Source organism: Ornithorhynchus anatinus, chromosome X5 (assembly GCF_004115215.2).
Source record: "Ornithorhynchus anatinus isolate Pmale09 chromosome X5, mOrnAna1.pri.v4, whole genome shotgun sequence".
Lineage (NCBI taxonomy): Eukaryota > Metazoa > Chordata > Mammalia > Monotremata > Ornithorhynchidae > Ornithorhynchus > Ornithorhynchus anatinus.
The window spans coordinates 4,674,712-4,796,455 of NC_041753.1; the positions used below are offsets into that span (position 1 = coordinate 4,674,712).

The 121,744-nt window shown below is 65.3% G+C and overlaps 5 protein-coding genes across 6 annotated transcripts; 3 read left to right on the forward strand and 2 right to left on the reverse strand.

Annotated features, from left to right (window-relative positions):
- Positions 1-15,394: 15,394 nt before the first annotated feature.
- On the reverse strand, positions 15,395-23,449 carry PLEKHO1 (pleckstrin homology domain containing O1). The gene is made up of 6 exons (XM_029054850.2): positions 23,400-23,449; positions 22,830-22,979; positions 18,088-18,228; positions 17,353-17,457; positions 16,438-16,539; positions 15,395-16,345 (listed from the first exon to the last, which is right to left on the reverse strand). The coding sequence occupies exons 1-6, from the start codon at positions 23,427-23,429 to the stop codon at positions 15,641-15,643; spliced, it is 1,233 nt and encodes a 410-aa protein (XP_028910683.1). The 5' UTR covers positions 23,430-23,449; the 3' UTR covers positions 15,395-15,640.
- A 4,691-nt stretch (positions 23,450-28,140) lies between these two features.
- On the reverse strand, positions 28,141-44,757 carry VPS45 (vacuolar protein sorting 45 homolog). 2 transcript variants are annotated; one of them, XM_029055880.1, is made up of 15 exons: positions 44,572-44,756; positions 42,524-42,658; positions 41,751-41,811; positions 41,020-41,099; positions 40,042-40,110; positions 39,802-39,939; positions 39,492-39,602; positions 38,384-38,518; positions 38,045-38,158; positions 36,609-36,776; positions 36,298-36,480; positions 35,960-36,067; positions 34,918-35,039; positions 34,362-34,493; positions 28,141-28,439 (listed from the first exon to the last, which is right to left on the reverse strand). In XM_029055880.1, exons 1-15 carry the CDS (start codon positions 44,662-44,664, stop codon positions 28,358-28,360), a joined length of 1,731 nt encoding a protein of 576 aa, XP_028911713.1. In that variant the 5' UTR covers positions 44,665-44,756; the 3' UTR covers positions 28,141-28,357. The 2 variants fall into 2 exon arrangements, with proteins under 2 accessions (XP_028911713.1, XP_028911712.1); XM_029055879.2 differs by lacking the exon at positions 28,141-28,439 and adding an exon at positions 29,278-29,392 and having other exon boundaries at positions 44,572-44,757.
- Positions 44,758-65,750: 20,993 nt separating this feature from the next.
- Positions 65,751-89,674, forward strand: OTUD7B (OTU deubiquitinase 7B). The gene is given in 16 exon segments (XM_029055521.2): positions 65,751-65,907; positions 77,704-77,860; positions 80,795-80,980; positions 81,928-82,152; positions 82,299-82,400; positions 82,720-83,049; positions 83,821-83,986; positions 84,677-84,755; positions 84,757-84,777; positions 84,779-84,807; positions 85,113-85,218; positions 85,221-85,266; positions 85,765-85,879; positions 87,338-87,422; positions 87,816-88,754; positions 88,756-89,674. Coding segments are annotated over 15 exon segments (2,616 nt in total). The 5' UTR covers positions 65,751-65,907; positions 77,704-77,775; the 3' UTR covers positions 88,858-89,674.
- A 5,499-nt stretch (positions 89,675-95,173) lies between these two features.
- On the forward strand, positions 95,174-107,094 carry MTMR11 (myotubularin related protein 11). The gene is made up of 17 exons (XM_029055522.2): positions 95,174-95,251; positions 95,481-95,608; positions 95,714-95,774; positions 95,884-96,029; positions 96,663-96,741; positions 96,852-96,987; positions 97,808-97,895; positions 98,064-98,152; positions 98,249-98,373; positions 98,979-99,045; positions 99,928-99,998; positions 100,744-100,928; positions 102,833-103,117; positions 104,097-104,255; positions 105,166-105,265; positions 105,335-105,402; positions 106,276-107,094. Exons 1-17 carry the CDS (start codon positions 95,209-95,211, stop codon positions 106,414-106,416), a joined length of 1,971 nt encoding a protein of 656 aa, XP_028911355.1. The 5' UTR covers positions 95,174-95,208; the 3' UTR covers positions 106,417-107,094.
- Positions 107,095-109,165: 2,071 nt separating this feature from the next.
- SF3B4 (splicing factor 3b subunit 4) lies at positions 109,166-114,894 on the forward strand. Its single transcript, XM_029055609.2, has 6 exons — positions 109,166-109,260; positions 112,078-112,206; positions 112,365-112,907; positions 113,973-114,179; positions 114,347-114,520; positions 114,674-114,894. Exons 1-6 carry the CDS (start codon positions 109,227-109,229, stop codon positions 114,859-114,861), a joined length of 1,275 nt encoding a protein of 424 aa, XP_028911442.1. The 5' UTR covers positions 109,166-109,226; the 3' UTR covers positions 114,862-114,894.
- Positions 114,895-121,744: the final 6,850 nt, after the last annotated feature.

Consider the following 121,744-nt stretch of genomic DNA (forward strand, 5'->3'; position numbering starts at 1 on the left):
TACTGAGGCCTCCAGCTTCCCAGGCGTGGTCAGCCTCCCCAGCCTCCTCCCCTCCCCATCATATAGCAGCTTTGAGAAGATCCCCAAGCTCTCCGGTGCCTGGCATATAGTGAGCGCCTAACAAATCCCACCGTCTAAGCAGACCGGACGCGGAGCCAGCCTCACAGGGGTCTCCTAGTCTGGGGGGCTTCTTATTCCCTCCGGAGAGATGACGTGCGACATAAAGTAAGCGTGGCCTCCAAGCGTCTCAGAAGGTAGTCAGTGGGGCGGGCTTGAGGCTTGGGGTGCCTTGTTTTAATTTTAATTTTTTTTCTGCTATTCGCTAACCGCTTATTACGTGTTCTAAGCGCTGGGTTAGATATGAATTAATCAGGTCGGACAGTCCCTGCCCCACATGGGGCTCACAGTCTTACCTTTCATTTTTTTTTTTGGATTTGTTAGGAGCTTCCTATGCGCCAGACACCGTTTTAAGCGAGCTAATCGGGTCGGACGCAGTCCCTGCCCCGAGTGGGGCTCCCGGTCTGATTTTACTCTTTTTTTTTTTTTGGTACTCGTTAGGCGTTTACTGTGTGCCGGGCACTGTTCTAAATGCTGGGAGAGATACAAGGTTAATCGAGTTGGACCCAGCCTCACTCGGGGCTCACCGTCTTAATCTCCGTTTTCCAGATGAAGAAATTTTGGCCCAGAGAGGTGAAGTGACTTGCTCAAGGTCTCCCGGCAGACAAGTGGTGGAGCCGGGATTAGGACCTGGCCTCTTTCCGCTGGGCCACCCTGCTTAATTCACTGGAAACCGCGAGAAGCTTCTGAGTTTCCTACTGAAACCTTTTGGTCGTCGGTATCTGTTACGTGCTCCTTCGGTGCCGAGCACTCTACCACGCGCTGGGGTAGATCCAAGCCGGTCGGGTTGGATGCGGTCTGTGTCCCACCTGGGACATCCCCATTTTACCGACGAGGGCACCGAGTCACCGAAATGACCTGTCCAAGGTCACGCAGCAGCACGCCTGGCCTAGTGGAAAGATCCCGGGCCTAGGAGTCAGATGACCTGAATTCTAACCCCCGCTCCGCCTCTGGGCTGCTGCGTGACCTTGGGCAAGTCACCTCATTTCTCTGAGCCTCGGTTCCCTGATCTGTAAAATGGGAATTAAGACCGTGAGCCCCTCGTGGGACGTGGGCCGCGTCCAACCTGATGATTCTGCCTCTGCTCCAGTGCTAGGCGCGTAGTAAGCGCTTCCCAGAGAGCATTTAAAAACAATATTTGGGCAGGGGAAAAGAAAGGAGAAAGGGAAGGGTGGGAAGGGGCAGAAGGAAAAGAAGAGGAAAAGAGGAGGAAACTCAGTGGGGTTTCTTGTCGCGGGTCACTGAATCCAAGCTTCCTTTTGTTTGGGACTTGTTAATCGCCTGCCTTATGCTTAGGACCGGGGTTGAAAAGCGAGGTCGATATTAGAGAAGCTTGGGAGAAATCGGATCTCGCGGTTTGAAAAAAAAATAGGCGATCATTTTCAGACAGGGAGGGAGGAGGCATTGCCTTGCGGGAAGAGAAACAGCGTGGCCTTGTGGATAGGACCCAGGCCTGGGAGTCAGGGCGCCCGGGGTTCCCACCCCAGCTCCGCCACGCCGTGGGACCTCGGGCAAGGCACGGCACTTCTCTGGGTCTCGGTTCCCTCGTCTGGAAAATGGGGATGAAGACCGCGAGCCTCTCGGGGGACAGGGACTGCGTCCAACCGGAGTATCTTGTATCTTGCCCCGGCGCTTGGTTTGGTGTCTGATACGTGATAAGCTCTTAGCAAATGCTATTTAAAAAAGAAAAAGAAAAAAGGAGCATGGAGACGGGAGTCGGAAGACATAATAATAATGACGGGCGCTTGCTATGCGCCAAGCACCGTTCTGAGCGCTGCGGGAGACACAGGGTGATCAGGCTGTCCCACGTGGGGCTCCCGGTCTTCATCCCCATTTCACAGATGAGGGAACTGAGGCCCAGGGAAGCTAAGCGACTTGCCCAAAGTCACACAGCCGACAAGGGGCGGAGGCGGGATTAGAACCCACGCCCTCTGACTCCCCAGCCCGCGCTCTTGCCACCGAGCCGCACCGCTTCTCAATCCCAGTGGCGCCTCTGGCGCGCTGGGAGACCCTGGACAAGTCACCTCACCTCCCTGGACCCGCTTCCTCACCCATCTGTCAGTCACTCGTATTTATTGAGCGTTTACCGTACTAAGCGCTTGGGAGAGGACAGTATAACAGGATTGGTGGACACAGTCCCCGTCCGAAACGAGGGGAGACCGACTTGAATATCCGCAAAGAAATTACAGATACGGACGCGGGGGACGTGGGGCCGAGGGAAGGAGGTAAATAAAGGAAGCAAATCGGGACGGCGCAGAAGGGACGAGTCGGTCGGTCGTATTTATCGAGCACTCACTGTGTGCAGACCACCGTCCTAAGCACTTGAGGGAGGACAGTAGACTAATAAACACACAACGAGTTCGGAGCCCAGAGGGGAAGACGGACGTTAATATAAATAAACGAATTACAGAGACGGAGACGGCGAGCCCCACGCGGGACCGTGGCGAACCTCGTCTGCTCTTATGCACCCCAGGGCTTCGTGCGGTCCCTGCCACAGACTAGGCGCTTGACAGAGAACCATCATCATCCTGATTATTAGAGGGCTCCAGGGTTAAGGGCCGAGGCCCAGCAGGTCCCCGGGGGAACAGGCGGGCCCGGACCCCTCTGGCGAAGGGCCGGGGGAGGAGAGCCGCTTGCCCCCGCCGATCTGTGGGGCGCACGGGGGGGAGGGTGAGCTTTGGGGGGGGGGTCAGGGTGTGCCCAGAGGCCTCCCTCAGGCCTTCTGGCCTCCGTCCTGGCCTCCCCGCCTCCCTGGGGTCGGGGAAGCGACGGGTCTCAGCGACGGGTGCGGGAAGGATTCCGTGGGAGCGCTAGAGGATGCTCTTCATGCGACAGTCACGGGGTGGGGGGGGCGCGGGGGAGCGGTGGGGTCGGCCTCTACCATCTCTGGGGTGAGAGGCCGGGGGGAGGACCAGGGAGACACACAGAGACAGACAGAGAATAAGGGAGGGGGAAAGGGGAGAATACGAGAGAGAGAGAGAGAGAGAAAAGAGGACGAGAGAGAATGAGAGGGAGAGAGATAAGCAGGGAGAGGGAGAGATAAGAGAGAGGGCGAGACTAGGAGGGAGAGAGATAATGAGAGCGATTGAGAGATGGCGATGGAGAGAGGAAAGAACAAGAGAGAGAGAATGAGAGGGAGAGGTGGTGCCAGGGAGAGAAAAGAGCAAGAGAGAGAATAAGGGAGAGAGATAATAGAGAGGGATGGTGATAGAGAGAGAAAAGAGCAAGAGAGATAATAGGGAGAGATGGTGAGAGAAAGAGAAAAGAGCAAGAGAGAGAGAATAAGGAGAGAGATAAGAGAGAGGGAGAGATGGTGACAGAGCAAAGCGAGAGAGATAATAGAGAGGGAGAGATGGTGATAGAGAGAGAAGAGAGCAAGAGAGAGGATAAGAGGGAGAGAGAGAACAGAGAGGGAGAGATGGTGATGGAGAGAGAAAAGAGCAAGAGAAAATAAGGAGAGATAAGAGAGAGGGAGAGATGGTGACAGAGAAAAGAGCAAGAGAGAGATAAGAGAGAGGGAGAGACGGTGACAGAGGAAAGCGAGAGAGATAAGAGAGAGGGAGAGACGGTGACAGAGAGAAAAAAGAACAAGAGAGCGAATAAGAGGGAGAAAGAGTGACAGAGAAAAAAGAGAGAGAGAAAATAAAAGAGGGAGAGACTAGAGAGAGGGAGAGAGAGTACCAGAGTCAGATAGAAGAGAGCGAAAGAGAATAGGCGGGAGAGACAGCGCTTAAAAGAGGAAGAGAGTGACAGAGAAAGAAAAGAGCAAGAGAGGGAGAGGAAGAGGGAGGGAATAAGAGTGTGTGGGAGAGAGAAGAGAGAGAATAAGAGGGGGGGAAAGAGAATAAAGGGGGGAGGAGAGAAAAGAGCAAGAGAGAGAGAGAGAGGAAGAGGCTTTTAGAGGTCAGTTGGTCCAGTCCCCTGCCTTAACCACCGCAGGCAGATGGGTGTCTGCTCTAGTCTTAGACGCCTCCAGGGTCACAGGCCTCCCGACCCTTGGGCGGGTTGTCGTTAGGTCCGGTCGGACCGTCCCTCGTCGCTTTTCGAAGGCCCCTCCGGGTGAACAGAAAAACCAGTCGGGGTCCTCCCCGCCAACCCCGTGGGCTGTGGGCCGGCGGGGCCGGTGATCGGGTTTCCCGCCGGCCCCGATCCGGTTCGGATGGACCGCGGGTCTGGGAGTCAGAGGACCTGGGTTCTAATCCCGCCTCCCCCGCTTGTCTGCGGTGGGACCTTGGGCTAGTCCTTTCCCTTCTCGGCGCCTCAGTTCCCCCAACTGTACAATGGGGGAGTCAGTATCTGTTCTCCCTCCTTCTTAGGCCACGAACCCCTTGCAGGCCAGGGGCTGTGTCCAACCTGATTAAATCGCACCTATCCCGGTGCTTAGAACGGTGTTTGACGCGTAGTAAGCGCTTAACAGATACCACGAGGAGAAAGAAGAAGCATCGGCAGATGCCCTTAGGCCAGGATTCGGTTGCATCCCCCAGCCTTCCTCCGTCACGAGCGGGATCAGAACCCGGGCCCTCCTGACTCCCAGGGCCGCGCTCTATCCACCGGGCCAAGCCGCTTCTTGGGAGAGTCCGGCGGGGTTCGTATTGCCCTCGGAGAGCTTTCAGCCTAACTAAATCAACTCCCCGTATCGAACGACTAAGGCGCACTGTTCCGAATGCCCACGGGAGTACAGGAGTTAGGAGACGGGGTCCCCGCCTTCAAGGATCTTAAAATCTAAAGGCATCGACTGAGTAGCTACGGCGCGCGGGACACCGTCCTAAGCACGTGCGGGAGTACGGTAGGAGACGAGATCCCCGCCTCCAGGAGCCTGCGGCTGTCGTCGTCCGACGCCGTCGAGCCGTGTCCGACCCGTAGCGACGCATCTCTCCCAGGACGCCCCCACCTCCGCTTGCAGTCGTTCCGGTGGCGGATCCGGAGAGTTTTCCCGATCAAAATCCGGACGCCACCCTGAGAGGTGTCAAGGAGCTTCCGACCTACAAATCTTCGCCGAGCGACTTCAGCGTGCAGAGCACTGTCCTAAGCACGTGAGTGCGATAGGAGGCACAATCCCTGCCCTCGAGGAGCTGACGATCTAAAATAATAAGGACGATGGTACTTGTTAAGCGCTTACTATAGGCCACGCACTGATCTAAGCGCTGGGGGAGATACAGGGGAATCAGGTGGGAGCTCACCGTCTTAATCCCCGTTTTACAGATGAGGGAACTGAGGCGCAGAGAAGTGACTGGCCCAAAGCCACATGCCGGATAAGGGGCGGGGCCGGGATTAGAACCCGCGACCTCTGCCTCCCAAGCCCGGGCTCTCGCCGCCGAGCCACGCTGCTTCTCTAGAAATATTCGCCAAGTAACCGGAGTGTGGAGAACGTGGTTCTAAGCACGTGGGAGAGTCTGATGGCAGGCAAGATCCCCGCCTCAAGGACCTACGCTCTAAAAGGATTCATCGAGCGACTACAGGGCGCAGAGCACTGTTCTAAGCACGTGGGAGAGTATTTATTTTGCTAGTGAGGTGTCCGTCCCCTTGATTCTATTTATCGTGATTACGTCGCCTTGTTTTTGTCCGTCCGCCTCCCCCGATCAGAGCCCGTCATTGGGCCGGGATGGTCTCTCTCCGTGCCCGAACTGCCCAAGCGCTTAGTCCAGTGCTCTGCACGTAGTAGGCGCTCAGTAAATACGATCGAGTGAATGGACACAATCCCTGGCTTCGAGGAACTGGCAATCTAAGAGTATTCACTAAGCAACTATACGGTGCAGAGTACTGTTCCAAGCACGGGGGAGGCAAGATCCCCGCTTCGAGGCGCTTAAAATCTCAAGGTATTCACTAAGCGACTACGGTGTGCGGAGCATTGTCCTAAGCACGCGGGAGAGCCCGACAGCCCGCAGACGTGATCCCTGCGTCCAAGGAGTTCAGTCGAGGAAAGGAAAGAACACCGGCAGAAAACATCCAGCGTTGGGTGCAGAGGATGGCCCACTTACAGGATGGCCCGTTGGTGTTATTTTTGCTTTTTATGATACGTGAAGCGGCTTGGCTTAGCAGTGGAAAGAGCCCGGGCTCGGGAGCCAGAGGACGTGGGTTCTAATCCCGGCTCCGCCCTCTGGCTGCTGGGGCCAGCCGCTTAGTAATAATAATAATGTCGGCATCTGTTAAGCGCTTCCTATGTGCAGAGCACCGGTCTAAGCGCTGGGGCAGATGCAGGGTCATCGGGTTGTCCCACGTGAGGCTCCCGGTCTTCATCCCCATTTGACAGATGAGGTCACCGAGGCACAGAGAAGTGAAGTGACTTGCCCACGGTCACCCGGCTGGCAAGTGGCGGAGTCGGGATTCGAACCCGCGACTTCTGACTCCCAAGCCCGGGCTCTTTCCGCTGAGCCACGCTGCTTCTCTCTGTACCTCATCTGTAAAATGGGGATGAAGACCGTGAGCCCCGCGTGGGACGACCTCAATACCTTCTATCTAGCCCAGCGCTTGGCACATAGTATGAGTGGCTCCGTGGCAAGAGCCCGGGTTTGGGAGTCAGAGGTCATGGGTTCGAATCCCCGATCTGCCACTTGTCAGCTGGGTGACCGTGGGCAAGTCACTTGACTTCTCTGTGCCTCAGTGACCTCAGCTGTAAAACGGGGATGAACTGTGAGCCTCACGTGGGACGACCCGATGACCCCGTATCTCCCCCAGCGCTTAGAACGGCGCTCTGCACATAGTAAGCGCTTAACAGATACCGACATTATCAGTACGCGCCTAACAGATGCCCTCGTTACGATTATCGTGTCTCAAACACAAGCGGATCGGGTCGAACACAGTCCCTGCCCTGCATGGGGCTCCCGGTCTGAATCAGGAGGGAGAACGGGTATCGCCACCTTACAGTCGGGGAAACGGAGGCCCAGGGAAGTGAAGCGACTTGCCCGAGGTCACCCCGCGGCCGAGCCGGGATGAGAACCCGGGCCCGTCTGACCTCCGGGCCCGGGCTCTCCGCATTAGGCCGCGCTGCTTCTCATTAAGCCTTTTGTGTGTTACGGGACGGATGAGTGGCCCCGGCCCGGCTCTCCAACTCCCGCCGCCGAGGCCGGAAAACAGTCGGCTGGGGAACAAACGGACAGTGTGGGCCGCCGAGGGCCACTCAAAGACTGCATTCACCCCCGGCCCGGGGGGCAGTACGGGGGGCGGCGCGGGGGAAGGGCGAGGGCAGTGGTGACGGTGGGGGGGCTCTGGAATGCGGCACCCTTCTCAAACGACACTCCCTACGTCCCCATCGCTCTCCCTCTCCCCCTCTTTGAAAAAAAAAAGACTCGTCTGTCTCCACCGAAGGCTGGGAGTCGGAGAGGGAGGGGAGAAAGCGAGATGATGAGAGGAAGGGAGAGACAGCAGGACGTTGGGAAGAGGGAGGGAGGAAGGAAAGGAGGGGAGACAGGAGGTCGGGAAGAGGGAGAGAGGGAGGGAGGGAGGGAGGCAGAAAGGTTGGGAAGAGGGAGAGGGGAAGGGGGGAGGGAAGACAGGAGGTTGGAAGAGGAAGAGAGCAAAGAGAGGAGGGAAGACGGGGTCGGGAAGAGGGAGGGGGGAAGGGAGGGAGGGAGGCAGAGAGGTTGGGAAGAGGGAGACGGGAAGGTGGAAGGGAAGGCAAAAGGTTGGGAAGAGGGCGAGAAGAAGGAAGGGAGGGAAGACAGGAGGAAGGGAAGAGGAGAGAGGAAGGAAGGGAGGGAGGCGGAGAGATTGGGAAGAGAGGGGGAGGGAGGCAGGTTGGGAAGAGGGAGAGGAAGGAGAGGAGGGAAGACAGGAGGTCGGGAAGAGGGAGGAAGGACGGAAGGGAGGGAGGCGGAGGGGTAGGGAAGAGGGCTTCCCAACATGGCTAGGATCCACCCTTTCTTCTCCATCCGACGGCCCTCGATCCAACCACGGATCGTGCCCTGCGTCGATTCCCACGTCAGCCTCCTCGCTGGCCTCCCTGCCTCCTGTCTCTCCCCACTCCGGGCCTCATTTCACTCTGCTGCCCGGACCGTTTCCTCAAAAAAGCATTCAGTCCGTGTCTCCCCAGGCCTCAAAAACCCCGCCGCCGTTGCCCCATCCTCTTCCCCGTCTAACGGCAACTCCGTCCCGTCGGCTTTAAGGCGCTCAGTCGGGCTCTCTTTCCCCCCCGCCTCTCCACGCTGCTCTCCGAATCCAACCCAGCCTGCGGCCTCCGTCCTTAGAACGCCAACCTACTTACCGGACCCCGATTTCGTCTTTCTCACCACCCCCCTCGCCCGGGTCCTGCCCGGAACTCCCTCCCACTTGTTGTCCGATAGAGCATCGCTCTCCCCATCTTCAGAGCCCTCCTAAAATCACACCTCCTGCAAGAAGCCTCCCCGCACCGAGCCCCCCTCTAGACTCCAAACTCCTTGAGGGTGGAGATCCTGTCTACCGACCGGCGTATTTTACTCTCCCGAACGCCTAGTACGGTGTGCCGCGCACAGTAAGCCCTCAGTAAATATCACTGATTGATTACCCCGTATCTACCCCCGCGCTTAGAACAGTGCTCTGCACATAGTAAGCGCTTCACAAATACCGACGTTAATTAATCAATTGATTGAGGGAGCGGGGGGAAGGAGGGAGAAGCAGCACGGCCCGGGATGCCTCCCCGCCCCGGCTGCCGTACGACCTCGGGCCGGCCATTCGACCGCTCCGTGCCTCCGTTTCCTTGTCTGGAAAATGCGGGTCGGGGGAAAGGAGAGGGGTTCCTGGGATCCGGAGAAAGAGGGTTGGGTTGTGGTGCCTAAGCCCGTACCGTGTGCCGGGCACCGTCCTAAGCGCCGGGGTGGACCCCATCCCCGTCCCACTCCCAGTCTCCATCCCCATTCGACAGATGAGGGAACCGAGGCCCGGAGACGCGAAGGGACTTGCCCGAGACCGCCCGGCAGACGAGGGGCGGAGCGGGGATCGGAACCCACGGCCCTCGGACTCTCAGGCCCGGGCTCCGACCGCTGGGCCGCACGGTCCTCTCCGGCGGAACGGAGCTGCGACACCCCAGGTCCCGGGGGCGGGGCTCGGAGGCAGACACGAGTGTCACGTCCAACTATTTCGGGCTGTAATGACTAATTCTTCCGTGCGTCCCCTCCTCGCTGTGCGGGTGTGCGTTTGTATGTGTGTGTGTATGTGCCTCTCTCGCCTCCCGGCGTGGGAGGCGTCTCCCCGGTCTCCCTTTTCCTTCGCTCCCTTCCCGTCCTCGTCCTCCCCCCTCTATCCCCACTCCCTCTGCCCTCCCTTCTTTCCCACTGCTTCTCCGTCACCTCCCGTCCCCTGCCCCTCCGGACCCCCGCCCGCCACCCATCCCGTCCTCCGTTCACTCAATCGTAATAATAGTAATGTCGGTATCTGTTAGGCGCTTCCTAGGTGCCGAGCACCGTTCTGAGCGCTGGGGTAGACGCGGGGGCTCACGGTCTCGATCCCCGTTGTACAGATGAGGTAACCGAGGCACCGAGAAGGCGAAGTGACTTGCCCGAAGTCACACGGCTGACGGGTGGCCGAGCGGGGATTCGAACCCGTGACCTCCGACCCCAAGGCCCGTGCTCTTTCCACTGATTAGCAAGCACTCGCGGCGCGCAGAGCACTCGACTAAGCGCTCGGGAGAGGAAAGCACAATAAACAGATCCATTCCCTTGCCCGCAACGGGCTCGCGGTCTAGAGCGCAGTGGATGGAGCCCGGGCCTGGGGGTCGGAAGGTCCCGGGTGCCGATCCCCGCCCCGCCCCTCGTCTGCTGGGTGACCCCGGGCAGGTCGCTTCACTTCTCCGGGCCTCGGTTCCCTCATCCGGAAAGTGGGGATCGGGACCGTGTCCAACCCGACCCGCTTGTGTCCACCCCAGCGCACGGTACGGTGCCTGGTATATAGTGAGCGCTTAGGAAATTCCGGAATGAGTAGAGGTCCCCCTGCCCTGGAGGATTCCTTTATCCTGGGCCCTCTGTCCCCCCCGCACCCCGATTCCCACCCCTCAGCCCCTCTGCCTCCCCCCTCCTTTCCTTCTCCCACCCCGCCGCACCCTGGCCGTCCTCAACTCTTTAAGATAAATCGCTCTCGAGGGTCCCGGGGCCTCCGGTTGGAGGATGATGAGAATAACGGTGTTGGTTAAGCGCTCAGACTACCGTAAGCGCTGGGGTGGATCCAGACCCATCAGGTTGGCCACGGCCCCCGTCCCTCACGGGGCTCCCGGTCGATCCCCGTTTTACGGATGAGGGAACCGAGGCCCAGAGGAGCGAAACCACTTACCCGGGGTCACCGTTAATAATGTTGGTATCTGTTAAGCGCTTACTATGTGCGGAGCACTGTTCTAAGCACTGGGGTAGACACAGGGGAATCGGGTGGTCCCACGTGGGGCTCACAGCCTTCATCCCCATTTTACAGATGAGGGAACTGAGGCCCATTCTCCAAGTGGCAGAGCCGGGGGGGGGGGACGGGACGGGACGAGAAGCCGGGGCCTTCTGAATCGCGGGCCCGGGCTCTAGCCATTAGGCCACGCTGCCTCGCACCCTCTATTCACCCTCCCCTCGGCCCGCCCCGTCCCCCAGCACGTACCTGAAACCGATTCATCTGGACGAATGCCTTCCCCTCTAGACCGGAAGCCTCCTGTGGGCAGAGAACCCGTCTACCAACTCTTATATTGTACTCGCCCAAGCGCTTAGTACGGTGCTCTGCACGCATCAAGTGCTCAGTAAAAATTCCTCCCCTCCCCGCTTCGCGGGGCTGTCGAAGCAGCGGGGCTCGGCGGAAAGAGCCCGGCCTTTGGAGTCAGAGGTCGCGGGTTCGAATGCCCGCTCGGCCACTTGTCAGCTGGGTGACCGTGGGCGAGTCACTTCACTTCTCTGGGCCTCCGTGACCTCATCTGGAAAATGGGGATGAAGACTGTGAGCCCCACGTGGGACGACCCGATCCCCCTGTGTCTACCCCGGCGCTCGGAACAGTGCTCTGCACATAGTAAGCGCTTAACAGATACCGACATTATTGTTATTATGAGGAGGCCTTCCCTGAGTGCCCCCTTTCCTCTTCTCCCACCCCCTTCCGCATCACCCTCTTCCCCGCTCCCTGCCCCACGCCGCTTACGTCCAGATCTCTCATTCATTTCTATTAACGTCCCCCCCGGGGCCGTACGCCGGCCGCGGGCGGGGAACATATCCGTTGGTTGCTGTCTCGTCCTCTCCCCGGCGCTCCGTAGAGTGCCCTGCTCCCGGTGAAGCGCTCGATAAAGGCGACTGAATGAACGGAGCGATCGGTCGGTCAGGGGACGGGGGCAGAATCTAAGCGCCGTGGGGTTGGGTTGAGTATCCGAGTCTCTAGGAGGTTCTCAGCCGGTTGGAAAGGCGATTCGACGGTGGAGAGGAAGAGGGCGGGGAGGGAAAATGAAGGGCCGAGCAGGGAAGACCTCTTGGAGGAGAGTTGGCGGCAGCGGGGAGGGGAGAGGGCTGTCGGGTGGGGAGGGGGGCTCCGGGCCTGAGGGAGTAACAGTGATAATAATAACCACGATAATAATGATATCCGTGAAGTGCTTACTCTGTGCCACGCCGATCTAAGCGCCGGGGTAGATCGATCCCCGGTTAATCCCTGCCCCAAATGGGGCTCCCGGTCTCAATTCCCACTCTGCGGATAAGGAGACCGAGGCCCAGAGGAGTGACTCGCCCGAGGTTCCCACGGCGGACAGGTAGCGGAGGCAGGATTAGGATCCACGTCCTCCGATTCCCAAGGTTGTGCCCCCGCCACTAGGCCGTGGACGTCTGGTCGGGGGGGCGATGGGGCAGAAAGGGGCCGGGGCGGTCGGTCGTACCGACCGAGCGCTCCCCGGACGCGGACCGCCGGACAGACCCGTCCCCTGCCCGCAGCGCGCTGACCGTCCAGAGAAGCAGCGTGGCTCGGCGGAAAGGAGCCGGGCTCGGGAGTCGGAGGTCGTGGGTTCGAATCCCGGCCCCGCCACCCGTCAGCTGGGTGACGGTGGGCGAGTCACTTCACTTCTCTGGGCCTCGGTGACCTCACCTGGAAAATGGGGGTTAACTGAGAGCCTCACGTGGGACGACCCGATGACCCTGCACCTACCCCAGCGCTTAGAACGGCGCTCTGCACAGAGTAAGCGCTTAACAGATACCACGTTATTATTATTAGACGGGGGGGGGGGGGAGACAGACGTAAATAGTAACCAACGAGTTAGGCCGGGGGAGGAGGAGGAGGGGACTTAGCAGAGTGCTCTGCGCACAGTAAGCGCTCCGTAAATGGGTTTGAATGAACTGAACGACTGGGGGGGGGGGGGGGTGAGGAGGGATTGGGGTTTGCGGGGAGGGGACCTTCGGCCCCGGTGGCTCTACCTCTTTTATTTCGGGAAGCCGAGCGGACGGGGGAGGGGGAGCCGGTTAAATCTGTAATTAGGGCCCCGAATCGAGGTCGGCCGTGGTTTTGCACCCGAGCGAGCGTCTGGCGGGAGGGAACGGGGAGGACGTGGGGAGAAGGGAGGAGGGAGAGGAGGCGGACAAGGGTTCGCGAGGCCGCGCCGGCCGGGGGCCGCAACGGGAGCCCGGGCCCCGGTTTTGGGGGTGGAAACGCAGGCGCGTACGGATATTCCCAGAATCCTTCACCCGCCCAGGCCCCCCCAGAGGGTGCGTGCGGCCCCCCGGCCCCCACGGGTCCTAGGAGGACCCCCGGCCGGAGCCCGAGGGCCGAGCCGAGGAAAAACAGGGGAGACGGACCCCGAAACGGACCCGGAGAGAGACGGAGACCGTCGGGGACGAAGGCGGAGGGGGACGACGCACGGAGAGACAGAGGCCGGGCCGGAGACGCGGAGGGAAGCGGGCAAAGGCGAAGCCGCAGGAATCCGGCCCGTTTGACCTCAGAGAGTGACCTCTGAGCGGCTCTACGGGCGTGCGCGGCTGAGACTCTCTCTTGGAAACTCTGGGTCTCCGAGAGCGAGCGGGAGCGTATCGTGTCTCCCCACGGGCCTAGGGTGGGCGTTCGAGGGTCTCCGGGGCGGGGGGCGTCTGAGGGGGAGTGTGTTTGTCTGCGCCTGGGTGCGGAGACGTGCGGAGATCCCGGTCTCCTTCCAACTTTCTCCATATATGGTTCGCCTCTCGAGCTGGCGGGGGATTGGCTGCGGGGCTGGGGAGAACGAGGGGGAGAGAGTCAGACAGAGACAGACAGAGACAGAGAGACAGAAAGGGGAAGAGAGGGGGGAAGCGAAAGAGGAAGTGAGAGAGAGCGACGGAGGGAGGCGCAGAGCAGGGGAGAGACAGAGAACGACACGGAGGGAGGAGAGACAGGAAGAGACGGGCGAGTCGGAGAGAGGGAGGGAGAGGAAGAGACGGGGGGCAGCCAGAGAAAGCCGGGGGGGGGGGGGGGAGAAATAGAGGAAGGGAGAGATGGGGGGAGAGACCGGAAGAGGCAGAGAGAGGGAGAGATATCGGAAGGGAGAGACCAGAGACAGAGAGGAGGTGGGAAGACGGAGACAGAAAGAGGGAGGAGATGGAGGAGAGAGATAGAAGGAGACAGAGAGAGACAACAAGGAGGAGAGAGGGAGGGCGGTTAGCTCGGGCCGGGGTCCGAGAGGGGGGGGAAAATGGAGCACCAAACAGGCGGAGCCTGGACCGAGGAGAAACTCGGCCTTAAATAAGAAGCAGCGGCGCGGCGGAGTGGTTAGAACCCGGGCCTCGGGAAGTCCCCCCGCCACTTATCCGCTGGGTGATCCGAGGCGAGTCCCTTCACTTCTCCGGGCCTCGGGTCCCTCGTCCGTCAAATGGGGATGGACACCGTGAGCCCCGCGGGGGACGGGGACCGGGTCCGACCCCCATTTGCTCGTACGCGCCCCGAGCAAGTGAGGGCTCGACGAGTACCACCGTGATTATCATCGTCATCAAGAAGGCCCGGCGCAGAGAGGGGGCGGATGCCCTGCCGACGGGGGCGGCGGGAGGCGCCTTCCCCCGGGGAAGAGGCCAGACCGGTCACCGGGGGAGGGGGGGGGGGCCTCGGGGCTGGGGAGAGGGGGTCTCCGTGCCCCTCCCCGGGCCCCCGACCCACCCACTCCGGTGAGGGCGGCCGGAGGGGCCGGTCGGCGCGTCCCCCCGGCCTTCCCCCGTGTCCTCCTGCGCCGGCACTTCCTCTCCCTCCCCGTCTCCGTGCGCCACCCTCACCCCCCGGGGAGCCGGGCTGAGTGACTTGTTTGGGGCACACACACACCTCTCCCCGAAGGCGCTCTTTGTCTCCGGCTGGTGGGAGCGAGGGCGGATGAGGAAAGCGGGGAAACCGGAGGGAGACGAAAGAACAAAACAGAGCAAAAGGCCCGGGCGGGGGGCGCCGAGGAACGGAAGGGAGAAAGGGGGAAGGTGCTAAGTCGGAATCTGCGCCCCGGGAGAGATCCCCGCCCCCCCAGCCCCGTGAGCTGCCTCACTGCCGCGGGACCCCCCAAGGAAGGGCTGTTTGTAGCGAGAGGGAGCGAGGTTAGACCTGGGGATGAGGAGACCCGGGGCGGGGGGCGGGCTTCCCGAAGTTCAGCGGAAGAGAGGCGGGAATGGAAGACGCGATTCTTCTGTTCTCGGCCAGGATCGGGGGTGCGGGGGCAGCGGGGAGGATGGTCTCCCGGAGCGGAGGCAGGGGATGGGACGGGATGACCTCTAAGAGAGGCCGGGGTCGCACATCACCGGCTCTTCTCCCCCCGCCCGGCGGTGAGCGGGAGGGAGCCGTCGGCCTCGTACCCCGGGTGCCGTGGTCCCGGGGGGGGTGGGGGGAAGGGGCGGAAGAGAAGGAAGTGTGGGGAACGAGCCGCAGATTCCCCTCGGGCCCGCCACGGGGGCTTCCTCTTTCTCTCCTACTCCGACCCCCTCCGCCGCCCGGCCCCCGTCCCCCCCGCCCCCCGGGGCCCGGACCTTCTCCCTTCCCCTCCCTCGGACGGCAGACGGTGGCCGGCCGGTCGGTCGGGGGGATCCGGGTGGGAACGAGACCCCCCCCCCCGCCACCCGCCCCTCCGCCCGCCCCTCCCCCTCAAAAATAACCAGATAAAGGGGAAGAGAGAGAAAATTGAGATTGCGTTTTCGTAGGCCGAAACCGAACGGGCCGGACGCCTGGCCGCACGGAGCCCGGCCGGGCTTCCGCCGTGGGGAGGTCGAGGGGGGACCCTCCCCCGAGGGCCGGTCCTCCCGCCGGACGCGCCCCCCTCCCCGCCGAGCCTCGGGAAGCCGTGGGCGGCGAGGTCCCCTCCGCGGCGGGGGGCCCGCCCCGCGGCCCCCCGCCGCGTTCCCGCCCGGCCCCGGCCCCGCGGGAGGCCCCGTGGGCCGGGGGGGGGGCTCCGAGGGCCACCGGGGCGGTGGGCGGCCTGGGCCTCCCCTCCCCTGGGGTCCCAGCGACCCCTCCCTTCCCCCCGCCTCGCATTTACCCGGAGCGAGGGCGAGGGGGCCGGGGCCGGGCGGGGCGGGCCGAGTCAGGCACGTGCGTGAACGCGAAGCCGACCGCGCCGAGGTCCGTCTTGGCTCTTTCCGCCGTCCGGCGTCCGTAGAAAAAGCCCCCGTCGTTCCGTCGCGGGGCCCCGGGGTCAGATGAGGCTGTTGCGGTGCGGGGGGCGGTGCGCGGGGGCGGGGACGGGGGTGTGCGGGCGGAGCTGCCCGTAGAGGTCCCTGAGCTCGCGCAGCTCCTGCAGCACGCGGCGGGCCTGGCTCCAGGCGGACGAGGCCTCGTCCAGCAGCCGCTCCGTCTCCCGCAGCAGGCCGGCCGGGCCCGGCTCCGGGGCCCCGCCGTGGGCCGGGGCCCGGGGGGACGGCGGCCGGGCGGGGGGCGCCGGCGGCCGGCCCTCCCCCGCCAGGCCCCGCACCTCGGCCAGCAGCTCCTGGGTCTTCTCCAGCTTGCGGGCCACCAGGTCCTGGATGCGGGCCAGCGGGGCGGGGGGCGGCCCCGGGGCCCGCGGGGCCAGGATCTCCTCCAGGGAGGCGCAGCGGGCCTTGTCGGCGTCGGCCGGCTTCTTGGGCGCCTGGGGGGTGTACGGGGCGCCCCGGTCCGGGAGCGCGGCCCCCCGCGGCTCGTCCCGGGGCCCGGCCCCCGCCCCCGCCGCCGGCCCGCGGGGCCCCCGGCCGCGGGGCCCGTGGTCCGAGTCCGAGCGCCGCCGGCCGGCCCGGCCCGGGTCCCCCCCGGCGCCGTCCTCGGGCCGGCGGGGGCGGGCCGGCGGGGCCTCGGGCGAGGCGGCGTCCTCCTCCTCTTGGATCAGGTCCAGGGTCAGCATGCCGTCCGAGGTCGACGTGGAGGCCTGGGGGGCGGGCGGGCGTCAGGAGGCCCCCCGCCGTCCCCCCCCCCCCGGCCGCCCCCCCCCCCCCCCCCGCCCCGGCCCGGGCCCCGTACCACGGCCATGAGGTGGCCCCGCGTCGGGGGCCGCCGGGAGTGCTGGATCTTGGCCCTGTCGCGGGTCGGGTGGGCCAGGAAGCTGTCCTCTTCCACCGTGACCTGCGGGGCACCGAGACCGGCCACGCTGAGACCCCCGAGGGGCACCCGCGCCGGCCCGCCGGCCCCTCCCGCCGCCGCCCGTCTGCCGGGTGACCTCGGGCGAGTCGCTCCGCTCTTCCGGGCCTCCGTTCCCTCATCCGGAGGACGGAGGTTCCGCCGGGGAGGCCCGCGTCCGACCGGGATCGCCTCGGATCCGCCCCGGCGCTCAGAACGGCGCCTGGCACACGGTAAGCACACGCCACGGCCGCCGCCGTCGACGCCCCGCCGGCCCGGCCCGGCCCGGCCCGGCCGGCGTCTCGTTCTGCAACGGTGTCTGTCAAGCGCTTCCTACGTGCCAGGCACCGTGACGGACACTGGCGTGGGTACAAGCTGATGAGTTTGGACACGGCCCGGGTCGCACGTGGGGCCCCCCGTCTTCACCTCCGTTTTCCACGAAAGTCAAGCGACTCGCCCGAGGTCGCGCAGCAGAGAGGTGGCAGGGGCGGGATTAGGACCCGGGGCCTTCCGATTCCCAGGCCCGGACCCCTTTCCACCAGGCCACGCTATCGAATGACGACAGGGGTATTTTTTTAAGGATTTACGAGATCCCGGGCACCGTGCCGAGCGCCCCGGGAGCTACGGGGCAGTCGCGTCGGGCTGAGGGGAAGGGGCGGGCCGACGAGGCTTCCCCGACGGAGGGTCGAACGGGGAAAACTTCCCGGAGGAGGAGGCCCGGCCCGGCGCCGTAACCGGGGGGCCGGCAGGCGCGTTGGCACCGGCCGGGGCGGGCGGCCCGGCCCCGGCGGCGACCCTCCCCGCCCCCGGCGTCCCCACCTCATCCAGGATGCGGTTCTTGGCCCGGGTGATGGCGGAGTTGAGGGCGTTGATCCAGGACTCTTTCTCCTCCGGACTCACGGCCAGGAAGATGAGGCTGGGGGCCTAGGGTCGGGACGGGGCGGGGGGGGGGGCGGGCGGGCGGGAGGGAGAAACCGAGTCGGGGGGCGGGCGGAGCGGGGCCCCCGGCCCCGAGTCCCACGCCTCCGGGCGTCTCTCCCACCCTCCGCCCGCGGGCCCGCCCCCTCCCCACGCGTCTCCCCGGCTCTGTGGGGAGGGAACGTCACCGATCGTCGTTGCGCCGTACTTTCCCCAGGCGCTCAGTACGGGGCTCCGCACACAGGAAGCGCTCGATGAATAACGGTCGAACCGTATCGGACCGGAAGCCCCCGGAGGCTTCTCCCGGGTGCTCCCCTTCCCCCACCGTGCCCCAGTCGGGTGCCCGGTCCGTCCCGCGGCCCTCGCCGAGCCCGGCGAGGGGTCCCGGGGGGAGCGGAGGAAACCCGGGGCAGAGGGGGACGTGAGGAGGGGAGGCGGGCCTTTGGGCCCCGGCCACGTAGAACGGCTCCTCCGGGCTTCTCCGAGCCAACCCGCGACAGGCCGGATCGAGGTTAGACTCCCGGGAGGATTCCCCGGCCACGGCGGGTCCTCCCCGGTCCTCCCGGTCCCGGTCCCCCCCGCCGGGGCCTCTCGGGGTCGGAGGGGAGCCGGGGGAGGGGCGGGGGGGGTCCGCACCGTGTCTCCCGGCTGCTTGGAGTGGGACAGCGTGAACTTGCTGTGGTTCTTCTTGCTCCTCTTTTTGGACTTGCGCAGCTCCTCGCATTTGTCGTAATCGCTCAGGTCGAACACGTCCTGGGCCTTCTTCTCGTCCTTGACCTGGCGGGAGGGGGACACGGACCCCGTCGGGAGTCAGGGGACCCGGGTTCGAGCGCCGGCTCCGCCACCGGTCCGCCGCGGGCCCTCGGGCGGAGTCACTTGGCCTCTCCGGGCCTCGGTTCCCTCGGCTGTAAAATGGGGATCCGATCCCAGTTCTCCCTCCTAGAGACGCGGGGCGGGGACTGCGTCCAACCTCGGGAAGGCCTATCTGCTCCGGTGCTTAGGCCAGCGTTTGACCCATATCGAGCGCTGTCTGCCGGGACTGTTGGCGGGGGGAGAGCCCGGGGGCGGGTGACTCCCCCCCATCCCCTGCCCCTGCGAAGACAGACCCCAATTCCTCCGGCCCCCCGCCCTCCCGGGAGGACAGAGCTCAGAGGGCCGGACGCGTTCCCCCGAGCGGATTGAGGGCGCGGGGGAGCGGGGGGCCCCGGGGGAGGGGCCGCCCGGCGGGCGCCGGCCCGCTCCGGCCCTCGGATCCACCGCCGGCCGGGATGGGCCCCGGGGTCCGGAGCCGCTCCCGCGCGTCCCCCGGGACCCTGGGAGGTCGGGGTGTCCCCCCCGCCCCCGGGCAACGGGGTAGCGGACAGGAGCCGCGCGGCACCCGCCCCACCCTGGGGACGTGGGTTTCGGCCGGGCTCGAGGGGAGGCCCAAGGGAGACTCGGGGGAGGCGAGGGGCCGGCAGCCAGCGGGTTTCAGACCTATCTGTTGCTGACCCGATTTTCCGAGCGTCTGGTACAGCGCCCTGCGCACGGCCAGCGCTCGACGGATACGATTGAGAGAGAGAGAGACCCAGGCAGCGCCGGCCTCCCAAAGGTGAGGAAGAGGAGGGGGCCGAGGCTGGGCCGCGGGGCCGGGGCAGGGGGCCGGCGGCCGGGCCTGCGGGGGTCAGGGGTCGCCGCCCTCATTCTCTCCGAGGCCGAAGACGGGAAGCGGGGGCGGACCCGCCCGCACACGGGGGCAGCGTGGCTCAGTGGCAAGAGCCCGGGCTGGGGAGTCGGAGGGCGCGGGTCCTAATCCCGGCCCCGCCGCCTGTCAGCTGGGTGACGTCGGGCCGGTCACTTCACTCCTCTGGGCCTCGGTTCCCCCATCTGGAAAACGGGGTCTAAGACGGCGGGCCCCGCGTGGGACGACCCCATCGCCTCGGATCGCCCCCGGCGCTTAGAACGGTGCTCGGCACCCAGTAGGCGCTTCGCGACAACCGTCGTCGTCATCACCGTTACGGTCGCGCCTCCCCTCGGAGGCCTTCCCCAGCTGAGCCCTCCCTCCTGCGTCCCCGAAGCGTCCGAGTCCGTTTCTCCCCTTAAGCGTCCGCCGCTCCCCCGCCCCCCCCCCCCCGGCCCTTCCGTCCAGTGCCCTGCGCGCGGTGAGCGCCGAGTAGACACCGTGGCTCGACCTCCCGACGGAGCTCCTTACCCCCCGCCGACCTCCCCCGTCCGTCGTTCCTTCCGGGGCCCGTCTTCCCCGGTGGACTCCGAGCTCCCCGGAGGCCGAAGCCGCCTCTCCTGACTCTCCCGAGCGCTTAGGGCAGCGCCCCGCGGGCGGCGAGCGCTCGGCGGATACCGCCGCCGCCGATCCCGGCGCCGGCCCGCCCGTGGATACCGACTCCACCGGTACGCGCACGCACGCGCACGGATGCTTAGATATCTCCACCGTGACACCCACGCACCAAACCAATTATACCCGCACCCACCTACCCGGCAACTGTACGCACACAATCCCTTGAAACCCCACCGCCTCTCATGCAATATTCAGAGGCGCGGGCGCGCGCCGATAGCCCGGGCGGAGAGAACCCGGGCCCGGGAGCCAGGTAGACCCGGGTCGGCCGCGCGCGACCCCCGGGCCGGTCGCTCCCCCCGGCCGGGCCTCCGTTTCCTCGCCCACCTCGACCGGGCCGGACCGCACGGTCTCGCCTCCGCCCCAGCGCCCGGGACAGGCGCACGGCTCTCGGCGCAGAGTCGCCGCCGCGTAACCGTCGCCCGGCACACGGACCCGCGCGCGCGCGCGCCGGCCCAGACGGCCCGCCGGCTACGGACGCGGACGACCGCACGCGGACGTGCAACGTGCGGTCACGCGGCCGGACGCCCCCCGCCGCACCCATGCGGACACCCGCCGACGCAGAGACGCCCCCCCCCCGACCGCGCACATACGTACCGACGATGACGGCGGTATTTGTTAGGCGCTTATTACGCGCCCGGGGGGGATGCAGGCGAATCGGGTGGGACACGGTCCCATCCCCGTCTTACGGATGAGGGAACCGAGGCCCGGGGGAAGTGAGGCGACTTGCCCGGGATTGGAACCCGTGATCTACGTCCACACGTCCGTCCGGCCGTGCCTGCGGACCCACGGACGCCCCCCGGCTACACGCACGGATTAACGCCTGCAGAGCCAGCGTTGGGTCGTATTTATTGAGCGCTTGCCGCGTGCGGAGCGCCGTACCGAGCGCTTGGAACGTCCGATCCGGCCACGGCTGGAGACCGCCCCCGCCCAGTGACGGGCTCACGGTCTAAACGGGGGAGACGGACGGCAGGGCGAAACAGAACGGGACAAAAAGACAGCACCCCCATCACACACGCACGAAAGCACGCCGAGACACACGGACGCCCCCCACTCCGCACGTACACGACCCCCCCCCCCCCCACCCAAGGAACCCGCGGGACACCCCCAATTCCTCACCTATACACCTGCAGTCACACACAGCCCGCCCCGCGTACCCACCCGCCAAAGCAGTCACCCCCACAACTCCACCCAGACAGACCCGCAGGCGGGGACACCCCCGACTCCACGCGTACAAGCGGTCACGCACACAGACACCCCCCACTCCGCACCCAGGCACAGACAGGCGGTCCCACGGGCGGACACCCCCCCCGGCTCACGCTGCACCTACACCTGCTCGACCCCCCGCCGACCCCCCCGGCCCCCCGGGACGGCCCCTGCCCCACACGGGGCCCAGGTCCCGGCGGTTGGCTGTAAGCGCGGGTGCAGGGAGTGGGGGGTTCGGGGGGCGCCAGGAGCCTCCGGCCCTTCCACCCCGGGGTCATCCCGTCCTTCCCCCCGCCTCTCCCGACTCCCCGGCCGGGGCGGAGAGATCTCCGAGGACGCGGGGGGTCCTCCCGCCCCCCGCGTCCCGTCCCCCGCTCCTCTCCCGACCCCGACGTCCCGAGGCCCAGCGGGAGGGAGCGGCCGGCCGGGCAAGAAGCCCGACCAAGGGGTCTCCCGGGGTGTCCGCGGCCCACCCGAGCGCCCAGGCGGGGGTGAGGGACGCCGCCGGCTCCCTCCTTTCTCCATCTCGCCCCGCGCCCGTTTATTCTTAGAGCGGACTCTCCCCGGCGCTGGGTCCGCACGGTAAGCGTTCCGTAAATACGACCGACCGAACCGCCCCCCTCCACCCGGCAGAGCCGCCCCGCTACCGGCCGGCGGCCGGCCCCTCCCCCAGCCCCGGGTCCCCCGGGCGGGCAGGGCGTCCGCGCCCCCCGACCCCTCCTGCCGTTACCCCGGCGGGGCCGGGGAGGGCGGGGCCGGACCGCCGCGCCTCGGTCTCCCGAAGAAAGTCGGGAAGTGGGGGAAATGAGTCCGCCGGGGGCCCCCGCCGGGCCTCCCGCGCGAACCCGCCCCCGCCCGCCCGCGGCGGCCCGCGGGTGACGGTCTCCAGACCGTCGGCTCGTCGCGGGCAGGGAAGGCGCCCGTCGGCCGTTGCGGCGTCCTCTCCCAGGCGGCGCCCCGCACGCAGCGAGCGCTCGGCACGTGCGACCGAACGACCGGAGGGAGGGACGGGTCGCAGGCCCAGCCGGGGGGGCTCGCCCCGACGTTCTCCCCGGCTCTCCCGGCCTCTAGCCCCGACTCTCCCCAACTCTCTCCCTAGCCCTCCCCGGTCTTCTCCCCAGCTCGCGGTCGGCCGTGTCCACCGAGCGCTTACGGTGCGCGGAGGGCCCCGAGCCGGGCGCCTGGGAGAGGACCGTATAACAGGGCAGCGCGACCGCAGCCACACGCCCTGCCCACGAGGAGCTCCGCGGTCTCCCCCGCTCGGCCGGCCTCTCCGCCCGGCTCTCCGGTCGATCGTACCTGTCGAGCGCCGTCGGCGTGCGGGGCGTCCGAGGGGGGACGGTCTAACGCCATAACCGCGGAGGCCTTCCGGCCGCCCCGACGGCCCCGGCGGCTCCCCGCCGCCCTCTCCCCGGCCCCCGCCCCCGGCCCACCCCGACCGTCGCCCCGGCTCCGGCCGATCCTCCCGCCCCGGAGCCCCCGACCCTCGGGGCCTCCGGTTCGCTCCGGGCTCTCCCGTCCGTCCCCCGGGGGGGGGGGACCCCCGGCCGCCCGCTCGGGGTCGGGGGGAAGAACCCCCGGGCCGGCCCCCCGCGCGGCCGCTCCCCTTCGCTCGGCCCATCGGACGCGCCGGGCGCCCGGGAGAGTCCGACCCGACGACCGGCGGATCGGCGAGCGTACGGGGGCGACGGGGCCCGCCGCCCGGGACCCGCGGGCGCGCCGGGGCCTCCCTCCCCCGGCGGGGCCGTCCCCGGGGAGGGCGACCCTCCTCCGCCGGGCACCCCGGGGGACGACGCCTCCCCCTCTCCCCCCCGGCCCGGCCGCGCGTCCGTCCACCCACCTCCTTGTCGGAGAGGAAGAGCTGGTCGGCCTTGAGGACCACGTAGCGGTTTCTCCAGATGTCCCTGAAGATGCCTCGCCCGCAGAACTTGCGCACCCAGCCCACCTTCTCCGGCTGCGCCGCCGCCGCCGCGCTGCCGTCCTGGGGGCCCTGACCCCGTCCCGCCCACCGGCCACCGGCCACCGGCCACCGGGCGGGGGGGGGGGGAGGGAGGGGAGGGGAGGGGAAGGGAAGGAGGAGGAAGAGAAGGGGAAGGGGCCGCGTTAGACGGGGCGGAGGGCCTCGCCCCGGGCCCGCTCCCCTTCCCCCCGCCGGCCCGGGACGGGGACCACTCGGGTGGGTGGGTGGGTCCCCCCCCTCCCCCTCCGCCCCCTCCCCGGAGATGGAAATCGAGCCCCCCACCGTCAGAGCGACCCCCCATCAACGACCCTCCCGCCTCAAGGGCAGGCTCGGGGGCGGGGGGGGGGGGGTCTGCCTCTGTGCGCGTGTGAGCGTGTGCGCGCCCCCCCAGCAGTGGGGAGGGGGGAGCTCAGGGCGGGGGGGCAGGGGAGACGGGCCCCCGGGACTCACCCTTTTGCAGGAATTGTTCTTTTTCATCATTCCCGAGGGGGCGGCGGGGGCGGGCGGGGGGCCCGGCCTGGGGGGCCCCGGCGGGCAAGGGCCTCTCCTCCTCCTCCTCCTCGTCGTCGTCGTCCTCCGGCGGCGTGTCGGGGCGGGCGGGGGTCCCGGGGCGCGGGGGGCCGCGCTCCGCCCCCCTCGGAAGGCCCGGCCGCCTCTCTCTCACTCACTCCCTCCCTCCCGCCCGCAGACACGGAGGCTCCCGCGCGCGGCCGGCCCCCCGGCGCCCCCGACCCTCCATCCCTCCATCCCCCGCCCCCCAGAGGGGCGGACGCGGCGGGCGGGGGGGGGGGGGGGCGGCGAGGGCACCGACGGACGGAGACGGAGAGAGCGAGGGGCGAGGCCGGGGGGCCGCCCGGTTTCCCCGCAGCTTCTTCCCCCGGCGCCGCCCGCCCGTGACGCGCCCCGAGCCCGGAGACGACAGCGAATCGCCGGGCCGGGGCGGGGGGCGCCGGGGGCCCTCCTCCTCCTCCTGCTCCTCCCTCCTCCTCCTCCCTCCTCCTCCCTCCCTCCTCCTCCCTCCCTCCATCCCCCTCCTCCTTTGTCTGCGACTCACACCGGGGGGACAGCAGGCCCACGACGGTTCACGGACGGACCCGGGGGCCCGGGAGGGAGAGAGAGGCCCCCGGAGAGACCGGGAGACGCGAGGGGACGCGGTCACGGGGGGGGCCGGAGGGACGCGGGAACCCCCCCACCCCCCGGGGAATCGGGGACGGGGGACGACGTCGAGGGAAAGGGAGTCGCCCAGAGCCGGGGAGGCGCGAGGTCGCGCAGGGGGACCGACGAGGGACCCGGGGAGCCGGGCCCGCGTCGGCTCCCGCTCCTGCTCGGGGGGACACGGACACGGGCGGCGAGGGTCCCGGCGCGATGGGGCGCGGCGCGGCCCGGCGGAGAGGTCGCTCGCTACGGGGCTCCGCGCGTGGGACGCGCTCGACGGACGCGGTCGGGGGAGCGGAGGAGCCCGGGCCTGGGGGGTCGGAGGTCGTGGGTCCCGATCCCGGCGGGTCGCGTGACTCCTCCGGGCCTCGGCGACCTCATCCGCGGAGTGGGGATTCGCCGTGAGCCTCACGGGGGACGACCCGATCCCCCCCCGCGACTCGCCCCGGCGCTCGGGACGGCGCTCGGCACGCGGTCGGCGGACGCGGGAACGGAGGAGCCCGGGCCTGGGGGTCGGAGGTCGTGGGTCCCGATCCCGGCGGGTCGCGTGACTCCTCCGGGCCTCGGCGACCTCATCCGCGGAGTGGGGATTCGCCGTGAGCCTCACGGGGGACGACCCGATCCCCCCCCGCGTCTCGCCCCGGCGCTCGGGACGGCGCTCGGCACGCGGTCGGCGCCTAAGGGATACCGACGTTGAAAAATGTGAGCCCCGCGGGGGACCCCGTATCTCCCCCGGCGCTCGGCACGCGGCGGGCGCTTAACGCGTACCGTCGTCATAATGACGACGATCGTGGCGGGGGCGGGGGGGGGCGTCGCCTCCCCGCTCCGAGGACGGGCGGCCCGGAGGCAGGGGGATGGCCGGCGTGACCCACGTGCGGCCTTCCCGGCGGGCCCCCGCTCCCTCCCTCGCTCCCGTCGGCCGCCCGCCCCCCGGGAGACGAGGCCGGAGGTCGACGGACGCGCGGAGACGGGGAGGGGGGTCGAGGCGGAAGGCCCCGGGTTCCGACCCGGCTCCACCGCCCCGCCGCCGCCTCGGGCGAGTCCCTTCACCGGGCTCATTCATTCGTCCATTCCAGGGTATCGATCGAGCGCTTACTCCGGGCAGAGCGCCGGACTGAGCGCTTGGAATGGACAGGTCGGTGACAGACGGAGACGGCCCCTGCCCTCGGCCGGGCTCACGGCCTAATCGGGGGGAGACGGACGGACGGGGCCGGTGGCGGTAAGCGGCTCCCCTTCCCTCATCTGGGAGACGGGGGTGAAGGCGGCGGACCCCGGGCGGGGGGGGGACGGGGACCGGGGTCCCTTGGATCCACCTCGGCGCTTAGCACGGTGGTTGGCGGACAGCGAGCGCCCGGCGGGGGCCGGAAGACCCGAGAGGCAGGGGGAGGGCCGCAGCCGTAGAGCGGGACGGGGGAGGAGACGGAGGGGTAAACCCGATGACCCCGTAAATCTCCGCCCCGGCGCTCGGAACGGCGCTCTGCCCGGAGTGAGCGCTTGACGGATACCGACGTTATGTAGTATTACAAACCGATGACGGGACTGGTATCCGAACGCTTACTTCGGGCAGGGCACCGTTCTGAGCGCTGGGGGGATGCGAGGTGAGCAGGTGGTCCCCTGCGGGGCTCACGGTTTTCATCCCCATTTTACAGACGAGGGAACCGAGGCACAGAGAAGCCAAGTGACTTGCCCGCGGTCACACGGCCGGAAAGCGGCGGACCCGTAATGGTAACGTCGGCATTCGTTAAGGCCTGCCGTGTGCCGGGCACCGTTCTAAGCGCTGGGGCGGATACGGGGTCATCGGGCCGTCCCACGTGAGGCTCACTGTCTTCATCCCCATTTTCCGGATGAGGTCGCTGAGGCCCAGAGGAGTGAAGCGACTCGCCCACGGTCCCCCGGCTGACACGTGGCCGGGCGGGGATCCGAGCCCGTGGCCTCTGACTCCCCGGCCCGGGCTCGTTCCGCCGGGCCCCGCGATGAGGCGGAGGCGGAGAGGAGAAAAAGAGACGGTGACGGGGAATGGCGAGATAAAGAGACCCCGGGTTCGAGAGCCGGAGGGGACAGAAAGAGCGAGAGACATAAACGGGGACAGGGAGGGATCAGTAACCCGGAGGCGCCCGACCGGCAGGACTCCCGAGTTCCCTCCCCTCCTCGCTCCCCACCCGCCCCCCGAACAACTCCACTGGCTCTCCCTCTCCGGAGCACACGTTGGTACGTGGTAAGCGCTTACTGCGCGCGGAGCACCGTCCTGAGCGCCGGGGCAGATCCGGGGTCATCAGGTCGTCCCACGTGAGGCTCCCGGTCTTCGGCCCCGTTTTCCAGACGAGGTCACCGAGGCCCAGAGAGGTGAAGCGACTTGCCCACGGTCACCCGGCTGGCAGGCGGCGGAGCCCGCGTTCGCACCCGTGACCTCTGGCCCCCACGCCCGGGCGCTTCCCACTGGGAGCCGCGCCGCTGCTAGCGCACACGGGACCTAGGCCCAACTCCGGTGTACCGGACTCTCGGTCGTCTTCATCGAGCGCGTACCGCGTGCAGAGCACTGTGCCGAGCGCTCGGGAGAGTCCGGGAGGACAACGGACACGCTCCCTGCCCACCACAGGCTTACAGTCCAGAGGGGGAGACGGACACGGATAGAACTGAATTAGTCGCCCCAAGGCCTAGCGTTGTGCTCTGCACACAGGAAGGACTCAATACATTCATTCAATCGTATTTATCGAGCGCTTCCCGTGTGCGGAGCACCGTACTAAGCGCGCGGAAAGTACGGTTCGGCCGTAAATACCACCGATCGATCGGCAGAGGTGGATCGGGTATCGTCTCTGCCCTCGGGGGGCTCCCAGTTCGAGAGGGGGCGGGGAGGGGGGGGTCCCGTCCCACGGAAGGGGGGGCGACGAGGCGGGGGCCGGGGGCCGTCGGAGGCGGAAACGGGCGGGCTTCCCGGAGGCGGGGGCCGGCGGAGGGCGCGGCGAGGCCGGGGGGGGGTCCGGGTTGGGGAGTGGGATTCCGGGGCGGGTGACGGCGGCCCCCCGGACGGGTCCCGGGGCCGTCTCGGACGCCCCCCGGCCCGACTCGGGGACCCCCGGGGTCTCGGACGGACCCGGAGCCGCCCGTCCCACCTTCCCGAAGCTTCCGGGCGGCACCCGCTCCTCGTTTTTTTTTATGGCGTTTGTATCTAGGGTGTTCTATGGTGTTTTTTATGGTATTCATCGGGTGCTCGCCACGCGACAGGCCCCGTCCTAAGCGCCGGGGTAGATCCAGGCTCACTGGGGCTGGGCACAGTCCCCCTCCTGCACGGGGCTCGCCGTCGTTTCACGGGAGAGGCAGCCGAGGCCCAGCAGCCGAGCGACTTGCCCGAGATCACCCGGCAGACGAGCGGCGGGGCCGGGTTTAGAACCCAGGTCCTTCGGACTCCCGGGCCCGGGCTCCACCCACTAGGCCACGCTGCTTCTCGTGCCTCGGGTGGCCTCCCCTTCCCCCGACCCCTTCCCCGGGCGGTACCAGCCTCCCCGCTCCTGGCTGCCTCCTCCGAGGAGCCCCGCCGGGTTGTCGGTATTCGTTAAGCGCTTACTACGTGCGGAGCGCTGGTCTAAGCGCCGGAAGCCCCCGGATCCGCCGGTCCCCAGGGACGGAGGCCGTCCAGGGGTCCGACCCCGGGACGCCGGGTACAGTGCTCTGCACACAGTAAGCGCCTCGTTAGGTAGCGTCGCCGGATCGCTTTATAGCGCTCGCTACGTGTCCCGTTAAGTCGGAGCCCCACGGCTGAGGTGGGAGGGAGAGGGGATCGACTCCCCGCTCGACGGCCGAGGGAGCCGAGGCCCAGAGGGGGGAAGTCACCCGTCCGAGGTCACGCAACGGACAGGCGCCAGAGCCGGGATTCATTCTCTCTCTCGCTCCCCGGGCTCTCGCCGCCAAGGCCGCGTCCGCCCGGCTGCCCGAGCGATCGACCGGAGCGGGCCCGGAGGATGGCCGGGCCGGACGTCCACCCCCCTCCCGCGGCCCCTTCCCCCCCGGAGCGGGGCCCCAGTAACGCTCCCGCTGCCTCTTCCTTCCACCAGGCCCGGTTTATTGTCCCGCACGTATTTCGCCCCGAGAGGCCGCCGGCGGCGGGGAGCGGTCCCGGGGAGGCCGGCGGCGCGGGGGGCAGAATCCGTCCGTCTCGGCGGCGGGGGGTCCGCGAAACATCCGGGCCCGTCCTCGGGGGGGGGGTGGGGGGTGGGAGTCCTCGAAACGGCCCGCGTCGTCCATCTCCGCGGAGGGGCTCACCGCGGCCTGCCGGCCGGCCCCGAGGGCCCCTCGCCGCTCCGCCCGGGCAGTCCGGCCGCCGACACCTCTTCTAGAAAACTGAGAGACCGAGGCGGGGTCGGGAGGGTCGGCGGTTAGTCGGGCCCCCGCCCCCTCCCGGGGCCCCCCGGGGCCGGGAGCGGGAGGACGCGGCGGGGAGCGGGGGCCCCCTCCGTTTCGGCGCCTCCGAATCTCCGGCAGCTCCCGCTCTCCTCCTAAATACGCGTGTTGCTCACCGCACCCCCGCCTCCTCACGCCCAGCTGCTAAAGATAGAGCCCCTCAGACGCTGGGATCGTCGCTCGGTTTATTCCGCGCGCACCGTGCGGCCGGCGCTGCGCTCCGGCCCCGGGGGGGGGGGGCCCCCATCCCCCTCGGGGCTCGAGGTCTAAGAGGGACGGAGGGAGAGCGGGGGATGTCTTACGGATGGGGACGGTGGCCCGGAGAGGACCGGTGACTCGCCCAAGGTCACGCAGCAGGGTGAGGGCCCCCCCCCCCCAGGGCTGAGCTCCTTCCCCCCGGCCCCGCCGCTTCTCCCGTCCGGGCGCCCGGCACGGCGTCCCCCGCCCCCTCCCCCCATCGCTCCGGAAGGGCGCTCAGCGAGGACAACCCAACGGGCGACCGCCGGCGGAGGCCCCTCCGACGATCGCGTCGGGAGGGCGGCCGGGACAGTGCCGGGCGCTCGGTACAGCGCTCCGCACGCAGCAGGCGCTCGATAAATAGGAGCGAATGAACCGGAGGCAGCACGGCCTAGTCAGAAGGGCCCGGGAGTCGGGAGGCGCCGGGTTGGTTCGGTGGTAATTCGTTCATTCGATCGGATTTAGCGCGCGCTTACCGTGCGCGAAGCGCCGTGCTAAGGCCGGCTCCGCCGCCGCCTTGCCGGGAGACCTCGGGCGGGTCGTTTCAATCCTCCGGGCCTCGGTCACCTCGGCTGGAGAACGGGGATGAAGACTGGGAGCCCCGTGTCGGGCAGAGCCTGATGAGCGTGTACCCGCCCCGGTGCTTAGTACGGTGCCTAGCACGTTACAAGAATTCACTAAGTACCGCAAGCAAAAGACCGGTCCCCCGGAGGAGACGGATGTCCCAAAGGACACCTCGGTTTGGTGGGACGCTCGGGGGGGGGACCCTGTCCACCTCCCTGCTGGATCGGAAGCTCCCTCGGGGCCTCTTCCTAAATGGCATCCCTCGACCCCGTCGGTGGGACCTCCACGACGGCGCTAAAATCCGCCCTTCCCTCTCCGTCCCGACCGCCGTCCCCTCCGCCCCGGCGGATTTCCTCTCCCGCCTGGATTCCGGCATCGGGCTCCCGGCCTCCTGCCCGTACGTAGTTCACCCCGCTGCGAGGATCTCTTTTTCCCATAAAAACGTCCGGCCCGTGTCTCCCCACCCCTCGAGACCACCCGCCTCCGCATCCGACGGAGACCGCTCGCCGTCGGCTCCGAAGCCCTCGGTCCCCTCGCCCCCCCGGCCCGCACGCTTCGCTCCTCCGGTGCCCGCCTTCTCGCCGTCCCTCCGTCTCGCCGCCGACCGCTCGCCCCCGGCACGCCTTCCCTCCTCGGATCCGACAGTCGACGACCCTCCCCGCCTTCGAAACCTTCCCGGGGGCCCCTCTCCTCCGAGCGGCCTTCCCTGACTGGGCCCTCCTCTCCTCTTCTCCCTCTCCCTTCATTCATCCCCCCCCGCCCCCCCGCCCCCCCGCCACTTATGCCCGTTATCCGTCGTCTATCGATCTCTATTAACGTCCGTTTCCCGCTCTGGACCGTAAGCTCCTCGCGGGCGGGGAGAGCGTCCACCGAGCCCTTCCGGCCGTTGGGCCTTCCCCCTCAGCCGCCGCCCCGGTCGGCTTCCGGAGGGCGCCGGGGCCCGACTCGGTTTCCCCGCCACGAGCGGTTCTCGGGGCCGAGGCCCGTCTCCCGCCGCGGCGACCGGCCCCCCCCTCCTCCCCGGCGGAGTCGCGGCTCCGGCCCCCGGCTTCCCGTTAAATAATTCAGAGGCCGCGCCGGTCGGCGGACACGGGGGAAGGGTCTGGGCTCCTCGCGTTCCCCGCTCTGCCCCACGGGACGCGTCTCCGCCGACGGACCCGGGGTCACCCGCCTAACAGCCCGCGGCCCGGGGGCCGCTCCGGGCCTCGGGGGAGGTCTCGCCGCGGACTGAGCTGCGGGGCCGGGGGTGCTCCCGGGAGCCCCCCGCTCCCCTCCCCGTCCTCCACCTCCCAGCCCCGCGCTCTGAGAAACCACCATCCATCCGTCCTCCTCCCCGGCTCCTCCCATCACTGATATTATCTTAACGACGATCGACAGCATCGATACCGACGGAATTAATAACGCAGCGCCGGACGTCAACGAGGTATACTGATACGATACTACCGCCCGCCCTCACCGTGTCTACCGGTACTTTTTCTGTTTTTAACGGGACTGTCGTAAATATAGTCGGTAACGCGGCGTTTCAGATCAGCAAGCCGTATTAATAGAGAAACGATGCTAATAATACGCGTCTCCCCGTCCAGAACTATTTCGGCTATTTTTTTTCAAGCGGGCCCCGTTAAGCACTCACTACGGGTCAGGTACTGTACTAGGCGGAGGGGAAGAGCCACGCAGATGAGGTTGGAGGAGGTCCCCGTCCCCTTTCGAGGGTCCCGGGGTGGTCCGGGGGGGGCGTTTGGCCTGAAGGGCGAAGCTGGGAGAGGAAGAGGAGCAGGATGAAGGGAGATGGGAGACGGTGACGATAATAACGTTGGTATCTGTTAAGCGCTTACTAGGTGCAGAGCACCGTTCTGAGCGCTGGGGTAGATACAGGGTTATCGGGTTGTCCCGCGTGAGGCTCACAGTTAATCCCCGTTTTACAGACGGGGGAACTGAGGCCCGGGGAAGCGACCCGCCCACGGTCACACAGCCGACGAGTGGCCGAGCCGGGAGTCCAACCCATGACCCGTGACTCCGAAGCCCGGGCTCTTTCCCCTGAGCCACGCTGGAGCCGGGCTGCCAGCCAACCCGGCTCTTCGGGTTTCAGGCCGCGTCTACGGGGTGGGGGGCCAGGAGGGGGTTGTGGAATTGAGGGGGGGGGAGGTCCGGGAGCCCTCCTTTTAGAGCCCGGCCTCACACGGTAAGCACTCGATAAATCCAACTGATCACTGCCCGTCGTCCCCTCTGGACCGCAAGCTAGTCGCGGGCAGGGGACGGCGCCTACCGACTCCTCCGCACCGTCAGCCCGCCGGGGGCCGGGAATGTCCCCGTTTACCGTTCTGCCGTCCCCTCCCAGGCCCTCGGCAGAGCGCTCCGCACCCGGTAAGCGCTCAATAAATACCACCGACTCCCTGTTACGGTCCCGGGCGCTTAACAGAGTGACCCGCCCACGGCGGACCGGTGGCGGACCCGGGTCCTTCCGCCTCCCAGGCCCGGGCTCTATCCGCTAGGCCGCTCTGCTTCCCGTCTCCGTCCCGGGGGAGGGACGGAGCGCTGAGGAGCCGCGGAGGAGAGCACGCGGGGGGGTGGGGCCCGCTCGGAACGCACCCCTCCGTGCTGGGGCAGCTGCGGACGGAGGCCCCGGGGCCCCCCTCCCCGGGCTCTGGTTTCGCCGGGATGGTGGCTGGCGGGGGAGGGTCCCGCCCGAGGTCACCTGTCACATTCCTTCCAGCTCCCCCTCCTTCCCGACGCCCCGACCCCCACCCGACGGCCCACGCCCGGGGCCCCTCGTTGGCCGGAGTCCCCGGGGGGGGGGCTGCCGGCTGGGGCCGAGGGCAGGTGGGGGGGGGGGATGCGTCGAATTCTTGGCCCTCTGCTCCGTCAGCAGCTGGTCGGGGAGGCCGACGCGGGCGGCGGATGGGTCCTAAAAGCCCCTCAGGAAGTTTCAGGGGTGGGGAGCCTCGAAGGGGACTCGGCCGGGGTGCGGCGTGGCTCGTTTTTGGGGGGGGGGGGCGGGGGCGTACGGGGCGACCAGACCCGGGCCCGGTGCTTTCCCCGGCCCGTCAGCGACACTCCCTGGCTGCTGACAGACGCTCCCAGCTCTGGGGCCCCACCGGCTCACCGCCTCAGGACCCCCGACGCAGCGAGCGGGACCCCCTGACCCGAACCCCCCCCCCGGCTCCCCCGGCAGGAATTCCTGACCGGAACCCCGCCCCGCTCCTCACCGAGCGGGAATTCCTGACCGGAACCGCCCGGCTCCCCCCTCGCCGAGCGGGAATTCCTGACCGGAACCCCCCCAGCTTCCCCACACTGAGCAGGGACACCGTCCGGAAACACCCGGTCCCGTCCCCCCCCCCGGCCACCGAGCAGTAATTTCAGACGGGAAACAGCCAGCTCCCCCCTCCACTGAGCAGGAACTCTTGACCGGAAACACCCGGCTCCCCCCTCCACCGACCAGGAATTCCTGACCGGAAGAGACACCGGTCCCCCCCTCACTGCACAGGAACTCCCGACTGGAAACACCCAGAACCCCCACGCCCCGGCATTTGTTCATTCGTTCTATCGTATTTATTGAGCGCTCACTGTGCTACTGAGCGCTCGAAGGAACTCCTGACCGGAAACCCCCAGCTCCCGCCTCCACCGGGAAGCCTTCCTCCCTTCGCTCACGCCACCCCGGTTCCCTCGACCCAGCAGCCACGGATCTTAGTCCCGTGCCGGTCGATCGCTCGATCGTATTTACGAACGCTTCCCTTGCGGACAACGTAACAGGAGTCGGAAGACAGGCTCCCTGCCCGCGACGAGCTCACCGTCTCGAGGGGGGAGGCGGCGGGCGGGGATAGAAATAAATAAATGACGGCGAGGGACGTAAGTGCCGCGGGGCCGAGGGAGGGAATGATGACGACGATGACGGTTTTTGTTAAGCCCTCTTCTAAGCGCTGAAGGAAGAGTGGAGCGTGGGGATGACGCAGAAGGGAGAGGGAAAAGAGGAACCAACCGACTCCGTTGAATCGGACTCTCCCAAGCGCTTAGGACAGTGCTCCGCGCGCGGCGATCCCTCGGTGAATACGATGGATTCACTGACCGATGGACTGAAGGCCTCACGGAGGAAATGGGCCTCCGCTAAGGCTTTGAAAGGGGCGGGGGAAGAGTGCCTGATACTACTGAGAATAATAATTCCTCGTTAGTAATAAGGACGGCATCTGTCAAGCGCTTACTAGGTACTAAGCGCTGGGAGAGATACGAGGCCATCAGGTCGTCCCACGTGGGGCACCCGGTCTTCATCCCTGTTTTCCAGATGAGGTCGCGGAGGCACCGAGAAGTGAGGTGACTTGCCCGAAGTCCCACAGCAGTGAGATGTACGTCACCTTCATTCGATTTATTTGCTATTGTTTTACCGCGACGGTCAGCCCCCTGATTCTATTTATTGCTACTGTTCTCGTCCGTCTCCCCCGATTAGACTGTAGACCCGTCAAAGGGCAGGGACTGTCTCTGTTACCGGTTTGTCCGTTCCAAGCGCTCAGTACAGTGCTCTGCACATACTAGGCGCTCCATAAATACTATTGAACGAACGAAAGAGCGGCGGAGCGGGGATCAGATCCCACGACCTCTGACTCCCACCCCCTGGCTCCTTCCGCCAGGCCACGCCGCTGCGGCTAATGATGTCATCCGTAAGGCGCTTGCTATGTGCCAGGCACCGTACTAAGCCCCGGGGTGAACACGAGTACGTGGGGCCGGACGCGGTCCCCGACCCACCTGGGGCTCACGGTCCTCGTCCCCGTTGGACGGATGAGGCCCGGGGAAGCGAGGTGACTCGCCCGAGGTCACGCGGCAGACGAGCGGCGGCGCCGCGCTGGGCCGCCGCCGCTCGTCCGGCCACTTCCTCTCGATCGTTTGAGGGTGGGAGAGCGAGAGGATGGGCGAGCGCCTCTTGTCCGTGGCTCCCCCGGCGGCCCCGGACCCCGGCCGAGTGAGGATCGCCTGGGTGGGTCTGCCTCCTCCCCCGTCAGGCGGCGTCCGGCACGGGGTCGCGCGCTCACCGCGTACCACGGGTGGTCCGCCCCGGCCCCGCCCCGGCCCCCTGACCTTCGGGTGTTGTGTACGGTGGTTCCGCCCAGAACGATCCTGACCCCGGGGGTGGTGCGGTTCAGGTTGTAGACGGCCAGCGCCTCCTCGTAGGTCGTCCCGCCGATGATGAACACGATGATGTCCTGGGGCCTGTTGCGGGGGGGTGGGGCGGAGAGGGGTGCCCGGGGACCCCGGCGGGAAGGTTGGGGGCCGGGTCCTAGCCTCCCTTCCCTCGGGGGGCGTCGCGCGGGGACCGCGCCCGACCCGATTCGCTCCCGTCCACCGTCCCTCGCACCTAATGAGCGCTTAAAACAGTCCGCGATGATCACTACTCTCATCCTCTGGGCCTCCGTTATCTCATCTGTAAGACGGGGACGGAGCCCGGGAGCGGGTCCGCCCCGATTTACGGGTATCGCTATTATTATTACTACCGCGATCACAGCGGGAGCTCACTACGAGCCACGGGAGGCGAAGCCGGTCCGAGGCAGGTGGAGCGGAAAGCGGGGCGATGTCTCCCGGGAGGGCCCGGGGCCCCCCGCGCCCCGTCCCCGCCGCGCGGGCCGTGGGCTCTCACCGGTCTCGGAGCGCGCTGGGCCCGAGGTAGGGATACTGGTTCTCCTTCAGCTTCCCCTTGATGAGGTTGTCCAGGGTCTCGTGAAGCAGAGGTTGATGCTGGGTGTACACGTTCTCCACCCCCTGCGAAAGGCGGGGAGACGGGGGTCTCGGCCCCCCGAGGACCGTCCCCGACACGCAAGATGCCCCCCCCCCCCCCCCCCGGGTGAGGCCGACGCCAGCCGAGCTCGCCCGAGCGCTCTCTTTTTCCTCTTTGACGGGCTCCGTTGAGCGCTTACTCCGGGCCAAGCTCTGGAGGAGATGGGAGGTCGGACCCGGGCCCCGTCCCGACCGGGGTCGGGGAGGTGTCGCGGTCTTCACCCCCCGTTTTCCGGATGAGGGAACCGAGGCCCGGAGAGGTGAAGCGACTCGCCCGAGGTCACGCAGCGCGCTAGACCGTGAGCTCACCGGGGGCGGGGAGCGCGTCCGCTCGTTCCGCTCTACTCTCCCCTCCCGACCGCTTACTACAGTACTCTGCACGCAGCGGGGCGCTCAACTCATACAGCTGCGGATGAAATTCACCCCGACGGCCCAAGGGCTCCGGCGTCCTCTCCCGGGGTCGGGGCTCTCAATCGACCCGGGCTCCACTCCCGGCCCCGGCCCTCGTCTGCGGCGCGACCCCGGGCCGGTCGCTTCGCCTCCCTGTGCCTCAGTCCCCTCATCCGTACGACGGGGATGGATGCCGCGAGCCCCGGTGGGACGGAGCCCGGGTCCGACCCGGTGGGCCTGGATCTGCCCCGGCGCTTAGAACGGCGCCTGACGCGTAGTAAGCGCCTAACAGACAACATCGCTACGGCGTCGTCGACGACGACGCGTTCATCCGGTCGCATTTACTGGGCCCTTCCTGCGTGCTAAGCGCTTGGGAGAGGGCAGCGGAACGACGGACGCATCCCCGCCCGCGACAAGCTCACCGTCTAGAACGGGAGCCGGGCACTGATATGAATAAACAGGTAGATGAATAAATGGATGACGACGCCCCGTGGCGCGGAAGCGGCGACCCTTACCTTCAGCCCTTTGAGGAACTGCTTGGTGACGGACACGGCGTCCTTGGGGCCGAACGGGTCGCTCCCTCGCACCCTCTTGCCCCCGTACTCGACCACGGCCGACACCAGCTGCACCGGCGAGAGGAGACGGGAGACGGGGGCCGGGACCCCCCCCCCCCCCGGCGGAGATGGCCGCCGCGTGCTCGGAGGCGTCGGTCACCTCTGCCCCCGGCCCGCCCGGGGAGGAGGGGGCGATCTCCGGGCCTCAGTTTCCGCGGCGTCAGATGGGGCTGAGACCGCCCCCCCCCCCCCCCGCCCCGCCCTCCGCGAGCCCCTGCGTCAGGGAGGCCGGGGCCTACTTTGCGGTACTTCTCGGAGACGCCGCGTTGGTGCAGGTCGGCCATGAGGCCGGGGAGCCCTCCCGCTCCCCCTCCTCCTCCCGCTGCTCCGACGTGGCGCTCGTAACGCAGGGCGTAGAGCGTGACCAGGCGGGCCGCGTCCAGCTCCGTCACCCGCGCCTGCTGCACCAGGCGCTTCACGCTCTGCGGGGGCGGGACGGGCGGTGGGGACGACCCGACCGGGCACGCGACCCCCACCCCGCCCGGGGGGACCAGCGGGTGGACGGGGGGGGGGGGGCGGTCGTGGGGGGCGGGAGGTGCGGGGGGCTGACCTGGAGGGCGGCCGAGTGGTCGCCGTGGCAGGCCAGCTCCTGCTCGGCCTCCGACACGTCCAGGAGGCCGCGCTCGCTGACCAGGCGCGACAGCTCCCCGACCACGGTCACGTGCTTGGCCACCGTCCCCGACATCTTGCGGAACTGCGGGTAGTTCTCCACGAACGCCTGCCGCCGCCCCGGGGCACCAGCGTCAGAGCCCTCGCCCCCGGCGACCCTCCCGCCCGCCGGCCGACGTCTCGCCGCTTCTCCCCCTCGCCCCACCGAACCCCCCGCGTCCATGTTTAAGGGGGTGGGTTAAGCGCCCTCCGCGTCCCGGGGGCCGTACTGAGCGCCGGGGCGCGGCCGAGGTGCTGGGGTCGGACACGGTCCCCGTCCCACGTGGACGGCGCTGGCCTGCTGCCGTTTACGGGTATCGGGTAAGCGCCTACTACGTGCCGGGGGACCGTCCTAAGCACTGGGGTAAGGAGAATCCGGTCGGCGCCTCGCGTGGGACAGACGAGGGAACCGAGGCCCGGAGAAGTGAAGCGATTTGCCCGAGGTCGCCCAGACGAGCGGCGGAGCCGCGATTCGAACCCCGCTCTTTCCGACTCCCAGGCCCTCCCCCCTAGGACCCCGCTGCTCTTTTCCTGGACTTCCTCTCCTGCGCCCCGAGATCTGCACCCTTCAGGCACGAGCAGCGGCGGGGCTCAGCGGCAAGAGCCCGGGCCCTGGGTTCAAATCCCGGCCCCGCCACCCGTCCGCTGGCGTGACCCCGGGCAAGTCGCTTCACTTCTCGGGGCCTCGGCTGCCTCATCTGGAAAATGGGGAGCAGGCCCGCGGGCCCCACGTGGGACGACGGCCGGGATACCCTGTTATCTATCCCGGCGCTTGGAACAGTGCTTGGCACACAGTAGGCGCTCGACAGATGCGACGGATGAAGTTCTCACAAACCACTCGGTGGAAAGAGCGTGGGCTTCGGAGTCAGAGGTCGTGAGTTCGAATCCCAGCTCTGCCACTTGTCAGCTGTGTGACTGTGGGCAAGTCACTTCACTTCTCTGTGCCTCAGTGACCTCATCTGTCAAATGGGGACTGAGACTGTGAGCCCCACGGGGGACGACCTGATTCCCCCGTGTCTACCCCAGCGCTTAGAAGGGTGCCCTGCACATAGTAAGCGCTTAACGAATACCGACATTATTATTATTCCGGCCGCCTCTCTCTCCTCGACCGCTCCCGCCCGCCTCTAACTCATCTCAGCGTCTGCCTCGGCGGCCCCGAGGTCGGGGACCGACTCCACGGCCTCGCCGAAGCGCCCAGCGCGGCGCTCCCATTGCGGGAAGCGCTCCGTAAGTCCCGTTCGATCGGAAGCCTCTCGGGGGCGGGGATCTGCGGGGCGCTCGATGGGGGTGGGGGGGTCCTCCGGGCCGCCCCGCCGCCCTCCCCGGCCCCCGGCCCACCTTCATGTCCGCTATGGATTCCAGCTTCTGCTGTTCCTTGGGCTTCCTCTTCTGGAAATCTTCCATGAGGTTCTTGATGTTGCTGCCGATCTCGGCGAAGTTCAGGTACATGTTCTGGGGGGGGTGGGGGGGGCCGGATTTTGGGGGGCTGTCGTCCCTCCCCACCTTGGAGAACGGGGGATCTAGAGGAATTCTAGGGAGGGGCCCGGAGAGGGGCCGGTTCACCCCCCGACCCCCGGCAAGGAGGGAAGCTGGAGGAATCCTGGGGGTGACGGGGCGCGGGGATCGGACCCGGTCCCCCCCCCCCCCCCCCCGACCCCCCGCCCGCCCCCGGCTCACGTTGGCGTAGAACTCGTCGCTGTCGGCCGACAGGACCACCTCCCTGAGGTCCCTGCTGATGCCCGGCACCTTGGATAGGTCGATGCGGTTGTTCTTTATCCCCAGGAGCTCGTGGACCATGGCCTGGTACGTCCACTTCACGCCCATTTAACAACAAGGACAACGATAACGATGGTCTCCGGTAAGCCGGGCGCGCCACACGAAGCGCCGGGGCGGGGGACGCGAGCAAATCGGGTCGGACGCAGCCCCCGTCCCGTGTTGGGGTTCGCGGTCTTTGAGCCCCGGGGCGGGCGAAGCGGCTCGCCCCAGGTCACCCGGCAGACGAGTGGCGGGGCTGGGATTCGAACCCGCGCCCCTCTGACTCCCGGGCCCTAGCCGCTAGGCCACGCTGCTTCTCACTTCTCAACCGACAGCGCGAGCGACGGTGAGGACGCTCTCTGACGAGCCTTACGGTGCCGGTTCCGTTCTGGCTCAGGGGGCTTGTGGTTTCCTCGACCCTGCTGTACTGGACCCTCCCAGGGGCGTAGTACGGTGCTCCGCACCCAATAAGAGCTCACTAAACACCAATAAGCGACTGCCAGGCGCTTACCGTGTGCCAGTCCCGGAGGGAGAACCGGCACGAATCCCCATTTTGCCACCGGGGACACCGAGGCCCAGAGAAGTGAAGCCACCTGCCCGAGGGCACGCAGCAGGCAAGGGGAGGAGCTGGGATTAGAACCCGGGTCCCCTGGCTCCCGGGCCCGGGCTCTATCCACTAGGTCACACCGCTTCCCCTCCGAACGATATTTCTCCAGCGTCTAACAGATGCCAAGCGCTGTACTACGCGCTGGGGTAGACGGACACGATCGGGTCGGACCCGGGCCCCGCCCCACGCGGGGCTCACTAAAGCACCAGGGCCAAGTGGCGCCGGATCCCCGGTTTACAGATGAGGTGACTGAGGCACAGAGAAGTGAAGGGCCTCGCCCGAGGTCACGCGGTTTTCCAGATAAAGAAACCGAGGCCCGGAGGGATGAAAGGGGTCGCCCAAGGGGGCCCCCCGACTGCCAGGCCGGGGCTCCCGCCACCGGACCGCCCGGAGCGGGGGGAGGGACGGGGCGGGGGTCCGTACCTGGTTGAGCAGCGGGGTGATGGCGTCGTCGCAGCGGTCCAAGATGAGGAGCAGCGGGGGCACTTCGGTCCGGCGGAAATCGAACAGCTCGTACTCTTTGGTGATCACTTGCTGGGGGGGTCGGGGGGGAGAAGGGAGAGGGGCCGTCCGGGGAGGGGGAGGTTTGCGGGACGCCTGCCGCTCTCTCCGCCCGACTCTCTCCCGGGCGCCTAGGACGGGGCTCGGCCCCCCCCCAGAGGCGCCCGGCAAATGCTGCCGGCCAACGGTCTGCACGCCCCCGGCCGGACGCCCGCCCACCCGCCCGCCTTACCTTGACGCCCTCTGCCAGGCGTTTGGCGGCCTCGGACGCCAGCTGGTAGCGGATCATGGGGCACTTCTTGAGCGACAGGAGGAGGGCCGTCAGGCCCTGGGTGGTCCGCGACAGCCGGGCGGGGTCCCAGGTCCGGCCCTGCGGGTGGCCGAGAGGGGCGCGGGGGTGGGCTCGGGCCGGAGGGTGGGGGACGCGGCGGGGGACGGTCTCCCCGGCGCCCTCACCCGGCCTCCGACCTACCTGGAAGCAGCCCAGGATGTTGAGGGAAAACAAGTGCGGATTCACCGCGACGTAGTCGCCGTAGAACTCCTGCGGGCGGGGGAGCGGAATGAGACCCGGACGCGTCCGCCCTGCCCCCTCCCTGTTTTCTCCGGGCAGACGGGGGCGCGGGACCGGGGGGCCGCCCCGCCGGCCCCCCCGGCAGACCCCGGGGCCGATCCCGCCTCCTCCCGGGCCAGGAAGGAGCACGGCTTAGCGGCCAGAGCCCGGGTCTGGGAGTCGGGAGGTCACGCGTCCTAATCCCCGCTCCGCCACGTCTGCTGTGGGACCTCGGCCGAGTCACTTCACTCCTCTGGGCCTCAGTTCCCTCATCTGGAAAATGGGGACTGAGACCGTGAGTCCTACGTGGGACGGGGACTGCGTCCAACCCCATTTGCTTGTAACCACCCCAGCGCTTGGCCCAGTGCCTGGCCCACAGTAAGAGCTTACCAGAAACGATAATTATCGTCACTGTCATTAAGCCGCTTAACCTCCCCCCGGCCTCTGTTTCCTCATCTGTAAAATGGCCGGGAGACGACGCCGTCTGTTCGGCATTTACTCTGAGCTCAACGCTTGGCTTCGCTCCCTCTGTCCACCCCCGCCTCGGCCCCACGGCGCTTATACGTCCATCTCCGGCATTTATTTATCTCTACTGCTGTCTGGGTCCCCCTCTAGACCGTGAGCTCCTCGCGGGCAGGGAATGTTCGTTCATGCACTCAGTCGTATTTATCGAGCGCTTCCTGGGCGCGAAGCAGTGTATTAGGTGCCCGGGAGAGTCCAAGAGAACAATAAATGGACATGAAGAGCCCCGGCGGGCTCGGACCCCGCGGGCCTGCTCACCAAGGGAAGAAATGGCAAGGGGGGGACTGCGCCCCACTGCGGCCGGGCACGGGCCAGCGTCCCACGGGGTGAGTTCGGGGGGACGGGGACGCGGGCGGGATGCGGGGACGGGATGCCCACCTGAATTTCAGCCACCACTTCCTGCTCGTCTGCTTCCGCCAACGACTTCACGTCGCTCTTGCTGATCACGTTGCTGAAATCTGAACCACGGGTGGACGCCCGAGCTGGGAGGGAGGGGGGGAAAGCCCCCCCAGGGGCGGACCCTCCCCGCTTAACCCCCTCAGGAGGCGGGGTTCCCCCCGGGGGCTCGCTGCGGGGCCACTGACGACTCCCGTTCGATATATTAATCGATCGGACCGACTGAGCCGCTTCCCTCCCCACCCGTTAGCTCGGCTCTCCTCCGGCGCTTGGTACAGTGGTAAGCTCTTAACCGGCCCCGCGTGGGACAGGGACCGGGTCCAACCCGCTTTGCCTGTATCCGCCCCAGCCCGGCACACGGTAAGCATTTAAGAAATACCCTAATTATTATTATTAAATACCCTTAAACCAAACCAAAACCCCCATCTCCCCCTGACCTTCCCTGGGGTGGTCCAAGTCCACGGCCGGCCGGCCGGGTTCTCTACCGAGGAGGCAGCCCGGGCCCGCGATCTCCCACCCTACCTGGGCACCTGCTATGTGCTAAGCGCTGCGGGGGGTCCTTCCGACTCCCAGGCCCGGGCTCTACCCACTGAGCCACGCGGCTTCCCGATAACTCTTCCCAAGGGTTTAGTACAGTGCCCCGCACAGAGCGGGCGCTCAATAAATTCGATCGATCGGGAGGGGCGGCTCCGCCGGGGAGGGAACGTACTTACAGATGAAATAAACGCTGTATTTGGGTCTCCGCAGCTCCTGGCTCAGGTAATCCACGTTCTCCTAGATCGGAGAGGAAGTGACGGGATCCGATCGAACCCCGCCTCAGCGAAAGAGAGCCCGGGCGGACCCCGACCGGGCCGGCCGCGCCGGGACGACCCCGACGCTCGGTACGGTCCTCGTCCCCTCTAGGCCGGAAGCTCGTTGTGGGCGGGGAACGCGTCTACCACCTCCGTTGCAGCGGGCCCTCTCGACCGCTTAGCACAGTGCTCTGCACCCGGCGAGCGCTCAACGGCGGTAATAACGGTGATATCTGCTAAGCGCTCACTACGTGCCAGGCACCGGACCGAGCAGCGGGAGGGTACGGGTAAACCACTGGGGGCTCAGAGGGTACGGGCCTAAACGCGGGCGTCGGTCGATCGTATTTACTTCTAACGAGGGCCTCCGTTAAGCGCTCACTGTGTGCCGAGCGCCGTTCTAAGCGCCGGGGGAGATAGGAGGTCGTCAGGTCGTCCCCCGTCACGGTCCTCCAGCCCCATTTTCCAGATGAGGCCCAGAGAAGTCCAGCTTTGGGCACGCAGCAGGCGAGGGGCGGATCCGGGATCAGAACCCACGACCTCCGACTCCCAAGCCCGGGCTGTGGCCACTGAGAGCGCGGGGCTGAGCGCTTGGGAGCGTTCCAGGGGACGGTCCGGCAGAGACATCCCCGCCCACGACGGGCTGAGGGTCTAGAGGGGGGACGGGGGAAACGAGGGGCTGAGGGGAAGGGCCCGACCTGGGTGGGCCGCAGGAAGCAGATGGCCTTCAGGTACTTCATCGCCTCCCGGTTGGGGGAATCGAGCCGCTCGAACAGGTAGACTTCCTTCTGGAGGATCTCCGACTGGCTGTACACCATGCTCACGATGCTGGTCTGGGGCGCGGGCGGGTAGGGGGAGAGGCCGTTTAGTCACCGGGGCCCCGGTCCGTCGCCCCCTCGCCCCACCCGGGACCCCGCTTCGGAGGGGGGAGCCGGGGTGGGCCGGCATCACTGGAATAATCGTGATTATAGCAGTCGCGATTAGGGTGTCTGGTGAGGGCTTACCACGTTCCAGGCGCCAGACAAGCAAATCGGGGCGGACACAGCCCCCGTCCCGCGTGGGGCTCACAGTTTCCGTCCCCACGCCACAGACGGGGTAACCGAGGCACAGAGATGTGCCTTCCGCGACCGAGTCCTCCTTTCCCCTTCTCCCGCTCCCTTCCCGCCTCACCCTTGCATTTGGATTTGCGCCCTTCGTTCCCCCCTCCCTCGTCCCTCACGTCCCCACCCGGCATCATTTCTATTAACGCCCGCCTCCCTCTCTGCACCGTAAGCTCGTTGCGGGCCGGGAACCCCCTCCTCCAACTCCGTTATACTGAACTCTCCCGAGGGCTCAGGACGATTGATTGACTGATTGACCGGCTTTTAATAACCGCCACCGACAGATAGGCTGACCGATCCTAAATCCGACTGACTGACCTTTAATAACTACCGCTGAGTGGTTGACTGACTGATCATAAATCCAATCGACTTTTTAATAACTACCACCGATAGGTCGACCGACTGATCATAAATCCGACGGACTGACCTTTAATAACGACCGCCGACAGGTCGACTCGACTGCTCCTATATCCGACCGATTGACTTTTAATGACGATTACCACCGATGATGGGTCGACTGACTGATCCTAAACCCGACACCGCCTTTCAGTAACTACCACCAACAGGTGACTGACCGATCCTAAATCCGACCGATCGATCGACTTTTAAAAACTATCACTAATAGGTTGAATGATCATAAATCTGACTGACGGATTGACCTTTAATAACTACCACCGATAGGTTGACTGACTGATCCTAAATCTGACTGACCTCGCTAGGTCAACTGACCGATTCTAAATCTGATTGACTTTTAAGAACTGCCACCGCTAGGCCGGCTGACTGACCCTATATCCGGCCGATTGACTTTTAACGACCACCCCTGCTAGGTCGACCGACTGACCGCCTAAATCCGACTGGTCGACTTTTAATAACTGTCACCGACAGGTCGACTGACCGATCCTAAATCCGACCGGCTGACTTTTAATGAGAACCACCAGTGCTAGGTCGACTGACTGATCCTAAATCTGACTGACTTTTCATGACAACTACCACCAATGGGTCGACTGACTGATCCTCTATCCGACCGACTGACTTTTAACGACCACCCCTGCTGGGTCGACTGACTGATCCTATATCCGACCGACTGACTTTTAACAACTTACCCCTGCTGGGTCGACTGACTGATCCTAAATCTGACCGACTTTTAACGTCAACTGCCACCGACGGGTCGACTGACCGATCCTATATCCGACCGATTGACTTTTAAATGACCGCCCCTGCTAGGCCGACGGACTGGTCCTAAATCGGACTGGTTTAATAGCTATCACCGATAGGTTGACTGACTGATCCTAAATCTGCCTGACTGACTTTTAATGCCCACTACCACCGACAGGTCGACCGACTGACGTCCTAAATCCGACCGATGGACTTTTAATAACTACCCCTGCTAGGTCGACCGACCGCTTCTAAATCTGACGGATGGATCTTCAATCATTGCTACCGGTAGATCCACTGACCGATCCCAAATCCGACTGACTCCGAATGACAACTACCCCTGCTGGGTCGCCCGACCGATCCTAGATCCGACCGGTTGACTTTTCATGACAACTACCCCCGCCAGGTCGTCCCGACTGGCTTTCAGTGACGGGTCGCCGCCGCCCCCCAGGAAGGAGGAGCGGCGGCGGCTCCCCCTTGACGGCTCTCACCGTCTCCTTGTCCATGAGCAGGACCTTCATGCCGGGCCCGCTGTCCTCGATCATCTTGGTGATGTACTGCTTCACCGCAAACACCACGTTCATGGCGGCGGCGGGAGGGCGGCTCGAAGGGAGGTGGAAAAAGCGGCCCCTCGGACGGCCGGTCCCGGGCCTTCCTTCTCCCTGTGTTTCGGGACTTCCGGTCGGGGGCGCGGGGGCTTCTGGGAGTCGTAGTCCCCGGCAGGGCGGCCCGACTACAACTCCCAGAAGCCCCCGGGGCCTGCGGCCTTCATCGAAGAAGAAGAAGAATAATAATCACCACGTCGGTGTTTGTTAAGCGCTTACTATGTGCCGAGCACCGTTCTAAGCGCTGGGGGAGACACAGGGAAAAAGGTGGTCCCACGTGGGGCTCCCAGTCTTCATCCCCATTTTACAGATGAGGGAACTGAGGCACCGTGAAGTGACCTGCCCAAAGTCACCCAGCTGACAAATGGCCGAGCCGGGATTTGAACCCATGACCTCTGACTCCAAAGCCCGTGCTCTTTCCACTGAGCCACGCTGCCCCCCCCCGCCGCCTTCCCTCGCTGAGGGAGGTCGATGTTTTATCACAGACGACAATAATAATAACGAGGAGGGCGTCTGTTAAGCGCTTCCTTTCATTCGGTAGTATCTAATGAGCGCCTACTATGTGCCGAGCACTGGACTAAGCGCTTGGAACGGACAGATCGATAACAGAGACAGTCGTTCAATAGTATTTATTGAGCGCTTACTATGTGCAGAGCACTGGACTAAGCGCTTGGCATGAACAAGTCGGCGACAGATAGAGACGGTCCCGGCCGTCTGACGGGTTTACGGTCTGATCGGGGGAGACGGACAGACGAGGACAGACAAGAACAGTCCCCGGCCTTTGACGCGCTTCCTCTGTGCCGAGCACTGTTCCAAGCGCTGGGGTTGATGGAAGCGGCGGGGCTCAGAGGAAAGAGGGCTGGGGAGGCAGAGGTCGTGGGTTCGAAGCCCGGCTCTGCCGCTTGGCAGCTGGGGGACTGTGGGCAAGTCACTTCACTTCTCTGGGCCTCAGTTACCTCATGGGGATGAACTGTGAGCCTCACGTGGGACAACCTGATGACCCTGTATCTCCCCCGGCGCTTAGAACGGTGCTCGGCCCATAGTAAACGCTTAACAGATACCAACATTATTATTCTCTGGGCCTCGGTGACCTCATCTGGAAAATGGGGATGAAGCCTGTGAGCCTCACGTGGGACAATCTGATGACCCTGTATCCCCCCCCAGCGCTTAGAACGGTGCTCGGCACATAGTAAACGCTTAACAGATACCAACATGATTATTATTCTCTGCGCCTCGGTGACCTCATCTGTCAAATGGGGATGAAGCCTGTGAGCCTCACGTGGGACAATCTGCTTCCCCTGTATCTCCCCCAGCGCTTAGAACGGTGCTCTGCACATAGGAAGCGCTTAACAGATACCAACATGATTATTATTCTCCGGGCCTCAGTTCCCTCATCTGCAAAATGGGGATGAAGACGGAGAGTCCCACGTGAGACCACCTGATGACCCTGGATCTCCCCCCCGCGCTTAGAACAGTGCTCTGCACATAGTAAACGCTTAACAAATACCAACATTATTATTCTCTGGGCCTCGGTGACCTCATCCGTCAAATGGGGATGAAGCCTGTGAGCCTCACGTGGGACAAACTGATGACCCTGTATCTCTCCCAGCGCTTAGAACAGTGCTCTGCACATAGGAAGCTCTTAACAAATACCAACGTTGTTATTATTATTACAAGGTCATCAGGTGATGATTAGATGAGAAGCAGCGTGTCTTGGGGGCTGAGGGGGGGGAAAGCCCAGGCTTGGGAGGCAGAGGTCACAGGTTCTAATCCCGCCTCCGCCACTTGTCAGCTGTGTGACCTTGGGCAAGTCACTTCACTTCTCTGGGCCTCGGTGACCTCATCTGAAAAATGGGGATGAAGACTGGGAGCCCCACGGGGGACAACCTGCTGACCTTGTATCTCCCCCGGCGCTTAGCATAGTCAACACTGAGGAAATACCATCATTATTATTATTATTTCTACCCTGTGCCAAGCACCGTACTGAGCGCCGGAGTCAATACAGGCCAATCACGTTGGACGCAGTCCCCGTCCCACATGGGGCTTTAATCCCACCTCCATCCCTTGCCTTCTGCGTGACCTTGGGCAAGTCCCTTAACCGTTCTGTGCCTTCGGTTTCCTCCATCTGTAAAATGGGGGTGCAACAGTTGTTCTCCCTCCCCATTTCATAATAATGATGGTATTTGTTAAGCGCTCACTATGTGCCAAGCACTGGGGTAGATACCAGGTCATCAGGATGTCCCACGTGGGGTTCACAGTCTTCATCCCCATTTTCCAGACGAGGGAACTGAGGCACAGAGAAGTAAAGTGACTTGCCCAAAGTCACCCAGCAGACAAGTGGCGGAGCCGGGATTAGATCCCACGACCTCTGACTCCCAAGCCCGGGCTCTTGCCACTAAGCCGGTGAGCTCCCCCAGCTCACGCCGTCTGATCTTTCCCCAGAATGATTCACCGTAAACCCGTTGTGGGAAGGGAGCGTGTCTACCAACTCTGTGATACTGCCCTCTCCCAAGCGCCTAGCGCAGCGTTCTGCACAAGGTAAGCGCTCAATAAATACGATCGGTTGTTTGACCTCGGGAGCAGAGGTGGATACAGTTGAGCTGTAGAATCCCGGCCTCACCTCCAACTTTCTATTTACCAAAACGCAGATAGAAAGTACCGATTGGGATCGATGGATGGTATTTACGGAGCGCTTACTTTGTGCAGAGCACTGTAGCGAGCGCTTGGACTACGCGCTAGGGCGAGGCGACCGACCGTAAGCGTCCGAGTCGAGCCGTCCTTTTCTGTTCACGACAAAATAACGTGCTATTTTTAAGTGTTTGGCCTGATGAGGAAAAAAACCAACGAAAACGATTGTTGCTGCACTTCCCAAAATAGAACCGCAAGCGGAGATCAATTCCGAGTTCTTAACCTCTGTGATCCGACCAGAATAACCGGCGTGAAGTGGCTGTTGCTGAAATGCTCTGGGAAGATCGCACCTTCTCATTCAAACCCCTGGAGTCGGACATTTACCACGTCACATTTCTTCCCGACGGGTCCGTACTTCTAAAAAGGTGTCAGCCGGGCTGAGGTAAAAAAAAAAATGGTTTCCAACTGTTCCTTCTAGACACGTTTGGTTTTTTAGCTTCAGAGAAATCGAGGCGTTAAGACTGAAAAGCCGGAGGTTTCGAAATAAGAGCTCTGAGGCAGCATGGCCGAATGGTTAGAGCCTGGGCTTGGCCGTCAGAAGGACGTAAATTCCCATCCCAGCCCCGCCACTTGTCTGCCGGGTGACCCTGGGCAAGTCACTTGACTTCTCTGGGCCTCAGTTCCCTCATCTGTAAAGTGGGGATGGAGACTGGGAGCCCCACTTGGGACGGGGACTGTGACCGGGCTTGCTCGGATCCTCCCCGGCACATAGTACGGTACCTGCACGTAGTACGCGCCTAGCGAAAACCACAATTATTATTAAATTTGCTTTCCAACTGCGAAGCGTCACCCGGGTAAATGAAACGTCCCCAAGAAAGTGATGATTTCAGGGGGTCGTTCGCAAGTAATTTATCTGGAGTTCCTTTCGGGGTCTAGCTCCGGGAGTGGAAAAGAGAACGCAAACGCCCTTTATTTCCCTGAGGATTCGAGGCCGCAGCGCCAAACCTCTGTGTCCTCTGAAGCGAATGGAATTCCGTTGCGGATTATCCGGGGTCTTACCTCCTTCCGAATTTCTTCTGCTGCCGTTTTATTCTGAAACTCTGCCCTTCTAGCTACGGCACCTCACCGCTCTTAGTTGATTCTGAATTTCCCTCGGGCCTCACGTTTCATGTTGATTTTGGGCTTGGATTGCTTTATTTTGTCTCTCTGATGCGTTCATAGCCAACTCCCTTCCCACCGCATTTTTGGAACGGGAACCCCTTGAGGAGCCAGGACCTCGTCTGATTCTCATCCGTGTAATATCAGTAATAATAAGTGTGGTTTTGGTTAAGCGCTCACTATGTGCCAAGCCCTATACTAAGTGCTGGGGGTAGATCCATTCATTGAACGGTATTTATTGAGCGCTTACTGTGTGCAGAGCACTGTACTAATCGCTCGGAATGCACAGTTCGGCAACAGATCGAGACAGTCCCTGCCCAGCGACGGGCTCACGGTCTAGAGGGGAGACGGACAGCGAAGGAAAACAAGTCGACGGGCCGCGATGCCATCAAAATCGATAAATAGAATCATAGATCTATAGACATTATTAATAAAATAGAGTAATAAAGAATACATACAGATAGATAATCCGGTCCCACGTGGGCCTCACAAAGTGAGGCTCAACTAAGAGGGAGAACAGGTATTAAATCCCCATTTTGCAGATGAGAGGCCCGAAGCCCAGAGAGGTTACACGACTTACCCAAGGTCTCAAGGCAGGTGAGTAGCAGCACGAGGATTAGAACCCAGATCCTCTGACTCCCAGGCCCGTGCTCTTTCCGCTGGGCTTGGCTACTTTGACTACTTCTGGTCACCGCTACTCACTTCCGCTCCTTCTGCAAAAAAAAATTGTATTTATTAAGCACTTCCACTGTACCAAGCACTGTACTAAACGCTGGGGTAGATAGGAGATAATCAAGTCCCACATGGGGCCCCCCAGGCTAAGTAGGAGGAGGGCGGGGGTCGAATCCCCATTTTGCAGAGGAGGAGACCGAGGCCCGGAGAAGTCTACGCGTTAGGGACCCTCAAGTGCCCAGGCAGGGAGGAGAATGAATAGGGCAGGGAGATGAGAGATTAAAAGTGTTCTCCCGGAAGTCGGGGATTTATAAAATCCCGATTCCACAACCCTCGGGTGGAAGCTGGTTGGGAAACAGCTGTCGAGAAGCCTCGTGACCAAGGATGCGTTCACTGTAGACCCGGTCTCCTTAAATATAATAGGCTAAAATTCATTCAGACGTATTTGTCGAGCGCTCACCGTGGGCAGAGCGCGGTCCTAAGCGCTTGGGAGAGTATAATGCAACGATACGGTACCGGGTTCAGGAGTGTACGCTCTGTAAGCTGATCGGACACAGTCCCTGTCCTGCGTGGGGCTCACGGGAATGAGAAGGAGGGAGAGCAGGCAATTAAGCCCCATTTTACAGACAAGGAAACCGAGGCATAGGGAAATGAAGTGCCTTGCCCAAAGTCCCACCTCAGGCCAGAGGAGTGGTTTGTGAGGGGGTTTTTTTGTTTGTTTTAACGGTGTTTGTTGAGTGCTCACTAGGATGCTGAGGTAGATACAAGATAATCGGGTTGGCCCCAGTCCCTGTCCCCCTTGGGGCTCCCAGTCTTCATCCCCATTTGACAGATGAGATCGCTGAGGCCCAGAGAAGTAATAATGTTGGTATTTGTTCAGCGCTTACTATGTGCCGAGCACCGTTCTAAGCGCTGGGGTAGACATAGGGGAATCAGGTCGTCCCACGTGGGGCTCACAGTCTTAATCCCCATTTTACAGATGAGGGAACTGAGGCACGGAGAAGTGAAGTGACTTGCCCACAGTCAGAAGTGACTTGCCTGAAGTCCCCCAGCTGACAAGTGACGGAGGAGGGATTAGAACCCACGACCTCTGACTCCCCAGCCCGGCCTCTTGCCACTGAGCCACGCTGCTTCTCTAAATGAAATGAGTGAAATAAAGGAATGAATAAATAAAGGAATAAATGAATGAAAGTGGGGGATCAGTTTCCCCAGTTTGTCGCCTGGACTTTTCCGGCCCTCCGAGAGAGGGCGCAGTGGAACCACAAAAGAATGGCCCAGTTCCTTAACTCTCAGAAAAGCCGTTTATTTATTCCGTATTTACTCAATAAATCCTATTTATTGAGCGCTCACACCGCACTAAACGCGGACAACAGAATAATAATAATAAGGATGATGATGATAGCTGTTGCTATTTATTGCTATTGGTTTTCTCTGTCTCCCCCGATTATTCATTCAATAGTATTTATTGAGCGCTTACTGGGCGCAGAGCACTGTACTAAGCGCTTGGAATGGACAAATCGGTAACAGATAGAGACGGTCCCTGCCCTCTGACGGGCTCACGGTCTGATCGGGGGAGACGGACGGACAAGAACAATGGCAATAAATAGAATCGAGGGGAAGAACATCTCATTAAAACAATAGCGAATAAATAGAATCAGGGTGGTGTTCATCTCATTAACAAAATAAATGGGGTAATGAAGATATATATATATATATATATATATATATATATATATATATATACAGTTGATTAGACTGTAAGCCCGTCAGTGGGCAGGGACCGTCTCTATCTGTTGCCGATTTGTCCATTCCAAGCGCTTAGTACAGTGCTCTGCACATAGTAAGCGCTCAATAAATACTAACGAATGAATGAATGTTAAGCGCTTACTGTGTGCCAGGTACCTTCTTCGCCCCCGAGGTCTAGAGGGCATCGGCATTTTTCCGCTTTCACTGGCCACCTATCCGTCGGTGGTATTTATTGAGCGCTTACCAGGTGCCGGGCACCTTCCCCGCCCCCGAGGTCTAGAGGGCATCGGCGTTTTTCCAAATTCACTGGCCACAAATCCATCGGTGGTATTTATTGAGCGCTTACTAGGTGCAGACCGCTGTACCGAGTGCCCGGGCGAGTCTAATACCGTAGGGTTGGCAGAACACGTTCCCTGCCCGCAAACAGCTTACAGTCCAGAGAAGTCAGACATTAATTTATAAAGGAATTGGACAGGGATTCAGTCATTCATTCCTTTTGGGGGGAATGGCATCCGTTAAGCGCTTGCTTTTTACACTGTACTAAGCGCCGGGGTGATAGGAGCAAATCGAGTTGGACCCAGTCCCTGACCCTCAATCCTCACTTTACAGATGAGGGAACCGAGGCCCAGAGAAGCGAAGTGACTTGCCCGGGGTCACACAGCGGACGGGTGGCGGAGCCGGGATTAGAACCCATGACCTGCTGACTTCCGGGCCCGACTCCAGCCAGTACAACGTGCCGCTTCTCCAGTCGTATTTATCGCGAGATGGCGTGGTTCTTGTTAACCGCTTACTAGATGCCAAGCACCGGCGTGGCTCGGTGGCAAGAGCCCGGGCTGGGGAGTCAGAGGTCGTGGGTTCTAATCCCGGCTCCGCCGCCCATCAGCTGGGTGGGCAAGTCACTTCCCTCCTCTGGGCCTCAGTGACCTCATCTGTCAAATGGGGATGAAGACGGGGAGCCCCACGGGGGACAACCTGGTGACCTTGTGTCTCCCCCGGCGCTTAGAACGGTGCTTGGCACATAGTAAGCGCTTAACAAATACCATCATTATTATTATTATTATTATTAGCACCGAGGTAGATACAAGTTAAGCAGGTCCTTACCCCCCGAGGGGCTCACAGTTGAAGTAGGAGGGAGGAATCAAGCCCCTAAGCGGAACTGAAATGTCAGTTGGGAGATGTTAAGAGGTTCATTCAGTCATTCCATGGTATCTATTGAGCGCTTACTGTGTGCAGGGCCCTGTACTGAGCGCTTGGAAAGTCCAACTCGGCAAGAGATGGAGACAATCCCTACCCGACGACCGGCTCACGGTCTAGAAGGGGGAAGACGGACAACAGAACGAGAGCTCCATCAATAATAATAATAATGTTGGTGTCTGTTAAGCGCTTACTATGTGCAGAGCACTGTTCTAAGCGCTGGGGGAGATACAGGGTCATCAGGGTGGCCCACGTGAGGCTCGGTCTTACTCTCCATTTTACAAATGGGGTTACTGAGTCACGGAGATAATAATGTTGGTATTCGTTAAGCGCTTACTCTGTGCAGAGCACTGTCCTAAGCGCTGGGGGAGATACGGCGTGATCGGATTGTCCCTCGTGAGGCTCACAGTCTTCATCCCCATTTGACAGATGAGGGAACCGAGGCCCAGAGAAGTGAAGTGACTCGCCCACAGTCCCCCAGCTGACAAGTGGCGGAGCCGGGATCCGAACCCATGACCTCTGACTCCCCAGCCCGGGGCTCTTTCCACTGAGCCAACGCTGCAAGCGCTTAGTTCAGGGCTCTGCACACAGTAAGCGCTCAGTAAACACCACTGAAGCCGCGTGGCTCAGTGGAAAGCGCCCGGGCTGGGGAGTCAGGGGTCATGGGTTCGAATCCCGGCTCCGCCACTTGTCAGCTGTGTGACTTTGGGCCAGTCACTTCACTTCTCCGGGCCTCAGTTCCCTCGTCTGTGAGACGGGGATTAAAACTGCGAGCCCCACGTGGGACGACCTCATCGCCTTGTATCCCCCAGCGCTTAGAACAGTGCGCTGCACATAGTGAGCGCTTCAGAAATACCACTATCATTATCATCATCATCATCATCACCGAACGAATCAATCACTCAGTCGGCGGTATATACCCATTATGCGCAGAGGACTGTGCTAGGCGCTCGGGAGAATGAGCACAGACGTTCCCCGCCCACAACGGCCCGGGGGGGGGGGGGAGACGGACACTAATGGGAATCGACGAATGATTTATAATACGGAAGAGATATCTATCAAATCGATTTTTTTTTAATGTGCCATTAAGCCCTTTGTCGCTAAGCAGTTTTCTCGTCGCCGGGGCCTCCAAGTGTCAAAATATTCATGACAAGGAAGAGACTTTGACACTTCATTTCCTTTCATACCGGGAGAGCGGCAAGATCCAGACACATCATAACCTAATTTGGTCTGTGCACATTCCGTCTTCCCTCCTTGTCAGTTTTCTATCTTTTCCTCCGGCGTGTAAATTCGGGAAAAGTTAGCTTCTGTTTGGTTTCTTCACAACTCCCGGGACACTGGGAGTAAAGAATCCCCCTTTAGAGGAGCAGCGTGGCCTCGCGGAAAGAGCCCGGGCCCGGGAGTCAGAGGAGCCGGGTTCTAATCCCGGCTCCGCCTGCCGTGTGACCCCGGCCAAGTCAGTTCACCTCACCCTCGGTTTCCTCCTCTGTAAAACGGGGATTCGATACCCGTTCTTCCTCCCACTGAGGCCGCCCGGCGGACGGGTGGCGGAGCCGGGTTTAGAACCCGGGTCCTTCCGGCTCCCGGGCCTGGGCTCTCCCCACTAATAATAATGTTGGTATCTGTTAAGCGCTTACTATGTGCAGAGCGCCGTTCTGAGCGCTGGGGGAGATACAGGGTCGTCGGGTTGCCCCACGTGAGGCTCGCGGTTCATCCCCATTTTACAGATGAGGTCGCTGAGGCCCAGAGAAGCGGAGCGACTTGCCCACGGTCACACAAGTGGCAGCGCCGGGATTCGAACCCATGACCTCTGACTCCCAACCCCGGGCTCTTTCCACTGAGCCACGCTGTTTCCCCTTTATTGAGTGCTTTCTGGAGGCAGAGCACTGCGCTAAGCGCTCGGGAGATTACAACAGAGGGGGAATGTTCCCCTCCCGCGAGCTTCCGGCCTAGGGCTCCGCACACAGCACGGGTTCGATCACAACCACTGATTGTAGTAATGATAACAATAATAGTTATAATTATGATGTTTGTTAAGCGCCTACTATGTGCCAGCCACTGTACTAAGCGCTGGGATGAATACAAGCCAACTGGATTGGGCACATCCCCGTCCCGCACAGGGCTCGCAGACTTCCACCCCATTTTACAGACGAGGGAACCGAGGCCCAGAGAAGCGAATGACTCGCCCGAGGTCACGCGGCCGAGGAGGGGCGAAGCCGGGATTAGGACCCACGACCTTCTGACGCCCGGGCCCGGGCTTTGGAGTCAGAGGTCATGGGTTCGAAACCCCGCTCCGCCACTGGTCAGCTGGGTGACTGTGGGCGAGTCACTTCACTTCTCTGGGCCTCAGTGACCTCCTCTGTAAAATGGGGATGAAGACCGTGAGCCCCACGGGGGACAACCCGATTCCCTTTTGTCTACCCCAGCGCTTAGAACAGTGCTCCGCGCCTAGTACGCGCTTAACAAATACCAACATTATTATCATTATCCCGGACCGTCGGCGTGTCGTAGGCCGGGGACACCGTGTTGGACTCCCCCCACGGGCTCAGTACAGTGTTCTGCGCGTAGTAAGCGCTCGATAAATACCGCTGACTGATCTACTGATTGGCCGACCGATACCGAAGGGCCGCTTAAAGTATCAGAGGAGCAGTAAACCTCCGTCCCGTCTTCTCGACGTGGATAACCTTGTCAGCTGTGTGACTGTGGGCAAGTCGCTTCACTTCTCTGGGCCTCGGTTCCCTCATCTGGAAAATGGGGGTGAAGACTGGGAGCCTCACGTGGGACGACCTCATTCCCCCGTATCTCCCCAGCGCTCAGAACGGTGCTCGCACGTAGTAAGCGCCTAACAGATGCCAAACGTTATAAGACCGTTATGACCCCGACCCAAGAAGACGACCCCAGTGAACCGTAAAGCAGATCGATCTTTAGTAAAAACATTCCACTCTCGAATGTGAGGGGCTGGGAAAGAAATTAAAAAATCAACCCCTCCATATAACGATGTCCTGAATAAAAAGGAGAGTGCTGAATTAAGTCGGAAAATTCGATTTGAAAAGAACGGAGCTGGGGGCCTAATTGTTTAGAAGAACAATCCGTGGGAGCGGGTGGTGAAAAATATAAAAGGAACCTCCAGAAGTATCGACGGTCGCATCGACTGGGGAAATAAAAGATAACTGGAAGGAAAATATATATATATATCTGTATATTTCTATGGTACTTTTCAAGCGCTTTCAAGTACTGAGCACTGGGGTGGATGGGTCGGACCCAATCCCCGTCCCGCATGGGGCTCCCGGTCTTCAGCCCCATTTTCCAGAGGAGGGAACTGAGGCCCGGAGAAGTCAAGCGACTCCCGGGTTAATAATAATAATGTTGGTATTTGTCAAGCGCTTACTAGGTGCAGAGCACCGTTCTCAGCGCGGGGGGGGGGGGGGGGGGGCGGATCCGGGTGAGGCTCCCAGTCTTCATCCCCCATTTTCCAGATGAGGTGACTGAGGCCCAGAGAAGCAAAGGGACTTGCCCCCAGTCACCCAGCTGCCAGGTGGCCGAGCCGGGATTCGAACCCGTGACGTCTGACTCCCAAGCCCGGGCTCTTGCCACTGAGCCAAGCCGGTTCTATTCGCTAGGCCCCGCGGCTATATTTAGCGCGGCTCAGTGGAAAGAGCCCGGGCTTGGGAGTCAGAGGTCACGGGTTCGACTCCCGGCTCTGCCACTCGGCAGCTGGGTGACTGGGGGCGAGTCACTTACTTCTCCGGGCCTCAGGTCCCTCATCTGGAAAATGGGGCTGAACCGGGAGCCTCACGTGGGACCACCTGATGACCCCGGATCTCCCCCAGCGCTTAGAACGGTGCTCGGCACATAGTAAGCGTTAACAGAAACCCACATTATTATTTACGGGGCTGGTTAAGTGCTGCCTCTGTGCGAAGCACTGTTCTAAGCGCCGGGGGCGAGCCAGGCTAATCAGGTCCCGCAGAGTCAGACCTACTCTTTAATACACCGATCACCGCTATGCGCTGAGCGCTCACTGGGTGCCAAGCGGCGTCCTGAGTGCCCGGGAGAGGACGACAGGACGGAGTCGAGAGATACGTTGGGAGAGTCGGGAAGCAGCGTGGCTCAGTGGCAAGAGCCCGGGCCTGGGAGTCAGAGGTCATGGGTTCGAAGCCCGGCTCCGCCACTTGGCAGCCGGGTGACTGTGGGCAATCGCGTCACTTCTCCGGGCCTCAGTGACCTCATCTGTCAAATGGGGATGAAGACGTGGGAGCCTCACGTGGGACCACCCGATGACCCCGGATTCCCCCCCGGCGCTTAGAACGGTGCGCTGCACATAGTAAGCGCTTAACCAATACCAACGTCATTACTGTTATTATACGGTCCCGGCCCACGGCGAAGTTACGGTCCGGAGGGGGAGACGGACGTGAGTAAAATAAATGGCAGAGGGGGACGTAAGCGGGGAAGGGCTGGGAAGGGGGATGAATAAAGGGAGCGAATCGGGGCAACGCAGATGGGGGCGGGAGATTCATTCATTCCATAGTATTTATCGAGCGCTTACTAGGCGCAGAGCACTGTACTAAGCGCTTGGAATGGACAGATCGGTAACAGATAGAGACGGTCCCCGCCCTTCGACGGGCGCACGGTCTAATCGGGGGAGGCGGACGGACGAGGACGGTAGCCACAGATAGAATCGAGGGGATGAGCATCTCACTAAAATGAGATGTGGACGAGGGGGGGCTCAGTCGGGGAGGGCCTCTCGGAGGAGGCGGGCCGACGGTGAGGCCGTGGACGTGGCGAGAGTCGTCATCGGCCAGATCTGAGGCCAGCGGCGGGACGGGGGCGGGAGGTCGGCGGCCCGAGAGACGGGGTCGAGGTACCGCCAAGTAGGTTGGCACCGGAGGAGGGAAGTCCGCGGACTGGGCCGGAGCCGGAAATGATAATAATGTCGGTATCTGTTAAGCGCTCACCGTGTGCCGGGCACCGTTCTAAGCGCCGGGGGAGATCCGGGCCGATTATGTCGGTATCTGTTAAGCGCTTACTATGTGCAGAGCACCCTTCTAAGCGCCGGGGGAGATCCGGGGGTCGTCGGGTCGTCCCACGTGAGGCTCCCGGCCTTCACCCCCATTTTCCAGACGCGGGAACTGAGGCCCAGAGAAGTGACGCGACTCGCCCTCAGTCCCCCGGCTGCCGAGTGGCGGAGCCGGGATTCGAACTCACGACCTCCGCCTCCCAAGCCCGGCCTCTTGCCACCGAGCCACGCTGCTTCTCTAGCAGGTGGTCCCCCTTGAGGCTCCCGGTCGTCACCCCCATTTGACGGACGAGGCACCGGGACGTCAAGCGACCGGCCCGAAGTCACCCAGCCGCCGGGTGGCGGAGGCGGGACCGGAACCCAAGACCTCGGACCCCCGAGCCCGGGCTCTCGCCACCGAGGCAACCCGCAGGGTGCGGGCAAATCTCCGGGCAGAGGGCTAGACCTGAGGGCGTGGGAGGGTACGACGGGAATGGGAAATGGAGACGCGATGTGGCCCGGTGGTTAGAGAAGCAGCGTGGCTCAGGGGAAAGAGCCCGGGCTTGGGAGTCCGAGGTCACGGGTTCGAATCCCGACTCGGCCACCGGTCCGCCGTGTGACTGTGGGCGAGTCACCTCACTTCTCTGTGCCTCAGTGACCTCAGCTGGAAAATGGGGATTCACCGCGAGCCTCACGTGGGACGACCCGATGACCCCGGATCTCCCCCGGCGCTTAGAACGGTGCTCGGCGCCTAGTGAGCGCTTAACAGATACCGGCGTTATTATTATTAAAGGCCAGACCCGAGGAGTGGGAAGGACGTGCGGGCCCGCCTCTTCCCAAGCGCTCCCGGCTCCGCCGCCTGTCTGCCGTGTGACCTGGGGCGAGTCGCTTCACCTCTCTGGGCCCCGTCTCCCTCATCCCTAAAAGGGGGATTGGGGTCCACGGCGGTCGGCGACTTGACCCAACCTGAGAAGAACGCTCGGCCCCTAGTAAGCGCCCGACTACCGAAATTATCATTCCGGCCCCAGCTCCGCGCCGCGTGTCTGCTGTGTGAACCTCGCCTGTAAATGACCACTCTGATTATTCTCGGTGCCTCGGTTCCCTCGCCGGGAAAATGGGGATTGAGACTCTGAGCCCCACTTGGGACGGGGACTGGGTCCAACTCCGTTCGCTCCTATCCGCCCCAGCGCAGTGCCCGGCACGTAGTGAGCGCTTAACCAACGCCGTCGTTCTTATCCTAATCCCGGCTCCTCCCCTTCTTTGCTGTGCGACCTGGGGTAAGTCACTTTAATAATAATACCGTTGGTATTTGTTGAGCGCTTACTGTGTGCCACTGTTCTAAGCGCCGGGGGAGACGAGCAGGTTGTCCCACGCGGGGCTCCCAGTCTTCATCCCCGTTTGACAGATGAGGGAACCGAGGCCCAGAGAAGTTAAGCGACTCAGCCAGGGTCACGCGGCAGACGAGTGGCGGAGTCGGGATCAGAACCCACGTCCTTCTGACTCCCGGGCCCGGGCTCTCCCCACTGGGCCACGCGGCTTCCCCGGAATAGAACTGACTCACCGAAGGAGCAAAACAGGGAAAGAATTTGGGCTGGATGACAGGAATCCATTTTTCCTGGCAGGAGCAAAAGGGAGCGGGGATATTAGAGGGGAAGGGCGATCGATCGCTCACGATATTTATTGATCTATTATTTCCCCTGAACCGTAAACTCCCCTTTTAGCAGTATTTGCTGAGTGCTGCGGCGCCGAAACGAGCGCTGGGGTAGATCCAAGCCGATGGGGTCGGACCCGCTCCCCGTCCCACGTGGGGTTCCCGCTCTTCATCCTTTACCTCATCTGTAAAATGGGGATTCAGCGGGCTCTTTCCGCTGAGCCACGCTGCGTCTAATAATGAACGATAATAACGTTGGTATCCGTTAAGCGCTTACCATGTGCCGAGCGCCGTTCTTGAGCGCTGGGGGAGATCCGGGGTCATCGGGTCGTCCCGCGTGAGGCTCACGGTGAATCCCCATTTTCCAGATGAGGTCACTGAGGCCCAGAGCAGTGAAGCGACTCGCCCGCGGTCACGCAGCTGACGGGTGGCGGAGCCGGGGTTCGAACCCGTGACCTCTGACTCCCAAACCGGGGCTCTCTCCACTGAGCCACGCTGCTTCTCCGTGGGACACGGACTGCATCCAGTGCTTTAGGGGAAGCAGCGCGGCTCAGTGGAGAGAGCCCGGGCTTGGGAGTCAGAGGTCACGGGTTCGAACCCCGGCTCCGCCACTTGGCAGCCGGGTGACCGCGGGCGCGTCGCTTCACTGCTCTGGGCCTCAGTTCCCTCATCTGGAAAATGGGGATTCACCGTGAGCCTCACGTGGGACGACCCGATGACCCTGTGTATGCTCTGCACATGGTAAGCGCTTAACAAATACCAACATTATTATTATCATTACAGCGTCCGGCACATAGTAAATGCTCAGCAGTACCGTAAAGAACCAACCAAACCCTCCGGTCCATCCCTGGCCGCCCTCCGCCCTCCCTGCGCGGCCCCTCCATTTTGGGCCCGCCGCTCTCGCCCGGCCGAGCGAGCGTCCCTCGGCCGACGGCCGGAGCCGCGGTCGATGAGAATTTCCCCGCTCGCGGGGGCCTCCGGCTCCCGGCCGCCGGCGAGGGCAACTGGCCCCCGTCCAGGCCTGACCTACCGGCTCGGCGGGCGCCGACTCCGCCGGGCCGCCGGCTGGAGTAATTCCCGGCCTCCTCCGGGCCGGAGCAGTCGAGGTCCGCTTTTACCGAGGTCGAGATTTTACAGTCGAGGTCACTGAGGCCCAGAGAAGTTGAGTGACCTGCCCAGAGTCACACAGCTGGCAAGGGCGGGGCCGGGATGAGAACCCAAGACCTCTGACGCCCGAGCTCTCTCCACCGAGCCGCAGATAATAATAATAATAATAATAATAATAATGTTGGTATTTGTTAAGCGCTTACTATGCGCAGAGCACCGTTCTAAGCGCTGGGGGAGACACAGGGGAATCAGGTCGTCCCACGTGGGGCTCACCGTCTTCATCCCCATTTTACAGTTGAGGGAACCGAGGCTCAGAGAAGTTAAGTGACTCGCCCACAGTCACACAGCTGACAGGTGACAGAGCCGGGATTCGAACTCATGACCTCTGACTCCAAAGCCCGTGCTCTTTCCACCGAGCCACGCCGCTTCTCTAGATGAAATGACCCCCGTGACACCCGCAGTTCAGTGAACCCTCAGAGATGCCGAAGACCCTTGGCAGCGTGGCCTGGTGGGTAGAGCCCGGGCCTGGGCGGCACAGGGAGCCGGGTTCCAATCCCGGTCCCGCCGCTCATCGGCTCCGTGGGCGAGACGCGTCCCTTCCCCGTGCCTCGGTCCCCTCCTCCGGAAAATGGGGACGAAGACTGTGAGCCCCACGTGGGACGGGGACCGGGTCCAACCCGATGAGGCCGTCTCTACCCCGGCGCTTAGTACAGTGTCTGGCACACACGGGAAGCGTGGCTTAAGGGAAAGAGCCCGGGCCCGGGAGTCAGAAGGGCGTGGGTTCTCATCCCGGCTCTGCCGCTCGCCTGCTGTGTGACCTCGGGCCAGTCGCTTGACTTCTCTGGGCCTCAGTTCCCTCCTCTGGAAAATGGGGTGGAAGATCGTGAGCCCCGTGCGGGACGTGGACCGTGTCCAACCCGATCTGCTTGCCTCCGCCCCAGTGCCCGGCACTTAGGAAGTGCTTAACAAATACCGCAATCATTATATTCATTCGCTCGTATTTATTGAGCGCTTACTATGCGCAGAGCACTGCACCGAGCGCTCGGAAGGGACAGTTCGGCAACAGAGAGAGACGATCCCTGCCCGGTGACGGGCTCACGGTCTAATCGGGGGAGACGGACGGACAAAAACCGAGACGTGATAATACCCCAGGCCCATGCTCTAACCGCTGGGCGACGCTGCTTCTCCCCGTGCTTGGCGCATAGCGAGCACTCTACAGGGACCCCGATGATCATTTTTATGGTTATTATGATTGCTGTTATTATTAACCCAGACCCGTGCACCATTCACTAAGCCACACCGCTTCTCCTAGTATTTGGCACGTACTGAGCACTCAAAAAAGACCCCGATTGTTATCATTACCGTCAATCCAGGCCCGGGCTCCGTCCGCCGAGCCACGCCGCTTCTCCCGATGCTTGGCACAGGCCGAGCACTCGAAAGGGACCCCGAGTATCATTAACCCGGGCCCGGGCTCCGTCCGCTAAGCCACGCCGCCTCTCCCGGGGCTTGGCGCGCGCCGAGCGCTTAACGGAGACGATCGGCGCCGCCGCCGTCATCACCGTGGCCCCGTCGTCGGCCCGGCCCCGCTCCCGGAGACCGAGAGTCTCGCCGGGCCGCGGCGGGTCGACACGCAGCCGAACCGGAGCCTCGTCAGCCCCGGGGCCGGAGGGGAGGCGGGCACTCGACCCGTCCGGACCCGCTCGGACCATCTGCGCCGAGGTAGCCTCGGCCGAGGTCCTTGGACCCCCCCCCTCCCCCCGCCGGCCCGATTAACCATAATACTGACGGTGTCGGTTCGGGGCCCGCCGGGCGGCGGGAGAGACCAGCCGACCGGGCGGGACGCGGTCCCTGTCCCACATGGGGCTCCCCCACTTCATCCCCATTTTACCCCCGAGGTCGCGGAGGCCCAGGGAAGGGAAGAGACGCGGCCTCCCGGCCGCCCGGCGGCGGAGCCGGGATCGGAACCCAGGTCCTCCCGACGCCCGGGCCTGGGATTTTTCCACCAGGCCGCTTCTGTGGCCCGGTTTGTCCATTCCAAGCGCTCGGTCCAGTGCTCTGCACATAGTAAACGCTCAATAAATACTATTGAATGAAGGAACGGCGGGGAGGGAGATTGACGGCGGCGGGGCGGCGCTCCCGGTCCGATGGGTTTGGCGGGGTATTTCTTCCGCCCCCCCCTCCGCCGCACTAATCTCCTTCCCCCCCCCGGGATCTTTCCCGCTCCCCGTTTTACCCCCGCCCTCGCCCCCTTCTCCTCACCGGGGACCCCGGCCCCCCGCCTGCCCCGACCCCGGCCCTCCCCGCCTTCGAAGCGCAGGTGGCCGACCGCTCGAGAGGAGCGGCGTGGCCCGGCGGCAACCGCCCGGGCTTGGGAGTCAGGGGTCGTGGGTTCGAATCCCGCCCCCCCGCCGCCCGTCTGCCGGGTGACCTCGGGCGGGTCCCTTCTCTGTGCCTCAGCGACCTCATCGGTAAAACTGGGGATTAAAAAATGTGAGCCCCGCGTGGGCCAATCCGATGACCCTGTATTCATTCATTCAGGAGTATCGATTGAGCGCTTACTCTGCGCAGAGCACTGGACTAGGCGCTTGGAATGGACGATTCGGCGACAGGCAGAGACCGTCCCCGCCCATCGACGGGCCCACGGTCTGATCGGGGGAGACGGACGGACCAAAACGAGACGACTTCATCACGATCAACAGTGAGCCTCGCGTGGGACCACCCGATGACCCCGTGTCTCCCCCAGCGCTTAGAACGGCGCTCGGCACAGAGTAGGCGCTTAACGAATACCGACATCATCCTTGTTATTACGTAGGTAGCGGCAGTTTTCTTTATTTGCATTGCTGTCTGTCTCCCCCACTCTAGACCGCGAGCTCGTCGTGGGCGGGGATTGTCGCCCTTCATTGATGTAGTGTACTTTCTCGAGCGCTTAGTACACCGCTCCGCACACAGTAAGCGCTTAATAGAGGCAGCGTGGCTCGGGCCCGGGCTTGGGAGTCCGAGGACGTGGGTTCTAATCCCGGCTCCTCCACCGCGTCGGCTGTGTGACTTCGGACGGGTCTCTATTCCAGCGCTTACTACGGCACCTGGCCCATAGTCAGCGCTTAATAGACACCGTCATCATCAGTCTCTATCGGAGCGCTCACTACAGCACCTGGCCCATAGCCAGCGCTTAATAGATACCGTCATCACCAGTCTCCGTTCCAGCGCTCACTACAGCGGCTGGCCCTTAGTCAGCGCTTAATAGACACCGTCATCATCAGTCTCCGTTCCAGCGCTCACTACAGCGTCTGGCCCATAGAAAGCGCTTAATACCATCACTATTCTCTACTCCGGCACTCAGTACAGCGCCTGGCACATAATAAGCGCTTAAGAAAATATCATTAAAAAAAAGAAAGGGGGTCAGGGGTCAGGACAAAGGGGGCGTGGCCTCGACGGGGGCGGGGCTTGCGGCTGGACCTATCGGAGGGCGGGGCTCGCGGTAGGGGCGTGGTCGGTGTAAGGCGTGACTCGCGCCAGGGGGCGTGTCCTATATGGAGGCGGGGCCGCGGTTCGACCTGTGGGAGGGCGGGGAATCACGGTGAGGGGGCGGGGCCTCGCTGGGGGCGGGGCTCGCGGCCGGACCTATCGGAGGGCGGGGCTCGCCGTGAGGGGGCGCGGCCTCCGGGAGGCGGGGCCGGCGGCGGGACCTATCGGAGGGCGGGGTCTGCAGCAGGGGGCGGGGCCTCGATGGAGGCGGGGCTCGCGGCCGGACCTATCGGAGGGCGGGGTTTGCCACGGGGGGGCGTGGCCTCCGGGGAGGCGGGCCTGGCGACGGGACCTATCGCAGTAGGGGGGCGCGGCCTCTAGGGGGCGTGGGGGCGCCAGGGGGCGGGGCCTGTACGGAGGCGGGGCCTCGGAGGGACCTATCGGAGGGCGGGACCGGCCGTGAGGGGCGCGGCCTGGGCGTGGGCGGCCGCGGGCGGTGTCGCCGCCAACGCGGTCCGGCCGGAAACCCGCGCCCGTTTCCGGCCGGGCGGCGGCGGCGGCGGCGGCGGCGGCGGCGGAGAGGCCCCGGGGCGGAGGGCAGGGCCCGGCCTCCGACCCTCGACCCCCGACCCTCGACCCCGGAGGCGGAGGGGGAGGAGCTCGGGCCCCGCCCCGCCGGTAGCAGCAGCAGCAGCAGCAGCAGCAGCAGAGGGTAACGGCCCCCCACCCCCTGCCCTCCGCCTCCCCTCCCCCAACCCGCCGGGCTCTACGGGGACGAACCGGGAGCCTCACGTGGGACCAGCCGACGAGCCCGGGTCTCCCCCGGCGCCTAGAACGGTGCTCTGCACACAGTAAGCGCTGAACGGATACCGACATTATTATTACTAGGGGTGGGGGGGGGGTCCCCGCCCCCCGCCCTGCTCCGCCTCCTCCTCCTCCTCCCCGGCGCTATTTTCGGGCAGCGAGGGCGGGCGGCGAGAGGAGCCGTCCTTTCCCTTTGCGTCCTTTCCCTTTCCGTCCTTTCCCTTTCCCATCCTCATCCTTTCCCTTCCCCATCCTTTCCCTTCCCTTCCCTTCCCTTCCCTTCCCGTCCTTTCCTTTCCCGTCCTTTCCCTTCCCATCCTTTCCCATCCCTTCCCTTCCCATCCTTTCCCCTCCCGTCCTTTCCCTTCCCGTCCTCTCCCTTTCCCATCCTCTCCCTTTCCCATCCTCTCCCTCTCCCTTTCCCATTCCTCTCCCTTCCCATCCTTTCCCGTCCTTTCCCTTTCCCATCCTCTCCCTTTCCCATCCTCTCCCTTTCCCATTCCTCTCCCTTCCCATCCTTTCCCCTCCCATCCTTTCCCTTCCCGTCCTCTCCCTTTCCCATCCTCTCCCTTTCCCATTCCTCTCCCTTCCCATCCTTTCCCGTCCTTTCCCTTTCCCTTTCCCATCCCTTCCCTTCCCATCCTCTCCCTTTCCCATTCCTCTCCCTTGCCATCCTTTCCCCTCCCATCCTCTCCCTTCCCGTCCTCTCCCTTTCCCATCCTCTCCCTTTCCCATTCCTCTCCCTTCCCATCCTTTCCCGTCCTTTCCCTTTCCCATCCCTTCCCTTCCCATCCTCTCCCTTTCCCATCCTTTTCCATCCCTTTCCATCCCTTCCCTCCCCAGTGCCGGTCCGGGCCCCCTGCGCCCTCGCAACCCGGAGAGTAGAGTCACGGTCACGGGGTCATCCCGGCCAGTCCCCTGCGTCCGGGCCCCCCGGGCCGCCCGCTCCTCCCTCCCTCCCTCCCTCCCTCCCTCCCTCCCTCCCTCCCTTCTCCCCTTCCCCTCCTTCCGCCCCCCACCCCTCTTTAGAAGAAGCTTTGGGGGGTGGGAAGGCCTCGGCCCGCCCCCGTCGGGCCCCCGCCCCCAAATCTGCTTTCTTTTGGGGGGGGGGAGTGGGCTCAAACCTCTCCCCTCCCTCCCGTCTACCTCCCGCCAAGTCGCATCCCGCCCGCCTCCCCCAGCTAGTTTCGCGATCGTAACGTTGGTACCCGCGAAGCCCCTTCTGAGCGCTGGGGGAGATCCGGGGTCATCGGGTGGCCCCCGGGGGGGGCTCCCCGCCTTCATCCCCATTTGACAGACGAGGCGACCGAGGCGGAGAGAAGTGACCCGCCCGCAGCCACCCGGCTGACGGGAGGCGGAGCCGGGATTCGAACCCGCGGCCCCCGACTCCCGAGCCCCGCCGCCGAGCGCTCCAGGGCGGGGCCGGCGTGTCCTCGCCCTCGCCCCCTCCTTCGCCCGGGTGCGAGGGGCTCAGGGTCGGGCGCGGGGCCCCGCGCGCCGCGAAGCCGGCCCGCCTGCCCTCTTTAAGTCGGCCGCGTGACCGTGGGCGAGTCGCTGCGCTCCTCTGGGCCTCGGTTCCCTCGTCTGGAAAACGGGGATCGACCGGGAGCCTCGCGTGGGACGACCTGATCTCCCCCGGCGCTCGGGGCGGCGCTCTGCACGTAGGAAGCGCTTAACGGATACCAACGTGATCATTTAAGAAGGCTCGGGCCGAGTGGAAGGGGGCGGCGGGTCGCCTGGAGAGACGGAGCCGCAGAGACGACCGGAGACACGGAGCGAGACGGAGAGAGCAGGCGCCCGCCAGGTCAACCGTTCCCAGCCGCCCGATGCCCTGCTCGCCCCCCTTTCCCTCCTCCCGGGCCTTCCCGGTTTTCCCGGCGGCGGGACGCGGAGGGACCCCCGCGCTCGTCCGACCGGGACCGGGACGCGGCGGGCCGGGCGAGCGCCGGGGTGGATCCCGTCGGGCGCGGTCCCCGTCCTCCCGTCTCCCCCGGCCCGGCCGCGCGACGGAGGGGCGGGTCCCGCCGAGGCGCCCCCCCGGCCCTCGAAGCCGCTCCCCCTCCGCACCCTGGGAAGAGGGGAGATCCGCGCGCGTTTTGCCGGGGAGCGTGGAGTGAGCGCCTCGCCGGGCGCGCGTCGGCGTGTTTGCGTTTCCGAGCCCCCGGGGGCTCCGGTCCCCCGTCGGCCAGGGGATGGCGGGGAAGGCGCGGCCTCGAGGGGTCCCAGCCGAGCGGCGTGGCCGGCCTGGGGGAGGGGGAGCCCTCGCCCGGGCGACCCGGCCCGCCCCTCCGGAGGAGGAGGAGGAGGTGAGGGTCGGTCGGTCGTTTTCCGGGGACGGAATCGGCGTCCGGATCTGGTCCGGGGGGGATCTCCCCCTGCCGGCCCCCGGGCCCCCGGCGACGCGACCCCCACGCGGGCCGGGGGGAAGGCCGATCCCGGGGGCGCGGAAGAGGGGATGGAGGAGAGCATCCAGCCACCCAGCCGGCCCCGACGCCCACGGACCCCGAGCCACCCGGGAGGCCCGGACGGTCGAGGGGACGGACGCCTCTGGGCCCCCGCGGGAGAAAGGGAGGAGCCGGGAGTGCGGTCGGCCGTCCTTCCAGCCGGGAAAACGCTGGGGGGGGGGGGCGATCGGGAAGAGAGGGCCCGGGGGGGGGGGGGGGGTCGCGCCGGCTGGACCGGGCACCCGGGCCGGGTGAAGGCGGGGACCCCCGGCTCCGTCGGGAAACTGGGGGGGGGTGGGTGTCGGAGAGAAGGCGATTCAGAAGAGAAGAGCGGCAGGCCGACCCCAGGAAAAGGGCTCCGGCCTGCCGAGAGCCGACCTTACGGACGGCTCTGCCCGCCGGCCGCGGGGGCAGGGAGAGAGAGAGCGGAGAGATTTTGACGGAGGGAAAATCTGGGCGCCCCTCCCGTCCTTCCCCCCGCCACGGGGTTGCATCCGAGCGAAAAGACCCCGGGTGGAGAGGGAGCTCTCTGTGGGCAGGGAATGTGCCCCTTATTATTACATTGCGCTCTCCCAACCGCTTAGTACGGTGCTCCGCACGCGGCGAGCGCTCGGTAAATACGACTGAATGAGTGAATGAATGAGAGCAGAGCCGGTGCCGAGCCTGGGGGATGGAGCGACCCGGTCGCCCGAGGCCCGAAAACGACCGTCGTCGTCGTCCCGATTGTGGTTAATAAGTGCTCGGTACCGTGCGGAGCGCCGGGGTGGATGCCGTCGGGCACAGTTCCTGTCCACAGCCGGCTCGCGGGCTTCATTCCGTTTTTCAGACGAGCTGGTCGAGGCCCAGGGGAGTTAAGCCCCGAGGTCCTACAGCGGACGGTGGCGGAGCCGGGACCGGAACCCGGGTCCTCCCGACCCGGGGGGGGGCGGGGGGGGGGGGGGTGACCGGAATTTTGGGAATGGCCTGGTGTCACTTTGGGAGTCGGAGGACCTCGGTTCTCCTCCCGGCCCTGCCGTCTGGCCTGCTGGGTGCCCCTGGGCCAGTCACTTGGCTTCTCCGGGCCTCGGTTCCCTCATCTGGAAAGTGGAGATGAAGACTGGGAGCCCCACGTCTCTAAGTTAGAGAAGCGGCGTGGCTTCGTGGAAGGAGCAGTCGGAGGTCCCGGGTTCGAATCCCAGCTCCGCCACCGGTCTGCTGTGGGACCTGGGGCGGGCCACTTGGCTTCTCTGCCTCCGGGACCTCATCTGTAAAATGGGGATGAAGACTGTGAGCCTCACGGGGGACCGCCTGCTGCTGACCTTGAATCCGCCTCGGTGCTTGGCAGATAGGAAGCGCCCGACAGAGCCCGTGACTTGTTACCTGTCAGAGGTCGTAGCCACCCCGGCGCTCAGGACGGCGCCTGTAAGCGCGTAACAAATACCAGAAAGAGGTCGGAAGGGCCCCCTCCCGCGCGAACCCCCAGACCCTGAGAGACGGGGGTCGGATCTGAGTGTGCAGACCCCCGGCGGGGGAGCGGAGCAGGAAGAGACCCCCATGCCGGGGCGGGCCATCGCCGACGGATGGTCTGGATCCGTCGGTGGGGGCCCTCGGGCCTCCGCACTCGTCGCCGAGGGACGGGGCGGGCACGGGGCGGGCGGCGTCTCCCCGCTCGGCCCGAGAGAGCCCCGGGCTCCCCGCGAGTTCCGTCTCGCGGTCGCCCGCGGAGCCCGGCGGCGGCGGGTGAGTAATGCCCGGCATGAACATCCCAGTGCCGAGAACGGGGCAGGGCGGGGAGGGCAGCGTCGTCTTATTTTCCTTTTCCCCGCCTCGGGCCACTCCGGGACGCGGGGCGGGGGGGGCGGGGGCACGGGACGGAGAAAGATCGATCGGGTTCGCCTTCCTCGGCCTTCGCCGCGCCAAGTCTCCTGTAGAACTCTTTAGCCCCGGGGGCGGGAGGGGACTTGGGGGCGGAGGGGAGGTGTCTCCTCGGCAGCCCCTCCGCCGGCTCGGGGAGCCCCCGGTCGAGCGGGCGGAAGGGCCGGCAGCCCCCCGCGGCCGCGCTCTCCCTTTCTTAGGGTGTTCGTTGAGCGCTCGCGACGCGCCGGGCGCCGTACTACGCGCCGGGGGTAGGTCCGTGCCCGTCGGCCCGCGGCGGGCCCCCGGCCGTAATCCCCGTGTTACCGGCGAGGTCGCTGAGGCCCAGAGAAGGGAAGCGACCTGCCCGAGGTCACCCAGCCGCGGAGGAGCGGCCGAGGTGGGGCGAGAACCCGGGACCTTCCGACTCCCGGGCCCGGGCTCGACCCACCGGGCCACGCCGTCCACGTGAATTCTCCGTCCTCTGGGGCAGGGCTCAGCAGTCCCGGGGGGGGGCACAGAAAAGATGGCGCGCGCGGGGCGAGGCGGGGAGCCCGCTGCGCTGAAAGCTTCTGCCCGATTCCATTTTTTGGAGGATCTTTAGGCGCCTACTAGGTGCCGGGCGCTTTACGAGGCGCCGGGGTCGATGATAACGATGGTATTGGTTAAGCTCCTACTATGTGCCCGGCACCGTTCTGAGCGCCGGGGTAATAATAACGATAAGGTCGGTATTTGTTCCGCGCTTACTACGTGCAGAGCACCGTTCTAAGCGCCGGGGGAGATGCGGGGTCGTCGGGTCGTCCCGCGTGAGGCTCACAGTTAATCCCCATTTTCCAGATGAGGGAACTGAGGCCCGGAGAAGTGAAGTGACTCGCCCACCGTCACGCGGCTGCCAAGTGGCGGGGCCGGGATTCGAGCCCAGGACCTACGACTCCCAAGCCCGGGCTCTCTCCGCGGAGCCGCGCTGCTTCTCCGCAGATAGATAGAGGGTCATCAGGTTGTCCCACGTGAGGCTCCCAGTCTTCGTCCCCGTTTTCCAGGCGAGGTCGCCGAGGCCCAGAAGGTGCAGCGACTCTCCCAAAGTCACCCAGCTGATAAGCGGCGGAGCCGGGGTTCGAACCCACGACCGCTGACTCCTAAGCCCGGGCTCTTTCCACTGAGCCCCGCTGCTTCTCCACAGTTTGCGTGTTTACTCCGCGCCCGGGACCGTTCTGAGCGCCGGCAGGTCCAAGCTCATCAGGCCGGACGCGGTCCCCGTGCCGAATGGGACTCGCAGCCTTCATCCCCGTTTTACAGACGGGGTAGCCGAGGCCCGGGGGGGTGAGTTGCCCAAGGTCACGGGCGGCGGAGCCGGGGTCCTCCCGACGGCCAGGCTCTAACCGCCAGGCCCCACTGCCTCTCCCGCCGTCCTTCCGTCGTTCGATAGTCAGTTGTCGCCGCAGTTCCCGTCTCGTCCCGGGGTCGGGTCCCCCTCCTTGCTCCCCGTCCCCCCGGGGACCGCCCCGTTCCCTTGCCGCTGGCAAAAGACGGCGGTTTGTTCCCACCGGGGGGGGGGAAGGACGGAGCGAGAGGGACTCCAGTGAGACTGGAGGGAGGACTTCCCCGACCGGGTCCCCGCGGTAGCTGCGTCTGTGCCTCCGTGTTTCCGGCGGGGGGGGGGGGGGGGGGGGGGGGGCCTGACCGTTTAGGCATTCAAGCAGTCGTGGGTATTTACTGAGCCCCTACGGTGGACGGAGCACCGTCCTAAGCGCTGGGGAGAGTACAGCGTTAACGAGCGTGGGGGCCCGAGGGGGAGACGAATAGAGAATTTATAATGTACAATTTAAAGACGCGGACGTCCGGGGGTCGGAGATCCGAGCGCAGAGAAGACCGTGGAAGGGGAGAGCCGGGGAAGGGGGGGAAGGCCTCCGGAGGAGGCGGGACCTCGATAACGCGGAGAGGGGGGTGGTCCGGCATCCGCGGAGGGCGGGGGGCCGGCGGCGAGAGAGACGAGAGCGGGGCACAGCGTGGAGGCCGGCGCCGCGGGAGCGGAGCGTGCCGGCTGGGTCGGAGGAGGAGGAGGGCGTCGAGGGCCTTAGGGCCGCCGCCGCGCCGTTCCCGTTCGAGGCGGAGGTGGCCGGGCAAGCCCTGGAGGGTCTCGAGGAGCGGGGAACCGCGGACTGAACGTTTCGGGGAAGAAAAATGACGCGGGCGGCGGAGCGGAGGATGGACCGGGGAGAGACGGGAGGGCCGAGGCGGGAATCCGGGCGGGAGAGGAGGAGCGGTCGTCGTAAGGGGTTTAGCGGTTTTGGACGGGAGGGAAGGATGGAGGCCCGGATTGGACCGGTTGCTCCCCTCCGCCGTGTGGGAAGCTGGCGGAAAATTCTGGGAAATCAGAATACGAAGGAGGATCTGGCAGCGAGTTAAGAAGAGGGAGCTTAACCGAACTGCCGGGGACAGAGCGGGGTTGGGCGGGGGCGGGGGGGGGGGGTCGTCCAAGCGTGGGCCAGAGTGAGGTGGCGGTCGATCGATAAATGGTATTTATTGAGCTCTTATCGTGTGCGGAGCGCTGTACTAAGCGCTTGGGGGACTGCTGTGTAACGCAGTTGACGGACACATTCCCCGATGCCGGAGAGAGGCGTCGTTCCCGGCGGGGAGGAGGAAGGAGTGGTTCTTGGGGAGCCGGGAAAATCAAGGACCCCCCCCCCCCCCAAAGGAACAGATCCCCCAACTTTCAGCAGTGGATCCGGAGAGGGTTTTGAGGGTGTTTGGTTTTCTTCTCCTAACGGTATTTAAGAGCTTAGTATGGGCCAGGGACTGCACCAAGTACCGGGGTAGATAACGATGATAAGTACGGTAATGTAAGCCCTTGCTCTGTGCCGGGGACTGCACTGAGCGCCGGGGCAGACTATAACACGGCTAAAAATTGCGGTATCGGTTACGCCAGGCACCGTACTAAATGCCGGGCGGAGGGGGCGGTAAATAGGATTGTGGTTTCTGTAAAGGGCTTACTATGTGCCAAGCGCCGGGGGTCGACGGGCGGGGCTGATAGGGGCCCGCGCTTGGGGAGGGGCGAAGCTCAGGCATCGAACCCCCACTTCCCAGACGTGGCGACCGAGGCCCGGAGAGAGGAAGTGACGAGGCCGAGGTCACCCGGCGGACACGTGGCGGAACCGGGATGAGAAGCCGGGCCCTCTGACTCCCGGGCCTGGAACGGCCCTCCCCGCTTCGTATCCGACAGACAGCGACTCCTCCCCGCTTGGAAGCCTTAGGGAAGGCCCACCTCCTCCCAGAGGCCTTCCCCGACTACACCCTCCTTTCCTCTTCTCCCGCTCCCTTCTGCGGCGCCGTCACTCGCTCCCTCTCTTCATCCCCCCCACCCCCCGTCCGTCCGTCACTTATTTCCGTTCGCGCCCGTCTCCCCCCGTAGACCGCGAGCTCATGGTGGGCGGGGAATGTGTCGGCTGCGTTTGTGCCGGACTCTCCCAGGCGGTTGGCGCAGTGCTCCGCGCACAGTAAGTGCCCAGTAAATACGACCGACCGACTTGGGGCCGGGACGGCACGACAGTAATGATGTTGGTATTTGTTAAGCGCTTGGCAGAGCACCGTCCTAAGCGCTGGGGGAGATCCGGGGTCATCAGGCGGCCCCCCCCCCCCCCCCCGTGAGGCTCGCGGCTAATCCCCATTTTGCAGATGAGGGAACTGAGGCCCAGAGAAGTGAAGTGAGTCGCCCACGGTCACGCGGCTGACAAGTGGCAGAGCTGGGATTCGACCTCATGACCTCTGACTCCCAAGCCCGGGCCCTTTCCACTAAGCCACGCTGCTTCTCCGTGGCCTTGCGGGCCCGGGGGTGGGAAGGCCCCGGGTTCTCATCCCGACCTCGGGGACCTCGTCCGGAAAACGGGCACGGAGACCGCGAGCCCCAGGTGGGACACGGAAGGTCTCCGACCTTCCGTGCACCCCGGCGCTCGGAACGGTGCCTGGCGCAGAGTGAGCGCGTGACAGATACCATTTTAAAAAAAAGAGCGCCGAGGGGCCGGGGTGAGAGGCAAAGGGCCCACGGTTCTCTTGTCCTCTCCCCAAGTGCTCGGTAACAGTGCTCTGCACCCAGTAAGCGTGGCTCATGGAAAGAGCCGGGGCTCGGGAGTTAGAGGTCATGGGTTCGGAATCCCCAGCCCTGCCAGCGGTGTGACTGTGGGCGAGTCACTTCACTTCTCTGGGCCTCAGTTCCCTCATCTGTCAAATGGGGAATGGAAGACGCGGGAGCCTCACGGGGGACAAGCTGATGACCCTGTTGCCTCCCCCGGCGCTTAGAACGGTGCTTTTGCACATAGTAAGCGCTTAACAAATACCAACATCGTTATTATTATTGTTATTAAGCGCCCATTAGATACTTGTTGGCTGACTGACCAGATACCCGTTTGGCGGGATGAGGAAACCCAGGCACGGGGAAGTTAGGCGACATTCCCGAGGTCACCCAGCGGAGCGGTGACGGAGCTGGAGCTGGAACCCGGGTCCCCGACTCCCAGCCCCGTGCTCTTTTCCACTGGTTCACGTGGCCGCCTCGTCTCCCCCGCCTCCCCCGCCCCACGGCAGGGTCAGAGGGCGGAATCGGGGCCGGGTCCCGGCGGCTCGGCCCCCGCGGCGCCCATCGCCGAGGCCTCGACCGCCCCGGCCCCCCGAGCCCAGATATCCACCCCCCCCCCACCCCCCCCCCCCCCCGTCGGTCCGTCTCGCGTCTCCTCCCCCGCCCCGGCCGCCCCAGCGTCCCGAATGATTAAAATTCCTAAATAATCGCCCTTCAAGAAGGCTTTTTTCCCCGGGGCGGAGGAGATAGTTGCGCCGGACAAAGACCGCTCTGGTGTCCCACCCTGCCCCCCGCCCCGCGTCCACCGGCGCTCGCACCACCCTCTCCTCTGCCCCCGCCGGCGTTGGTCCTGCCCGCTTTGGGACCCGGCCCTGGACCATCCCGGCTGCACCCGGGGCGGGTGGGGGGCTCACTCTCCAGCCTCAGTCGCCCCAGGCTGGAGGAGCGGGCAGCCGGTCAGTCGGCGGCATCTATCAAGCGCCCACTGTGTGCGCAGCACTGGCGCCAGCGCTCCGCACGCGGGGCGGAGGCGGCCGGAGAAACGGATGGAGGCCGGTGGCGCGGGGTCCGTGGAGGGAGTGGGGAGCCAGAGGGACCTGGGTTCTAATCCCAGCTCCGCCCCTTGTCTGCTGGGTGACCTCGGGCCGGTCACTTCACTTCTCTGGGCCTCTGTTCATCTGTCAAAAGGGGGATGAAGACCGCGAGCCCACCTTTTTTTCTCCTGTCCCCACCCCAGCGCTCAGTAGGACATCCGGCCCGCAGTAAGCACTTAACAGATACCGTCGTCGTCGCCGTGATCATCATCATCATCATCATCGCGTTCCCTGCCCACAGGGAGAGTTCGGTCTAATGAAAATGATAATCACGGTATCTGTTAAGTGCTCACTGGGTGCCGGATACTGTACCGAGCGCTGGGTTAGAGGCCAAAAGGCGAGGCCGGGCTCAGCCCCCGCCTCCCGGGGGGGGGCTCGCCGTCGAAGGCGTAGGCGCGACAGAAATTTCACCCCCGGTTTACAGATGGGGAGGCGGAGACCGAGAGGTCGTCGAGCACCGCGGGATCTGTTAAGCGCTTACTTCGTGCTGAGCCCCGGGGTGGGTCCGAGCAGTTTGGGTTGGGCACGGTCCCCGTCCCACGTGGGGCTCGCGGTCTCGGTCCCCAGTTTCCGGTCGAGGTCACTGAGGCCCAGAGAAGTGAAGCGACTGGCCCGGGGTCACCCGGCAGACAAGTGGGGGGAGCCGGGATTGGAACCCACGACCCCCCGACCCCCAGACCCGGGCTCTAGCCGCCCTGACCCGCCCGAGGTCCCCGGAGCTCCTCCAACCGGGCCCCCCCCCCCCCGGGCTCCTCGGGCGGAGGAGACGGACGCGAAATGATTGGCAGCCCCTGGAGGGCAGGGGGTCCGCCCCACTGACTCGGCTGAGCCTTTGCGGCGGGAGCCGGGCCAGGTGGCTTGGGACCGGGGCCGGGTTTGGTCTTTAGGGTTATTTTAGTGGTACGTATTAAGCGCCACGGTTTTCCAGGCGCTGTACTAAGCCCCGGGGTAGGTCCAAGCTGATCGGGTCGGACGCCGCCCCGGCCCCCCGTGGGGCTCCCGGTCCCCATTTTCCAGATGAGGGGACCGAGGCCCAGGGAAGCGAGTCGCCCCCCGGGCCTTGCGACTCCCGGGCCCGGGCCCTACCCACCCGGCCGCGCTGCCCCTCGGCCTCGGGGACCCCGCCCGCGCAACGGGCCCTCCCGGAGAGGCGGGCGCCGGGCGGACTGCGGGCCCGGTTGCCCCGGCCGGCTTTCCCCGGGATTTTTCTCCCAGGTCTCCGACCCACGGGCCCGCCCCCCACGCCCACCGAGCCCCCCGGACCCAGCCGGGCCGGACGGCCCACCCGAGGCGGGGACTGGCGGGCCCCGGGGTGGGCTCGACCCCAGTGACTGCCCGGAGGAGGCGGCGGCCGGGACCGGGGTGCGTTCCGGCGGTCTTTCCTCCCCACAGGAGAGGGAGGGAGGCGGGCGACGTAGCGGCGGTCTTCCGGGCCCCGCGGCCTCTTGGGCGGCTGCCCCAGAGGGCCACCGCGGTCGAGTCGAAGCCCACGTCGCCCCGTCACCTCGCGGCGTTGACCGAGCGCCCGGGGGCCGGGGGAGGGGACGGAGGTGTCGTCCCCGAGGGGGCTTCGATCGGGCGAGGCGGGAGAGGGCGCCGAAAATCGCCCAAGGGAACCGGACCGGGACTCCCGGGCCCCAACCCGGTCAGTGGGGCCGGCGGGGAGGCCGCCGGCGGGATTTCCCGGGACTTCCCAACCCCGCCGGGCGGGGGGGGGGTCCGGGCCGCGCCGAACCCAGTCCAGATTCCCCGAAAGGGGGGCCGGGAGGGGGAAGGGCTAAAACTGCAGCGGCGGGGATTCGGGTTAGACTGCCCGACGAGAGTCACCATTCCCGGTCATCCTTCGGGACCAGAAGGGGCCCCCCGCCGCTCCCGCCTCGAGCCGTCCCGCTGCCCCCGGAAGGCCGGGCCTCTGGAGGGACGGAGAGGGGCAAGGGGAAGGCCGAACCGGGAGACTTGTGCGGGCCCGGGACCGCCCGACGTAATTAAAAAAAGAGCATTTATGGAGCAATCACCAGATTGGGCCGAGTCCCCGGCCCCCGTGGGGCTCGCGCTCCGGCTCGTCCTGATTTTAACAGGGGCGGCCTGGGGCCCGGAGGAGTTGAGAGACTCGCCCGAGGCCACGCGGCGGGCGGGTGACCCAGCCCGGACCCTTACCCGGACGGACGGGGTGCTCCCCGCTCCCACTCCCGGGCAGAGCAGCGGTTGTCCCCGAAAAGCAGCCCGGCCTAGAAGCCGGAGCCCGGGGCCTGGGCGTCGGAAGGACCCGGGTTCCGATCCCGGCCCTCACCCGGGTGCCGTGCGGCCTCGGGCCAGTCGCTTGACTTCTCCGAACCTCAGTTACCTCGTCTGTAAAATGGGGATGAAGACTGTGAGCCCTGTGTGGGACAGGGACTGTGGCCGACCCGTACCTACCTCGGTGCTTAGCGCGTAGTAAGCGCTCAACGGATACCACCGTCTCTAGCGTCGCTACGACGATCGGTATTATTATCTCGGCCCCGAGCCCCCGGGGGGGAGTCCCTCCGCCGGGTCGAAAATCAACGTACCGAGCGCCTTCCGGCCGCCGGCCGCCGTGAGGCAACCGGGCCGCGGTCCGGATCGGAGAAGGGGCGCGGCCGAGCGCACGGAGCCCGGGACCCGGGAGGTCCCGGGTTCCGGTCCCGGCCCCGCCCCTTGTCTCCTGGGTGTCCTTGGGCAAGTCACTCCGCTCCTCCGGGCCTCGGTTCCCTGGGCTGCCAAATGGGGACGAAGACCGCGAGCGCCACGTGGGTTGCGCACTGTGTCCGGCCTGATGATCAACTCGTGGCTACCCCCGTGGCGCTCAGTACGGCGCCTGGCACCTCGGAAGCGCTTAAATTAGAAAATAAAAATAAATGGCCCCGTGGCGGGGAGGGCTCTGGTCCCCGAGAGACGCCCTGCCGTCCTCCTGCAACTTCGGGGGTGTCGACGTCTCCAACGTCCCCCGCCCAGGGGCGCGTGGTACCGGGAGAACCGTCGTGAGCGGGGGATGGTTCTGCCGGCTCGGGATCTCGGTTTGGTTGGGTCGATGCCGTCCATTCGGCGCGTCCCGTGTGCCGGGGACCGTGCTAAGCGCCGCAGTGGCTGGAGGGGTGGTCGGGTTGGAGCCGGGCCCCGTCCCACGTGGGGCCCCGCGGTCTTCATCCCCGTTTGACCGAGGAGGGAACCGAGGCCCGGAGAAGCGACGTGACTCACCCGAGGCGTCCCGGCGGACGAGGGGCGGAGCCGGGACGAGAGCCCGGGCCCTTCTGACTCCCGGGCCCCGGCGCGACCCGCGAGGCCGCGCCGCCCATCTCTTCCACCGGACGCTCCTAGAGCGCGTGGCCCGGTGCCCCGCGCAGAGTAGGCGCCCCGTAAATCCGATGGAGGGGCGGATCGATGCGACCCCGGAAGCCCCCAGCCGAATCGGGCCCCGCCGGGGGGAGGGGAGGGGCGGCCGGGCCCGCCGGGCCCGGGTTGGCCGCGAGGAATGCGGCCCGGCAGGCTCGGCGGCCCCGCCCCGGGAGGGGAGCCCACGGAGTGCCCGCCCTCCCTTCCCCTCCGATCCCCCGGCCCCGGCGGGGGCATCTGCCCCCCCCCCCCCCCCGGGGGGTCCGTCCCCGTCCGCCCCCCATCCGCCAGGAGCGGCGCGGGCTCGGGGCCGCCCGGTCGAAGGCGGCGTCCCTTGGAGAGAGCGGGGCTCTGGGTTCCGGCCAGGGCAGGGCACGCACGGGCAGGGCACCGCGGCGCCCGGCGGCATCGACCGGGGCCCGGCCGGCCCTGCCTGCGGGGCATTAGCCGGGCAGCGGACGGGTCCGCTTCCCCTGAGCGTCCCCGGGCCCGCCCCCCCCCCCCCCCCCCCCCCGCGCCCTCCGGGCCGGAGCCCGCCTCGTCGAGATTTCGTGGAGTGGTTCTGGAATGCCAGCTATTCGACGGGCGGCTCCTCCCCCGGCCCGGCCCTGCCCGCCCGGCCCGGGCCCTTCCCCTCGGCGGACGGGCCCCGTCGGGCAGTCGGGACCGGCCGGCCGCAGAGACCGCTTCTGGCTTCCGGAATCGGCCGAGGGGGCCGGAGGGGGCCGGGGGGGGCCCGCCCTCTCCCTCCGAAACGGCACGGCTCCCGCCCGCAAACCTGACCCTCGCCCGTGCGTTCTCCCCCTCCGCCTCAGGTGGGAGCCTGACCTCCGACCTATGTGCCGCCCGATCCCTGCCCTCGGCGGCGGCGAGGAGCCCACGATCGCATGACCCTGGACATGGACGCCGTCCTGTCGGATTTCGTCCGCTCCACGGGGGCAGAGCCGGGGCTGGCCCGGGACCTCCTGGAAGGTAAGGCGCCCCGAGGGAGGGGGCGCCCGGGGCGGGGGGGGCGATGCCAGCGGAGTCGGGGGGGCCGCCGAGCGTCCCGGACACCTCGCTGGGGGCTCCGGGGCCCGGACGCGGGGAGAGCAGCGGGGGCCCGGTGGCTGGAGCCCGGGCCTGGGAGGCAGAGGTCACGGGTTCCGATCCCGGCTCCGCCACCCGTGGCCCCGGGCAAGTCGCTTGGCTTCTCTGCGCCTCAGCTCCCTCTCCTGTGGAATGGGGCTGAAGAGCGGGAGCCCCACGTGGGACGGGGACTGCGCACACCCCATTTGCTTCCGTCCACCCTGGGGCTTAGGCCGGTTCCTGGCACAGCGGAACAAATAGTAATGAAAATTACGGTATTTAAGCTCTTGCTACGTGCCGAGCACCGTGATAGGTACAGGGGACTCAGGCTGTCCCTCGTGGGGCTCCCGCTTTTAATCCCCGTTTTGCAGATGGTCCAGAGAAGCGAAGTGACTTGCCCGAGGTGACACGGCGGACGGGGGGGGGGGGGCGGAGGCGGGGTTAGAACCCGAGTCCTCTGACTCCCAAGCCCGGGCTCCTGCCACTGAGCCCCGCCGCTTCTCAAATGCCGGAGTTGTTATTAAGTCAGCGTGGCTCAGTGGCAAGAGCCCGGGCTTGGGAGTCACCGGTCGTGGGTTCCAATGCCGGCGCTGCCACTTGTCAGCTGGGTGACTGTGGGCCAGTCACTTCACTTCTCTGGGGGCCTCAGTGACCTCATCTGTCAAATGGGGATGAAGACCGGGAGCCTCACGTGGGCCGACCCGATGACCCCGCATCTCCCCCGGCGCTTAGGACGGGGCTCTGCAGACAGTAGGCGCTTAACAAATACCAACGTTATTATTATCATCTCCTTATTTCTGTTATTTCTTTGTTTCTATTAACGTCCGTCTCCCCCGCTCTAGACCTGGAGCTCGTTGTGGTCAGGGGACGTGTCTGTTGGCTGTTGTGTGGCGCTCACCCCAGTGCCGTGCACACAGTAAGCACTCAGTAAATCCCACTGGCTGCCTGGGCCTCCTTGTCCTCACCCGTGCGACGGGGATAAACTCACTCACTCACGTATTCGTCCAACCGTATTTATTGAGCGCTTACTGTGTGCAGAACACCGTACTGAGCGCTTGGAACGGACAGTTGGGCAACAGATAGAGACGGTCCCTGCCCAGTGACGGGCCCACGGTCCAAACGGGGGAGGCGGACGGCCGAGCGAAACGGAACAGAACAAACCAAGACGACGTCATCGAGATGGATAGAATCGTGGAGATGTTCACCCTCCCGTCCGGTCCCCGTTAGACCCCAGTTCTGATCCTCGCTATTGAGGAAGGAGATTGGTGTTCGTTAAGCGCTTCCTGTTTGTCGAGCACTTTCCGAGCCCCTGTCCCACGCACGGCTCCCGCTCTTCATCCCCGTTTTCCAGATGAGGTCACCGAGGCCCAGGGAGGTGAGGCGACGTCCGAGGTCACACAGCTGACAGGCGGCGGAGCCGGGATTAGAACCCGGGCCCTGTTAACCCGACGGGCCCGGTCGCCCGCGGGGGCCGGTCTCGTGCCGCCCGATGGGGTCGCCCACCAGGATCCGCTGGGGACCCCACTGGCTACCGCCCTCGGCCTCCCGCTTAGAGCGCGCGCCGGGACGGACCGTCTCCCCCAGCGCTTAGCGCGGGGCCTGGCCCGGAGTAAGGGCTCAACCCTCCACCCCCAACTGCCGCGGGGCGGTCCAGGAGTCGCCGCCCCTCCCCTCCCCGCCCCCTACTAATCCGGCACGTCACTCAGGCGGTCAGTGACATCTCTCGACCGCTCGCTGTGGGCGAAGAACCAGACCGAGCGCTCGGGAGATGGCGGTACGACGGGAGGCCGCCCGCCCTGGTAGAAATAATCGTGATCGTCACGCCGGTATTCGTTAAGCGCTTACCGTGTGCCAGGCACCGTTCTACGGGCTGGGATAGATACCAGGTCATCGGGTTGTCCCACGTGGGGCCCGCAGTCTTCGCCCCCATTTGACAGATGAGGTGACGGAGGCCCAGAGAAGTTCAGTGGCTTTCCCCAGGTCACACAGCAGACGAGTGGCAGAGCGGGGACAAGAAAAGGAAGAGCCCGGGCTTGGGAGTCAGAGGGCCCGGGTTCTAATCCCAGGTCCGCCCCTTGCCTGCTGGGCGACCCGGGGCCGGTCACTTGACTTCTCGGGGCCTCAGTTCCCTCATCTGTGAAATAATAATAATAACGTTGGTATCTGTTAAGCGCTTACTACGTGCCGAGCACTCTTCTAAGCGCTGGGGGAGATGCAGGGTCGTCGGGCCGTCCCACGTGGGGCCCCCGGGCTTCATCCCCATTTTCCAGATGAGGTCACTGAGGCCCAGAGGAGTGAAGCGACTCGCCCCAGGCCACACAGCTGATAAGCGGCGGAGCCCGAATCAGAACCCACGACCCCTGACTCCCAAGCCCGGGCTCTTGCCACCGAGCCGCGCTGCTCCGCGATTTAAGACTGTCAACCCGTGTGGGACGGGGACCGTGTCCAACCCGATGAGCTTGTATCTACCCCGGCGCTCGGTATAGGGCCTGCTGCTTATTAAGTGCTTAAAAGTACCATTGTTATTATCATCATCTGTGAAACAGGGATTAAATCCTCCTCTCTTCCGCTTAGACTGGGAGCCCCTTGTGGGACAGGGACCGGGTCTGACTGGCTTATCTTGTCTCTACCTCAGCCCTTGGGACACACAGTAAGCGCCTGGCAAATACCGTAGTTATTACTGTTATTGTCAGCTGCTGCCCGGTGCAGCGGGGGGGGGGAGGGGATGGATCGGGAAGGGCTTCCCGGAGGAGGCGCCCTGGGCCGGTGCGGCGGGGGGCCGCCGCTCCGCCCGCCCCCCCCGGGTGACCCTCGGCGTGTGTCGTCGCCCCCGGCCAGGAAAGAACTGGGACGTGAGCGCCGCCCTCAGCGACTTCAAGCAGCTGCACCAGGTCCACGCCAGGAACCCCACCCCGGCCTTCCCCCTGGGGCGCGGCCGCGGCCAGCCCCCCTCCGACGACCGGGAGCCGGGCCCCCCGCCCCCCGGCCGGCCCTGCCTGCAGCGGCAGGATGACGTCGTCCAAGGTAGGGGTGCCCCCCGGACGCCCGGTCCCGCGCCCTCCTCGCCCCCGCTCCCGGCAAAGGTCTCGCCTTTCTCCCCCCTGGACTGTGGGAGTCGGGCCGGGGGACGGCGGGGAGAGCCCCGGGCCCGGGAGTCGAGAAGGTCCCGGGTTCTCACCCCGGCTCTGCCACTTGATGGCTGGGCAGGCCACTTCACTTGGCTGTGCCTCACTTCCCTCCTCTGTAAAATGGGGACGAAGCCTGTGAGCCCCGTGCGGGACAGGGACCCGATTCGCTCGCATCCCTCCCGACGCTTAGGACGATACCTTGCGCGTAGTAAGCGCTTAACGGATGCTATCGTTAAATCCGTGGGGTCGGGGCCGGTGAGCGGGGTCTCGTCCCCTTCCCCTCGCCCCCGGAAAAGGTCACGGGTTTCTCCCCGCTGGACTCCGGGGGTCGGCGGAGGGGAGATCCCACCCATTCCTTCGCACGCTCAAGTCATTCAGTCCTATTTATTAAGCGCTTACTGCGGGCAGAGCCCCGGACTGAGCACCGGGGCAAGTACGGTACGTCAAAAAAAAAAGTGACATCCCCTGCCCGCAACGAGCTGACGGTCTAGATGCGGGGAGACGGACATCAACACAAATAAACAGAACGACGGATGTGGACATAAGTGCCGCGGGGCCGGGAGGGAGAGGAGAGAGCCTTCATTCAGTCGTATTTATCGAGCGCTCACTGTGTGCAGGGCGCTGTACTAAGCGCTCGGAGGGGCAGAGGGAAAAGAAGTCAGGGCGACAAAGAAGGGAGCGGGAGATGAGATGACCCACAGACCCAGCTGGGCCCCGCTGGCCCCGGCCCAACTCCCCGGCCCTCCCTCGGGTCTCCCCGAGAGCCCCGGGCGGCCTCCCGAGCCCCGTCCCCCGACTCCCCGTCCCCTCCCCGCCCACGCACGGGCCCCTCGTGTCTTTCAGAGAAGCGCCTGTCCCGCGGCATCTCGCACGCCAGCTCCACCATCGTCTCCCTGGCCCGCTCCCACGTGTCCGGCGGCAGCGACGGCGGGGGCGGCGAGCAACCCCCGGACATGCCCGTTTGTGCCTTCCAGCTGCCCGACCTGACCGTGTACACGGACGACTTCCGCGGCTTCATCGAGCGGGACCTCATCGAGCAGTCCATGCTGGTGGCCCTGGAGCAGGCCGGTGAGGAGACCGGCCACCCCCCCCCCCCCCCCGGCGGGCCCCCAGCCCTCGCCCGCCGCCTCCGGGGTCCCGGGGCCCCGGGGGCGTCCGGGTGACGGGCTCCCCGCTCTCCGCCCCCTCCCCTCCCGCCCACCCCCCCTCCGCAGGCCGCCTGAACTGGTGGGCCCAGGCCGACGCCGGTTGCCAGAGACTCCTCCCGCTGGCCACCACCGGGGACGGGAACTGCCTGCTCCACGCGGCCTCCCTGGGTGAGTCGGACGCCGGCCCCGGGGAAGGGCCGCCCCCGGTTGGGGGGGGGGGGCGGGCCGTGGCGGGGGGGGCGCCGACCCCCGAGCCTCCCGGCGGCCGACGGCCGCGGGAGGATTTCGGTCGGAGCCGGAGGCCGCGCCCCGCCCCCAGCCCGGGGAGTCTCCCCCTCCCGTCCCGCGGGGTCCCGGAGGAGCCGGAGGAGGCCGGGGTCTCCGGCACCGGCCCTCGCGCCTCCCGGCGGCCCCCGGGCGCTGACCGGCCTCCCGTCTCTCCTCCTCCTCCTCCCGCTCCCCGCCCCTCCCGGACCCCCGCGTGCAGGGATGTGGGGATTCCATGACCGGGATCTGATGCTCCGCAAATCCCTCTACGCCCTGATGGACAAGGGCGTGGAGAAGGAGGCCCTGCAGCGGCGCTGGAGATGGCAGCAGACGCAGCAGAATAAGGAGGTGAGAGCGAGGGGGCAGAAGAAGGGCCCCCTCCCCGAACCCCAACCCGGCCCACCGGTCCCCCCCGGACACCCGAGCTCCGGGCCGAGCCGGAGGGAAATACCGGGGGCGCGGCCGGGGCGGGGGTCCCTCGTCCGGCCCCCTGCCCTCGGTAGACCATCCCGGACCGACGGCGGGCCAGTTCGCGGTCGGCGACGGGTCGGTTGAGGAGCGGCGTGGCCTAGTGGCTAACGCAAGGGCCCGGGAGTCAGAAGGACCTGGGTTCCGATCCCGGCCCCGCCGCCGGGTGACCTCGGGGGAGGCGCTTCACTTCTCGGGGCCTCGGTGCCCTCGTCTGTCAAATGGGGACGAAGGCCGGGAGCCCCACGTGGGACGGGGGCTGCGTCCGACCCGATTCGCCTGCATCCACCCCAGTGCCGCGGTACGGTGCCGGGCCACGTCGCGAGCGCTTAACAGATACCGTTAAAGGAAAAATCGAAGGGGTCCCCGGAGGGAGAACCAGGCTCCCTTGAGTCAAGCCTCGGGCCCTCCTGCTTCAGGTTAAGCCCTATCCTCGTTCGAGGCCCCCAAGGGGCTTTTCCGCGGAGGTCGCCGTCGGACCACCTCCTCTCCTCCTCCCCACCGGGACGGGAGGAAACACCTTCAGCCGCAGCGTGCGGGATTCAGACTAGACCGGAGGAAGGTTCTGACGGTGCCGGGGCGGGGAGGGGGTCCCACGACGCCCGGCAACGGGGGCACGAGAGAAGGCCGGTTGGAAGTCCGGCCTTCTCCCAGAAGGGTCTTCCTTGCCGCAGGGAGCGCCTCCCCTGCCTAGGATGGACTGTGCCCCGGAGGCGGGGGGACGGGCGGAATGACCTCTGGGAGGCAGCGGAGCCCGGCACGGTCCAGAGGAGGGGAGGGGGCCGAGCCGGCGCCTCGGTTTCCCGGGGCGGGGCTGCGTCCTCTCCCCCGACGATCCCAAGCGACGGGTTAGTCGGGGAGGTCCACCGGATCGGCCCCGACGGCGGTCCCGTTTCGGAGACGGGGAAACTGAGGGCTCGGGAAGCAGCGGCCGGGGTCACCCGGAAGGCCGGCGGCGTTGCCGGCACGCGAAGCCGGGGGCCCCGGGCTCTCCCCACGGGGGCCGCCCTGCCCGCGACGCTTGTCCAGGGAGGAGAGTCCCCCCTTCCCGTCTTGCCCAAAAGCGGCTCCCGTCCTTCCAACTCCTCCGGCCCGCTCACCGGTGTCCGGCCCCCCCCCCCCCCCGTTTCGGTCCCCGATTCTCCCGTCCGTCCGTCGGCGGCCCGCAGTCCGGCCTAGGTGTACACGGAGGAGGAGTGGCAGAAGGAGTGGAACGATGCTGACCAAGCTTGGGCGGTCGAGGCGATGACCGCGGCACCGCACCTGGGGGCCAACGGCGCCCAACTTGCGGAGGGTGGGTGCCCCTCTCCCGCCCCCCCCCCCCCCCCCCCCCGGGGAGACGGCCCACGCGGGGACTCCCCGCCGTAGCGGGGGATGTGGTGCCCGCAACGTCCCCCTCCGTGGGGAATTCACGCTGCTCCAGTGCTGAGAAAAGGGACAAACCCTCGGCGGACTCGATCTTAATCGAGGCTATTTAGTGCACGCTTACTATGTTGCAGAGCACTGGACTGAGCGCTTGAGAGGGTACGGCGCGGGCCGTTCCCCCGCGGGACTCTGAGGGCGGTTTTATCCCCAAGGGTCCCGGGGGGTTGTTGGGGCTGGGAAGCGGAGGGGAGGGGGGCGAGAGGCTGGCGGTCGGGTCCCCCCGCGGCCCCGGTCCCCCCCCCCCCCCCGAACTCGGTCCGTTGCCCCCCGCCCGCCCCCGGCAGGGTGGAGGCCTCGGAGGAGCCGGTGTACGAGAGCCTGGAGGAGTTCCACGTGTTCGTCCTCGCCCACGTGCTGAAGCGGCCCCATCGTCGTCGTGGCCGATCACCATGCTGCGGGACTCCGGGCGGGGAAGGTGGGCGCGGCCCCCCGGGGGGGCGCGGGGAATCCGGGGCCGGGGGGCGTCAGGGCCCTGGGTCCCGCCTCGCCCTCGCTTTTAGGACCCGGATCTTCGGGCGGAGCGGGGTGGGGGGAAGCCTGAGGGAGCCCGGCGTCACGCGGCCCCCCGGGTCAGCGGCGGGCTGCGGCTCGCGCCCCCTCCGCCGTGGCCTCCGATCTGCAAGTCGGTTGCGCTGTCCCTCTCCCGGGCGCTTAGTACGCCGCTCTCGGCGCGCGGTAAGCGCGCGCCGAAGAGCGCTGACGGACGGGTTGGTTGTGTAGCGTTTGCCCCGATCCCCTTCGGGGCATCTACCTGCCCCTGGAGGTCCCGGCCGGCAAAGTGCCCACCGCTCTCCCGCTGGTGCTGGCCTACGACCAGGCCCACTTTCTCCGCCCTGGTGTCCCATGGAGCAGAAGGAGAGCTCCAAGGAGCAAGGTACCGTGCCTTCCGCCACCTCCGCGCCCATGCCCCCCTCCTGCCCGTCCTCGGTGCCCCCCGCCCTCTCGCGTGGCGTGGGACCACCCCCCCGGGCCGGGGAGCGGGGCACCTGGGGCCCGGGGTTCGCGGCCCCTCGGGGAAGCAGGCGGGGGAGAGGGCCGAGGGGCAGCGGGCACGAGCCGGCCGCTGGTGGGGTTGGCGGGGGGGGGGGGGCGGCGAGTCGACCATTCCGTGGCCTTACCTCCTCTCCCTCGCCCCCCCTCCCCGCCGGGATGGACCGGACGGCTGAGGCCGCGGCCCTCCGGGGTGGACTGGTGCCCGGGGCCCCTCGGGAGAACGGGGCGTAGGGGCGGGGGAGGGCAGAACTAGACGGAAACCCCGTTGTCTCAGGGTGGGCCGGGCGGGGAGGGGGCGTCCCGGGCTCCCCGCGCGCGCCCAGGGAAGACTCTGACGCCACGCGTCTCCCGTTCCCTCCCTCCCCGCTCTTCCCGCCAGCGGTGATCCCGCTAACGGACTCGGAGCACAAGCTGCTGCCCGTGCATTTCGGCGTGGACCCCGGGCGTGGCTGGGAGTGGGGCAGAGATGACAGCGACAACGTCAGGCTGGCCAGGTGAGCCCGGGAGGGCGCGGGGGGTGAACGTCACCGAGCCGGGGGACATCCGGGAATGGGGGGTGGGCGGTAGGCCCTTCGGGACTACGTACCGAGCGCCCCGTCTAGTGCAGAGCGCGCCCGGGGTACCCGAGCGTTCAGGGCGGCGCAGTAGGATTAGAAGCCCCGGTCCCTGACCACGACGAGCTCCCGGTCCGATGGGGGTCTCGGGCAGCCCGCGGAGAGCGGTGGATTGCGGGGGCTTCCCCTCTTGTTCCTTACCGCGGGGACCCCGGCCTCCACCTGCCCTCCGCCAGCCTCTCCGCTCCTTCCCCCGCTCCCGTCCGGGAGCATCCCGCGTTACGGGGACGCCGAGCCGGCCTGGAGTTGGGAGCGCCGGGGGCGGCGTGAGGCGCCCTCGCCTCACCCCGCCGTCCACGGCCCCATCTTGTTTGGGCCTTGCCTAATTTCCTCCAGCCCTAGGCAGAGCCGGGTGGCGGGGTCCGCTCCTCGCCCGTCCACCCCCGGCGGGCAGCGGATCGGGCCGGGCCGGGGGGGTGGGGGGATCCTCCCTCTCTTCCCACACTCCCCCGCCCCGGCCGTAACCCGACCCGGCCACCTCGGGATCCCGCCGACACGGGCCAATGGGGGGGGCGGGTGACCAGCCGGGCGGCCAGAGGGGCGGGCGAGAGGCTTTGTTCCTTTTACTGGAATTCGCTTCCGCCTTCCAGAAAAAAACACAGCCCCCGGCCGTCCCCCGCCCACGTCCCTCCATCCCCCCCGTCCTCCACTCCGTCCTTCCCTCCCTCCCTGCACCCCGTGGCAGAGGCCACCCGTAGCCGTCCCCGCGGTTTCCCCGGAGCCCCGGCCGGGACCCCCAGACACAGTGGTCCCGGGCCCTCGCGCCCGGCCTCTCTCCCGACCCTTAGCGGGCAAGCTAGCCCTCACCCGGGGATGGCCACGGGCCTCTCGTGGAAGGAGCCCGGGGCGGCGTGAAGGGATGGCGTCCGGGCCCACCGGCGGCTCCGGGGGATGTCCCCCCGGTCTCCCCTGTCTCCCCCTGCCTCATCCCCCTCCTCTGGGTGGAGAAATAACTCCCTCCCTGTCCCGCGCCGCCCGATTCCTCCCTGGCCGGGCGGGGGAGACCCCCGGCCTCCGGGTCACCTGCTCCGTGTTGCCAGGAGGAGGACGGGGTCGAACCGCCCCCCACCGCCCATCCTCCCTCCCCCACCCCCAGCCTTCCCCGAGCCGGGCCGCGGCCGCGAGGGTCCGGGGTCGTCCCGGGGAGACGGGATCCCAGCATCCTATCCTCCCCCGAGCCCCAAGGCCCCTCTCCTTTTGGGATGAGGGGGAGACGGGGTGGGGCCGAGGGGGCAGAGGGCTCTTCCAGCAAGCCCCGTCGCCGACACGCCACCCACCAAGCCTCACGCCTCTGTCCCTCTCGTCTCCTCCTCCTCCTCCCCGCCCCCCCCCCACCAGTGTGACACTGTCCCTGGAGGCCAAACTGCAACTTCTGCACAGCTACATGACCGTCAAGTGGATTTCATTGCCCAGTGACATGCAGGTGAGGCCCCGACCCCGACCCGCGTCCTTCTGTCCGTCCCTACCCGCTCCCCGCCGGAAGGGAACGGGGGGCCGGGGCCGTTTCCACCCCGAAGCGTCTCTCCCCCTTCCTTCTCCCCTGTGCCCTTTGCCCCTGCGCCGGTCCCCTGACCATCCTGAGCCGGCCGGGCCCGCCCCCGTCGGGGGGGGGCTGCCGGCCCAGAGGGGGAGGCGGGACAGACCCGCCGGCGAGGCCCGAGGGATGAGAACGTAGGCGCGCGTTCGACGTCCGCCGCGGCCCGCGCTCGTGCCCCCTCCTCGCCCCACCCCCGGGAAGCCTGGGCCGGCGGGAGGGGGCCGGGGGCGGCTCCCCCGGGCCCCCCCGAAACGGCCTCCCTTCCCCTTCCCCGGTCAGGCCCCCCTGGCCCAGCCGGAGTCCCCGACGGCCTCGGCGGGCGACGAGGCCCGCTCGGCGCCCGAGTCCGGGGAGTCGGACAAGGAGTCGGTGGGCGGCGGCTCGGCGGGCAACGGGAGCGGCCGCGGGGACGGGGAGCGCGACGGGGACAAGGCCAAGCGGGACAAGGAGAAGAAGCGGGCCGACTCGGTGGCCAACAAGCTGGGCAGCTTCGGGAAGACGCTGGGCAGCCGCCTGAAGAAGAACATGGGGGGGCTGATGTCGGCCAGAGCGCCCAAGGGGGCGGCCCCGGCCAACGGGGACCCCCTGGAGAAGAAGAAGAAGGGGGGGTCGCGGAAGGGCGCCAAGGAGGAGGCGGCGGCCGGGGGCCGGGACCCCGCCGAGAAGGGGCAGGCGGAGCGGGGCGGCGGGGGCTACGGGGCCGAGGCGCGGCAGAGCGCCAGCACCCTCCGCGGGGCCCTGGCGGGCGAGCGCCGCTTCCTGCTGGCCGGCAGCCTCCAGACCGGTCAGCGCCACCAGTACCAGGAGCAGATGATCCGGCGCTACCTGGCCGACGCCCAGGACCGCTTCCTGGCCCACCGGAGGCCGCAGGAGCCCCCCAAGGCCCCCGCCCCGCTCCCCGGGGGCCGGGACTCCCCCGGCTCCCCCGGGCCCAGCCCGGCGCCCCCCTGCCAGGACCCCCGGAGGCAGGCGGCCGGCGGGCCTCCCCTCTACGCCACCTTTCCCCGCCAGTGCCCCCCGGCCCGCCCCCACCCCCACCCGCACAGCCCCCCGCGCCCGGCCCGGCCCCCCGGCCCGGACGCGGACCCGCCCCCCGGCTACCCCGCCGCGGACCCCGGGGGCGGCCCGGCCCCCGGCCCGCACGGCGCCGCCGGCTCGTGCGAGCCCCCCGAGCCGGGCGGCCCGGCGGGGGGCCGCCCGCAGACCAAGTGCCGCCAAGCCGCACTGCAGCTTCTACGGGCACCCGGAGACGGGCCACCTGTGCTCCTGCTGCTACAAGGAAGAGCTGAGGCGCGCCGACCTGCTCCTCCACCGCTTCTGACCGGGCACCCGCCCCCCCGGGGCGGAACCGCGGTGACCTCCGGGGCGCGCCCCCGCCCGGCACCCGTCCTCCACCGGGGGTGAGCGGCGGGGCCGGGGCGGCGGGCCCCCCCGGTCCCCGCTCCCGTGGGGAGGGGGAGGGTCTCGGCCGCCCAAATAAATAGACCGAAGCGCTCGGAGGAGTGGGGGCTCCCGCGCGGGGCGGACCGGTGGGGCAGGAGCGGCGTCAAGTGGGGGGGGCGGGGGGGGTTCTCGCTCCGCAACTGGGCACGGGAGGGGGAGCGCGGGGGTCCTGCGTGGTTCAGGGGGGAGGCCGGCCCGGGGGGCGGCCCGGCGATTCTAAAATGAGACGCGGAGGGCCGGCCCGTCTTCCGAGGGACGGAGGGGCCGGGCTCCTCCCGGACACGGGGCCGGATTCCCCGAGCCGGCCCGCGTGGGCGGACGGCCGCCTGGGCCGGGGGGAGCGGGGACGGACACCGGCCGGGCCCGCCGACCCAAACCCGGCCCCCGGGCCCGGCGGGAGGGCACGCGTGGTCTGACTGCCGGTCGTGCGCCCGCGACCCCCCAGAAACCACCCCCCCGGCCCGGCCCTCGCCCGGCCGCGTCACCTCTCTGCCCTGCCTGAGGGAGACCGCCTTCCCCTACCTCTCCTTGCCCGCTACCTCCTCCGGCTGCCCGCCTGGAGCACCCCACCCCACCCCCCCAGAAAAAAAAAATGATGGGCGGTTATTTAAAAAAGAAAAAGAATTTACACAAAGAATATTTTTGATATCGGGGGCGCACCAGAGTGGGTGGGTGGGGGGTGGCATTTTAAAAAGGAGAGAGCTGCGGGGAGGGAGGGCACTAACCGGCCCCCTCCCGCGCCCCCCACCCCCCTCTGAAACCACAGACATTTCCGTTTCTTCTCCCTCCCCGGCCCTCATTTGCACAGAAGCGTTTCAGAGCACAGGGTGGCACGTGAGCGGACGGGACCCTGCCCGCTCGGGCCCGGAGGGGGGTCCCTCCGCCACCGGGCCCCTCGTCCGCCAGACCCCCTCAAACCGTCATCTATGCAAGCGGAGGTCGGCCCGCCGTTTCCCCGGCTCGCCCCTTCCGGCCAGAGACCCTCCGGCCTCCGGACGCATTTTCGGGGAGGGGGCCGCCGGGGCCGGGGTAGCCCCGCGCCGGACCGGAGGTGCGTTTGCCGCGGGGGAGCGGCCCAGGCCGCTCACGCCGCGGGGACCCGGAGACTTAGAAGACGTGCACAGAACACGCGGACACACGCTCGGTCTTCCCCGGCCCCGGCCTTAGAGGCCGGGAAGGTTCTCCCCGAGAGTAGACGAGGCGGGGGGGGGTTCTTTGAGACCCCCCCCCCCAACCACTCCCCCACCCCCAGCTTAATTAACACCAAATCAGTCAAGCACTTTCACGTATCTTATTTTCAGCCCATCCTAACGGTGACCCCGTAGGGTAGGAAGAGGGCCCGGATCAGCCCCGTTTTATAGATGGAGACAGGGAACGGAGAGGCTGAGCTACTTATTCAAGGTCACGCGGGAGTTGGCGGGGCGGACTCAGAGGGCAGAAGCCAGGTCGATCCCCCGTCCTAGGCTCCTGACTTCCCGACCCTGGGCCCCGCACGACGGATCATTCCCGGCTTCGCGAGGTCTGGGAATCGGGGGCTCGGTTGGATTAACGGTTTAGTGGGGTTGGTCTTTTTTCTTTAAAAAAAAAAAAAAGTGCCCTGTCTACCTCTGCGAGAGAGTGACCCCCTAACCCCCTGCCGCGTTCGAGGATCCCTCCCTCCACCCTTCGCGTTTCTTATCGATGAATAAATTATTTTTTCCAAAAGGGGAAGATGAATATTTATTGAGGGGAAAGGGCGAGGCGGACACCCATCCCGCGAGACGGGGAGCGTCGAGTCCTCCGTTTTTCATTCCGGGGGGAGGAGGGATGGGGCGGGACGGGGGAACGCCGCCGGCCACGTCCTTAGGAGCCGCGCTCGTCCGGGCCGGCCCGCGTCTGGCTGGCTGGGCGAGGAGCTATCCGCAGGCCTGGGTTCAATCTCGGAAAGACTGCGCGCGTGGGGGCGGAGGTGGGTGTCTGGATCCTAAAATAAATTTCCAAGTGCACTTAATGTGAAACCGGAACCAGATCTTTTCTCCTGCCCCTTTCCTTCTCGGGCCGGGGACGGGGACGTGGGGGAATCTTTAGATTTTTTTTTCTCTCTCCCCCCTTTCCCCCACTGCCGTTTTCCTTTTAGGATCGCGCCTTCTCGTTTCCCCCCGCCTCCCATTTTAAAGTACTTTCAAAAACCGTTCCTCGCCTCACCCCCGGTGTGTCGTATGAGAATTCACTTGTATCTTAGCTTTCGTCGGCTTCGGTTTTGGAAGGCACGACCTTTTTTTTTAAAAAAAAAAAAGAATAGATTTAAAGTGTGGCTAAGCCGGGGGAGGGGGCGAGGTCAGGTCCCGTGGCGGACGTTTGGGTCTCCCCCCGGCCTTCGCCCCCTACGCCGGCCCCAGAATCGCTAATAAAGAACAGAAAACAAAGTAGCCTCCGCCTGACAGATTTAAATCCAGAGGCAGGGGGCTGGATGAAATGACCTCTCAGCTCCACCTCATTCGACAAGTTGAGAGACTGCCACGGGAAGGCAGACCCCCACCCCGTTCCCCCGACCGGGAAGCCCTAGTTTGAGGGAGAAAGAGAGCGGACCCCCGTAGAGACCCCGCTCCCCCAGAGGCAGGCGTTCTGGGAGAAGAAACGGGGGGCGACCGGACGGCCCGGAGGCGGGGGGATGGACGACGTTACCTCGGCACCCGGTTGACCCAACGGCTCCGGAGCCCGTGCGGCCAACCGGGCGGGTAGGGGAGAGTTGGGGGTCGAGGGGAGGGGGTTTCGCGTCAGGGTCCGTCTGTCCCTGCACCTGTGGCCTCACGGAGAAGGGGACGATTTGCGGGGCGGGGGCCGGGATGGGGGGGGGGGGGCCTGTCTGTGGCTCTGGGCCTTTTATTTCTCTCCGAAAAGTGGAGCTCTGCGGGTCGGGGCTCTAAAAATAGATGGGGAGCGGGGGTGGGGGGAGCGGGCCGGGCCGTCTGGGGTGGACTGAGTCATAAAGCCGCAGGGAGCCCCCTCCCCCCCCCCCCCCCAGACCTGGGCCCTGGGACAGCCCGCTTCTGCCAAGGGGAGTGGGGGCTGCCAGTCTATTTTTCTCCGTCTCCGTCTCCGTCCTTGACGAGGGACAGGGGAGAGAACGAAGGCGTCGAGGCGGTGACCTACATTCCGAGGCCGGGAAGCTCGCCGCCGCTACCCGACGCAAAAATTGTTGAGTAAAATACCTCCGTCCCCCCGCCACCCCCACCCCCCCACCCCCACCCCGCCCCTCTCCGGGTTTGAGCGGGGTGGGGGGCGCCGGGGCCGGGGGCCGGCCGGGGTCGGCTGGGCCGGGGCCTGAGCAGCGGCACCTTCTCCCGCTTGTTTTTTTCCGATGTTTCTGCAGGAGACTCGGCCTGTGACTCACCGGCCTCCTCCCTCCATCCCTCCCTCTTCCCCCCACTATTTTGTTTTCCTTCCTCCTCCTCCCTCTCCTCCTCCTCTTTCTCCTTCTTCCTCCTCTCCCCTCCTCCTCCCTCTCCTTCCCTCTTCCCCTCCTCCCTCTCCCAACTCCTCTCTCTTCCTCCTTCTCCTCCCCCCATACTGCAGGCTGCAGACGTTGCGGTGGAAAGTCAGGGGTCGGGGGTAGCTTGGAACAAAGCATCTCAAATCCCCTCGATCTCCCCAACTTTTTCAACTGAATTTCTCTCGGGGCCCGGGTTGAGCCGCAGAGCTACGCGGAGCGGGGAGATTGGAGCCTGGAGACGGAGAAAGGTCATTCGGTCCACGCCCCTGCCCCCAGAGTGACGTCGAGAGGGGAGCGCGGAGGACGAGGAAGGTCATGGGGTCCATCCCCCCGCCTCCAGGCCTGCCCCGGCAGGACTTTCCGACCCCTGGACGACGACGTCGGCTTCTCCGGAGGCAGCACCGGGAGAAGCCGTCGGAGGGGCCGGAGGCGGGGTGGGGAGAGGAAGGGGTCTCCGGCCTCTCAGTCTTCTGGACCCGCGGAAACTCGACCCCCTCACCCCCCACCCCACCCTCCGCCTCCCCTGCCCCCTTCCCTCGGTGGTCTCCAGGCTGGAATCGGTCAGCCTGGGCCAGTCTGAGAGGAGCCGCCCACCTCCGGATGGACGGACGTGACGGACGGACGGGTGGCGGACGGGACGGCGAGCGCCACTTGGTTCCCTGTCTTGGGTGCTATGTGGCGGGTGCCCGGGGGGGGGGAGGGCTTTTAATACGTTAAAAATGTACACTGTATCTCATCTGCGTGTTCATTTCATGGCCAACGGTCCAGTCGGTCAATGGTATTTATTGAGCGCTTACTGTGTGCAGAGCCCTGGGCTAAGCACTTGGGAGAGGACAGTAGAATGCTGCAACAGGCACATTCCCTGCCCACGGAGAGCTGCCAGTCTAGAGGACCCTCTCCCCCTGCCCCCCGGGGCCCCTAAGGCCAAGGTGGGGATGGGGACAGTGGGGGAGGGGGCGGGAGCCCGGCCCCCCGCCCCCCACCTGGGCCCTCCCCACCCATCATCAATCATTCAGCAGCAGCAGCAGCAGCAGCAGGGAGATTGGGTATCACTGGGGGGGGCGGGGGGGTGCCCGTGCAGGGCTGGGCCCCGGGGATCCGATGCCCAACCACTTCAACAGGCCTCGGGCCTCACCGGGGGTGGGGAGAAGGAGGGAAAGAGGAGAAGGAAAAGGACGAGGAGGAGAGAAAGGGGGAGAAGAGGAGGGTGAGAACAGAAGGGGAAGAGGAGAAAAGGGGGAAGAGGAGGAGGAGAGGAGGAAGAAGAAAGGGGAGGAGAGGAAGAGGGGGAGGAGGAGAAGGAGGAGGAGGAGGAGAGGAAGAAGAAGGGGAAAGAGGAGGAGAAGAGAAAGGGGAGGAGAAGAAGAGGGGGAGGATGAGGAGAGGAGGAAGAAGAATGGGGAAGAGGAGGAGGAGAGGAAGAGGGGACGAGGAGGAAAAACAGAGGGAAGAGAAGGAGGAGAGAAACGGGGGAAGAAGGGGAGGACGAGGAGACAAAGAGGGGGAGGGAGAGGAGAAGACTAAGAAAGCGGGGGGGGGGGAGGCTCAGTCGCCCCCCCCAACTCACCCCGAGGCCCGGACCCCGGAGGACCCCTCCCCTCCCCTCCCCTCCCTCCGGCTGCCCCACCGGGCTGGGGGAAAGAAGGGGGAAAGGAGGGGAGGGGCGGCAGCTCCACAAGTAGACTCCAGTTTTTCCTGCCCAACTTTGCCCCCGATGGGGAGGAGGGAGGAGCCAGGACCGGCCGGGAGGGGAGGGGAGGGAGGACGGCGGGGAGGAGGGGAGGGGTCCCGGCCCCAACCCCCCGAAACGGGCGGTTCTCCTTTAAGGGTCCGGGAGGGAGGGATGGAGGGGGGCAGGGTCGGCTCCGACTTTCCGCCTATCGCTCGGCCGCCGCGGCCCCCCGGGCGGCCTCCTCCGGGCGGCCCCCCATCCTCCCCGCCGCCGCCACAGCCCCCCCCCTCCCAGAGCTCCCCCTTCCCTCCCCCTGCCCCGCCAAGATCCCCAGGCCCCGGGAGCCCCCCGGCCCCCCCGGCCCCCCGGCCCCGCGCCCCCACGGATGGAGGCCAAGCATGTGGGGAGGCTGGAAGGTCTTCAACCTCCCGATCGAGGCCGAGGCCGGGGTGAGGACGGGGCGGGGGGCGGGGGGCGGGGGGCTCCCCCGTCCTCCTTCCACCTCCCTCCGGTTCTCTCCGTCCGTCTCTCTCTTCTCCCTCTCCATCTCTGGGGTGTCTCGGCCCCGCCCCTCCTTGGCGATGTTGGGGGGGGGGTGTCTCTCGCCCTTTCATCTCCCTCGATCTCCGAGTCTCTCACCGTCTCTGACCCTCCTCTGTCTCCACCTCCCATCTCCCTCTGCCTTTGGAGGTCTCCGCGCTGTCGGTCCCTACAAGATGCTGCCCCTCCGGGCCTCTCCTCCCCCGTGGCCCTCCTGTCTCTGTCTCTGACTGTCTCTGTCTCGTTAACCATTAACCGGCCCCACCCCAACTCTCCCCCCGCACCCCTTCCCTCCCCGAACCCCGCTTTCCTCCACCCCCACCCCCTTGTAGGGCGCCCGCCTCGCTCCGCGGTGCGGGACGGGCCTGGTCGACCCTCTCCCCCGGCTGGGGCCCCGGGTCGGAGTGGGCAGGGGAATACGGGGGGGCTGGAGGGGATGGGGAAGGGGCTGGGGGGGGGGCCGGGGAGGGGCAAGGAGAGGCCTTGGCCGTTCACACCCACTCCGGCCCCAGGCACGCCGGCCAAAGTCCACCTCGAGGAGCCGGATGGCCGACAGACCGCGCCCCCCGAATCTACGCTTCCTCCCAGGTGAACCCTCCGGGGATCCCCTCCCCACAGCCCCCCGTCCCCTCCGGGACCCTCGCTGCTCTCTCGACCGCCCCCCGAGAAGCTCCCACCCGGTGACCTCCCGCTCCCCTCAGTCTCCCGCGGGGCTCCCCGGCTTCGTCCCCGATCCCCCTCCGGGCCCGGGCCGGGAGGGCCGGGGCGCGGTGGGGCCGTGGGGTCACGGGTCCCCTCCCCCTTGCCCGCCGCCCAGGAGAGCGAGTCCTGGCCTGGGCCCCCGCCGTGAGAAGGCGGGCAGAGCCGGAGCTGCCCGGGACCCTGATCTGCACCAACCTGCGGGTGGCATTTCGACCCCGCGGGGAGGCCTCCGGTGGGGCGCAGGTGAGAGGGAGGGGGCGAGAGGGGGAGGGGGACATGGGGGGGGGGTCCCATCTCTCTGCCCCCATCCCCCCCACTCAGCCCAGCACCACCGGCCACCCCTCGCAGGACGCCCCTCTGAACGGCAACTATGATTGGGCTCTGACCAATATCAGGCAGCTGGTGGCAGGTGAGTGACCTTTGACCTCCCCGACCCCTCCGGCTCCCGGGAATCGGGTGGGAGGGGTGGGGACGGGGAGGTTCTGACGCCCCCCCCGCCGCCCCCCGCCCGCCCCCAGCCTGGAGCGGCCCGACCCGCCCCCAGCCCCTGCGGCCCGGGGTCCCCCCGCGCTCCGTCCCCGAGGAGCTCCTCGTCCTCGGACGAGATTTCCGCCAGCTGCGCGTCGGCTTCGGGGACGGCGGACCGGACGCCGGGGCCTCCCAGGTGAGACCCCCCGCTCCCCCCAAACCGCTCCCCCCCGGCTGGCTCCCCTCGGCCCCTTCCATCCTCCCCACGTCGCGTCCCCTTGGTCTCCCTTCCGTTCATTCATTCGATGGTATTTATTGAGCCCCTCCCGTGTGCCGAGCACCGTACTGAGCGCTTGGAAGAGTACAGCAGCCCCCCCGCGTCGCGTCCCTCGGTCCTTTCCATTTTGTCCCTTTGGCCCCTCCCACCCTCACGGCATTCATTCATTCGTTCAATAGTATTCATGGAGCGCTTACTATGTGCAGAGCACTGGACTAAGCGCTTGGAATGGACAATTCAGTCATTCAGTAGTATTTATCGAGCGCTCACTATACTAAGCGCTTGGAATGGACGATTCGGCAACACGTAGAGACAATCCCCGCCCATCGACGGGGCTTACGGTCTAATCGGGGACGGACAAAAGCGGGACGACTCAATCGCGATCATACCTCATTGATAAAATAAATAGGGTAATGAAATAAATAGGGCATTGCCTCGGTTCCTTCCACAGCCCCCCCCACCGCACTGTTTCTCCTTGGTCCCCCCCCCACCCGGCTCTGGTCACCGATTCTCCCCCCTCTCCCCCGACCTGGGAGAGGGTCCACCCCGCAGGTGACCACGGCCATAGTCCGGGCATGGCAGCAGAGCAGCCAAGCCGGCCGTTACGAGGAAACCCAGCTGAGCGGCTGCGGTGAGTGGGTGGAGGTTGGGGGGTCCCGAGCGGTCGGCGGGGGGGGGGGGGGGTCCTCTCTAGCCGTCGAGGAGAAGGGGGCACGTCCTGACCGGCGGTCTGTGTCCCAGGCCGGGGTCTGGGCCCCGGGGAGCCCCCCGTCCCGCTGTGGGAGACGCCCCAGGACTGGGAGGCCGGACTGCAGAGGCAAGGGGCCGGCGGCTGGAGGGTCAGCCTGGCCAACCAGAGGTTCGACGTGGCCGCCAGGTGACCGTTTCTCCCAGCGTCTCCTTCCCCCGCCCCCGGGGCAGCGGGGACCCCGTAACACTATGAAAGCAGTCTAGCGGTTCGTATTTCGGGCGGCCGGAGATATTCATTCATTCGGTCGATGGGTGCAGGGCGCCGTACCGAGCGATCGTAATAACGGTATCCGATGAGCGCTCACTGAGTGCCAAGCGCCGGTCTAAGCGCCGGGGTAGATGCGGGGTCATCGGGTGGTCCCCCGTGGGGGTCGCGGTCTTCATCCCCATTTGACGGATGAGGGAACCGAGGCCCAGAGCAGGGAAGTGACTTGGCCGAGGTCACACGATTGGATTAGAACCCAGGTCCTTCTGACCCCCCCGGGGCCCGGGCTCTACCCGCTAGGCCACGCTGCTTCTCTGCACTGCATTTAAGTGGTTGGGGGAGTTCAATAGAGTTAGGTAGAGAAGCAGCGTGGCTCAGTGGAAAGAGCCCGGGCTTGGGAGTCAGAGGAGGTGGGTTCCAATGCCGCCTCGGCCACTAGTCTGCTCTGTGACCTGAGGCAAGTCACTTCCCTTCTCTGGGCCTCAGTTCCCTCATCTGTAAAGTGGGGATTAAAAGCGGGAGCCCCACGTGGGACGACCCGATTACCCCGTGTCTACCCCGGCGCTTAGACGGTGCTTGGCGCGTAGTAAGCGCTTAGCAAATACCATCATCGTCGTTATTATTATTATCATTAGACCCCCCCCCCCCGCCCCCATACCCCCGCCCTCCGGGCACTGACGGTTTCCGTTCCCCCCTTCCCTCCGTCGCCGGTGGTCGTCGTCGCGGCCCGCGGGCCCCGCAGCCTCTCCCCGTATTTCTGGGTGCCCAGCCGGACCCTGGACAGCGAGATCCGCAGGGCTTTCGGTCACTTCCAACAGAGCCGCGGACCGGTCAGTGGAGGGCCGGGGAGCAGGCGGACAACGGCCGGGGGACGCGAGGACCTGGGATGGGAGGGAGCGGGGGAAGGGGACGGGCTCGGCGGGCCGGGGGTGGGCGGCTCTCCGGAGGCCGAGCCTCCTTTGACCCCTGACCCCGTGACCTCCCCAACCCCGTCCCAGCGGCTCTCCTGGCACCACCGGGGGGGCGGCGACCTTCTCCGAGCCGGTGGCTTCCACCCAGCCAGCGACCCTGAGACCCAGGACGTCAGGTGAGGTGGGGGACGGGGAGGGGGGAACGGGCCGGCCGGGGGCGGGCTGACCCCCCCGCCCTCCCCCACCTCCCCCCCCCGGCTCTCCCCCGGCAGGGCGGCGGAGTCGCTGCTCCTGGCCGGACACTCGGAGTGCGTGCTGGTGGACACGGCCGAGGAGCTGCCCAGCCTCGCCGACATCCAGCTCTCCCACACGCGCCTGGCCTCTCTGTGCCTGTCCGGTCAGCGCCGACCCCCGACCCCCTCCGAAGCGCGGGCCGCCCTGCCGACCCCCGTAGTCTGCCGGGCCCCCCCCCCCCGGGCCGAGTCGGTCCCGTGGTCCCCCGGGGGCTCCGTCTCCAAGGCGATGGGATGCTTTTTTTTTTTTCCCCGGTGGTATTTGTTAAGCGCTTACTACCTGCCGGGCACTGTGCTGACCGCTGGTTTAGAGTCGAGCTGATCAGTCCCCGTCCCACATCAATCAATCAACCCCATTTCTTCGGCGCTTACTAGGCGCAGAGCATTGTGTCGGTATTAAAGTCTGCCTCCCCCTCTAGACCGTAAGCTCGTTGCGGGCAGGGCACGTGTCCGCTGTTCTCTGGGACTCTCCCAGGCGCTCAGTACGGCGCTCTGCGCACGGTAAGCGCTCAGTAAATACGACTGATCGACCGCCGGACTTTTGGGGGGTGGAGAGGGCGGAGAGCAAATCTCCGAAGGTCACAGGTCTGAGGGCGGGTCTCCCCTGCCCCCCGCGTCCTGCTGGGCCCTCGCCCCTCATCCCACCCCCCCTTCCTGGTTCCATGGTAACCACCCCGCCTTCCCGCCCCCCACCGCCCCACCCCCCCAGATGCCCCGCCTGCCCAGGACAAGTGGCTGTCGGCCCTGGAGGGGACCCGCTGGCTCGAGCACGTCAGGTGACCCCCAGCGGCCCCATCCCGGCCCCGTTCCCTTCGGACGCGGTTCCCTCCGGACCCCGCGGGATCCCCCGCCCTCCTCCACCCCTTCACCGCGGTCTCAGTGGAGCGCGTACTCCGGGCTCGGCACCGCGCTAAGCGCCGGGCCCGGCAGAATGCGCTCGCTCCCCGCCCCGCGTGGGGCTCGTCGTAGTCCGAGGAGGAGAGGGAGAGAGTCGATGGGGTCTTTCCTTCCCATTTTGCAGATGAGGCAACTGAGGCCCGGAAAACGGTAAGCGACTCGCCCCAGGCCGCGCCGCGGGCAAGTAGCCGAGCCGGGATTAGAACCCGGCTGCCGTGACTCCCGGGCTCGTGCTCTGTCCCCTAGGCCAAGCTGCTTCGGTGACCTCTGCCCTCCCCTCTTCCTCCCCCGGCCCCCAGTCGGAGGTGCCGGTCGCTCTGGTTTCTGATCCTCAGTGGCCCGGGTGGTCCCTGTGACTCTACCCAGAAGCAGCGTGGCCTCATGGCTGCAGCCCGGGCCCGGGAGTCAGAGGGTCCTGGGTTCTGATCCCCGCTCCGCCGCCTGTCTGCCCCTGGCCTTGGGCAAGTCCCTTCACTTCCCCGGGCCTCAGTTCCCCCATCCGTCAAATGGGGCGGAAGACGGCGAGCCCCGTGTGGGACGGGGACTGGGTCCGAACCCGATCAGGCTGGATCTCCCCCAGCGCTTAGACCGGTGCCTGGCACGTAGTAAGCGCTTACCAAGTCAGTCATTATTACCGATGCTCGTCGCGCATTGCCTCTGACCCCCGCCCCCCGCCCCGGCCCGTCCCCTCTCCGAGCCGGGCGGCCACGGGGGCCTCTGACCTCCCGGCGGCCCCGCGCCCTCTGACTTCCGCCCCTCAGGTCCTGCCTGAGGAAGGCCAGTGACATCTCCGTCCTCGTCACCACCCGCCGCCTCTCCGTCGTCCTCCAGGGTGAGGTGGGCCCCGGCCTCCCCGGCCTCCCCCCGGCCTCCGCATCCCTCCCCCAGGTCACCCCGACCCTCCCCCTGCCTCCGCGCCCCACCCAAGGTGCAAGACCTCCAGGGAAGGAGATCGCCCAACCCCGCCTCAGCCCGCCGAGGAAGTCTAACCTCGCTCCGGCCCGCTGCGGCCTCGGCCCCACCTCCCCCTTCAGCGCCCTGGGCGAGGAGGGGGCAGCCCCCGCTCCCAGCCCTGCAGACGTTGGAGGGGGGAGAGTCGAAAAGCCCCACCTCTCCAGTAGGCCAATAAACGAAGCGCTTGCCGCCCCTGTAGACCGGACGCTCCTCGTGGGCAGGGAATACGGCTACCGACTGCGCCGGGTCGGGCTCTCCCCGGCGCTCACCACAGTGCTCTGCACAGAGTGAGCGCCCAACAGATACCCTCGGTGACGGTGTGCCGACCACCGGACTTAGTGCCGGTCTCGGCGCGGTGCTCTGCGCACACCCGATCGATAACCGTATCTCTTGAGCGCTTACTGGGCGCGCTCCCTCCCCGCGGCCTGATCTCTCTCTGCGCCGGAGAAGGGGTGGATAAATTAGGGTTTTTTCCGTTCGTCTCTTCTCCCCCCCCGCGCCGTCACCCCTCCCGGTCCCCTTCCCCCCTTTCCCTCCCCTCCCACCGTCTCTGCTCTACCCTCCGCCGTTCCCCCCCCCCCCCGTCTCCCCCCAACCCCGGGGGTCTCCTCTCCCCTCCCCAGAGCCGGGCGATCGAGACCTGAACTGCCTGGTGTCCTCGCTGGTGCAGCTGCTGTCGGAGCCGGAGGCCCGGACGCTGGGCGGCATCCAGAGCCTCGTCCAGCGCGAGTGGGTGGCGGCCGGGCATCCCTTCCGCACCCGGCTGGACCCCCTGGGCTCGGGGCGTCGGGGGCGGCCCGGGGACCAGGTGAGCGCCCAAGGGACCGGGGGAAAGACCGCCCGTCTGGGAGTCGGGAGACCTGGGTTCTAAATCCACTCGTCGGCCGGGGGACCGTGGGCAGGTCACCTCGCTCCTCGGGGCCTCAGTTTCCTCACCTGTAAGATTTGGGGGGGGGGGGGGCGGTCCGTGCCGGTCCTCCCTCCTTTGACCGGGAGCCCCATCGTGGGGGACGATGACGCGTCCAACCCCGTTACCTGGGCCCGCCCCAGCGCTTAGTATCGTGCTTGGCATCTTCGGTGGTACTTACTGAGCACTGGATCGATAATAATCCATTATGAATAATAATAATATTGTTGGTATTTGTTAAGCACTTACTATGTGCGGATCAGACTGTAATCCCATCAATGGGCAGGGATCGTCTCTATCTGTTGCCGAATTGTACGTTCCAAACGCTTAGTCCGGTGCTCTGCCCATAGTAAGCGCTCAATAAATACTCTTCGTCCCCATTTGACAGATGAGGTCACTGAGGCCCAGAGAAGTTAAATGACTGGCCCACAGTCACCCAGCTGACAAGCGGCAGAGCCGGGATTCGAACCCCTGACCTCCGACTCCCAAGCCCGTGCTCTTTCCGCTGAGCCACGCCGCTTCTCTGGATTAAGAGCGGGGAGAGTCCGATACACAGAGTTAGCCAGTCGATCGTACTTATTGAGCGCTTACTATGTGCAGAGCGCCGTACCGAGCGCTCGGGAGACCCCGACACAATAGTAAACGGACGCATTCCCCGCCCACAGCGAGCGTAGAGTCCAGCGCTTAACAAATATCCCCGTCGTTCATTCATTCACTCATTCAATCGAATTTATTGAGTGCTGCCTGTGGACCACTGTAGTAAGCGCTCGGGCGGGTACGGTCCAACATCACGAGAAGCGGCGTGGCACAGTGGGTAGAGCACGGGCCCAGGAGCCAGAGGGTCACGGGTTCCAATCCCGGCTCCGCCACTCGACCGCTGTGTGACCTTCGGCGAGTCACTTCCCTTCTCTGGGCCTCAGTGACCTCGTCTGTAAAATGGGGATTGAGACCGGGGGTCCCCTCGTGGGGCAGCTCTCTTTGCTTGCATCCACCCCAGCGCTTAGTACAGTGGCCGGCACGTAGTAAGCGATTAAATACCATCATAATAATAATAGTGATAATACGGTGTGCGGCACACGGTAAGCGCTGAAAAGATACCATCAAGGCCAGTCTCAACTTCTCTGTGCCTCAGTGACCTCGTCTGTAAAATGGGGATTAAAACTGTGAGCCTCACGTGGGACGAGCTGATCATCTTGGGTCCCCCGGCGCTTAGAACAGTGCTTTGTACATAGTAGACACTTAACAAATACCATTTATTTATTTATTTATTTATTTATTAATTATCATCACTCTTAATAGCGTTTCCTGTCCACGGCGAGCTCCCAGTCTAGAGCTTAGCAAATATCCCCATCGCTGAGTCTCATGCGTTCATTCAGTCGGTTGTATTTATTGAACGCTTCCTGTGTCCACTGTACCGAACGCTGGGGAGAGGCCAAGAGACAGCGCGGCTCAGTGGAAAGAGCCCGGGCTTGGGACTCAGAGGCCGTGGGTTCGAATCCCTACTCCGCCACGCGTCAGCTGGGCAAGTCACTCCGCTTCTCTGGGCCTCAGTTCCCTCGCCTGTAAAATGGGGGTGAAGACCGGGAGCCCCACCGTGGGGCCACCCGATGACCCCGTCTCTACCCCGGCGCTTAGAACGGTGCTGGGCACATAGTAAGCGCTTCACCGACGCCATCGTTACTATTATTAACGAACAGACACGTTCCCTGCCCGCGGTGAGCTGCCGGTCTAGAGTTTGGGGGGGGGGAGGGGGGTCCGTGCCCCGCCCCCCGACCCGGCCCCCGTTTCCGCCCCCTCCACGCCAGGCCCCGGTGTTCCTGCTGTTCCTGGACTGCGCGTGGCAGGTCCTGGCCCAGTTCCCGGGGCAGTGCGAGTTCTCGGAGAGCTTCCTGCTGGCCCTCCACGACGCCGTCCGCCTGCCCGACTCCTCCACCTTCCTCCACGACTCCGCCTGGGAGCGAGGCCGGGGAGCTCGGGGGGCCGCCGGGGGGCCCGGGGCCCAGGTCAGGACCCGACCCCCCAGGGATGAACCTCAGAACCCGGGGCGGGGGCTGGACGCCCCCCCCACCCCCATCCCTCACCCCCTCCCCGCACCCCCAAACGGGGATGAGCCTGGCGGAGTGGACGGAGCCCAGGGGTCCGAAGATCATGGGTTCTACGCCTGGCTCTGCTGGGTGACCTCGGGGAAGTCACTTCACTTCTCTGGGCCCCAGAGGCCTCATCTGGAAAATGGGGATGAAGACCGGGAGCCCCACGGGGGACGGGGACTGGGTCCAACTGTATCCGCCTCCAGTGCTTAGTACAGTGCTAGGCACATAGTAAGCGCTTAACAAATACCATTATTATTATTATTACTATTATTATTATTATTCTTCTCTCCCTTCTGGTACCCATCTCTCCCCACCCCCCCCAAAACAGAGATGAGCCTCAGGGCTGGGACAGGGGCCGAGGGAGAGACCCTAACCCTCTCCCCTTCTCCTCCCCCATCTCCCCCCCAACCAGAGATGAGCCTCAGGGCTGGAAGCAGGGGGCAGGGGCGAGACCCTATCCCTCTCTTCCCCGCCCCCACTTCCCCGCCCCCCCCAAACAGAGAGGAGCCTCAGGGCCGGGGCAGGGGGCGCGGGGAGACCCTGACCCTAACCCTCTCCCCCTCCCCTTCCCCGTCTCTCCCCCCACAGAGAAACAGAGGAGTCTCGGGGCCGGAAGCAGGGGCAGGGGGAAGACCCCAACCCTCTTCCCAAACCCCCCCCCCCGAACAGAGAGGATCCTCAGGGAGGGGGCGGGGGGCCACCCTAACCCTCTCCCCTTCCCCATCTCTCCCCCCGGCCCCCCCCCCCCAGAACAGAGATGAGCCTCGGGGCTGGGGCGGGGGGGAGACCCCGACCCTAACCCTCTCTCCTTCCCCTCCCCCAAACAGAGATGAGCCTCGGGGCTGGGGCAGGGGGCGGGGGGGAGACCCTAACCCTGCCCCCCCCGCCCCCCAAAGAGAGGTGGGGCGGGGCAGACCCTCCCCCAGGGGTTGGCGTTGAGGGGAGAGCTCCGCTCCCCGGCTCTGCTTCGTGCCCGCAGGTGTACACGACCCCGACCCCGACCCCGACCCCGACCCCGCGGACCGTCTGGGACTGGGGGCTGCGGTGCTCGGGCCAGCAGAGGGCGCGCTTCCGAAACCCCTGCTACGCCCCGGATCCTCCTCCTCCGGGGAGGCCTCCGGGACCCTCCCGGGACAAGGTGGGATTTCCCGGGGGGCGCCGAAGGCGGGAGGGGGGGGGCCCTTCCCTCCACCTCCTCCGGACCCCAGCCCTCCCCCTGCCCTCCCCCCATCTCTCCGCAGTCTAACCCCGATCCCTCTCGCTGCAGGCCCAACCCTGACCCGTTCCCAGGGGTCCCGGGAGCCAGGTGTAGTGGGCGGGGGGGATGGAGGGCCGGGGGGGGGGGGGTCCTGGTCCAACGTGGCTCAGTGGCAAGAGCCCGGGCTGGGGAGTCCGAGGTCCTGGGTTCTAATCCCGCCTCTTGTCGGCTGGGTGACTTGGGGCCAGGCGCTTCACTCCCCTGGGCCTCAGTGACCTCATCTGGAAAATAGGGACGAAGAGGGTGAGCCCCACGGGGGACAACCTTCATTCATTCATTCGATAGTATTTATTGAGCGCTTACTGTGTGCGGAGCACTGGACTGAGCGCTTGGAATGGACAATTCGGCAACAGATAGAGACCCTCCCTGCCCGGTGACGGGCTCACGGTCTGATCCGGGGAGAGGATACAACCTGATGACCTTGTGTCCCTCTCAGCGCTTAGAACAGTGCTCGGCACCTAGTAAGTGCTTAATAAATGCCATCGTTATTAATAGTGTTGGTATTTGTTAAGCACTTCCTAGGTGCCGAGCACTGTTCTAAGCGCTGGGGGAGATACGGGGTCATCAGGTCGTCCCAGGTGAGGCTCCCAGTCTTCATCCCCATTTTCCAGATGAGGGAACTGAGGCCCAGAGAAGTGAAGTGACTCGCCCACAGTCACCCAGCTGACAAGTGACAGAGCCGGGATTCGAACCCATGACCCCTGACTCCCAAGCCCGGGCTCTTTCCACTGAGCCAAGCTTTTATTATTACTATTATTATTATTACTAATAATCCTAACCCCCTCCCCAGCCGGGCCCCGGGGCCGTTGGCGTGTGGCTGTTGTCTCGGGGGTCGCTGAGCCCCCTGGCCCGCCTCTGCCCCTGGCGCCCCCGCCCGGACCCCGCCCCCGGTCCCCCGGACCCCGGACCCCCGGACCCCCAAGGCCTCGCCCGGCCCCCGGCCCCGGGCCCCCTCCGCCCCGCGCTCCTGGGACCCCTCGTCCGCCTCTGGAAGCGATGCTACCTGCGAGGCGGGGACCAGGACCAGGTGAGCCGGGGGGATGGTGGGGGGCTGCAGGGGGGCAGGAGGTGGGCAGGAGGAAGGCCCTGAGAAGGGGATGGGATGGTGGGGGGCCGCAAGGGGGCAAGAGGAGAGAGGGGAGGGGGACAGGAGGAAGGGCCTGAGAGGGGGATGGTGGGGGGCTGCAAGGGGACGAGACGGGAGGGGGGCAGGAGGAAGGGCTGGAGAAGGGGATGGTGGGGGCCTGCAAGGGGACAGGAGGAGAGGGGACAAGGGGGACCTGCGGTGGCCCTGAGAAGGGGAGGGTGGGGGGCTGCAGGGGAGCAGGAGGAGGGTGGTGGTGGGGTAGGTAGATTGGAGGTGGGAGGCCCGAGAGGGAGATGGTGGGGGGCTGCAGGGGAACAGGGGGAAGGTGGGGAGGGGGTAAGTGGACAGGAGGTGGGGGGCCCGAGAGGGAGATGGTGGGGGGGGGGGGGTGCAGGGGGGGTGCAGGGGACAGGAGGAGGGGAGAGGGAGTAGGTGGACGGGAGGAGGGGCCTGAAAAGGGGATGGTGGGGGGCTGCAGGGGGGACGGGAGGAGGGTGGTGAGGGGGTAGGTGGACGGGAGCAAGGGTCTGAGAGGGAGAAGGTTGGGGGCATCACGGGGACAGGAGGAGGGTGGTGAGGGGGTAGGTGGGCCTGGGGGGGTGCCTGGGAAGGGGATGGTGGGGGGCTGCGGGGGGACAGGTGGAGGGTGGGGAAGGGGTACGTGATCTAGTTGTGGGGGGGGCTGGGGAGGCAGGGGTGAGTGTGGGGGTGCCATAGTGCCTTGGGGTGAAGATGCCAAAGTCCAGTCCTAAAGCAGGGTCCCCCCCGACCCTTCTTTCCCCATCGCCCCCCGCCCCCCCCCCCCCCCCGCAGCCAGGGCTCTCGGGCCTTACCGTGTCCGGCCTCTCGGAGGAACTGCGCTCCCTCCAGCAGCTGCTGACCCACAGACCGTCCGGGCCGCCCCCCGACTCCGGGACCCTCGACCCGGACGCCTCGCTTTCCCCGTCCCGCTGAGCGCCCTCCACCTCCCCGACCCCGGCCCCCAAAGACCGGCTCTGTTTGGAGGGAGTTACCTCCCTGTGGATAAAAAAAAGTGGGGAGAGAACAGATGGAGACCCCCTCCCCCAAATCCCCTCCCCCCAGGACGACTCTAGGAGGATCGGGTTTGGGGGGGAGGGAAGGGATGCTGGTTTCCATGGCAACGAGACCTTCCTCCCTCTCCTCCCATCCCCCGGATTCTGGTCTCTCACTCCCTCCGGCCTTGCGGCGACGAGTGTGGGAGGAAGTGTTGTATCCACCAAGAGGGGGGAATCGAATCCAGGATTTTCTACCACCGGGAGGCTGATTCTGGGTCTGCGGAAAGGAGAGAGATGGGGAAGGGATGGGCTGGGAGGAGGGGATCCAGGAAATTCGGGGGAGCTGATCCCCACCCGTGCGTCTTCTCTCCCGGTGCTCAGTACCGTGCTCTGCCCACCGTACTAATAGATACTTAATAAATACGATTACTACTCCTTCCCAAGGCGGGTGGAGAGAGATAGCGGGTGAAGAGGGGGGCCCCCGACATCCCCCAACTGCCATTTCGGCATTTCCACACCACCCAAGTCCTCCCACGCCCCATGCAGCACTTATGTCCGTATCTTTATTGGCCCTTCCTTCCTCCTACCTGTAATTTATTTGAGTGTCCGTCTCCCTCTCTGGATGACAAGCTCCTCGAGGACAGGGATCTTGTTTTCTAACTGCGTTTTACTTCTCCAAGCACTTGAGAAGATGCTCTGCTCAGTGGGGGTGCTCAATAAATACTATTGAATGATGGCTTGACTGATGTGGTGGAAGTTTGGGGTGGGGAGGGGAAGAAGGGGATGCTAGACAACTGAGAAAGAGCCCGTTGTCGGGTAGGGATTGTCTCCATTTGTTGTCCAAGTGGACTATTCCAAGCGCTTAGTACAGTGGTCTGCACCCAGTAAGCGCTCAACAGATGTCACAATTATTACAGTCCAAAGGGAGAGACAGACGTGAATAGAAAGAAAGAAATGACAGCCATGGACATGAGTGCTGTGGGGCAGGGAGGTGGAGAAGCAGCGTGGCCTAGGGGCAAGAGCCCGGGCTTGGGAGTCAGGAGGACCTGGGTTCTAATCCCGCCTCCGCCACTTGTCTGCTGTGTGACCTTGGGCAAGTCACTTCACTTCTCTGGGCCTCTGTTATCTCATCTGGAAAATGGGGATGAAGACGGTGAGCCCCACGTGGGACAACCTGATGACCTTGTAGCTACCCCGGTGCTTATAACACTGATTAGCACATAGTCAGCGCTTAACAAGTGACATAGTTATTGTTATTACTATGCCTAAAGAGAGCGAGCCTTGTGTTCATTCATTCAATTGTATTTATTGAGCGCTTACTGTGCGCTGAACACTGTACTGAGCTCTTGGAAAGTACAAAAGCAGTGTCGCTCAGTGGAAAGAGCCCGGGCTTGGGAGTCAGAGGTCACGGGTTCTAATCCCGCTCCGTCACCTGTCAGCTGTGTGACTTTGGGCAAGTCACTTCACTTCTCGGTGCCTCGGTTCCCTCGTCTTTAAAATGGGGATTAAGGCTGTGAGCCCCACGTGGGACAACCCGATTACCTGTCTGTGAGCCCCACGTGGGACAACTTGATTATCTACCCCAGCGCTTAGAACAGTGCTCAGCACCTAGTAAGCGCTTAGCAAATATCAACATTATTATTATTATTACAGTTCATTCATTCAATTGTACTTATTGAGCGCCTACTGTGTGCAGAGCACTTTACGAACTGCTTGGAAAGTACAATTCAGCCATAAATAGAGAAAATCCCTCCCACAGCAGGCTGACAGTCTAGAAGGGGGAGACAGACAGCAAAACAAAACAAGTGGTCAGGCATCAATACCATCAAAATAGAATCATAGATACATCATTAATAAAAAGCATAATACTATATAAAATAGCAACAATATCATAACATATTATATAATGCTGATATTATTAATAACATCAATATGATAATGCACTATATATTTATATTACATGTAAAAATATGTATTTGCATAAATAACATATACAGATATACCGTGGCTAAGTGGAAAGAGCACGGGCTTTGGAGTCAGGGCTCATGAGTTCGAATCCCAGCTCTGCCACTTGTCAGCTGTGTGACTGTGGGCAAGTCACTTCACTTCTCTGGGCCTCAGTTCCCTCATCTGTAAAATGGGGATTAAGACTGTGAGCCCCACGTGGGACGACCTGATTCCCCTGTGTCTACCCCAGCGCTTAGAACGGTGCTCTGCACCTAGTAAGCGCTTAACAAATACCAACATTATTATTATTATTACACACTGAGCAATCAGTGCCTAGAATAGGGCCTGGCACGTAGCCAGCGCTTGACAAATAGCATTAAAGAAAAGGTGCCCTTCATGCAGTCACTGCTCGATAAAGAGGACTGATGGATGGATTGATGGATGGATGGATTGATTGATTGATTGACGGATGAGGGACCCCAGGCCTCAGGCGGTCACTTCCGCCCTCATCCAAGATGGCGCCCGGCGCGCCCTCGGCCCGTTCGAAGCGCGCCGGGGCTGCGCGCATGCGCGGGGCACCCTCGGCGCGCGCCCCCTCCCCCCCGCCCCCGGCGCCGCGTGCGGCTTACGTCACCCGACCCGATCGCCCCCTGCCGGCCGCCCCCAGGGGCCGCGGGCCGCGATGGCGCCGCGCTCCCCCGGAAGCGGAAGCGGAAGCGGGCGGAGGGGTCAGAGGTCGCGGCGCGGAATCCGCGGCCTGGAGGAGGAGGCGGCGGCGGCGGCGGCGGGAACACGTTGATCATGGCGGCCGGGCCCATCTCCGAGCGGAACCAGGGTAACGCGGGGCATCGGGGGGACCCAGACAATCTGCAGCAGCAGGAGGGAGGGAGGTTAGACTCACCCAGGAAGGCCCAACCGCCTCTCATTTCGGAATGGCAATAAGAATAACGCTGGCATTTGCTAAGCGCCTACTCGGTGCAGTTTTGTTCTGTTTTAAATGATGATGGCGTTTGTTGTAAGCGCCTACTAGGGGCAATTTTGTTTGTAATAATGATGGCATTTGCTAAGCGCCTACTAGGTGCAATTTTGTTTTTAATGATGATGGCATTTGCTAAGCGCCTATTAGGTGCAATTTTGTTTTTAATAATGATGGCATTTGCCAAGCGCCTATTAGGTGCAATTTTGTTTTTAATAATGATGGCATTTGCTAAGCGCCTACTAGGTGCAGTTTCCTTTTGCTTTTAATACTGATGGTATTTGCTAAGCGTCTGTTAGGTGCAGTTTTCTTTTGCTTTTAATAATGATGGCATTTGCTAAGCGTCTGCTAGGTGCAATTTTGTTTTTAATAGTGATGGCTTTTGTTAAGCGCCCACTAGGTGCAATTTGGTTTTTAATAGTGATGGCATTTATTAAGCGTCTGCCAGGTGCAGTTTTGTTCTGCTTTAAATGATGGTGGCATTTGTTAAGCGCCTACTAGATGCAGTTTTCTCTTGCTTTTAATAGTGATGACATTTGCTAAGCACCTACTAGGTGCAGTTTTGTTCTGTTTTTAATCATGATGGTATTTGCTAAGCGCCTACTAGGTGTAATTTTTTGTTCTGTTGCCCGTCTCCCCCCTTTCTAGACTGTGAGCCCGTCATTGGGCCCCTGGTCTCTATCTGTTGCCCAGATGTAATAATGATAATTAATAATTATGGTATTTGTTAAGCGCCTACTATGTGCAGAGCAGTGTCCTAAGCGCTGGGGTAGATACAGGGTCATCAGATTGTCCCACGTGGGGCTCACTTTTCTTAATCCCCATTTTTACAGATGAGGTCACTGAGGCACAGAGAAGCGAAGTGACTTGCCCAAGGTCACCCAGCTGACAGGTGGCGGAGCCGGAATCAGAACCCACGACCCGACTCCCAAGCCCGGGTTCTTGCCACTAAGCCACGCTGCTTCTCAAAGCAGCTCAAATTGTACACTCTAAGCGCTTAGTACAGTGCCCTGCACGTAGTAAGCGCTCAACAGATGCCATTGAACGAATGAGTATGCACAGCACTGTTCTAAGCGCTGGGGTAGATACCAGCTCATCAGGTCGCCCCTCGCGGGGCTCACGGTCTTCATCCCCACTTTCCAGATGAGGGAACTGAGGCCCAGAGAAGGGAAGGGACTCGCCCAAAGTCACCCAGCTGACAAGGAGTGGAGCCGGGATTAGAACCCACCGCCTCTGACTCCCAAGCCCGGGCTCTTGCCGCTGAGCCACGCCGGGAGGGTGGTCTCCCAAGCGCCCAGTGCAGTGCTCCGCACCCAGCGAGCGCTCAGTAAATGGCATCGATTGGTTCGCTGTTAGACCGGAAGAGCTCTGAGGGCCGGAAAGTGTCTCGCTCGCTTAATGGTTTGATTGATAGGGAAGAAAGGATCGGTCCCTGGGTGCAGAGCACTGTGCTGAACACTTAGGAGAGTACAATATAACGGAGTTGGTAGATGGGCGAGAAGCAGCGTGGCCTAGCGTAGAGACTAGACCGGCTTGCGGTGAGACCTTGGCCAAGTCACTTCCCTGGGCCTCGGTTTCCTTGGACCGTGAGCCCAACGTGGGACAGGGACTAACTTGTAGCCACCCCAGCGTTTAGAGCAGTGTCTGACGCATAGGAAGGGCTTTCACAGATGCCCTCAGGACCAAAAAAAACCACTTGGGAGAGTAAAGTCCAGCAGGGTCGGTAGGTGTGTCGTCTGCCCACCGAGAGCTTACAGTCCAGAGGGGGAGACGGGCGTTAATAGAAAAAATAAATTACGGACGTAAACATGATTCTGTCGTACTCTCCCAAGCGCTTCGTATAGTGTTCTGTACATAGTAAGCGCTCAATAAATACTAACGATCGATTGACAGGTACTGTGGTGATCTGCTGCGTACCTTGCGAGCCCCGGCTCGGGAGTCAGAGGTCCTGGGTTCCGATCCCGGCTCTGCCGCTTGTCAGCTGTGCGACCTCGGGGTAGTCGCTTCACTTCTCCGGGCCTCTGTTACCTCATCTGGAAAATGGGGGTGAAGACTGGGAGCCCCACGGGGGACAAGCTGCCGACCTTGAATCTCCCCCAGCGCTTAGTGCTGGGCACGTAGTAAGCGCTTAGCAAATACCAACGTTATTATTATTATCTACCCCAGCGCTTAGAATAGTGCTTGGCACGTAGTATTCATTCATTCAATAGTATTTATTGAGCGCTTGCTCTGTGCAGAGCACTGGACTAAGCGCTTGGAATGGACAAATCGGTAACAGATACAGTCCCTGCCCTCTGACGGGTCTAAAAGTATTCATTCATTCAATAGTATTTATTGAGCGCTTACTATGTGCAGAGCACTGGACTAAGCGCTTGGAATGGACAAATGGGCAACAGATACAGTCCCTGCCCTTTGACGGGTCTAATCGGGGGAGACGGTAAGCGCTTAACAAATACCCACATCATTATTACCTACCCCAGCGCTCAGAACAGTTTTTGGCGCATAGCGAGCGCGTAATACTATTAACAGAAGCAAAAAAAAAAACCGAACAAGGTACGGTAGTGGTGTTGGGGGAGGGATCCGGTGACCCCGGGCGGCAGGATTTGGGGCGGGGGCGCGAGTGGGTCGTCCTGAGCTCTCCCCCTCCGGCCCCCCCCCCCCCCCCCCCCCGCCCAGATGCCACGGTGTACGTGGGCGGGCTGGACGAGAAGGTCAGCGAGCCGCTGCTGTGGGAGCTCTTCCTCCAGGCCGGGCCCGTCGTCAACACCCACATGCCCAAGGACCGGGTCACTGGCCAGCACCAAGGTGAGGGGCGAGGGGGCGGGGGGCTTCACCCACTAGCGGGGGGCACCCTCCGCCCTCCCCCCCCCCCCCAGTCCGGTCTGCCCCTCCTCCCCTCCCCACGTCCCCCTCTCCCCGACCCCCCGTCGCCCTCCCCCTCACCCCGTCCCCCCGGGCCGCAGGCTACGGGTTCGTGGAGTTCCTGAGCGAGGAGGACGCCGACTACGCCATCAAGATCATGAACATGATCAAGCTGTACGGGAAGCCCATCCGGGTCAACAAGGCGTCGGCCCACAACAAGAACCTGGACGTGGGGGCCAACATCTTCATCGGGAACCTGGACCCCGAGATCGACGAGAAGCTGCTCTACGACACCTTCAGCGCCTTCGGGGTCATCCTGCAGACGCCCAAGATCATGCGCGACCCGGACACGGGCAACTCGAAGGGCTACGCCTTCATCAACTTCGCCAGCTTCGACGCCTCGGACGCGGCCATCGAGGCCATGAACGGCCAGTACCTGTGTAACCGGCCCATCACCGTCTCGTACGCCTTCAAGAAGGATTCCAAGGGCGAGAGGCACGGCTCCGCCGCCGAACGCCTCCTGGCCGCCCAGAACCCCCTGTCCCAGGCCGACCGGCCCCACCAGCTCTTCGCCGACGCCCCGCCCCCGCCCTCGGCCCCCAACCCCGTCGTCTCCTCGCTCGGCTCCGGCCTTCCCCCTCCGGGTGAGCCCCCGCCTCCGCTCGGGGGGTGGTCTCCGCGCCTCTTTCCCCTTCCGGGTGGCCCGCGTCTCTCTCTCACGCGCTCTCTCGGTCTCCGCATCTCTCTCCCGGCTCGCCTGGCTCTGTCCTCCTCTTTCTCTCGCTCTGTCTCCGCGGCTCTTTACGCTTCTGGGTTTGCCTCTCTGCGTCTTCCGCGGGGTCACTCCGTCTCCGCGAGACTCCCCTTCCGGCTCCGTCTCTCCGCGTCTTCCTCGGAGCGCCTCTGTCCCCGCACCTGTCTTCTCCCGGGTCTGTCTCTCTGCATCTGTATGTCTTCTTCTGGGCCTGTCTTTCTGCGTCTTTCTCAGGGCGTCTCCGTCTCCGCATCTCTCTCCTCCCGGGTCCGTCTCCGCGTCTTTTTCCTTCCGAGTCTGCCCCTCTGCGTCTTCTCGGTGTCTCTGTCTCCGCATCTCTCTCCTCCCGGTTCCGTCTCTCTGCGTCTGTTGGTCTTTCTCTTTCTGGGCCCGTCTCTCCGTCCCTGCGTGTCTTTCTCGGGGGACTCTCCGTCCCCGCGTCTTTTTCCTTCTGAGTCTGCGTGTCGTTCTCTTTCTTGGAGTCTCCGTGACTTCCCTTCTGGATCCGACTCTGTGTCTCTCTCTTTCTCGGGGTCTCTCCGTCCCTGTCCTTTCTCTTTCTGGATCTGTCTCTGCGTGTCTCCGTCTTCCCGTCTGCCTTCCTCTCTATCCCGGTCTCTCGCTGCCGCTCCGTCTCTGGGTCTTTCTCTTTCGGGTTCTGTCTCTCTCCTCTCCTTGCCTCCTTCTCCCCGTCTTCGTCTCTCCGCCCACCTCCTCTCTGCCCGTGGCAGTCGGTGGTACTTATCGAGCGCTTCCTGGGTGTGGAGCGCCGAACTGAGCGCCGGGGAGGGCGCAGAACAACAGAGTTAGTGCCGGGAGGGAGGGGAGGGTCTCGGTGGGGACGGGGAGAGGCCGCTTCCGTCGCGGGTTCTGGAGTCCCGAGGGCTCGGGTCGCGGGGCCGGGGGGCGTCTCGGGTCCCCTAACGCGCGGCCTCTCGCTTCCGTTTCCCCACAGGCATGCCCCCCCCGGGCTCCTTCCCGCCCCCGGTGCCGCCCCCGGGGGCCCTCCCCCCGGGGATCCCCCCCGCCATGCCCCCTCCGCCCATGCCCCCCGGGGCGGGCGCCCACGGGCCCCCCTCGGCCGGCACCCCGGGCGCCGGGCACCCCGGCCACGGGCACGCCCACCCGCACCCCTTCCCGCCGGGCGGCCTCCCGCACCCAGGTGAGTCTGGGGGACCCGCCGCTGGAAATGGGGGCGGGGGGGAGGGTCGAGAGGTCTCCGTCGGGGATCGGGAGGGGGTGCGCGGGGGGAGGGGCGGCCCCACGCCGCCTCACCCCGCCGCCTCGTCTCTGTGCGTCTCTGCCCGTCCGGTGTCTCTTGCGATCCAGGGATCTCTCAGATGCAGCTGGCCCACCACGGGCCCCACGGGCTGGGCCACCCCCACGCCGGACCCCCGGGCTCGGGGGGGCAGCCCCCGCCCCGCCCGCCCCCCGGCATGCCCCACCCCGGGCCCCCTCCGATGGGCATGCCTCCCCGCGGCCCCCCGTTCGGGTCACCCATGGGTAAGTGTCGCCGCCCTTCCGCGCCCGGGCCGGTCCTCCCCGCCACCCCGACCCCCGACCCCCAAACCCCTGCGTGCCCTCCCGGCTCCCCCCGGGTCCCCCGGCTCCCCGCGCCCCCCGGCTAACTCTCCTGTCCTCGGCGTCTCCCCACAGGCCACCCGGGCCCGATGCCCCCTCACGGCATGCGTGGCCCGCCTCCGCTCATGCCCCCGCATGGATACAGCGGGCCCCCCCGGCCCCCGCCCTACGGCTACCAGCGGGGACCCCTGCCCCCGCCCCGGCCCTCCCCGCGGCCCCCCGTGCCTCCCCGCGGGCCGCTCCGGGGACCCCTGCCCCAGTAGGACCCCGGGTGTCCGGCCCGGCTCTGCCCCTGCCGTCCCCGCCCGCCCTCCCTCGCCGCCCCCTCTCCTCCAGACTTTTTTCTACTTTGGATTCTCCCTCCCCGCCCCCCAAGCCCCTTCACTTAATAAAGGTGATTTGGGTGACCCCCGCGTCCCCTCCCCCCCCCCCCCGTGTCACCCCCTCGTCCCCCCGGTACGGTCTCGCTCGGCCGGGGAGCCCGGCTCGGCCGCCGTGCGGACGCGGGCGCCGGAGGAGTCTGGGAGGGGGTGGATTGAAGCGCAGCTCGCGGGAGGCGGGTTAGACTGCGGGGAGCTCCTCTGGCCGCCTCGGGCAGACTGGGGAGAGGGGCCGCACTGGCCCGAGGCGGGGGCCTGGACGGGGTGACCCCCCCCCCTAGCAGGGAGGGGTCACGGGATCCATCCCAGCCTTCTCGCTTCAGAGCTCGCTCCGGGGCGCCGCCTGGGACGTGGGGCAACGGGGGCCGGGTCTGTCTAGCTGCAGTCATATTTATGAAGCGCTTAACTGTGTGCAGAGCACTGTACTGGACGCTTGGGCAAGTCCAATCCCTGTCCACAACCAGCTCCCAGCCTGGTGCGGGGGGGTGACGACAGCCATCAACAGATGGGTCTCTGCGCCCTCGGGCCTGGAACTGTACTTTCCAAGCGCTTAGTACAGCGCCCCGCACACGGGCGGCGCTCGATAAATACCACAGGATGAAGGACCGAGGTGGGGGGGGGGGGGGCGGTCCCGGGGCTCGCAGCTTTCCAGGCAGTGGTGTTTACCGAGCGCTCGCTCTGTGCCGAGCACCGGACTCGGCACTTGGGAAGAAGAAACGGACACATTCCCGGCCCGCGACGGGCCGACGGACGTCGGGGAGAGGGGGCCGGGGGTGGGCTTGGCCGGGGGACGGGTGGGCAGTGCCCGCGAACCGTTAGCTCTTCCCCCCCTCCCGCCTTGCCAGTCTTCCAGCCCCAGAGGGGGGCTGCAGTCAGGGGTGGGTGGGCGTCGGAGGAGGGAGGCCTCGACCTGCGGTTCGGAGTTCTTAATGGTGCCTTTCGAGCGCTCGCTAGGTGCCGGCCGCTCTACTGAGCGCTGGGGCGGAGTCAGGTTGGATGATGATGGTCAGGGGATTTGTTAGACGCGTACTATGCGCCAGGGACTCTACTGAACTCGGGTAGAATCAGGTTGGAGAGTAATAGGGGATTGGTGAAACGCGGACTACGCGCCGGGGACCGTACTGAGCGCTGGGGTAGAACCAGGTTGGAGAATTACGAATTGTGGCATCTGCCGCGTGCCTTGGCACTGTACTACGCTGTGCCGAGTCTCGCGGCCTTAATCCCCTTGGGACAGATGAGGGAGCCGAGGCGCAGAGAGGCGAAATACCGGCCCGAGGTCACTTGGCAAATAATAACGGTGTTAGGTGCTAACTGTGTGCCAAGCACCGTCCCAGACGTTGGGGTAGATACAAGATAATCGGGTCGGACACAGTCCCCGTCCCACGTGGGGCTCCCGGTTTTCGTCCCCATTGCACGGATGAGAGAGACCTGGAGAAGTCAAGTGACTCGACCGAGGTCACCCGGCAGACAAGGGGAGCCGGGAAGAGAACCCGGGCCCTACCCGCTAGGTCACACTGCTTCTCTATCGCAGTTGCTGGGGGCGGGCGTCCGGTCGGGGGACGGGGACGGGTGTTTTCTGGGGGTCGGGGCTCGCGGTCGGGATCCCGCGGAGCGGCTGCCGCCCCGAGGAGGAACGTACAACACCGAGACCATCAGGTGAGGCACAGGGCCGTGACCCCCCCCCCACAGAGGGGCTCACCGCCCGAGGAGGAGGGGTTTCCAGCCCCGTTTTACAGATGAGAAAAACTGAGGCCCAGAGACGATTTCATTCATCCGGTCATCTTCATCGAGCGCTTACTGTGCGCGGCGCGCTGTACCGACTGCTTGGAAAGCACAGTTCAGCGACACAGACAATCCCTGCCCAACAGCGGGCTCGCAGTCTAGAAGGGGCTTTGCCCGGGGTCCCACAGGAGGCGAGCGGTGGAGCGGAATTCGAACCCTGGCCCACCCCGGCTACCCTGATTGGGTGTCGCGGTAACATGGGGCGGAGGGGAGGGACAAGGGCAGAAAGAGCAAAGGGCGGCCCCTCCCCCCCAACAACCCCTGGCTGAATGACCTTGGCCAAGTCACCCTCTCTGGGCCTCGGTTTCCTCGTCTGTAAAATGGGCATGCGATCCCTCGCCCTCCCTACTTCTTAGACCACAAGCCCCCCGCGAGACAGGATCCGTGTCTGAGCCGATGAGCGGGCATCCACCCCCCCCCCCCCCCCCCGCCCCAGCGCTTAGCCCGGCGCTTCACCCGCGGCGTGGGCTCGGCCGTCCCGGCCGCGCCGCCCGTCCGCCGCGTGGCCTCGGGCCAGTCGTTTCGCTTCCCCCGAGCCTTGGTTCCCTCATCTGTAAAGTGGGGACGGAGTCCGTGTCCGACCCCATTTGCCCGTATCCACCCCAGCGCCCAGTACACAGAGGGGGCGGCGCTCTCGCGGCACGAGCCCGGGCCTGGGACGATACGGGTTCTGATCCCGCCTCCGCTTGTCGGCTGTGTGGCCACTTGACCTCTCTGTGCCTCAGCTGCCTCGTCTGTAAAATGGGGGTGAGGTCTGTGAGTCCTACGTGGGACAACCTGATGACCTGGTGTCTACCCCGGCGTTTAGAGCGGTGCCTGGCCCCTAGCAAACGCTTGACCGGTGCCATCGTCATCACAGCGTCCGGCGCGTAGTAAGCGCTTAACAAACACCGGAGTTATTACCGTGATTCTCAATCAGCACGGCCTAGGGGTCGGAGCCCCGGCTCGGGCGTCGGAAGGCCCTGGGTCCTCGTCCCGGCCCCGCCGGGCGACCGGTCCCCTCACGTCTCCGGGCCTCCGTCACCTCGCCCGAACGGATATCGGGACCGCGAGCCCCGTGCGGGACGGGGATCGGGTCCAACCCGATCACCTAGATCCGCCCCGGCGCTCGGAACGGTGCCTGGCGCCGTGGCGAGCGCTCGACGAAGGCCGTTGGAGAAAAATCACCGACGGCCCCAGTTGACCGCCGTCGGTTCGCTCCCGTAGACCGGCCCCTCGACTCCCTCCCCTCGGACACGCCTTATTGACCCCCCACGAGGGTCTCCAGCCCCCCTCCCCAGTGCGGTATTTGGGGGGTGAAAACCGGAGAGATCCAGGGTCGAAGTTCACACCTCTCCTAGCCATGTGCCTTCTCCCCCCCCCCCCGGGTCCTAGAGATGGGGGTCGGGGGAGGAGAAGGGGTGCAGGTGCAAAGCGGGGAGGGGGCGGAGGACCCTGCCCCTCCCCCCACCCAATCTTCCCTCCCAGCAGCTGGTGGGAGGAGGAGGAGGGGTCTCCGTGGGGGCTCGTCCCCTTTCTTAGGTGGGAGCGGCGTCCAGCCCTCCTCAGCCCCCACCGCCCCCCTCCCCTCGTTGCCATCATTCTTTTCTCCAGCGCTTTGCACAGGGTAAGCGCTTAACCGTTCTCCTCCTCCTCCTCGTTTATTATTCCGGGGCCCGCGGCTCTCCCCGGGGTGGGGGGGAGGAGGAGGGGGTCGCTATCCCTGCCCGTCGCTCCCTCTCCATCGCTGTCTTGGGGGGAGGGGGGGGCCTCATCGACGGGTCCCTCGATCCCCCCCCCGGGGGGATGGGCTCGGTGCCGCCCCCAGCCCCCTCCCCAAATTGGGGCCGGCTTCTCCCCCCCTCCCCAGCAATGGTCTCTCCCGGTGTCGGGGGGCGGGGCGGGGGGAGGGGGAAGCCGCAGCGCCCGAACGACCACGACCGTCACAACGACACGACCGTCACAGCCTCCTCCTCCACCAGCCTCCGAGCCAGGTGAGACCCTTCCCCCCATTTCCTTCCCCTTCTACCTCCCCTGCCCCCCTCCCACCCCATCTTCTCCCCCCAAACCTGGGGCCGTTTTGTTTCCGGTACCTGGGGAGAGGATGCTTTTTAATCATTTGGGTTTTTTTGGGGGGGGGGGTCTCCCCTTGAGGATCTGTAAGGGGAGGGGGCGCGGGCTTCCGCTGCGGATGGATTTTTTTCCCTCTCCATCCTCCCGGCTCTCCCGGGGAGGCGCGGGATCCATCCATCCACCCCCTCCTCCCTTTTTCCTTTTTTTTGGGGGGGGGGGTCCCTCCCCGGGATGGTGATCCCCCACCCGCGGCTCCCGGCCTCCCCCCACCCTCTCTGCATCCCAAATGTGGGAGTGGAGCGATCAATGACCTTGGGGGGGAGGGAGGAGGGGGTTGGGAGGGGGAAACGGGGCGGGGGTCTCGGGGACGAGGATGAGAATGAGGCCCTGGTGGGGAGGGGTCTCCTGTGTCCACCCCCTCCCTGGAGGAAGGGGGGCTGAAACGCCGCTTTGAGGGGGCAGTGATGGAGGGGAAAGGAAGGACTGGTTCTCCAGCAAATTCCGTGTGACCTCCCCCCCCCCCATTCCCGGAGGAGGGAGGGAATTGGGGGGAGGGCGCGTGACTCGATGGACATCCCCCCCCCCCCCCCGCTCTGCCTCCGTTGTCCTCCCGGAGACGGGGTGACCCTTCCCTCCAAGGTCTGCTGAGATCAGGGGGTGGGGGCTTCAAATTCATCCATCATTTCATTGACCGTTGGAGGGGAAGGGGGGGGTCCTTCGGTGACTGACCCCAGAGAGGGACCCCCAGAGTCCTATCCTCCCCCTTTCAGGGGCTCCAGGGCCAGGGGAGACAGGACCCCCCCCCCCCCCCAACACGCTTCCCCACGCGTGGGCCGCCGGACCTAAAAATAGCAAGCCGGGGGGAGCTACTCCAGCGCTTGGCACATAGTAAGCGCTTAAATACCCTCATCATCATCTGATCCCCAACCTGGGCTCCCCAGAACCTTATCGGCGGAGGGAGGCCTGTGGGGGAGACTCACCTCTCCCCCCCGTAACCCTCGGGGGCAGGACCCCGGGGGGGCCCAGACCGTTACGGACAACCACACGGTGTGACGGCCCCCCCACTTTCCTCCTGCCTCCTCCTCGGACAGCCTCAAGCGTCCGAAATGCCCCCCCCCGGCCGCCCCAGACCGGACCTGTTTTCCTAGCTCTGGGTCACTTCAGCGGTAATAATGATAATAAGGACGGTTTGCATTAGGCGCTTACTACGTGCCAGGAACCGTACCGAGCGCTCGGGGTGGACCCAAGCAGGTCGGGTTGGACGCGGTGACCTGGCCCCCGTGGAGCTCACCGTCTCAGTCCCCGTTTTCCAGACGAAGGAACCGAGGCCCGGAGAAGGGAAGCGACTTGCCCAAGGTCACCCAGCAGACCGGTGGCGGAGGCGGGATCGGAACCCGTGACCCTTCTGACTCCCGGGCACCGCTGCTTCTCCCGGTCTCCCCCTGCACTGTCACTCCCCCCTCACCCTTCTCCTCCCACTCCCCAGGCCCCCTCCACTTCCGGGGGTCCTTCCCCTTCACCCCGAAGCCCCTCCATCCCAGGACCACCCTCCCCCCGCCCTACAGGGGTCTCCCGGTCCACCCCCCCGACCCCGTCTCCCTGTCGGCTGTCGATCGATCGTATCTATCGGGCGCTTACTCCGTGCGGGGCACGTCTGGGGGGACCGTACGGTCCCCCCGGGTCAACCGTCACCTGCCCCGTTCCGTCAGCGTGACCCCCCCGGCCCCCTCCCCGTCTCATCCTCCATCCCCTCGGCTTGACCCGCCCGGCCCGGCCCCCCCCCCATCCCTCTGAATGGGACCCCCCTCCCCAAATCCCACAGGCCCCGTCGCCTTCCCCTCTCCCCCGGCGGGACCCTCCCGGACCCTGTCGTTTTCCCCGCATCCCCCCACCCCCGGCCGCGTCCCCGGTATGACTCGTCTCCCCCCCGTCTCCCCCCCGCCACTGTGACACCCCCCTCCCCCCCCGCACCACCCCGGAAGGCTGCATCGGCCCCAAATCCTGCCGCACTGCGGCCTCTGCCGGGCCCCCCCGCCTTTTCTCCGTGTCCGGGGAGGCGGGGAGAGGAGAGGCGATGAGGAGGGGATTAAGGGGAGGGGTCAGGGGTCAGGTCTGAGACCCCAGCCTGGGGGAGGACTCGGGGATAGGGCGGCTAGAGGCGGGGGCCCACCCCCTCCCCTTCAGGGGGTGCAGGCCGGACCTGGCGGGGGAGGACGGTGCCTCGAGATGAGCAAGGGGACGGGGCCGGCGGGGAGGGGATCCGTCGCTGGACCGCTTCCCTCCCTTCGGCACCCCCTCGCCCCTCCGCCGGACGGCGAGGAGACCCCGGAAGCGGGGAAGGGGATTCGCGGGGACGGCCGAGCCCCTCGGGGAGGCGACCACCCGGCGCGTCCGAGGGGCCCGATCCCGCTTCCTTCTTCCCGCCCTCGTGCCCGCTCCCGCCTCCTCCTGGGCTCGGCCCGCCAGCCCTGCCCGACCCTCTGGGTCCGGGGGGGGTCCGGTCCTCGGGGGGTCGGGGTCACCAAGGTGGGGAAACGGGGAAACCCGTGTCCTTGGGGGGGGGCGTCGGAGAGAAGGATGGGAGAAGCCCCCCCGCCCGGCAGCATCCAGGGTTCGGGAGGGAGGGGGGCAGACCCGAGACGGAGGCCTGTGGGAGGGGTGGACGGGAGCTGCGTCCCCCCCCCCCCCCAAAAAAAAATGTTTCCTGGGGGAGACCGGAACTGACAGAGCTTGAGGGGAGGAGGGCTTCCGGCCCTTCTCGCATCCCCTCGGACGGGGCCGGACCGGGGCCCCACGCGGGACCGACCCGACCGGGCCGAGGCAGGTCGCCCAAAGCCGGGGGCGCCGAAGCAGGGGCGTGGACGGAATGACCTCGGGAGGGAGGCTGGGGGAGGACCGCGTGCTCTTCCGTCGCCCCTCCTTCCCCTTCTCA

Coding starts and splice junctions, on each gene's coding strand:
- PLEKHO1 (XM_029054850.2), bottom strand. CDS start 23,429: ATGATGAAAAAGAACAATTCCTGCAAAAGG. Junction 18,229..22,829: donor TCTTCCTCTCCGACAAGGAG/GTGGGTGGACGG, acceptor CCCTCCCGCCAG/GTCAAGGACGAGAAGAAGGC. Junction 16,346..16,437: donor GGGGCCACCTCATGGCCGTG/GTACGGGGCCCG, acceptor CCCGCCCCCCAG/GCCTCCACGTCGACCTCGGA.
- VPS45 (XM_029055879.2), bottom strand. CDS start 44,664: ATGAACGTGGTGTTTGCGGTGAAGCAGTACATCACCAAGATGATCGAG. Junction 38,519..39,491: donor TCACCCCGCTGCTCAACCAG/GTACGGACCCCC, acceptor ATGGGCGTGAAG/TGGACGTACCAGGCCATGGT. Junction 35,040..35,959: donor AGTTCCTCAAAGGGCTGAAG/GTAAGGGTCGCC, acceptor CGCCTTTCGCAG/GGGGTGGAGAACGTGTACAC.
- MTMR11 (XM_029055522.2), top strand. CDS start 95,209: ATGGCCGACAGACCGCGCCCCCCGAATCTACGCTTCCTCCCAG. Junction 98,153..98,248: donor CCTGAGACCCAGGACGTCAG/GTGAGGTGGGGG, acceptor CTCCCCCGGCAG/GGCGGCGGAGTCGCTGCTCC. Junction 99,999..100,743: donor CCTCTCCGTCGTCCTCCAGG/GTGAGGTGGGCC, acceptor TCCCCTCCCCAG/AGCCGGGCGATCGAGACCTG.
- SF3B4 (XM_029055609.2), top strand. CDS start 109,227: ATGGCGGCCGGGCCCATCTCCGAGCGGAACCAGG. Junction 112,908..113,972: donor CTCCGGCCTTCCCCCTCCGG/GTGAGCCCCCGC, acceptor GTTTCCCCACAG/GCATGCCCCCCCCGGGCTCC. Junction 114,180..114,346: donor GGGCGGCCTCCCGCACCCAG/GTGAGTCTGGGG, acceptor CTTGCGATCCAG/GGATCTCTCAGATGCAGCTG.